The sequence below is a fragment of the Heterodontus francisci genome, chromosome 12, assembly GCF_036365525.1.
Source record: "Heterodontus francisci isolate sHetFra1 chromosome 12, sHetFra1.hap1, whole genome shotgun sequence".
In the NCBI taxonomy this organism is placed as follows: Eukaryota; Metazoa; Chordata; class Chondrichthyes; order Heterodontiformes; family Heterodontidae; genus Heterodontus; species Heterodontus francisci.
This window is the reverse complement of record NC_090382.1, coordinates 34,132,364-34,254,259: the sequence shown is the minus strand read 5'-3', so window position 1 is coordinate 34,254,259 and position 121,896 is coordinate 34,132,364. Positions and strand designations below refer to the sequence as shown.

Sequence of the window (121,896 nt, the reverse complement as noted above, 5' to 3'; positions counted from 1 at the left end):
TGCAAACTATGATTGCAGGCATAGTCACCATCCTCTGCTGTTCACTCAAATATGTGTCACTGAAATAAAAGATCTTTAGAAGTAAACCCAGGAAGCAATAATTAATACAGAGACTTTAGAATATTTTCAAACACTAGAAATCTGAAATAAAAGTGGAAAATTCTGGAAACACACACATATCAGCATCTGTAAAGAGGAATGACACAGGTTCTAAGATCCTGGAAAGTTTACACATCCAAAATATGAACCTGCCTTCTTTTACATTCTCTGACCAGCTTTGTTTTTAAACCAGATCACTTATTCATTTCACAATGGTTGAATAAGCATAATGATGCAAAATTATATCTATTGTAGCCATTACTGTAACAGAATACCAAAATTAAAACACTACAGCCTCAAAAGAAGTGTGCTGAAATTAGCACACCAGCAAATTTTTTTATGACATTCCTTGGTCTCCTATTTTAATAGAAATGTTAACTCATTTGAAATAAATGGTGTTGCATTTGTGTTTGAAATAAAGGACAGATCAATATTACAGGAACAAGTTAAGTGTTGATGGGACTTGGCAGGAGGGGGTTGGGAGCAGTGCAGGCTAAGGCTGTGATCCACAAAATATTTTACACTCTAGCTAAATTACCCTCCTATCCTCAGGCAATAGGAAGGTCAGAGAGCAGAAACTGTTCAGAACCAGATCTTACTGGAATAAATAGAATAGCATTCAAAAGGTTAACTGTTAAGATTAACAGACTGTATTTCATAGAATAGAAAACATTCAAATAGCTTCTATCGTTAGTAATTCATAGTTATTTTGCACAAAAGTATGAATTATTTAGTAATTTGAGTTAATATAGCAAAATGGGAATTTATTGATAAATTATTTTAAGTTGAGGATTTGAATTATGCCTCAATATTTGATGCTACTGTACAGAGCGAACCCCACTGATGAGTTCACTAGATCTATGCAAGATTGAGTGCAAGGTAAATCACTGACTTCAATGATCATGCCCTAAACTTTTAAGTGATTTCCCTGAAATGTGGGGTATAGTCACACTTCCCTTGTCCAGTACCTTGTATTGGACGTTTTCGTAGGTGGATTCCTGTCTGGTTTTCAGGCTCATCATATCTGTGAAATTTACTGCATCAAGAAATTGAAACATGGGTTTTATGTCAATGTTTCTCTTGTCTCAGCAGATGTTACAATAAGTTACAAATGTGCATTGATGTAACTTTCTCATGGCAGTTGTTTCAAAACAATGGTTTTATAGAATCATAAAATAGTACAGAACAGAAGGAGGCCACCAATTCCATCCCTCTCCCTGGCAACTGAGACTGAACCAGACTGTTTAATCTTGGTGTCATGTGATCTCGAGATGAGCTTCTGATCACATACTCACACCATCACTAAAACCACCTATTTCCACCTCCGTTACATTGCCTACCTTTGCCCTTGCATTGGCTATCTGTTGCTGAAACCCTCATCCATGTCTTTATTATCTCTAGACATGACCATTCTAATGCACTCCTGGCCGCCCTCCCACGCTCTACACTCTAAACTTGAGGCTATTCAAAACTCTGCTGCCCATGTCCTAACTCACATCAGAGACCATTCAACCATCACTTCTGTGCTTGCTTACCTACACTGGCTCCTGTTTAAGTAACACCTCAATTTTGAAATTCCTATTCTTGTTTTCAAGTCACTCCATGGCCCTGCCCCTCCCTAACTTTGTAATCTCTTCCAGTCCCACAGCCCTCCGAGATATCTGAGCTCCTCTAATTCTGGTATCTTGAGCATCTCTGATTTTAATTGCTCTATCATTGGCTATGCCTTCAACTGCCTGGTTCCTATGTTCTGGAATTCCCTCCTTAAACCTCTCTGCCTCTCCAACTCACTTTCTTCCTTAAAACCTACCTGTTTGGCCAAACTTTTTTGGTGGAGTAGCACCTATCAGTCAAACCGGCTTTGATTTGCTCTTCACTACTTAATATCTCCTTATGTGGCTCAAGGTCATATATTTGTTTTATAATACCCCTCTGAAACACCTTGGGACATTTTGTTACATTAAAAGGAACTATATAAATACAAGCTGTTGACGATGAGTCTCTGCCAGCTCTATCGAAGAGTTCATGAGTTCCACTCCCCAGCTATTTCTCCAAATTTTTCTCCTTCAAGTATTTATCCAATTTACTTTTAAAAAGTAATATTGAATCTATTTCCACCACCCCATCAAGCAGAACATTCCAAATCCTCACTACACATGGCATAAAAATGTCTTCCTTATGTCGTCTCTGGTTGTTTTGCCAATCACTTTAAACCTGTCATCTCGTTATCGACCTTTTAGTGGTTTATCTTTATTTACTTCTCAACCCTTCATGGTTTTAAATGCTGTAAGGAGAACAAGATGGTGCAACACCTGTGTTAAACAGTGGCAAGATTTCAACTACACATGCACGACACTGAAGTAAATCTTACCAGCTTCAGTGCGGGAGGAAGAAGTGGTTTTCTTGTAGACGAGAATAACAGCAGCAATAATTAAAAGTAAGCCTCCCACAATAGCAACCATCCACAGCGGAGCCATCAGCCCTGGGGTTCCACCGGACTTCACTGCTAATACAAATAAAGGAGGCAATAGATTCCTATCGAAACAGGGCAGAGTTATAATGGGAATGAAATAATTGCCTGATTTAGAAATAAGTAGCAAAAATTTTAAGTGGAGTAGCACCTGGCTTTGATTTTGATTTTCACTACTTAATCTCAATCAATGTGTGAATGAAACTAACAGTCATGTTCATACTTGATCAGCAGTTACTGTGTTGCTTAATCTCCACAGTTTTCAAAGTGTCTGCCCTTAAACCACAGACCTCAGCAGAAATTAAGATCGTTTCATGGGATATTTCCGTGGGGCTTATGCTACTGATTAACTATTTGATACTCCTGCCCTTTAACACACACCGTGCCCACACAAATACAGCCACATCCCTCCACACACACCCCACCCCCCATCTGAAACCTCCCCACTCACACACAGGTACCTTACCCAGATCCTTACTGACAGCTCTCCATATCGGCTGTCCCAGGGACGCATGTTTCACCTCACACCAGTAAGTGCGATTACTGTCCCACTCTGCTCTCGGCACAGTGAGCTGGCTGACAGTCTGGTAGCTGCTATTACTGCCCAAAGCTATCTCAAACTGCGTCACTCCCATATCCAGTGGACCGTTCTCATCTCTCCAAGTCACGGAAATATCAGCAGGATAAAAGTCACACCAAACAAGTCATTGCAACAGTTTGCCCTGCAGAGGCAGCATCAAGTGAAGGGGGAGGGGGGGGGGGGGAGGGAGGGGGAGGAGGGGGGGGGGGGAGGAGGGGGGGGGGGAGGAGGGGAGGGGGAGGAGGGGGGGGGGGAGGAGGGGAGGGGGAGGGGGAGGAGGGGGGGGGGAGGGGGAGGGGGAGGAGGGGGGGGGGAGGGGGAGGAGGGGGGGGGGAGGGGGAGGGGGAGGAGGGGGGGGGAGGGGGAGGGGGAGGAGGGGGGAGGGGGGGGGAGGAGGGGGGGGAGGAGGGGGGGGGAGGGGGAGGGGGGAGGGGGAGGGGGGGGGGGGAGGGGGAGGAGGGGGGGGGAGGGGGAGGGGGAGGAGGGGGGGGGAGGAGGGGGGGGGAGGAGGGGGGAGGAGGGGGGGGGAGGAGGGGGGAGGAGGGGGGGGGAGGAGGGGGGAGGAGGGGGGGGGAGGAGGGGAGGAGGGGGGGGGAGGAGGGGAGGGGAGGAGGGGAGGGGAGGGGAGGAGGGGAGGGGAGGGGAGATCAGATGGATCACAGGCTCCCGAATGTAACCATCTACAGCATAGACAGGAACATATTAGATAGATTAAACAAATATTTACAGCTTTATCACATGCATTGGATCAAATGTATATAAGACATGGCAAGTAAAGGCAGAGAACAGTGAATATCTAGGTAAAACAGCATCACTAATTCTGTAATAAAGCAGAATGATCAATTACACATTCAGACCTCTAGAAACAGAATATGGTAAACGATTAACATTAGGGTTCCTGATTAGTACAACCTGATTACTCTAACAGCAGGTAAAACACTTAATGGTTCAGAAACAGATGCAGTACAAGGTAACACAAGCTAATATCACAGTTTATGTTCTGTCTGATAAGTAGACTTTGCAGTTATTTAACTCATTGTAAATAATAAGCTAAGAAGACCGGGTAGAATGGAGGGAGGTAATGGCCTTTGAGCTCAAAACAGCTCATTACAGAGAATCTGTAAAACATTCCTCCTGATTGTATCCTGCCTCCCAGAAGATAATTGAGTAAAAGCTCTTAAGACATTGATATATTAAAATCTACCTTACTTGAAGTCAGTCTATTCATGAATGACATTGCTATGAAACTGACAATCCATTATCCAGTGTTTGGTACAGACTAACTACCTCTTATCAGCACTTGATTGACCAATCTCTAGCACAACAAATAATCCTCCCAAAACATCCTAACTTTGTTAACAATTACATCTGGAAATCTATTTCATAGGAACATTAGTCCAGTTTGCAAAACAATAGAAGATATCAACCTTTTATAACTGCCCTGAATAAATGACCAAGTCCACTATTTCACAGCAAGTGAATAACTAAATGAAAGGCCTACATTTCTTTACTTTGTTGTTAAAGATGACTCCTCAAAAAATAGTCCATTAGCAACTTGTATCCATAGTGCTCCACTGTTTATTTACCTTTACTTCTTCACTAATGTTAGCAAAGAGAGGAATATGAGCCAAGGGACAAGAAGGTTTGTAACTGGACAGAGAGGTAAGAGGATTGCTCATTAGATTTTCCTCCTATCTTGTCCAGAATTTCAAAGAGGTGTTCTCAGTCTCCTCAGATATGATATTCCATCCTTGAGTAGACTTGGGCCTTTTAGCGAATGAAGACATTTTGAGGGGAATATTAAAGTTTGGCAGCAAAGAGGAACTGAAATCTGGAAGAAGCTTTATTAAAGTAAAACTTTGGGTGTTTCTTTGGGACATTTAATGTTTATTAGGATGTGTGCGGCATGGACTTGATAGGCTGAATGGCCTCCTTCTGTGCCGTTATGATTCTATGACTTCTGATTCTATATGGAGTAAATAGTTAAAGACAAGCAGACTGCAGTGTTCTCACCATTTCTTTTCCTCAAACTGTGCCTCACAGACGATGACAGTGAAACATGTTGAATCTCACAAGTGTGCATCGAGCCAGATTCCCACTCCTACAGCAACTGCTAACTCACTTCTGGAAGTGTAGCTCCCATTTGTATTTAGAACCAGTAGAAGGGTTTGTGAACTAGAAGCTGGCTGACTGTTATTAACCAGCCACCTAAAGGAAATGCTTTCAGGATAAAATCCAACAGCCAGACACACAATTGTTGCTGTCTTCTTCACATCAACCTCTTCAAAGTTTGGTGGCAAAACGTAGATGGATGGTGGAATCAGGTCTAAATGAATAGAGACGGTTATTGGTCAGAATAGCATTGTATAGATGATAATGGTAAAGAAAGAACTTGCATTTAGATATCACATCTTCAGGACATCCCAAACTGTGAAGTGTAGTTACTGTTACTTTGTTGGCAAATGTGGCACCTAATTTGCATACATTGCAGTCCCACAAACAACGAGAAAAATGTCTAGTGAAATCTTAAAATAAATCTTATTTGTTTTAATGATTATTCATATATGAAAACAATATTTTCTAGACAGCTTCTATGTCATTATAACGTAATAGCAGTTCCAGGGAGAGGAAGGCCCTGGGTCCATCTCGCCCACCACTTCACAGTGTTCCTATGGTGCATTTCAAATAAAACTGAATCCCATGTGTTGATGAGAACCTGTCCAGTTCCTTCTTGAAACCCATGAAGGTTTCTTGTTCCTCTATGTATGCCAGTAATCTATTCTACATGCTACCATTCATTAAGTAAGAGATGTTTTTTTTTTTATTCGTTTGTGGGATTTGGGTGTGGCTGGCTAGGCCAGCATTTATTGCCCATTCCTAATTGCCCTAGAGAAGGTGGTGGTGAGCTGCCTTCTTAAACCGCTGCAGTCTTTGGGGTATAGGTACACCCACAATTCTGTTAGGGAGTTCCACGATTTTGACCTAGTGACAGCAAAGGAATGGTGATATAGTTCCAAGTCAGGATGTTGTGAGGCTTGGAGGGGAACTTGCAGATGGTGGTGTTCCCATGCATCTGCTGCCCTTGTCCTTCTAGGTGGTAGAGGTCGCGGGTTTGGAAGGTGCTGCCAAAGGAGCCCTGGTGCATTGCTGCAGTGCATCTTGTATAAGATACACACTGCTGCCACTGTGCATTGTTGGAGGGAGTGAATGTTGAAGGTAGTAGATGGGGTGCCAATCAAGCGGTCTGCTTTATCCTGGATGGTGTCGAGCTTCTTGAGAGTTGTTGGAGCTGCACCCATCCAGGCAAGTGGAGAGTATTCCATCACACTCCTGACCTGTGCCTTGTAGATGGGGGACAGACACTGGGGAGTCAGGAGGTGAGTTACTCGCCATAGAATTCTCAGCCTCTGACCTGCTGTTGTAGCCACAGTATTTATGTGCCTAGTCCAGTTCAGTTTCTGGTCAATGGTTAACCCCCCCAGGATGTTGATAATGGGGGATTCAGCAATGATAATGCCATTGAACATCAAGGGGAGATGGTTAGATTCTCTCTCGTTGGAGATGGTTTTTTTAGAGGGGGTTTGAGGAAAATATTTTCACCCAGAGGGTGGTTAGAATCTGGAACACACTGCCTGAAGAAGTGGTAGAGGCAGGAACCCTCACAACATTTAAGAAGTATTGAGATGAGCACTTGAAACACCATAACATACAAGGCTATGGGCCAAGTGCTGGAAAATGGGATTCGAATACATAGGTGCTTGATGGCTGGCACGGGCACAATGGGCTGAAGGGCCTGTTTCTGTGTTGTATAACTCTATGATTCTATGGCCATTGCCTGGCACTTGCGTGGCGCAAATGTTACCTGCCACTTATCAACCCAAGCCTGGATGTTGCCCAGGTCTTAGTGCATATGGACATGGGCTGCTTCAGTATCTGAGGAGTCACAAATGGTGCTGAACATTGTGCAACCATCAGTGAACATTCCCACTTCTGACTTTATGATGGAGGGAAGGTCATTGATGAAACAGCTGAAGATGGTTGGGCCTAGGACACTACCCTGAGGAACTCCTGCAGTTGTGTCCTGGGACTGAGATGATTGACCTCCAACAACCACAACCATCTTCCTTTGTGCTAGGTATGACTCCAACCAGCAGAGAGTTTCCCCCCTGATTCCAGTTTTGCTAGGGCTCCTTGATGCCATACTCTGTAAAATGCTGCCTTGATGTCAATGGCAGTCTCTCTTACCTCACCTCTGGCAGTCTCTCACCTCACCTCTGGAGTTTAGCTCTTTTGTCCATGTTTGGACCAAGGCTATAATGAGGTCTGGAACAGAGTGGTGCTGGAGGAACCCAAACTGAGCGTCAGTGAGCAGGTTATTGTTGAACAAGTGCTGCTTGATAGCACTGTCGATAACCCCTTCCATCACTCAAGTTCCTCCAGCATGTCCTTTTTTTTTGTGTCCTTAATTTGTAAATATGACCTTGTGCATGACTGAAAATCTTACTTGAATCCAATTATTTCAAATCTTTAATAATTTTACACATTGTTATAAATTTATTCTGTGAATAATATAAGTAGAATCAAAATATGCTTATGGCGCAATTGGATTATGTGAGTTGTGATTTTTTGAGCTGCCACTGTTAGGGAAAATCTCTTTGTATTTTCCACTTTTTAAAATGGTCCACACAAAGAACCAAAACTGTCTTTATGGGAAAAAAATGTTCAGATGTCAGAAACGGTTAAACAACACTTGGAAATAGCAGTACTGCATAGTTTGGGGTGGAGGTTACCAAGTTTGAAACAGAGACCTACTAGAGATCTTTAAAATTATGAAGGTTTGATAGAGCAGATGCAGAGAGTATGTTTCCACTTATGTGAAAGAGCAAAATTAGAGGCCATAAATATGAGATAGTCACTAATAAATCCAAAAGGGAGTTCAGATGAGACTTCTTCACCCACACAGTGGTGAGATTGTGGAACTCTCTACCACAAGGAGTAGCTGAGGTGCATAGTACAGACACATGTAAGGAGAAGCTAGATAAGGGCGAAGAGAATAGAGGGTTATACTGATAGTTGAGGAGGCTGGAGTGGAGCATTAACAGCAGCATGGACTGTTACGACCAGGTGAGAAAGAGGTCTAGGGGTCCCTTTCAACCTTCACCTGGTCTTACTGTAACAGGGTTTTATTTTAAACACATCGTGTTTTAGCTCCCCCTTGGCAAATCCTTAGAGTCATAGAGAGATACAGCACTGAAACAGGCCCTTCAGCCCACTGAGTCTGTGCCGACCATCAGCCACCCATTTATACTAATCCAACATTAATCCCATATTTCATTAATCCCATATTTCCTACCACATCCCCAACTTCCCTCAATTCTCCGACCACCTACCTACACTACGGGCAATTTACAATGGCCAATTTACCTATCAACCTGCAAGTCTTTGGCTGTGGGAGGAAACCGGAGCACCCGGCGGAAACCCACGTGGTCACAGGGAGAACTTGCAAACTCCACACAGGAGTTCACCACTTTCCAATTATAAGGCAAAGAAACCAGCACAAACAGGCTTTCTCAGGTTTAAAGAAGAAAAGATGAAATTTATTAAACTTAAACTCGAATTCGGTTAATGCCTACAGATACACGATGCGCCCACGCTAGCATGCATACACGATACACGCATGCAGATAAGGACAGAAAGAGCAGAAGAAAAATAAAGTGGAAAAGTTTGAGGCAAACTCTGAAGAGGGTTTTATGTTGCTGTGCTTCGAGCTTGCTGTAGAGTCCTTGATTGTAGGTAGATATTGCTTTTTGTTGGGGCCCAGTATTCTTCTTAAACCTTGTTCACTGTCTCTCTTGTTCTCTCTTTTGGGGTTCACGTGTCTTCAGTGGGTTTTGAAGTTCCATGAGAAAGAGATGGGAGCAGGCAGACAGGAGAGGCAGTCTGCTTCAGTCCAGGAGCATTCTGCTTTCTGCAGGTTCTCAGTTAAAACTCTGCAACAACCAGTTAGTCATGTGACTAACTGGTCTGACCATGTCTGTTTGTGGATTGAATTGGAGCAGGGAATAGCTCCTTTGTCTACAAGCACTGTCTGTTAATAGGTAAATGTTCTTTTTCAGCCAAGGTCTGGCAATTCTTGTAACAGGCCTCTTCTTCCCAGCAACAATTTGAAATTTAATGTCCATGTGGCAAAGTTAATGTGCCTCATTCTTGGCAGGTGGGGGACCTGCATGACAACTGGTTGAGTCAAATGGCCTGTTTCTTTGCTGTATTGACATGCAATTTCTGATCACAGTGTATTGGTCGAAAGATCGGGGTAGAGTTTCTGCTTGTTTACTACCAGGTAACATTAGCACAATATCGGCAGAATTGATTGAACCATTGAAAAAGATTGGACGAGTTAAACACAAGTGAGTTATATCCAAAAGCACTTCCGTTCATGTTTTCCACTGGTTCAAGATTCAATTCGCTCGAATCAGGCCTCGCCCAGAAACCAGGATACAACCCCAGGTTGAAATTGTGAAATTCTACCGAGTGCACTGATTTAAGAAGGCTCTTCAAATTTTCTTAAGTACATAGGCACTCTTAGGCCAGTCTTCAAGTTTTTTTCATATCAAAAGAAGTTTACTCAGAAACTCGAGTTTACACCAATGAAACTATTAAATATTTCAGTATAGTTCTTTTAAGCCATTTTCAGTTATTTTAAATCAGCTTACTGTTACAACCGACCGCTCCAGTCAAAGCCCCCAATCAAAATATACGATTCTGATTATGGTGGGAGAAACGCACTGTTAATTCAATCTTGTTGCTCCACAGATCACCTAACATATAATTTAAAACTTTCCAAATTAAAGAAAGACCCAGCCAAATTTTACCATTTATTAACTCCTGAATGAGGCTAACCAAACCAGGTGTCTTTAAATCAACATATTAACTCTTTAATTAGAAGAACTAAATTCTTAAACACTATGAAGATATAAACAACATTTAAAATAGAAAAAATTAGAGTCCTTGCAAGTTTACAATCCAATGTTGCTTGAAGTCCTCACAGTCGTCCGATGTGGGGAAAAATGGTTCTTGCACAGTAGAACATTCCGTCGTCTAACTTCAGCACTAGGTGATGCTTTCCTTCTCCAGCGAATTTCAATAATTAACAACTTGCAAACACTTTCAATAGAATCAATCTGACTTTAGAGTTCTTTGAGGGATAAAAGTTTGTCACAGTCTAACTTCCCTTCCTTCAGTTTAAATTACCAGAGATCTCTGTTTTGGATTGAGTTTTTGTTAGAATTTTGAGAGATAATAATTAAACAGACTAAATTTCTCTTCCTTCAGTTTAAATGGTTGGGAGCTCTTTTTCAGCTGCTAACACCACAGCTGTCTGTGTCCTCTGTGTCTATTCTGTTAGAACAAACTGTCTTCAACTAAAAGGCCAGTTCAAAATTGAATTGGAACAAATGTATCACTTGATACTCACTCCCAGTGGCTGTATCTATGGTAATGAGAAAGCACCCTTTGAATCGCAGTCTCCAAATGATTGTTTCTAAGGCAATGAAAATGCATCTTCCTATTACTCCTGAGGCTTGCAGGTTCTTAAAGCAATACTGATCCTTTGCAAGCCTTAAAGGCAAACTGCATATTCCTGGGAAAAAAAACTAAAGGACCATGACATTACTCAGATGAAATAAAAGCAGAAAGTGCTGGAAATACTCAGCAAGTCTGGCAGCATCTGTGGAGAGAGAAACAGAGTTAACGTTTCAGGCCTGTGACCTTTCATCAGATGGCCACAGACCTGAAACTTTAACTCTGTTTCTGTCTCTGCCATACCTGCTGAGTATTTCCAGCACTTTGTTTTTATTTCAGATTTCCAGCATCTGCAGTATTTTGATTTTACTCATAGATGAAGGCTGGTTGGGTAAAATCTTACTAAATATGTTTAATTTTGTTGATAAACCCACTTTCAGCTGTATTAATAAAACTACACTAGGTTGGGACTCTTAAATTCATCAGGGTATACTTTTTAATGGAAAGAAAATAAAAATAAATAATTGTTATATTACTATGCCTGGTTGCACTGGTTCATGGAATATTTTAGGTTTGTGATTGTGCAAATTAATTTTAATGGAAACTTGAAACGTAGCCTATCTAGTACAATTCCAAGCACATATTGAGCACAGTTTCCTGATTGCACCCAAAGCAGAAACTCGACTCCAACATCATCTACAAGGTCAAGTGCCTGATTCTCTGGATATTAACATACCAACATGAAGAAAGCTCTTTACATCATCATATTATATGATAGGTAATGTATTTGAGGTGCAAATTTCTGATACTTTGATTTGCCCCTACGTTGCTCCATTTGTAAAGCATCACACAAGGTTGATACGGGGTTGGAATTTGACTATTTGGGGCTCATTCTGAGCTACTTCCATAGTGGGAGAGTTCTTCAAGCACAGTAAAAGAGTATGCTAGTATTATTTTGAAATCATTACTACTAAAAGTACTAAACCCAGTTGTTATTTATAATTATATATATATATATATGGTTACAGCACAGAATGTTTCAACCCTTCCGCCAATGGGAACAGTTTCTCTCTACACTGTCTAGACCTCTTATGATTTTGAATACTTCAATCAAATCTCCTCTCAACCTCTTCTTCTCTAAGGAGAACAACCAGAGTTTCTCCAATCTATCCACCTTCATCCCTGGAACCATTCTCGTAAATCTTCTGTACTCTCTCTAAACCCTTCACATCCTTCCAAAGGTTTGGTGTCCAGAATTGGACACAGTACTCCAGCTGAAGCCGACAGTCTTTAATAAAGGTTGAACATAACTTCCTTGCTTTTGTACTCTATCCATTATTTATAAAGTCCAGGATCCCATATGTCTTTTTAATTGTTTTCTCAACCTGCCCTGCTACCTTCAATGATTTGTGCCCCAGGTCTCTGTTCCTACATCCCCTTTGCAATTGTGACCTTTATTTTATATTGCCTCTCCTCATTCTTCCTACTAAAATGTATTACTTTGCACTTCTCTGCATTAAATTTCACCTGCCACGTGTCCACCCATTCCACCAACCTATCTATGTCCTATTGAAGTCTATCACTATCCTCCTCACAGTTCATATATTTCCAAATTTTGTGTCATCTGCAAATGATGAAATTGTGCTCTGTACACCCAAGTCATTAATATATATCAGGTAAAACAGTGGTGTTGGTATTGACCCCTGAGGAACGTGACTGTGCACCTTCTCCAGTCCGAAGAACAACCGTTCACCGCTACACTCTTTCTAGTCCCTTACCCAATTTCGTATCAATGCTGCCACTGTCTGTTTTATTCAATGGGCTTCAACTTTGTTGGCAAGCCTATTATGTGGCACTTTATCAAATGGCCTTTGAAAGTCCTTATATAATAAACAAATCTTGAGCATTACCTTCATCAACCCCCTCTGTTACCTCACCAAAAAGCTCAAACAAGTTAGTTAAACATGTCTTTAACAAATCCTTGCTGGCTTTCCTTAATTAATCTGCATTTGTCCAAGTGATTGTTAATTTTGTCCTGGATTATTGTTTCTAAAAGCTTTCCGCCACGGAGATTAAACTGACTGGCCTATAGTTCCTGGGTTAATCTTGACAACCTTTGAACAAAGGTATAACATTTACAATTCTCCAGTCTTCTGGCACCACCCCGGTATCAAAGAAGGATTGGAAGATTATGGTCAGTGACTCCGCAATTTCCACCCTTACTTTCCTCAGCATCCTCAGATGCTTGGTGATTTATCAATTTTAAGTACAGTCGGCCAATCTAATACTTCTAGCCCACCCAGTATCTCAATCACCTCCTCTTTCACTATGACATTGGCAGCATCTTCTTTGGTAAAGACAGTTGCAAAATACTCATTTAGAACCTCAGCCATGCCCTCTGCCTCCAAGTGTAGATCTCCTTTTTGGTCCATTATTGGCCCCACCCCTCCTTTTATTACCTTTTTACTTTTTATATGCCTGTAAAAGACTTTTGGATTCCCTGTTATGTTAGCTGCCAGTTTCTTCTCATACTCCCTCTTTGCCCCTCATTTTCTTTTTCACTTCCCCTCTGTATTTTCAAGCTGTTCCAGCACAGATACAACACTGGCATCTACACAGCAATGTGGACAATTGCCCAGGTATATCCTGTCCACAAAAAGGCAGGACAAACCTAATTTGTCCAATTACCTCCCGATCAGTCTACTCTCGATCATCAGCAAAGTGATGGAAGGTGTTGTCAACAGTGCTATCAAGCGGCGCTTACTCAGCAATAACCTGCTCACCGTGTTCAGTTTGGGTTTTGCCAGGGCCACCTTCTCTAGATCTCATTAAAGCCTTGGTGCAAACATGAACAAAAGAGCTGAATTCAAGAGTTCAGGTGAGAGTGACTGCCCCTGACATCAAGGCAGCATTTGAACAGCTTCAAGAAGTCCTAGCAAAATTGAAGTCAATGGGAATCAGAGTGAAAACTCTTCACTGGTTGGAGTCATACCTAACACAAAGGAAGATGGTTGTGGTTATTGGAGGTGTTACAACCAGGTGAGAAAGGTGTCCAGGGGTCCCTCTCAGCCTTCATCTGGTCTTACTGTAACAGGGTTTTATTTTTAAACACACCATGTTTTTAGCTCCCCCTTGGTGAATCCTTGTTCACCACTTTCCAATTATAAGGCAAAGAAACCAGCACAAACATGCTTTCTTAGGTTTAAAGAAGAACAGTTGAAATTTATTAAACTTAAATGCTAATCTGGTTAACGCCTATGGATACACGACTCGTCCACGCTAGCTTGCATTCACAATACACACATGCAAATAGAGACAGAAAAGAGTAGAAGAAAAATAAAGTGGAAAAGTTTGAGGCAATATTTGAAGAGTTTGTTATGGTTCGTCAAGCTTACTGTAGAGTCCTTGATTGTAGGTAATTCTTGATTTTTGTTGGGGCCCAGTATTCTTCTTAAACTTTGTTCGCTGTAGGAGACTTTTCTCTCTTGGGGTTCATGTGTCTTCAGTGGATTCAGAGGCTTGTGAGAAAGAGATGGGAGCAGACAGGAGAAATCTTCTCAGTCCAGGAGCAAACAGTCATTCTGCTCAAACGCTCTGTGGCCTAGTTCAAAAAAAGCCCTGCAACAGCCAGTTAGTCATATGACCAGCTGGTCCAACCAGTCCTGGCCCCTGTGGATTGCATCACCCCAGCAGTTCCTGGAATGTGCTTCCCCACTCCCTCACTGTCCAGTGATTAACATCCATTGTGGGTTGAATGTGTCAGGGAATGGTCCTTTGTCTAAACAAGCACCGTCTGTCAATAAGCAAATGTTTTTTACAGTCACAGCTGATCTGTTCAACAATTCACTTACTCGCTCCAGCAACAGTTAAAAATCAATGTTCATGTGACAAAACCAATGTGTCTCATTCTTGGCAGGTGAGCGCCTGCATGACACCTCCACACCCAGCAGAATGAAATGCGATTTGAGAAAAGTGCATTTCATTAAAAAAAGTCCAGAGAAAATATAAGATACAGAAAAAAAAATGCATTTCTCTCATTCATTCACAAATCCTAAAACTTATTAAAATTGCCCCTTTCTTGGCATCCCAATACACGTAGTTCTTTGGGGAAGTTTTTCTTCAGTTTGCCCATTTCCATGGCAGCCTAGAGTCTTTGAGATGGTTGGGTTTAATTAGCCCGGAGTTGGAAATTTTTTTTCCAGGGGAGTCAGTAGTGGGAAGGTCTAAACTCTCTTTCAGTGCTTTGCTGCGTCATGCAAAGGCTTTTGACTTCAGGGGATGGTTGGTTTGCTATTTTTCTGACTGTGAGGGAGGATTCTTTGCTAATCTCCCCTTTGTCCTCTGGGGCACTCCTGCCTGCAGGTATTTGTGCAAACTCTATTGCACTTCCCTGTGGCACTTCGACTAGGTAAGGCATCACCCTCATGGTTTCTCTGCCCGCTAGAGATTTTTCTTTGTCTTTGCAGGTTCCTGCAAATACTGTTAGCAACTCTGGTGGGTGCTTCTCATGTCTGCATTTACATAGGAGGATGTGGGGTCCAACATTTCACATTTTTCAGGTTTGGCTGACTGGACAGTAGGGGTTTTTATCTGGGATTCCTCTCGGTCACTTTTTCCCCTTTTCTGACTAACCTTTTGCCAGCCTTGTGCCCACCTGTCCCCTTTTGTTCTCGGTGGGGGTCTCTTACAGTTCACTAGCCCTCTGCTGGAGGGTCCTCCTAACACCGGTACAGGACATAAGGGTGCAAGTTTCACTGTAGGTTGGGGTTTCCCCTCAACCTGGCACATGTGGCAACTCCTGCAGTACTCCATCACATCTTTGTGGAGTTTTGGCCAGTCAAACTGCTGTCTCATGCGGGCTTTGGTCTTTCGTATACTGGCATGTACAGCCACCGTCGTTTCGTGGGCCCTTCTTAATATTTCTCTCCGGTACCTATGCGTCACCACTAACCGGTGAACTACTGTTGTTATGACCCGGTGAGCAATGTGTCTAGGGGGTCTTTTGCTGACTTCACCTGGTTTATGACCCGGTGAGCAATGTGTCTAGGGGGTCTTTTGCTGACTTCACCTGGTCTTATTGTAACAGGGTTTAATTTTAAACGCACTGTGTTTTGAGCTCCCCTTTTTGTGAATCCATGTTCACAGTTTCCAATTATCAGGCAAATAACTGAGTACAAACAGGCTTTCTTTGGTTTAAAGTAGAAATATGAAATTTATTGAACCTTAAACTTTACTCTAATATGGTTCATGCCTGTGGATATATGATGTGCTCACGCGAGCATGCACACACGATATAAACATGCAAAGTAGGGACAGAAAGGAGTAGAAGAAAAGATAAGTAGAACAGTTTGAGATAATATCTTGGTTACTGTTTCTCGAGCTCACTGTAATCCTTGACTGAAGGTATATTCTTGCGTTTCTTTGGGCCCAGTAATCTCCTTAAAACTTTTTTCACGTGGCAAACCTTTCTCTCTTTGCATTTCACATGTCTTCAATGATTTCAGTTCCCTGAGAGATAGGCAGGCAAGCAGGAGGTGTTCTTAGTTCCAGGAGTGCACACGGCGTTCTGCCTCAAAACCCTTTGTCTGGGAGTCCAAATTCAAAAAGCTCCCAGGGTACTCAGTTGGTTAGTCATGTGACTAGTTCCTTATATGGAACAGTCTCTTCCAATCCCTTTTAGGCACACTACAACCTGCCGGACTGAACATTGAGTTCAATCATTTCAGAGCATAACAGGCCCCCCATTTTACTTTTATTTTTAGTTACTTTTTCTTTTTTACATTTTTTTTGTATGTTTATTTTATTTCATCTTAGTTTGTTCAGTTTGCTTACCCACTGTTTTTTTTTCATGTTTGTACTTGCTGCTGTTCAATCTTCAGTCCGTTAACACCCTATCTGTACTAATGCTTTGTCTTTCAACACACCTTTAACATATTGTTTGCCTTTGCTTCATGACCTTCTGATCAGCTAATCTGTGGCCTTGTCCAATCTACACCTCCTCCTTTGTTATCTCTTGCCCCAACCCTGCTTTACTTGCTTATAACCTTTGACATTTCTAATATTTGCCAGTTCTGAAGAAGGGTCACTGACCTGAAACATTAACTCTGTTTCTCTCTCTACAGATGCTGCCAGACCTGCTGAGTATTTCCAGCATTTCTTGTTTTTACTTCACATCCCTTGTTGGAGGCTCAAATTTCTCTGCCCCAGCCAGCTAGCCATGTGACTAAAACTAGTCTGACCACTTTTGTGTATTGGAGAGCAACTGCAGAGTCTCCATTGTTTCAACATTGTCTGTTACCATGGAAATCTCTTTCCAATCAGAGATCGCAGCTTTTAAAGTTTTAATGTTCATGTGGCGAAATAACGTGTGCCTCAGTCTTGGCAGATGGGGGGTTTGCCTGACACCTCCACACCCAGGGGAATGAAATGCGATTTGAAGAAAATGGCACATTTTATTACAGAGGTTGAGAGAAATGTAAGATACAGAAAGAAAACCATGCATTTCTCTCATTCATTCACCACTCTTGAAGCTCATAAAAAACGGTCTGTTCTGGGGGGCAGGGGCTGCTTTAATTCCACCTTTTTTTCTCCAGGAGAGTTGGGTGGGGGGGGGTGGGTGGGTGGCGGGTCTAACCTGAGCTGCCTGATTCATGCAAAGACTTTTGGCTTCAGGGGATGGGTGGTTCCCTTTTCCTCTGACTGTGGGGGAGGAGTCTCTGTTACTCTTTCCTTTGTTCTCTGGGACACTCCTACCTGCAGGTATTTGTGCAGACTTGGCTGCATTTTCCGGTGACCCTTAGACTGCTTGAGGCATCATCCTCACGGTTTCTCTGCCCCCTAGAGGTCTCTCTTTGTCTCTGCCAGTTCTTGTAAATGCTGTTAGCAACTCTGGTGGGGTGCTTCCAGAGTCTGCATTTACAAAGGAGGATGTGGGATTTAACTTTTCACATTCTTCTGGGTTGGTTGACCAGGCGATAGGGGTTTACATTGGGGATTCTTCCCGGACTTCCTTTAACCTGCCCTCTGAGTCACTTTTTCCCCGTTTCTTTCGAAACATTTGCCAACCTTATGCTTGCCTGTCCCCTTTTGTTCTTGGCGGGGGTCCCTTACAGTTCACCAGCCGTCTGCTGGAGGGTCCTCCTAACACCAGTACAGGACTTAGGGGTGCAAGTTCCACGAAGCACACGTGGCAACTCCTACAGTACTCCACCACATCTTTGTGGAGCTCTGGCCAGTCAAACTGCTGCCTTACGCGGGTTTTGGTCTTTGGTATACCAGAATGTAAAGATACTGTAGTCTTGTGGGCCCTTCTTAATGTTTCTCCCCAGTACCTCTGTGGCACCGCTAACTGGTGAATTATGTCCACTCCTTGCCCTCAGGTCTGTGAGGAGAACTCCATTTCCTCATCAATACCTCATTCTTTAAAAAGTAGGAATCAGGGACTCCCTCTGCTTCACTTTCAGACTGGGCAGCCTGTGCTAACTCTTGCAATACTGGGTCAGCTTGTTGAGCCTCACCAAGGGAAAGTCCATTTAATTGATTCCCTGGGTCTCATATCTTTCCAAAGAAAGTCTCGGCCAGGCAGACCTCATGGCCATTTGCCTGTAGTGCCAATGCAGTCTCCTCTGGGGGAGCTGGTTTGATCACGGTCTGATTCATTACACATTCAGGGACTTTGCAGGAGACCGTCTCCTGAGACCGTCTCCTGCCACCGCCCTGTCTCGCTGACCTCCTGCGGTCTTTCTTTCACTACTGGGTGGCTACCACCTTCACCCCCGCCAGATCATTACCTAGGAGCAGGTCAATCCCATCCACAGGCAAACTAGGGACAATCCCTACGGTCACCGATCCTGAAACTAGGTCGCACTCCAGTTGCACCCGGTGTACAGGTACAAGCTTACACTCCCCTCCAATACCATTCACCATCATTTTGGTGTTCACTGCACTCTCTGGGGGAAAGGTCAGGCCTTATCCCAGTAAAAGGGATCTGGTGGCCCCTGTGTCCCTGAGAATCCCTATGGGCTTGCTTTCCCCACTCAAGGGATATGAGGTTACTTTCCCTTCTGATACAAAATCCTGACAACCTTCAAGAATCCTATTAACTTTTCCTGCATTAGCTGTAGTAAGCTTCCTGGGTTGCACCCTTACTACCAGCTTGTTCTGTGCTTTCCATCAGGGTCCCGTCTTCGCTGAGCTGGTGTGCCCTGATTAACCTTTAATTTCCAGCAGTCAGCTTTTAAATGCCCTGCCTTGTTACAATGGAAGCACACAGGTCTCCGGGTCTCACTCTTACATACGGACATACCAATTAGGAGCAGGAGTAGCCCACTTGACCCCTCGAGCCTGCTCCGCCATTCAATAAGTTCATGGCTGAACTGATAACTCCACATTTCCACCTACCCCCGATAACCTTCCACCCCCTTGCTTATCAAGAAACTATCTACCTCTGCCTTACAAATATTCAAAGACTCTGATTCCACTGCCTTTTGATGAAGAGAATGCCAAAGACTCAGGGCCCTCAGAGAAAAAATTTCTCCTCATCTCTGTCTTAAATGGGCAACCCCTTATTTTTAAACAGTGACCCCTAGTTCTAGGTTCTCCCACAAGGGGAAACATCTGTTCCACATCCACCCTGTCAAGACCCATCAGGATCTTATATGTTTAAATCAAGTCGCTTCTTACTCTACTAAATTCCAACGGATACAAGCCTAGCCTGTCCAATCTTTCCTCGTAACAGCCCACCCATTTCAAGTATTAGTCTAGTAAACCTTCTCTACTGCCTTCAATGCATTTACATCCTTCCTTAATTGAGAAGACCAATCCTGTACACAGTACTCCAGATGTGGTCACACCAATGTCTTGTATAGCTGAAGCATAACCTCCCTACTTTTGTATTCAATTCCCCTCACGATAAACGATAACATTCTATTAGCTTTCCTAATTATGTGCAGTACCTGCATGCTAACCTTTTGCAATTCATGCACTAGGACACCCAGATCCCTCTGCATCTCAGAGCTCCCCAGTTAGATAATATGCATCTTTTTTATTCTTCCTGCCAAAGTGGACAATTTCACACTTTGCTACATTGTACTCCATTTGCCAGGTCTTTGCCCACTCACTTAACCTATCTATATCCATTTGTAGCCTCTTAATGTCCTCGTCACAAGTTACTTTCCTACCTATCTTTGTGTCATCAGCAAATTTAGCAACCATACCTTCGATCCCTTCATCTAAGTCATTTATATAAATTGTAAAAAGTTGAGGTCCCAGCACAGATCCCTGTGGCACACCACTCATTACATCTTGCCAACCAGAAAATGACCCATTTATGCCTACTCTCTGTTTCCTGCTAGCTAGCCAATCTTCTATTCATGCCAATATGTTACCCCTACTCCATGAGCTTTTATTTTCTGCAATAACCTTTGATGTGGCACCTTATCTAATGCCTTCTGGAAATCTATGTACAATACAACCACAAGTTCCCCTTTATCCACAGCACATGTAACTCCCTCAAAGAACTCCAATAAATTGGTTAAACATGATTTTCCTTTCACAAAACCATATTGACTCTGCCTGATTACCTTGAGCTTTTCTAAATGCCCTGCTATAACATCTCTAACAATAGCTCCTAACATTCTAGCATTGCTCTCAGCACCTTCCTTTTTGGCTGGAGAAGGGCCCCCTGTGTCTCCTGCTTTTCTTTCTCTTCCAGGACTGCCTGGGCTTCTATCACCTTCCCACTCGTTGTCTTTTTTGAATTTGTGGGGTGATCAGGAAAGGTTCTTCCCTGGGAAACCGACTTATGAATTAAAGAAAATTCATCGGCCAGAACGCCAATTTGCCCAGCTCCCTGAACCCGCTGCTCTCGACATGAGTTTTGATTGAGAATGGGAGAGAGTTTTTAAATTCCTCTAACAGGATTACTTCTCTGAGAGTCTCATAGCTGAGCTGTATTTTTAAAGCCCTCATCACTGGTTAAAAGCCAGCTGCTTGCTTCTTTCAAACTCCAGCTAGGTTCGATTGGCTTGTTTTTTGAGGGTTCTAATCTTCTGGTGGTAGGCTTCGGGTACTAATTCATATGCCCCGAGGATAGCATTTTTAGTCAGTTCATAGTTTGATGAACTGTCATCTGGCAGCAAGGAATAGACCTCATGGACTTTTCCAGTTAGTTTGCTTTGCAGTATAAGAGGCCAGGTCTCAGCTGGCCATTTGAATTAGCTAAAATTCAGTTACAGATGAAGCAGCTTGAGCTTGAACAGGAAAAAGAGCTGAAAAAAACTTGAGCTTGAACAGGAAAGAAAATTGACAATGAAAAAACTAGAACTTGAAAGAGAGGAAGGGCAAAATGAAAGGAATTTTAATTTAAAAAACTGGAACTAAGACAACAGGGCGGCCTTGACTTCAAGGAAAATTCTGGTGAAGAATGATCTGACTCTAGCCCAGGACCCAGCGGAGGGCTGTTTAAATTTGTACAAGCCCTCCCTAGGCTTGAGGACAGGGGATGTAGAAGCAATTTCATTTCTTTTGAAAAGATAGCCAAACAGATGAAGGGGCCGAAGGAAAGCCGGACACTGCTTATGCAAAGCAGGTTGATGGGCAGAGTTCATGAAGTTTATGCCATGCTTTTGAGGAGGCTTCTGCAGATTATGAGATGGCAAAAAAGGCTATTCTCGCTGCATATGAGTTAGTCCCTGAAGCTTACCGACAGAAATTTCAGAACCTCCGGAGATTGTCTGGACGGACTTATATAGAATTAAGAGGGTAAAGCAAATTAATTTTGATCGTTGGATACAGGCAGTAAAGGTAGAGGCCACATATGAGAATCTTAGGGAACTAATTCTCCTGGAAGAATTTAAAAATTCACTCCCTCCGTTAGTAAGAACCCATGTAGAGAACCAGAAAGTTTCAACAGCCAGACAGGCAGCGGAAATCACTGATGATTATGAGCTTGTTCATAAGCCCAAACCCTTTTCCCATCACTCCCACAAACCCGAGAAGGATAGAAGGTGTGAGGGTGAAAGGAAGGCAAAAAGCAAGAAGGGGCAGCTGAGAATGCCCCAGGATTTCCTCTTTAGGCCAAAAAGGAAGATGTTGAGGGTGGAAGTGAAGTCCACAAGCCAAAGTGTTACCATTGTCACAAGGTGGGATAACTTCATGCAGAATGCTGGAAGTTGTGGGGCAAACCCATGGGACTTACTGGGGTACACAAACCCAATGCAGAGAAAGGGATCCTGACTGAGAGTACAGCAAATCAGGCTGTAGCTCTGACTGCAGCTGTAAGGCTAAATACAAAAACCAGTCTGAGTGCAGGGATTATGAATAAGGTACCTGAGAGTTGTAGGGAATTCTTGTCAAAAGGAAAAGTAACTCCTAATCCCTCAAATGAGGCAGGTAAACCAAAAGTTATACTTAGGGATACAGGAGCCACCCAAACTCTTTTGCTGTGGAAAGGCATAACATTTCCACCAGAGAGTGCACTGAATGCCAAGGATTTAGTGAATGGTATTGGTGGGGAGTACCTTTGTGCCGGGTGCACCTAGAGTGTGACCTAATGTCTGGAACGGTAACAGTAGGATTTGTCCATTGTTTGCCAATAAGAGTTGACCTACTCCTGGGGAATGATTTGGCCAGAGCGGAGGTAGTCGCTTCTCTAGTGGTCACGGAAAAACCAAGTGAAGTTAAAAAGACAGAACAGTCGCAGGAAAAGTTTCCAGGAATTTTTTCTTCATGTGTAGTAACCCGAGCAATGGCTAAACAAGTTCCATTGTCAGAGGTACAATTGGCACCACAGACAGATAACTGAATATCAGAAACTTTGTTTGGGGATTTGGATAATCCAAAGGAAATGTTTAATAAGTCTTCTCTAATCAAGGTTCAGCAAGCCAATCCAGAGTTAAATAAAGTGGCACAATTAGATCTAACAGAAGCTGAAGGAAAGGGAGTTCCGGAAGGCTACTATATAAAAAATGGGATTCTGATGAGGAAGTGGAGACCTCCTCACAGACCTGCAGATGAAGAATGGACAGTTGTTCACCAGATAGGGACACTGCCAAAGTATCACCGGGAACTATTACGGATAGTGCATGAAATTCTTCTTGTGGGACATGTGGGGATCTGGAAGACCTATTCACATTTAAGTTGACATTTTTACTGGCCAAGTCCAAGGACATGGTGCAGTTTTGTAAAACGTGACATACGTGCCAGATTGTAGGAAACCACAACATGCCATTAAACCGGCACCTCTAATTCCCATACTAGTTTTTGGGAAACAATTTAGTACAGTGTTGGGAGACTGAGTGGATCTTTGCTGAAAACAAAAGGGGGACACCAATATATACTCACTATTATGGATGTGGCTACTCGATTCCCAGAAGCCATTCCCTTGAGATCAATTTCTGCTAAGGTTGTGGTAGAGAAGTTAACCCAGTTCTTTACTCGATATGGATTATCAATTGAAATTCAGTCAGATCAAGGTTCCAATTTTATGTCTAAAATGTTTCAGGAAGTTATGGGTAATCTGGGTATAACACAGTTAAAGTCTTCAGCATACCACCACTGACGCAAGGAGCTTTAGACCCTCATCAGACCCTCAAAATGATGATCAGGGCAAACTGTCATGAATATCCCCATGATTGGGATAAAGGGCTAGAATTTCTTTTGTTTGCCACAAGGGATTTGCCTAATGAGTCGACCAGTTTTAGTTCTTTTGAATTACTTTATGGACATGAGATAAAAGGTCCTCTAAAACTAATTAAAGAAATGTTTTTAGAACAGAGGGACAAATCTTCTGTGCTTGATTATGTATCCACGTTTCTGGAATGGCTCACAAGAGCTTGCAAAGTGGCTCAGCAACACCTGAAAGCTTCCCAAACAACGATGAAGAAATGGGCCGACAAGCATGCCAAGACCCAAACATTTCAACCAGGGAATGAGGTGTTAGTATTACTGCCTTTACAGGGTGAACTGCTGAAAGCACGGTTCAGAGGTCTATATAAAGTGGTCAAGAGAATTGGTACGTAAATTATTTGATGACACTCCAGATTGCCGGAAAAAGAATCAGCTGTGTCATATCTATATGTTGAAACAATATTATCGCTGGGAGGAGGATAAGCAAGCACAGGTATTTCAGGTAGTAAGGATAGGAAAGGATGAATGGGATAGAGAGGATGAGGCAGAAGGAGGCCTAGACCATTCTCAAATTGAACCTCCTACTATCCGGTTAGTTAATACTGAATTGTTAGGGAGATTGGACGCTATGCTTTCATATTTAGATGCAGAACAACGAGGAGACCTAACAAGGCTTTTCAAAGCATTTAAAAGAGTCTGTAGGGATAAGCCAGAATGTACAACTTGAGCCACACATGATGTGGTTGTAGGGGAATCTTTTCCTATAAAACAATATCCTTACCACTTAAGTCCAGAGAAACAGGCCCAGGCAAAAGCAGAAATCCAATACATGCTGGAAAACCACCTAATTGAATCTAGGCAAAGCAGCTGGAGTTCCCCAGTAGTATTAATGCCTAAACCTGATGGTTCAACTAGACTCTGTATAGACTATAGAAAAGTTAATGCAGTAACAAAGGCAGACTCCTACCCAATTCCTCGTTTGGAAGACTGTATTAACAGTGTGGGCAGTGCCACGTTTCTTACAAAAATAGATTTGTTAAAGGGATACTGGCAACACTTCAACACCCTGAGCAAAAGAAATATCGGCCTTTGTCATACCAAACGGTCTTTTCCAATGCCGAGTGATACAATTTGGACGAAAAAAATGCCTCAGTAACCTTTCAGAGACAAATGAATCAAGTGGTAGCCAGTGTTCCGAACTATGTAGTTTATCTTGATGATGTGCTGTTATACAGTAAATATTGTGTGAATCACTTGAAACAACTAGAAGCTCTGTTTAGAAAATTGCAATCGACTGATTTAATAATAAACCTAGCCAAAAGTGAATTTGCGAAAGTGAGAGTGACCTACCTAGGGCAAATAGTAGGGCAAGGACAAATGTTGCCAAGAACAGCAAAAGTGCAGGCATTGGTGGAGTTCCCTAACCCTAGGACTAAGTGAGAAATCATGAGGTTTTTGGGGATGTGTGGTTTCTACTGAAAGTTTATACCAAATTTTAGTACTATATCTGTATCACTGACAGATTTGCTACAGAAAAAGAAAAACAGTGTGGGCAGAGGAGTGCTAGCATCTTTTGCGAGGCTGAAAGCCATTTGATTAATGAACCAGTGTTGCTGCTCCAAATTTCACTAAGCCCTTCAAGGTAGCAATTGATGCTAGGGACCTGGGGGTAGGTGCAGTCCTGTTACACAATGATGAATCCATCATAGAAAGGCCAGTGGGATACTTTTCCAAAAAGCTATATTGACACCAAAAAAAGATATTCAACAGTGGAAAAAAAAACCCTAGGTTTATTATTGGCTCTTAAGCGTTTTGAAGTCTATGTCTGACACTGTTATAGAACCAAAGAAAAATTACAGCACAGAAGGAGGCCATTCAGCCCATCATGTCTGCACCGGCCCAATCTAATACACTTTCCAGCACCTGGTCCATAGCCTTGCCAGCTACAGCACTTCAGGTGCATGTCCAGGTATCTTTTAAAAGAATTGAGGATTTCTGCTTCCACCACCATTCCTGGCAGTGAATTCCAGACACCCACCACCCTCTGGATGAATAAGTTTTTCCACATATTCCCCCTAATCCTTCTACCAATCACCTTAAATCTGTGCCCTCTGGTAATTGACCTCTCCGCTAGGGGAAACCAGTCCTTCCTGTCTATTCTATCTAGATCCCTCATAATTTTTTACACCTCTATTAAGTCACCCCTCAGCCTCCTCTGTTCTAAGGAAAACAACCCTAGCCTATCCAATCTTTCCTCATCGCTGCAACTTTCGAGCCGTGGCAACATTCTTGTAAATCTCCTCTGTACTCTCTCCAGAGCAATTATGTCCTTTCTGTAATGTGGTGATCAGAACTGTACACAATGCTCCAACTGTGGCCTAACCTGTGTTATCTGATTATACTGATCATAACCCCCTAGCCTTTGTGGAGAAATTTAAAAACCAAAATGCCAGACTATTCCGATGGAGTTTACTATTGCAACCTTATCACTTAAAGGTTATCCACATTGCAGGCAGAAATAATGTAATTTCAGATGCTTTATCTGGAATCTAACTTTGCTTTGAGTTATCTGAGTGCAAAGATGGTACAAAGCAGAACTGTATTAGCTACTGGTAAAGAATGAATGAGTAAGAGTGTGAAAAGGTGTTTTTAATTTTTTAATCTATTTTTTGACACTTTGCAATGAAACACATTTAAAAATGGGGGTTTATTTCTCCAAGGATGGAGGTGTTATGAGTGTTTCTATTTTTTTGTCAAATTTTGAAGATTTGTGGTTTAAAACTGAAAAGGAGTCCATGGATTTTTTTTTTTACAAGGGTCACTGAGAGGTCTGGACTGTAAACAGTTACTGGAAGGCACCCGTCTTCAAATAATTTCCCAGCAGGGGTTGTTTTTGACTTGGGGAAAGATGTTTGCAGAGAGGGGACAGGTCAAGATTTATAGGGGTCAGGAGGCTTGACTCCTGACATTGTTTATAGTTTCACTTTGGACAGTGAGTTGGAATATGGACAATGGTTTGAAAAGACAGTTGAGGAAAATTTCCCAAGATAGCAACACCCAGCCCAGTCTGTTCCAGCCCTTTGGAAAAGCCTGCCAGTTTTCCATCTCTTGAGAAGCTGAGAAGCAAGTATAAGAAACTGCCTGAAACCCCTGTTATTGCATTTTCCCTGGAAAGCCTGCCCAAACTGATCTTCAACATCGCCTGTCAAGACCTTTAATAGGAAGACCCCAGTGACAGCCATTTATACATATTTGGGACACCAAACCAAAAAGGACTTCTGACATCTTTTCATATATTCTCTTATTTTCTTCAAGAATTTGCAAGTATTTTGGCCAATGCATTTTTTGGGGGGAGCAGGTTGTGGGGGGGGGGGGGGGGGGGGGGTGTTTAATGTACTAGAGCTCTAAAGAGTAAATCTCTTTATTTTTTTCGGTTAGTGTGTGTGTGTGTAAGGTAAAAAGGGAACTTTTATATTTTGATCTGTGTGTTAATGCTTTGCTTCATTACTGGTTAAGACTTGTTTTATAATAAACTGATAATTTTGTTGTTTATTAAAGAAACCTGGTTGTTGTGTTTTATTCTGGGTTAAAAATAGAGTTTATGATTAACCGTAACAGTAAATGGGAAAAAATTTAAAAATATGTTATGACTTGTGGAGAAGGGGAACTCGAATAAACAGTGCACTCCTCTCAGCTCGGTCTTAACAGAGGTCACACAGGAATAAGACCAGGTTTGATATTTTCAGAAATACTGATTTCAAAACAATGCTAGCATACTCTTTAATATGCTTGAAGAACTCAAAATGGCTCCAAGCAGTCAAATTCCAACCCTGTATCATCCTTGAGATTTCAAAGAGACTTGACAAAGCTGATCCAAGCCAACTGTTCACTGGGGTGAAGGTTCAGATGCCAGTAGACATAAGTTAAAATTCATGACATTGGGAGTAAAAAAAGTCAGGCAAACCTGTTGATCCTTAAGGTTAATGGACGATAAATTCAGTCGGTAAGTAGGAAAGGTCATTACATTGAACAAAATACGTTGATTTACTAGAAAATTTGAATGCATTTCCAGAACAGAAAGGAATGTATTTTATAGGTGCGGTTAACTTTTCAAAATGCTTGTCAGGCTATGGATCTTTTCCTGTTCTGAAAAAAAAGTTGGCCTTTTGCCAAACTGCTAAAGTACTATCTCAGTAAGTCACTGAACAATTAATTGATAAACATGCGACAACTCTGAACCAATAGTGCATATGTTAACAAATTAAAAGCATCAGTAGTGCTGGGTTCACAGTCTGGTAAAGCAGTTAGACTTAATTAAAAGGTAGTTATGAATAATGAATATGTACTCACTTTGTTTATTGATTTCTCTTCTGATGGGAGAAGATAGGGCTTCATGTGAAACAACACAGGCATAATGAAGTCCACTGACCCACTGAAGAGTCGATACAGCCAGCTCACTGATAATGGCATAACTGTTATCAGTTTCCATCAGCATCCCTGAGTTTGAAATCCCTGAAAATACCTGAGCATCGCCAATGTACCAAGACACAGAAATATTCTCTGGATAGAAACCAATCACCACACAAACAAGTTTACTGTCAGTCCGCTGGGACATTTTCTCAGGCGATGGAGAAAGGAGATCAACTGAAGGTGGTTTAGATGAGATGGCTGAGTTTAGAAGGCAAAGGAAAGTTAGCCAAATTTTCTTCTATTGTGACACTAAAAACATGCAGGCTTTTTACAGTTTCTTAATGTATAGCTTCACTATATTTTTCCACTAGATTTTCTAACCCCCACTTTCGCACCTCCTTAAAATTAAGTCTAATTTTGTGCTTGTTCCGCTGATACGAGTTTTTAAAAAACTTTTGTTTGTATACTTCAGATGGTGCTTTTAATGATATTGCCTGACTGGATATTAATGTCCATATTAGCCAATGAATCATAGTACAGAAAGAGAACACTAAATCCATGGTAATAAAAACAAGAAATGCTGGAACCACTCAGCAGGTCTGGCAGCATCTGTGGAAAGAAAAGCAGAGTTAACGTTTCGGGTCAGTGACCCTTCTTCGGAACTAGCAAATATTAGAAATATCCATGGTGCCTGTATCTGCTCTCTGGCAGAGCTTTACACTTTCTGCACCTGGTTCATGCTTGATTCTGTCCCATATAAACCACGTCCAAGTGACGGGTTGAATGGCAACACTCCAAACCACCACAATATCAGAAAACACCCTGGACCAACAGGGTATCCAATAAACAGTATCAGACTCTGTAGAATTGATTGCTTGTAAACAGTGAATTGTTTCATTAACCTCCTAAGAACATCTGAACCTCAACACTAACCAATTAATAATCCGTGACTGGGTTAAAAGGCTGTTAACTGTTGGATGTTGTTGGAGTTCAATTTAATCCATTTGGTGAGGAGTGACTGTAAGGTGCTGATGGTAAAGAGGGAATAAATCTGCCTCTGGTGATCTGCATATCATTCCTCCTCACAATTAGATTTTCTCTTGGCTATTTGGAGGAAATTGTGGTCCAACTGCATGGAGCGTTCTGCGGCAAAGTGATCAGGCCCATCCTTCGCAACACCGGGGACAGATAGAACCTCAGCACATAGTGACATTTGGAGTTTGTGTACTGGAGGTCTACACACAGCTTGATGCAGCCGCACACGAAGGTAGTCATCAGGATGAGGGCCACGTTGAGTACATTTTCCCCGCCCTTATCCAGAGGTTTGAACATCGTGTCCCTCTGGACCCGGTCCATTTTAGATCCCCAGATGAAGCGGAAAATGGCTCGGGTGACTGCCACAGCGCAGGAGTGGGGTATGGGCCAGACCTGCACCATGTACAGCAACAACGTGAGCGCCTCGCACCTGATGACCAGTTTCTTACCCACAATGGAGAGAGATCGCTGCCCCCACATGCTCAACTTTTGTTGTACGTTGGCTACTCGCTCCTCCCAGGTTTTGGTGCACGCCCCGGCCCTTCCGAACCATATCCCCAGCACCTGCAGGTAATCTGACCTGACGGTGAAGGGGACAAAGGATCGGTCAGCCCAGTTCCCAAAGAACATGGCCTCGCTCTTGCCGTGGTTAACTTTGGCTCCCGAGGCCAGTTCGAACTGGTCGCAGATGCTCATCAGTCTGCGCACAGACAGCGGATCCGAACAGAAGATGGCGACGTCATCCATGTACAGGGAAGTTTTAACCTGAGTGCCTCCACTGCCTGGGATTGTCACCCCTCTTATGCTCACATCCTTCCTAATAGACTCAGCAAAGGGTTCAATACAGCAAACAAACAAGACCAAGGAGAGAGGACAGCCCTGTCTGACTCCAGATTTGAACGGGAAACTTTCCGATTCCCACCCATTGATTGAGACTGCGCTACTGATGTTTACGTAGAGCAGTTTGATCCAATTGCAGATTCCCTCCCCGAACCCCATTTTGGAGAGCACGTCCATCATGAAGGTGTGCGATATCCTGTCAAAAGTCTTCTCCTGGTCCAGGCTGATGAGGCAGGTGTCCACCCTCCTGTCCCGTACATAGGCGATCGTATCCCTGAGTAGCGTGAGACTATCAGAGATCTTCCTGCCGGGTACAGTACAGGTCTGATCGGGGTGAATCACCAACTCCAGAGCAGACTTGACTCAACTGGCTATGACTTTGGACAGAATCTTGTAGTCAACATTAAGCAATGAGATGGGCCGCCAATTTCTGATTTCTGCCCTCTCCCCCTTCCGCTTGAAAATGAGGGTGATGATGCCTTTCCTCATGGATTCTGACATGCTGCCAGCCAGCAGCATACTCTCGTATACTTCCAGCAGGTCCAGGCCAACCCAGCCCCATAGGGCCGAGTACAACTCGACCGGTAAGCCGTCGCTCCCGGGAGTTTTACTTGTCTCGAAGGACTCGACGGCCTTTGTCAGCTCGTCCAGAGTTAGCGGCTTGGAGCAGTTTCTGTGGGAAAACACCTTTGACCACCAATCCATCAGGCAGTGGTCTGCACAGAATGTCCTCAAGGCCCTACGGGAAAAGGAGATGGTGGATCCTGTCGGATGGTTCCCCGAGCAGACAGCCAAAGTCATTTGGCGGAATGCCTCATCACCAGAACTTTCAAACAAGCACCAAGCTGTAGCTTGGCTGGTGGTGAGAAGAGCCCTCCCCGTCAGATCCTTCCTGCATGCCCGAAGTCTCACCCCCTCCGCGCAATGCCCCCGCGGTGGCTGTGGTGGGGAAGAGACGGTTGCCCACCTCCTCCTGGAATGTGTCTTTGCAAAGCAAAGAGATGCAGTGGTTTTTGTCGAGGTTCATCCCAAGCAGCTCTGTAACACAGGAATCTGTGCTCTACGGGCTGTTCCCAGGGACGCACACCGAGACAAACATCAACTGCTGCTGGAGGACTATCAATTCGGTGAAAGACGCCCTTTGGTCTGCCCGAAACTTGCTGGTCTTCCAGCGCAAAGAGTTGTCCACCACCGAATGTGGTTGTTGAAGGGCAATCATCTGAGCTCCAGGACATCACTGCAGGAGTTCCTCAGGATAGTGTCCTAGGCCCAATCATCTTCAGCTGCTTCATCAATGACCTTTCTTCAATCATAAGGTCAGAAGTGGGAATGTTCGCTGATGATTGCACAATGTTCAGCACCATTCATGACTCCTCAAATACTGAAGCAGTTCGTGTAGAAATGCAGCAAGACCTGGACAATATTCAGGCTTGGGCTGATAAGTGGCAAGTAACATTTGTGCCACACAAGTGCCAGGCAATGACCATCTCCAACAAGAGGGAATCTAACCATCTCCCCTTGACATTCAACGGTATTAACCATCGCTGAATCCCCCACTATCAACATCCTAGAGGCTACCATTGACCAGAAACTGAACTGGAGTAGCCATATAAATACCGTGGCTACAAGAGCAGGTCAGAGGCTAGGAATCCTGCGGTGAGTAACTCACCTCCTGACTCTCCAAAGCCTGTCCACCATCTACAAGGTACAAGTCAGGAGTGTGATGGAATATTCTCCACTTGCCTGGATGGGTGCGAATCCAACAACACTCAAGAAGCTCGACACCATCCAGAACAAAGCAGCCCGCTTGATTGGCACACCATGTACAAACATTTACTCCCTCCATCACCGACCCACAGTGGCAGCAGTGTGTACCATCTACAAGATGCACTGCAGCAACGCACCAAGACTCCTTAGACAGCACCTTCCAAACCCGCAACCTCGACCACCTTGAAGGACAAGAGCAGCAGATGCATGGGAGTATCACCACCTGCAAGTTCCTGTCCAAGTCCCACACCATCCTGACTTGGAACTTTATCGTCATTCCTTCACGGTGGCTGGGTCAAAATCCTGGAACTCCCTTCCTAACAGCACTGTGGGTGTACCTACCTCGCATGGACTGCAACGGTTCAAGAAGGCAGCTCACCACCACCTTCTCAATAGCAATTAGGGATGGGCAATAAATGCTAGCATAACCAGTGATGCCCACATCCCATGAATGAATTTAAAAAAGGTGTGGAAAGAGATGCAGTGGTTTTTGTCGAGGTTCATCCCAAACAGCTCTGTAACACAGGTCTACGGGCTGTTCCCAAGGACACACACCGAGATAAACATCAACTGCTGCTGGAGGACCATCAATTAGGTGTAAGACGCTCTTTGGCCTGCTCGAAACTTGCTGGTCTTCCAATGCAAAGAGTTGTCCACGACCGAGTGTTGCAGACTGGCACATTCCAAGGTCCAGGACTACGTGCTGAGGGACGCACTAAAGCTTGGGGCAGCTGCTGCAATTGCTCAATGGGGAAAGACCACAGTGTAAGGTCCCCCCACAAAGCTGAACTGAGGGGCTGGATCCATGGGAAATCCCTCGAACTGTATCGGGAAAATCTTTATTTGCTGTAAAATGTTAAAATGTATATGGCATGACAAATGTGAAATGGAAGGGTTGTGAGGCAACTCATGATTGTAATGAAGCAAACGGACCTCCTTTGCACTTTGAATTGTATTTTTTGACTTGGTGCTGTTTGAAACTGGTAATGTAATTTTTACAGATTTTTATGAATAAAGTATATTTTGGAAATAAAAAAAAATTTGGAGGAAATCGCGAACACAACTTCGCCACAAATAGCGCACAAGGCATGTGTTAAATATTTGAGATCAGTCATTATTTCCTACTAACGAATCCCCACTCACTTGGTTTGACTTTCAGGATAACTCCACAGCCGCACCGGTCCGTCGCTTGTTCAACAGCATCCCTACTTTGACAGTAATATCTGGTGGAATCTTCCTTTTTTAAGTTGTTGATTTTTAAAGTGAATTTGCTGTCATTAGTTCCGGAAAAACGGGGTTCGATCCCTGACCTCCGATTAAAACTTCTTGTTCCCGGGCTGAAGGATATAAGCCATTTGATTGTTGGGGTTCCAGACGGTACATAACTCCAAGTAATTAGGTGATCATCATCTTTTCTGCTGGTTAGACACTGCAGTCTCACCGATTCTCCCTCTGGACGATTCACTGTTGACTGAGGAATTCTCAGATTAGTGTTAGATAACGCTGGATCTGAAAAGGAAAGGAGACGGAAACATTCAGGTGAGCACAGATAGGGAACAAATGGAAATAGAATAGAATACAGGGAGATCTGCTCCTTACCCGTTTGGAGGACAATCAGAAGAAAGGCGCTTAACATCCCTTGCATTATCAGTAACATAAAAGCAAAATACTGCAGATTCTGGAAATCTGAAATAAAAACAGAAAGTGCTGGAAAAGTGCTGAAGTGCAGGTCTGGCAGCATCTGTGGAGAGAGAAACAGAGTTAACATTTCAGGTCAGTGACCCGTCATCAAAACTGCATTTTCAGCTCAGTTTCTGGTTCAGTGTTGTTTTTTGATGGTCTGACACCGCCGCACTGAGAGGTTGAAGTGAAGTTTTGTTTCTCAGAGGAGGATGGGTCATGTATTTCCTTCTTGACGTGTCAGCATTTTGAGTAAAGAGGGAACAGTTCCTGTTCTGCAGTCCTGCCCTAAAAAAGTCTACTCACATCAAGCACAACTGTTAACCTGTAGCACTCTCACCTCTGAGTCAGAAGGTTATGGCTTCAAGCCCCTTTCCATGAAAATGTTTACACTGACATTTCAGTGAAGGAGTGGCAGGAAAGCTGACTGCCCTCTGGTTAATTTAGAGAAAGCTCTGACACATTCATGACCTTTTTTCAGACAAGCACCAGGGTGGTATAGTGGTGGTGCGAAGTTGAGAGAATGTGACTTTTGTTTGGATGCCTGTGGAAGTTAATCCTGTACTTACAGATATTATTGAAAGAAAGCATGTAGATCAGGACTAGGAGAGGGTCACGTATGGAACCTTAATATGGACAAGGAGGGATGATATGCACAGTTACAAAGGATGTAGTTGGTAATTTTGGCAAGGACTGTCTTGGTATTGCGGACAGAAATTAGTTTAGTTTAGATACAGCACTGAAACAGGCCCTTCGGCCCACCGAGTCTGTGCCGACCATCAACCACCCATTTATACTAATCCTACACTAATTCCATATTCCTACCACATCCCCACTAGTCCCTATATTTCCCTACCACCTACCTATACTAGGGGCAATTTTATAATGGCCAATTTACCTATCAACCTGCAAGTCTTTGGCATGTGGGAGGAAACCGGAGCACCCGGAGGAAACCCACACAGACACAGGGAGAACTTGCAAACTCCACACAGGCAGTACCCAGAATTGAACCCGGGTCACTGGAGCTGTGAGGCTGCGGTGCTAACCACTGTGCCACTGAAGTGATACAAATAAGGAGTGATTGGAAAGGTGAATACAGCATTTGGTGGCGATACTACAGTCAAGGATCTTGGAGAGGGGAAGGAGATCAGAAGTAGAGCATTAATTAGAAAGGGATCTGTAGTGGGCTTCGTGAAGAAGGTGGGGGAGAGAGGGAATGAGATCATTTTGAAGGGTGAGGGAACTGAGTAAAAACAAAGAGCTATTGACAATGTAAGTGGGCAATGTGCCTAGAACAGGTAGTTGTATGATCAGGAGTTAACATGTAAATATTATTCAGTAGGCAATTTTACACAATATGAAAAATATAGTACTACTCATGAATTTTATCCTCCAGCTCTCTGTTCCCTATTGCCTGCCATGCCTGGCAACTATAAATAGGGTGGAGGTCTCCCTTCCATCCATAAACTCTTTTACCTATGTTTCATCACTCCCTTTATCACAGACTAAAAGACATCATCATTAAAACAACATTTCCTTTGTCCCCTATGCCTGCGACCATGCCAAATTTGTCTGGGAATAGCTGGATTCTATTATTTAAAAAGCTTGTGTAGCTGGGTTGTGATCTAAACATGTACTGGCAAGAATTCTTAAAATAAAGCTTATATTGACTTTCCAATTGTGCTGTAGTTTCCAGTCATGACTGACCTCTGTAAATTTGAGGTCATCCAAAACTCTACTGTCCATGTCCTAACTCACGCTAAATCCCTTTCACCCATCATTCCTGTGCTCGCTGACATACATTGGTTCCCAGCCAAGCAATGTCTTGATTTTAAAATTATCATCCTTGTTTTCAAGTCCCAGCATGTCCTCTCCCCTCCCTACCTCTGTATAACCCAGTAGTTACTGAATTTATTTATGACAGATACCTAGTATGTGAATTCATAAGTTCCCTAAAGCATTGGACTAATATGGAAATATAACACAGAAAAATGTAAAACTCTTGCAAAACATTTCCACAATCTGACTCATTTATTCTATTCCAGTTCAGAAGGAGGGTCACTGACCTTTAGATTACAAAAGCAGGGAGGTCATGTTGGAGTTGTACAGAACTTTGGTAAGCCACAGCTGGAGTACTGTGTGCAATTCTGGTCGCTACATTATAGGAAGGATGTGATTGCACTGGAGGGGGTGCAGAGGCGATTCACCAGGATGTTGCCTGGGATGGAACATTTAAGCTATGAAGAGATGTTGGATAGGCTTGGGTTGTTTTCACTGGAGCAGAGAAGACTGAGGGGTGACCTGATCGAGGTGTACAAGATTATGAGGGGCATGGACAGGGTGGATAGGGAGCAGCTGTTCCCCTTAGTTGAAGGGTCAGTTACGAGGGGTCACAAGTTTAAGGTGAGGGGTGGGAGGTTTAAGGGGAATTTGAGGAAGAACTTTTTTACCCAGAGGATGGTGACGGTCTGGAATGCCCTGCCTGGGAGGGTGGTAGAGGCGGGTTGCCTCACATCCTTTAAAAAGTACCTGGATGAGCACTTGGCACGTCATAACATTCAAGGCTATGGGCCAAGTGCTGGCAAATGGGATTAGGTAGACAGGTCAGGTGTCTTTAATGCATCGGTGCAGACTCGATGGGCCGAAGGGCCTCTTCTGCACTGTATTATTCTGTGATTCTGTGATTCTGTGACCTGAAACGTTAACTCTGCTTCTCTCTCCACAGATGCTGCCAGACCTGATGAGTTTTTCCAGCACTTTCTGTTTTTATTTCAGATTTCTAGCATCCGCAGTATTTTGCTTTAATTTATTCTATTGGTAGTTTAGTACTGTGAGGAACAATTAATAATACTATTTTACTTTCAGATTGTGAGAAGTTTTGCTCAATTGGTATTACTTTACTGAATTTAAAAAAAAGAATTCCAGTCAGTTTCCATTAATTATAGAAGTGAATGTTTATTGCTGTATTTGTGATTTTCTTTCTGAATGACCTCAAGAAGAATTGATGAAAGTAATTGAACAGCATCTGGTGTTCTTTTTCATTTACATAGATAATTATTGGTATATTTTGTTCTGAAATATGAGCAGACATTAAAAATGTTTATGCCAATCATGACTGCTGGTGCTGAACTTTGTGCCTTCTCTGTGCAGTTTCAAAGGATTGTGTTCAGGCTGAAGTTGGCATTTTGTTACAGATGGTATTGTGTTGTTAGCAGACTCAGACACAGAGCTAATACGCTTTACCCGCCACCTTGAACAATGGGTTAACTAAATGCAGTATTATGGCCCATGAGGAGATCTCAAAGCTAATAAGTGGAAGTAACAATGGTTATCTTTCCCAATTGTTGATTCATGTCAGGATCTAGGGGTCATTTTGGCTGCCAATCTGGACACAGTCCTTCAGGACAATGTTAAGAAGGGGAAAAGAACACTTTGGGCTTTCTTCAATGAAGGTCCTAATGCAGGTTAAGTTTGTGGTAAATAAGCAACACTTTTCCTTCATGCAACTGAAGGACATGTGCAACATCCAAAGCCACTTATTTTTACATAATTAAATGGTAGGGAAACAATTGGAAAAAATTCTGAGGGACAGACTAATTTCCAGTTGGAAAGACAGGGATTAATCAGGGATAATCAGCATGGCTTTGTCAGGGGGAGATCGTGTCTAACAAACTTGATTGAATTTTTCGAGGCTGTGACTAGATGTGTAGATGAGGGTAAAGCAGTTGATACAGTCTACATGGACTTCAGTAAGGCTTTGATAAGGTCCCACATGGGAGATTAGTTAAGAAAGTAAGAGCCCATGGGATCCAGGTCAATTTGGCAAATTGGAACCAAAACTAGTTTAGTGGCAGGAGGCAGAAGGTGATGGTGGAGGGTTGTTTTTGCGAGTGGAAGCCTGTGACCAGTGGTGTACCATAGGGATCGGTGCTGGAACTCTTGCTGTTTGTAGTCTACATTAATGATTTAGATGTGAATATAGGAGGTATAATCTAGAAGTTCGCAGATGACACAAAAATTGGTGGTGTCGAAAATAGTGAGGAGGAAATCTTTAAATTACAGGATGATATAGATGGGCTGGTAAGATGGGTGGAGCAGTGGCAAATGGAATTTAATCCTGAGAAATGTGAGGTGATGCATTTTGGGAGGACTAACAAGGCAAGGGAATATACAATGGATGGTAGGACCCTAGGAAGTACAGAGGGTCAGCGGGACCTTGGTGTACTTTCCATAGATCACTGAAGGCAGCAGCACAGGCAGATAAGGTGGTTAGGAAGGCATATGGGATATTTGCCTTTATTAGCTGAGGCATAGAATATAAGAGCAGGGAAGTTATGATGGAGCTGTATAAAACACTAGTTAGACCACAGCTGGAGTACTGTGTACAGTTCTAGGCACCACACTATAGGAAGGACGTGATTGCACTGGAGAGGGTGCAGAGGAGATTCACTACAAATTTGCCTGGGCTGGAGCATTTCAGCTATGAAGAGAGACTGGATAGGCTAGGGTTGTTTTCCTTAGAGCAGAGAAGGCTGACGGGGGACATGATTGAGGTATACAAAATTATGAGGGGTATTGATAGGTTAGATAGGAATAAAATGTTTCCCTTAGTGGAGATGTCAATAACCAGGGGCATCGATTTAAGGTAAGAGACAGAAGGTTTAGAGGGGATTTGAGGAAAAAAAATTCACTCAGAGGGTGGTTGGAATCTGGAACACACTATCTGAAGGGGTGGTAAAGGCAGGAACCCTCACAACATTTAAGAAGTATTTAGATGAGCACTTGAAACGCCATAGCATACAAGGCTATGGGCCAAGTGCTGGAAAATGGGATTAGAATAGTTAGGAGCTTGAAGGCCGGCACAGACACGTTGGGCCGAAGTGCCTGTTTCTGTGCTGTATAACTCTATGATTCTACGACTCTAATCAACTAAGCTGCATGCATATCTGTACCTCTGACCCGGTTTTTGTTTCATCAGAAGTAATACAACAGTGCTCTTACCATGTATTACCACTTGATGGTACACCAATTGATCAAATGTAATTTGCAGCAACTACTTTTATTTAATATTTTAAATATCTGTAATCCTTCGAGAACAAGTGATTTTGGCTTCAAAAGCGGAATAACAAAGGAGACTCAAATGGTGGTGAATGCACCAAAGAAAAAGACAGTCAGAACTTTCTGAGAGGAATTGCGTATCCCAGAGCTCTTTGGAAAACATATCTAGTGTATTCATGTCTCCTAAAGAAATCTCTAAATTTGCCACTGTAAAGAATGTACTTTTGTGTATTGTAGTTTGTCTTTGTAAAGAAGAGAGCTCTGAGGCCTCTTGATCTATAAGGCAGCTGTTCAAATCCAGATGTACCTAGTGTCAGTGAACCGGACTACACCAATCTTCTACTGCAGTATCCAATTTGATGGTTTCATATCTCTCTTGGGAATTCGTTTCTGAAGAAGTTCCCAAACTCAGTCGTAGCCGCTTTATGTGAGCATGGAGCTGTGTCCCCTTATCCTACTCTTGCAATTTAGTTGAAGTAATTTTCCAGATTTACCATCTACTGTTTTTACTTCAATAAGATCACATCTCGGGTGCCTCCTTTCGATGCGGAGAAGTCCACATTTCTAACACGAGGGAGCAAAAGTACTTTGCCTGGTATGGATTGGAGTTTTGTAGCCCAGGACTGCAAAACAGCAACTCCTTCTTCACCGCCCTGTTCCTTCTTTACTCAAAATGCTGATAAGCCAAAAAGAAAATACATGACGCACCCTCTTCTGATGATCAAAACTTCACTGGGACTTCTCAGTCCGGCAGTGTTAGACCATCAAAAAACGCTGAAGTGGGAAATCGAGCTGAAAATGCAGGGGATGTTCTGCACCTTTCTTCTGACTGCCCTCCAAATGGGTAAGGAGCCGATCTCCCTGTATTTGTTTATCTTCATGCTGTCCCTATTGGAGTTCACCTGAATATTTTCTGTCTCCCTTTCATTTCAGATCCAGTTCGATCTCATACACATAGCTCCGGCTACTGTGCTCGGTCAGGAGGGAGGGTCAGTGACCCTTGAGTGAATAAGTAATAAGAACAAACTCATTAGGAAGTGGGGCTATGAACCACCGGGCTCCTCAAAAATAAAATGGCTTGAGTCCTGGAGCCCGGGGTCTACAAAGTTTAGTCGCATGCTAGGGGTCGAACCCCATTTTTCCTGATCCAATGAGAGCGAATTTACTTTAAAAATCGACAACTTGACACAAGAGGATTCAGCCAGATATTACTGTCAGAGTGGGGATGAAGGCGATGATTGGTGCGAGTGTGGAACTACACTGAAGGTGAAACCAGGTAAGTGATGGGAAATATTTAACCAGGTGGGAGGATTTTCTCCAGCTATGAAACGAAAAAAAGTGCATTGATTTCCTACAAATTACCAAGAGGGAATCTAATTGCTGAGGAGGAATGACATACAGGTCACCAGAGGCGGATCTATTCCATCTTCAGCATCGACACCTTACAAACTAATCACTCCCCGACAAGTGAATTACATTTAACTCCAACAATATTCAACAGTTAAAGACCTTTTAACACATCCACAGAACATTAATTAGTTTAGTGGGCTCAGGTTTAGATTATCTCAGGAGGTTAATGAAAAAATTCAATGTTCTACAAGCATTTCGATTACAGGCAATCGATTCTGCAAAGTCTAATATTGGTTTCTGTATTAATCTAGGGTATTTCTCTCTTACTGTGGTAGTTGGGGTTATTTTGGTGTTTTCTCATGACGTTTTGGATACGCTTTATATGGAACAGTATCAGTGGGATGAACCTGGTACAGTCGGAGCAGGGCAGAGCCAGTGCGATAAAGCTGATACAGATGGAGAGGTCAGAGCTAATGGGGTGAAGCTGGTATAGATGCAGCAGGGCAAATTTAATCAGATGAAGCTGGTACAAATGGAGCAGGGCAGAGCCACTGGGATGAAGCTGGTACAAATGGAGCAGGGCAGAGCCACTGGGATGAAGCTGGTACAAATGGAGCAGGGCAGAGCCACTGGGATGAAGCTGGTACAAATGGAGCAGGGCAGAGCCACTGGGATGAAGCTGGTACAAATGGAGCAGGGCAGAGCCACTGGGATGAAGCTGGTACAAATGGAGCAGGGCAGAGCCACTGGGATGAAGCTGGTACAAATGGATCAGTCTTTGAGAACTTCAAGGATGCCCATTCAGAGCAACTTACTGTACTATGTCATTTAATTGGACATCTGTCAATCATAGTGTGTTTTGGCTTTCCCAAATAAATTATAAAATGTTCTCTTACTTTACGTGGGTGCATTATGTATATAAGTTGAACAGGTTTATTAAGCCTGTCTTAAAATTCACAAAGATAAGAACTAATGAAGGAGATTGTTCAGCCAATCAACGTCAACCATAGAAACATACTATCCCCTCAGCGCAGCATTCAACTGTCTGCCAGATGAAGTCAGACCATTTTGCTCCACAGTCAAAACTCAAAAGATCAATTGAGACATTAAATTTTACATGAAGTACTGATGTTCTGACATTGCTTTTATTAACCAGTTTATACCTCTGACCCCTTGGTCTATTCTACTGGTTAAACTTGAAATAGTGCTGAGGATGAAGATTTTATATTCTAGTAGTACATTATATATCTCTATAAGGACCCGTCTTGTTCACCTCCTTTGAAAACTGAAGAACCCAAGATTTTCTAATGTTTCCTCATCAGTCAGTCTTCTGATACTAGGCACTAGCCTAGTAACATAAATAAAAGTACAAATATGTGAAAAACACAAACAAAAATATTTTTAAGAGCCTGGGTATAGAACTACCATATTGCATATGATTTAAAGGTGAACTAATATTGGTTGAGGAAAACATTTAATCAAAGCTGTAACAGTCCAAGCCATTTTAATGTGACAAAAGATAATTACAATTAATTGCCTTTTCCCCTTCTAATTTCAGCCATTTCACCAAGACCACCTTCAGTAGATCTCCATTATGCACCTCCTGAGAAAATCTCCCAGCAGAATGGCAGCACGCTTCTTTGTATGTCAAGAGGTTACTACCCAAAAGTTATATCTGTGACTTGGTATGTGGGAGGCAAACAGGTATCTTCAGGGATTACAGATTCAGGGCAACTGGTGGATTCAAATGACTGTTACACCATGATCAGTAAGTTAACGATTTCAACATCTCAATGGTTCAGTGGCTGTCATTACACTTGCATTGTTTCACATGAAGCCTCGCCTTCTCCAATCATCAGAAAGATCAATAAAGATGGTACGTCCATTAAACAGGCTTATTCCAGATCCTTTATAGAATCTTTATTGATTACAGGCTTCTAATTCAGTCTCACCGCTTTACTAGAACAGGCACTTTTCGCCTATGTGTCTTTATCAGCACTACTGATGCTGGGTTGTGATTGCAGAGGCTAGAATGTTTATTATTACAGTATATAAAACTTCCAAAGTACGGCATGGTTCTCACTTAGATAATACAGTTACAGTCAGGTATAAGACTCGAGTTTTTAGGAATAAGAAAGGATGCTTAATAAACTTGTCTGCACTGAGTGCTGCTTGAGTGCACAAAGTGTGAAGTTGGGAGTTTGGATATTAAGAGTTAATCTTTCTCTAAAGTCTAGTTTTTGTTTACATTTAGCAATTAACTAAACATTACTGTTTAAGTTAAGAGGCAAATTAAGTTTCTTCCAGTTATAAACCGGGATGTACAAGCTCTCTGAGAACAGCTGTAGCTAGTTAATTAGGTAGCTATCTTAAACAGGTTACTGAGCTCTAGCAGTGCTGACTCATCATTGTTTGTCAGAGAGTATAAATACAGGGATCTCTGAGTGCTGCCTGAGTGCACAGAGTGTGAAGTCAGGAGTTTGGTGAATGAGGGAGTTCAGTGAAGAGGAGAGCTATAAATTAATTAAGAAAAATTAATTTATTTAACACAATAAAGATAGTAGCACAGGTGATGTGTTGCAGCTGCAGCATCTGGAAGCTTCTGGATGCCACTGCAATCCATGGCAACCACATCTGTAGTGTCTGCGGATTGAGGAGCTTCAGCTCAGAGTTAATGAGCTAGAGGCCGAGCTATAGACATTGCGATGCATCAGGGAAGGGGAGAGTTACATGGACACTTCGTTCCAGAAGGCAGCCACACCCCTGAGGATAGGATCATCTGTTTTGGTCAGTGGTCAGGGACAGGGCAGGGTGACTGCATGCCAGGCAGGTAAGGGGATTGAGAAGGTGGGGGTGGAGGACCCTTAGCCCTTGGAATTGAGCAACAAGTTTGAAGTGGATGATGAGCCATGATCATATTGAATGGCAGGGCAGGCTCGATGGGCTGAATGGCCTACTACTGCTCCTATGCTCCTAAATTCAAGGTTCATGCAGCTGGTATTGACAAGACCCAGGTCTGTAGTATGGATGAGCAGACTGACCGTGGCACCATGGTACAAGAAGCCGTTCAAGTGGGGGGGGGGAGTTAAAATGAATGTAATAGTAGCAGGGATGGTATGATGAGGGAATAGACACTGTTCTCTGCAGCCATAAGTGAGAATCCAGAAGGCTGTGTTGCTTGCCTGGTGCCAGGGTTCAAAACATCTGCTCAGGGCTAAAGAGGAACTTGCAGTGGGAGGGGGAAGATTCAGTTGACGTGGTCCATGCAGGTACCAACAACATAGATAGGACTAGGAAAGAAGTTTTGCATAGGGAGTATGAGGAACTAGGCACTTAATTAAAAAGCAGAACTTCAATTAATTAATTAAAAATTAAATTAATTAAAAAGAACTTCAACTTCAAGAGCCACATGCAAATTAGCACAGGGTAAATAAGATTACAGAGATGAATGTATGACTCAAAGACTGGTTTGGGAGAAGTGGGTTCTGGTTTGTGGGGCACTGGCACCAGAACTGGGGAAAGTGATGGTGGTGCCATTGGGAAGGACTTCATCTCAAGTGTGCTGGGACCAGTGTTCTAGCGAGTTGTATAACTAGGAAGTAGAGAGGGCTTTAAAGTAAATAGAGCGGGAAAGGATCATGTTAGGGAAAATTGAGTAAATTAAAGGGAAATGACAAGGCAATGGATCAAGGTAGCAATAAAGGTAACGATAATCAGAGTATGGCAGGAAGGGACAGTGATTACAAACTTAAGCATATAGGGTCAGAGTTTACAAAAACAGTAAAGAAAAACTGTATTAAGGCTCTGTATCTGAATGCCCGCAGCATTTGCAATAAAACAGATGAATTGTCAGCTCAAATAGAAATTCATATGTATGACTTGATATCCATTACAGAGACATGGCTACAAGGAAATCAAAGCTGGGACCTGAATATCCAAGGATATGTGACATTCAGGAAGAGCAGGAATCTGGGAAAAGGTGGTGGGATAGCTCTGTTAATTGAAGAGAGCATTAGTACTGTAGTGAGAGATGACCTTAGTTCTAAAGATCAAGATGTGGAATCAGTTTGGGTGGAACTAAGAAACAGCAAAGGGCAGAAAATATTGGCGGGTGTTATTTATAGGCCATCAAACAGCATTGATAATGTAAATCACAGTATAAATCAGGAAATTAGAGGTGCGTGTAACAACAGTAAAAACAGTAATCATGGGGGATTTCAATCTACATGGAGACTGGGTAAACTTTATCAGTATTAAAGTTGTGTAGGGTGAATTCTTGGAATGTATGCGAGATGGTTTTCTGGAGCAGTACCTTAAGGAAACAAGTAGGGAATGGGTTATTTTAGATCTAGTGTTGTGCAACAAAAAAGGGCTAATTAACAATCTTGTTGTAAAGGACCCTTGAAGAAAGATTGACCATAATATGATAGAATTTTACATTAAGTTTGAAAGTGATCTAGTTCAATCAGAAACTGGGGTCTTAAATCTAAGCAAAGGAAACTATGAAGATATGAAGAGCAAATTGGCTATGGTGGATTGGGAAACTACATTAAAAGGTACAATGATAGGCAGGCAATAGTTAACATTTAAAGAACTAATACATAGTTTACATCAATAATACATTCCTTTAATGCACAAAAACCCAGCAAGGAAATGTTCCAACCGTGGGTAACGAAAGAAATCAAGGATTATTAGAGCAAACAAAGAGGCGTATAAAGTTGCCAAAAAAAAATGGTAAGCCTGAGGATTGGAAGCTTTTAGAATTCTGCAAAGGAAGACCAAGAAAAAGATTAAGAAAGGGAAAATAGAATATGAGAGTAAACTAGTGAGAAACATAAAAACGGACTGTAAAAGCTTCTATAGGTATGTAAAAAAGAAAAAATTAACAAAGACAAATGTGGGTCCATTACAAGCGGAGTCAGGAGAATTTATAATCGGGAATAAGAAAATGGCAGAGAAACTAAACAAATACTTTGTGTCTGTCTTCATGGAGGAGAATACTAAAATCTTCCCAGAAATAATGGAGAATCAAGGGACTAGTGTAAAGGAAGAACTGCAAGATATTAATATTAGTAAAAAAAATAGTATTAGAGACATTACTGGAACTTAAAGTAAATAAATCCCCTGGACCTGATGATCTACATCCCAGAGTATTGAAAGAGGTGGCTGTAGAGATAGTAGATGCATTGGTGATCATCTTTCAAAATTCTATAGACTCTGGAATAGTTCCCGCAGATTTGAAGGTGGCAAATGTAACCTGACTATTTAAGAATGGAGGGAGAGAGAAAACAGGGAAATACAGACCTGTTAGTCTAACGTCAGTCATAGGGATAATGCTAGAATCTCTCATAAACGATGTGATAACAGGACACTTAGAAAATAATGGCCGGATTGGGCAGAGTCAACATAGATTTATGAAAGGGAAATCATGTTTAACAAGCCTGTTGGAGTTTTTTGAGGATGTAAGTAGCAGAATAGATAAGGAGGAACCAGCATATCTGACATATTTAGACTTTCAGAATGCTTTTGATAAGGTCCCAAGAGGTTGGTAAGAAAAGTAGAGCACATGGGATTGGGGGAATATGCTGGCATGGATTGAGAACTGGTTAGCGGACAGAAAACAGAGAGTAAGAATAAATGGGTCATTTTTGGATTGGTAGGCTGTGACTAGTGAGGTACCTCAAGGATCAGTGCTTGGGTCCTAGCTATTCACAATCTATATAAGTGATTTGGATGTGGGGAATAAAAGTAATATTTCCAAGTTTGCAGATGACACAAAACTAGGTGGCAGCGTGAATTGTGAGGAGGATGTAAAGTCGCTTCAAGAGGATTTGGAGAGGCTAAGTGAGTGGGCAGAAATCTGGCAGATGGAATACAACGTGGAGAAATGTGAGGTTATCCACTTTGGTAGGAATAGGATAAATGCTGAAAAGTTTGTGTTGCGACCAAGTGAGAAAGAGGTCTCAGGCTCCCCTTTCGCCCCTTTTCTGGTTTCACCACAAAAGGGTTTATTCTTTTCTAAAACAGTGATTGAACTTACAACCTCAGTAAGTGCTTGCTCCTGTTCCTCTAATATAATTGCAAATGAACCAATCAGACAGGTTTTCTTGAGTTTAAACAAGAAAAATGTAAGTTTATTATCCTTATCACTCTAAATTGGTTAAAATTACTAAAATACACTACGCACCCACACTCACATTCACACAAGAGCCACACACACACACACACACACACACACACACACACACACACACACACAAAATGATTACAGAGGGAAATAGAGTTGGGTGGTTGGAGTAGAGTCTGTAATAAATGGAACTTAAATAGAGTTCAGTAATTTCAGAGTCTTTAGTTGAAATTGTAGTCCTGAAATCCTCACCGGGCCATGTGCATGGTTGCAGACTTGCTTGTATTCTGGTTGTTGGTTGTAGGAGTCTGTGGTCTTGGCTTTATCATCTGCAGCTTGAGGCTTCTCTGGATCTCTACTGGAGAAAGGGAGAAGGAGAGAGAGAGAGCTGCTCTCTTGCTCACTTCCAGTTACAGTCTGTTCTCTGAGTCACAACTCACAATCTCCCAGAGTTGCACAAGTGGTCACATGACATGACCACCTCTTTGTGTTTTAATGAAGCTCTTCTGGAATTTTCTCTGAAATTCAAGGCTCTCCCCTTAGGCTCTCCAGACATACTTGGTGGGGGGTTGGTTCTTTCAAAGTCAGCGAGTGTCGCTGGCTCTTGACAACCACATTGACAAGGTTATAGCAAGTAATTGAATCAGAGAGCACCCCATTGTTCTGGCTAGGCTGAGTCAATCATGTTTGTCTCCAGTCTAATCCTTTGGTATTTCAAATGCAGGTGTTCGTGGCCATCCTGGCTGTTAGCTGTTCTTTTTGAAAAGTTATTTGTCACAATTTCCAGCAAAAGTCTCAGGCAAAGTTCTGATCGATGAAATTAATATTTTCCCATTTGGCATGTGGGGTTTTCATAACACTGGGAAGTATTGAACTTCAAAGGTACTTAGGTGTCCTTGTTCATGAGTCACTGAAAGCTAACATGCAGGTACAGCAAGCAATTAAGAAGGCAAATGGTTTGTTGGCCTTTATTGCAAAAGGATTTGAGCATGAGAGTAAAGATATCTTACTGCAAATATATAGAACCTTGGTGAGACTGCACCAGGAGTATTGTGTGAAGTTTTGGTCTCTTTACCTAAGGAAGGATATGCTTGCCATAGAGGGAGAGCAATGAAGGTTCACCAAACTAATTCCTGGGATGGAAGGATTGTCCTATGAGGAAAGATTAAATAGACTGGGCTTTTATTCTCTGGAGTTTAGAAGAATGAGAAGTGATCTCATTCAAACATACAGAACTCTTACAGAGCTTGACAGGGTTGATGCAGCAAGGATGTTTCCCCTGGCTGAGGAGTCTAGAACCAGGGGACACAGTTTCAGAATAAGAGGCAGGCCATTTAGGACTGAGATGAGGAGGAATTTCTTCTTTCAGAGGGTGGTGAATCTTTGGAATTCTCTACCCCAAAAGGCTGTGGAGGCTCAGTCATTGAGTATGTTCAAGACTGAGATCGATAAATTGCTACATATTAAAAACATCAAGGGATACAGGGATAGTGCAGGAAAATGGTGTTGAAGTAGAAGATCAACCATGATCTCATTAAATGATAGATCGGGCCCGAAGGGCCGAATAGCCTACTCCTGCCCCTATTTCTTGTGTTCTTATGTTTCCTTTTTAGTAGCTAAATTTCAACAAGCTCACCAATTGACTCAAACCCTTCTCCATCCAAAATGCACTCTGAATTTCCTCTTGACTTTTGTTTGCTTTAATGATCTTCTCCGATAGATTACAATGTTTCCCAGTTCTGTTATGCTTTTGGGTGAAAAGGTTCTACATGACTTCCCTTCTTACTCCTAATTTATAATTTTTGTCCCCTAATAATTTGTCAATGCTCTTCATAATCTCTGAAATTTCAAGATTCCTCTTCAACAAAGGAAACAAGCCAAACCTTGCTTCAGATCCTAAATTCAACCTTAGCAGTGGATATTTTTAAGTCAATAATTGGCGCCTCCATCTATGAATACTTAATATTGTTATGACCAGGTGAGAAAGGGGTCTAGGGTTCCCTCTCAGCCTTCACCTGGTCTTACCATAACAGGGTTTAATTTTCAACACATCATGTTTTTAACTCCACCTTGGTGAATCCTTGTTCACCGCTTTCGAATTATAAGGCAAAGAAACCAGCACAAACAGGTTTTCTTAGGTTTAAAGAAGAAAGGTTGAAATTGAAAGGTTGAAATTTCTTAAACTTAAACTCTAATTTGGTTAACGCCTATGGATACACCATGCGCCTACGTCAGCATGCATATGTGATACACACATGCAGATAGAGACAGAACAGAGCAGAAGAAATAAATTGGAAAAGTTTGAGGCAATCTCTGAAGAGGGCTTTTATTACGGATCATCGAGCTCACTGTAGAGTCCTTGATTGTAGGTAGATCTTGCTTTTCGTTGGGGCCCAGTATTCTTCTTAAACCTTGTTCACTGTAGGACTCTTTTCTCTCTTGGGGTTCATGTGTCTTCAGTGGATTTGGATTTCAGTGAGAAAGAGATGGGAGCAGACAGGAGAGGCTGTGGCGACCCAGCCAGGAGAAGTCTTTTCAGTCCAGGAGCAAACAGACACTCTCTCAGTTCAAACTCTTTGTGCAATTCTTAAAAAATCAGGTTGCCAAGCAGGTTAGTCCTGTGACTAGCTGGTCTGACCACGTCTTGGCTCTGTGGATTGTATCATCTTAGCAGGGCCTGGAATATACTTCCCTGCCTTCAATGTCTGGTGCTCAAAGTCCATTGTGGGTTAAATGGATAAGGGGAGTAATCTCTCTTGTCTTCCAGCCAAGTGTCTGGCAGCTCTTGTAACAGGCCTTCTCTTCCCTGCAACAATTAGAAATTTAATGTCCATGTGGCAAAATTAATTTGCCTCATTCGTGGCAAGTGGGGACCCAGCATAACACCTCCACACCCAGTGGAATGAAATGCGATTTGAGAAAAGAGCATTTCACTAAAAAGGGTCGAAAGAGAATATATAAGATACAGGGGGAAACACAGGTCTCTCTCTCTCATTCATTCACATTTATTCATAAATCCTAAAAACTTATTACAGCCTGTCTTTTCTTAGTGCCAGTGCTGCTTTAATTGCCCCTGTTTTGGTATCCCAATAAGCATGTGGTTCTTTGGGGAAGTTTTTCTTCAGTTTTCCCATTTCCATGGCTGCCTAGGGTCTCTGACATGGTTTGGTTTAATTAGCCCTGAGTTGGAATTTTTTTTTCAGGAGAGTCAGTAGTGGGCGGGTCTATCCTGAACTCTCTTTCAGTGCCTTGCTGAGTCATGCAAAGGCCTTTGACCTCAGGGGATGCATGGCTCTCTTTCCTTCTGACTGTGGGGGAGGATTTCTTGCCAATATCCCCTTTGTCCTCTGGGACATTCCTGCCCACAGGTATTTGTGCAGACTCTACTGCACTCCCCTGTGGCACCTTGACAAGGTGAGGCATCAACCTCATGGTTTCTGTGCCACTTAGAGGTCTTTCTTTGTCTCTGCAGGTTCCTGTAAATGCTGTTAGCAAGTCTGGTGGGTTGCTTCTAGTATCTGCATTTACATAGGAGGTGTGGGATCTACCTTTTCAAATTTTTCTGGTTTGGCTGTCTGGACAGCAAGGGTTTTCATTCAGAATTCCTCCCGGACTTCCTTTAACCTGCCCTCTTGGTCACTTTTTCCCATTCCCTTTCTGACCTTTTGCCAGCCTTGTGCCTGCCTGTCCCCTTTTGTTCTCGGCAGGAGTTCCTTACAGTTCACCAGCCCTCTGCTGGAGGGTCCTCCTAACACCGGTACAGGACTTAGGGGTGCAGGTTTCACTGTAAGTTGGTGTTTCCCCTCAACCTGGCACATGTGGCAACTCCTGCAGTCCTCCACCATATCTTTGTGGAGTTTTGCCCAGTCAAAACACTGTCTTATGCGGGCTTTGGTCTTTTGTATACTGGCATGTACAGCCACTGTAGTCTGATGGGCCCTTCTTAATATTTCTCTCCAGTACCTCTGCTGCACCACTAACTGGTGAACTACTGTCCACTCCTTGCTCTCAGATCTGCGAGGAGAACTCCATTTCCTCATCAGTACCTCATTCTTTAAATAGTAGCAATCAGGAACTCCCTCTGCTTCACTATCAGACTGGATAACCTGTGCTAACTCTTGCAATACTGGGTCGGCTCGCTGAGCCTCAGCTAGGGAAAATTTATTTAATTCACTCCCTGGGTCTTCTAATTTCCCAACAAAAGTCTTGGACAGACAGACCTGGTCATTTGCCTGCAGTGCTAATTCAGTCTCCTCTGGGGGAGCTGGTTTGATCATGGCCTGATCCGCTACATATTCAGGGAAAGTACATGCATACACTGCCCTCCAATACCATTCACCACCATTCTGATGTTCACTACACTCTCTGGGGGAAATGTCAGGTCTTTTCCCAGTAAAAGGGATCTAGTGACCCCTATTTCCTGAGGATTACTATGGGCTTGCTTGCCCCACTTGAGGGGTATGGGGTTACTTTCCCTTCAAACACAAAACCCTGATAACTTTCAGGAATCCTATTAATTTTTGCTGCACTTGCAGTAGTAAGCTTGCTGGGTTGCACTCTTACTGAAGTTAAAGCCACAGCTTGTTCTGCTGTTCTTTCCATCAGGTTTGCTTCTTCACTGAGCTGGTGTGCCCTGATTATCCCTACCGGTTTTCACTTTAGCTTCCAGCAGTCAGCTATTAAATGCCCTGCTGTATTACAATGGAAGCACACAACTCTCTGGGTCTCATTCCTGCTTCTAGCACCTTCCTTTTTGGCTGGAGGAGGGCCCCCCGTGTCTCCTGCTTTCCTTTCTCAGGACTGCTTGGGCACTATCACCTTCCCACCTTTTGTCCTTTTCAGATTTGTGGGGGTGACTAGGAAAGTTTCTCCCCTGGGAGACTGACTTATAAATGACAGCAAACACATTGGCCAGAACGGGGTCTCTGAACCCACTGCTCTTCTACATGGGTCTTTATGGAATGTTGGAGAGAGTATTGAAATTCCTCTAACAGAATTACTTCTCTGAGATTCTCATAGCTGAGCTGTACTTTAAGAGCCCTCAGCTACTGGTCAAAAGCCAGCTGCTTACTTTTTTAAAACTCCAGATAAGTTTGATTAGCTTGCTTCTAAACTGTTGGTGATAGGCTTCAGGTACTAATTCATCTACCCTGAGGATAGCGTTTTTTGTCAATTCATAATTTGATGAACTCTCATCTGACAACAGGGAATAAACCTCATGGGCTTTTCTGCTTAGCTTGCTTTGTAATAAAAGAGGCCATTTTAGCTGCCTTGCCAGTTTCTCAAAGGACACAAAAAAAATTTCTACATCCTCCTCAATGAATTTTGGAAATAGTTGAGTTAGTTTTAACAATTCTGTACCCAGCCCTGAATTATGCTCCTCCATATTGGCCATGCTTTCACTAGGGTTACTCTGTCGCCCGCTAGTTAACTCAAGCCGCTTCAGCTCTCTCTCTTCACTTTCTTTCTGGAAGGTTCTTTCTTTCTGTCTCTCTCTTTCCTCAAATTCATGTTTCCTCTGTTTCAATTGTATTTTTGTTAGCAATACCCTGTCTGAGTCTATTTCTGCTTCTTCAGATTCAAGGGAAAAATATTTGGCCACTAGCCTTAGGAGTTCAGACTTCTTAGCTTTTCCACATAGAGTGATCCTACACTGCTCAGTCATTTTCCTCAACTTCTCCATAGACAGTGCTTTTAACTTATCCCAAGTTACTAGCTTCAGTTGCAGACATGTTAGTACTCAAGCACATACAACCACAAGAAAAGCTTTTCGTTGTGCAGCTTTTCCAGGAGCACAGGCATTGCGAGCGAGGAGTGAACAGCTGGGAAGTCAATTTCATCGGGAGTTTCGGTGGAGCAGGGACTGCTGGGTAAGTAGAAACCTCTCTATTTGGGCTGTTTCTGAACCCGAGACACTACTCTTGTGGTGTCTCCCACCCGCCCTCCTCCTCTTACCAAAAAAAGGACTCGGTTGTGTGTAGGTAAGGTAAGGCTTTTTCTATTTCTCTTCTTGTTTTATCGTGTGATTGGTTAAAAACTTGGGAATTTAGAATAGTGGGAATGGAGGTTAAGGCAGTTGAATGTTCCTCCTGCAGAATGTGGGAGGTAAGGGTCGCCAAGGGTGTCCCTGCTGACTGCATCTGCGGGAAGTGCACCCAGCTCCAGCTCCTCGAGGACCGCGTTAGGGAACTGGAGCTGGAGCTGGAGGAACTTCGGATCATTCGGGAGGCAGAGGGGATTATTGAGAGGAGTCATCGGAAGGCAGTCACACCTCAGGTAAAAGAAGAAGGTAGATGGGTTACCGTCAGGGGAAGGAGAGGGAACCAGCAGGCAGTGCAGGGATCCCCTGTGGCCGTTTCCCTCAACAACAGGTATACCGTTTTGGATACTGTTGGGGGAGACGACTTACCAGGGGTAGGCAATGGGATACAGGTCTCTGGCGCAGAGTCTGTCCCTGTTGCTCAGAAGGGAAGGGGTAAGAGGAGCAGAGCATTAGTCATTGGGGACTCCATAGTTAGGGGAACAGATAGGAGGTTTTGTGGGAACGAGAGAGACTCACGGTTGGTGTGTTGCCTCCCAGGTGCCAGGGTACGTGATGTCTCGGATCGTATTTTTGGGATCCTCAAGGGGGAGGGGGAGCAGCCCCAAGTCGTGGTACACATAGGCACCAATGACATAGGTAGGAAGACAGATGGGGATTTAAGGCAGAAATTCAGGGAGCTAGGGTGGAAGCTTAGAGCGAGAACAAACAGAGTTGTTATCTCTGGGTTGTTGCCCGTGCCATGTGCTAGCGAAGTGAGGAATAGGGAGAGAGAGGAGTTGAACACGTGGCTGCAGGGATGGTGTAGGAGGGAGGGTTTTGGTTTCCTGGATAATTGGGGCTCTTTCTGGGGTAGGTGGGACCTCTACAAACAGGATGGTCTTCACCTGAACCAGAGGGGTACCAATATCCTGGGGGGGAGATTTGCTAGTGCTCTTCGGGGGGGTTTAAACTAATTCAGCAGGGGGATGGGAACCTAAATTGTAGTTCCAGTGTGCAGGATGTTGAGAGTAGTGAGGTCAGGGATAAGGTTATAAGGACACAAGAGGGCACTGGCAAGCAAGAGCTTGGTTTAAAATGTGTCTACTTCAACGCCAGGAGCATCCGGAATAAGGTGGGTGAGCTTGCAGCATGGGTTGGTACCTGGGACCTCGATGTTGTGGCCATTTCAGAGACATGGGTAGAGCAGGGACAGGAATGGATGTTGCGGGTTCCGGGATTTAGATGTTTCACTAAGAACAGAGAAGAGGGTAAAAGAGGGGGGGGTGTGGCATTGTTAATCAAGGAAAGTATTACAGCGGCAGAAAGGACGTTTGAGGACTCGTCTACTGAGGTAGTCTGGGCCGAGGTTAGGAACAGGAGAGGAGAGGTCACCCTGTTGGGAGTTTTCTATAGACCTCCGAATAGTTCCAGAGATGTAGAGGAAAGGATAGCAAAGATGATTCTTGACAGGAGCGAGAGTAACAGGGTAGTGGTTATGGGGGACTTTAACTTTCCAAATATTGACTGGAAATACTATAGTTCGAGTACTTTAGATGGGTCTGTTTTTGTCCAGTGTGTGCAGGAGGGTTTTCTGACACAGTATGTAGACAGGCCAACCAGGGGCGATGCCACATTGGATTTGGTACTGGGTAATGAACCCGGCCAGGTGTTAGATTTAGAAGTTGGTGAGCACTTTGGTGATAGTGATCACAATTCGGTTAGGTTTACCTTAGCGATGGGCAGGGACAGGCATATACAGCAGGGCAAGAATTATAGCTGGGGGAAAGGAAATTATGATGCGATTAGGCAAGATTTAGGATGCGTAGGATGGGGAAGGAAACTGCAGGGGATGGGCACAATCGAAATGTGGAGCTTATTCAAGGAGCAGCTACTGCGTGTCCTTGATAAGTATGTACCTGTCAGGCAGGGAGGAAGTTGTCGAGCGAGGGAGCCGTGGTTTACTAAAGAAGTTGAAGAGCTTGTCAAGAGGAAGAAGAAGGCTTATGTTAGGATGAGACGTGAAGGCTCAGTTAGGGCACTTGAGAGTTACAAGCTAGCCAGGAAGGATCTAAAGGGAGAGATAAGAAGAGCAAGGAGAGGACACGAGAAGTCATTGGCGGATAGGATCAAAGAAAACCCTAAGGCTTTCTATAGGTATATCAGGAATAAAAGAATGACTAGAGATAGGTTAGGGCCAATCAAGGATAGTAGTGGGAAGTTGTGTGTGGAATCGGAGGAGATAGGGGAAGTGTTAAATAAATATTTTTCGTCAGTATTTACAGTGGAGAAAGAAAATGTTGTCGAGGAGAATACTGAGATACAGACTACTAGGCTAGATGGGATTGAGGTTCACAAGGAGGAGGTGTTAGCAATTTTGGAAAGTGTGAAAATAGATAAGTCCCCTGGGCCAGATGGGATTTATCCTAGGATTCTCTGGGAAGCCAGGGAGGAGATTGCAGAGCCTTTGTCCTTGATTTTTATGTCGTCATTGTCGACAGGAATAGTGCCGGAAGACTGGAGGATAGCAAATGTTGTCCCCTTGTTCAAGAAGGGGAGTAGAGACAGCCCTGGTAATTATAGACCTGTGAGCCTTACTTCGGTTGTGGGTAAAATGTTGGAAAAGGTTATAAGAGATAGGATTTATAATCATCTTGAAAAGAATAAGTTCATTTGCGATAGTCAGCACGGTTTTGTGAAGGGTAGGTCGTGCCTCACAAACCTGATTGAGTTTTTTGACAAGGTGACCAAACAGGTGGATGAGGGTAAAGCCGTGGATGTGGTCTATATGGATTTCAGTAAGGCGTTTGATAAAGTTCCCCACGGTAGGCTATTGCAGAAAATACAGAAGTATGGGGTTGAAGGTGAATTAGTGCTTTGGATCAGAAATTGGCTAGCTGAAAGAAGACAGAGGGTGGTGGTTGATGGTAAATGTTCATCCTGGAGTATAGTTTCTAGTGGTTTAGATTTAGTTTAGAGATACAGCACTGAAACAGGCCCTTTGGCCCACCGAGTCTGTGCCGACCATCAACCACCCATTTATACTAATCCTACACGAATCCCATATTCCAATAACATCCCCACCGGTCCCTATATATTTCCCTACCACCTACCTATACTAGGGGCAATTTATAATGGCCAATTAACCTATCAACCTGCAAGTCTTTGGCATGTGGGAGGAAACCGGAGCACCCGGACGAAACCCACGTAGACACAGGGAGAACTTGCAAACTCCGCACAGGCAGTACCTAGAATCGAACCCGGGTCCCTGGAGCTGTGAGGCTGCAGTGCTAACCACTGTGCCACCGTGCCGCAAGGATCTGTTTTGGGGCCACTGCTGTTTGTCATTTTTATAAATGACCTGGATGAGGGTGTAGAAGGGTGGGTTAGTAAATTTGCGGATGACACGAAGGTCGGTGGAGTTGTGGATAGTGCCGAAGGATGTTGTAGGTTACAGAGGGACATAGATAGGCTGCAGAGCTGGGCTGAGAGATGGCAAATGGAGTTTAATGCGGAAAAGTGTGAGGTGATTCACTTCGGAAGGAGTAACAGGATTGCAGAATACTGGGCTAATGGGAAAATTCTTGGTAGTGTAGATGAGCGGAGAGATCTTGGTGTCCAGGTACATAAATCCCTGAAAGTTGCCACCCAGGTTAATAGAGCTGTTAAGAAGGCATATGGTGTGTTAGCTTTTATTAGTAGGGGGATCGAGTTTAGGAGCCACGAGGTCATGCTGCAGCTGTACAGAACTCTGGTGCGGCCGCACCTGGAGTATTGCGTGCAGTTCTGGTCACGCATTATAGGAAGGATGTGGAAGCTTTGGAAAAGGTGCAGAGGAGATTTACTAGGATGTTGCCTGGTATGGAGGGAAGGTCTTACGAGGAAAGGCTGAGGGACTTGAGGTTGTTTTCGTTGGAGAGAAGGAGGAGGAGAGGTGACTTAATAGAGACATATAAGATAATCAGAGGGCTGGACAGGGTGGATAGTGAGAGCCTTTTTCCTCGGATGGTGATGGCAAACACGAGGGGACATAGCTTTAAGTTGAGGGGTGATAGATATAGGACAGATGTCAGAGGTAGTTTCTTTACACAGAGAGTAGTAGGGGCGTGGAACGCCCTGCCTGCAACAGTAGTAGACTCGCCAACTTTAAGGGCATTTAAGTGGTCATTGGATAGACATATGGATGAAAATGGAATAGTGTAGGTCAGATGGTTTCACAGGTCGGCGCAACATCGAGGGCTGAAGGGCCTGTACTGCGCTGTAATGTTCTATGTTCTATGTTCTAAAACCTGTATTGGAATCTTGCTCTTCTTTGATTGGGAACAATTTGGCTTCCCACTTCCAATTTCTCTCGTTTGTGGGTAAAATCCTGGATGAGCCCCCAAATTTCTGTTGTGATCAGGTGAGATAGGTGTCAAGAGTTCCCACTCAGCCTTCACCTGGTCTTACCATCACAGGGTTTAATTTTAAACACACCGTGTTTTTAGGTCCCCCTTGGTGAATCCTTGTTCACCGCTTTCCAATTATAAGGCAGAGAAACCAGCACAAACAGAACAAACAGCACAGAATGAGCCATTGACATTTTAATGCCTTCACCAAGGCTGGTTCAGACATGAAGGTTGACTCAGGGTTCTTGTCGTTTCCATGTGTATTGGCAATATAGGATAAGGTCACCTGACCTCTCAACTCCATCTTGTTTTTCAGGAAAAGTGTCCATTTGGGGTTCGTTTTATAAGTTCATTATATAATTCATAACTTCTCTGTGCATGAGCTTGACACCTCCCTTCAAAAAGGGAAAAAAATTGAATCCCTTGGTATTTCATTCTTTTTTGTTTTTCAGACAGCAAGAAAAGTAAACCCACAATAGTAGACATTCACAAGCATTCATTCACATACATTCCTCAGTCTCTGTCACTAGACTTTCCACAGCTGCTGGTGGTATTGTCTATTCAAACTCTGGACAGTGCGTCTGCAATGACATTATTTTTTCCAGCAATGTGCATGTTATTTAAATTAAAAGACTGGAGGAGTAAACCCCATCTGAACAGCCCAGTAATGTTAACTTTGAATTTCTCTAAGAAGGTTATTAGGTTGTGGTCAGTGTATATTAAAATTTTCCTGTTTCTGTTATTAACATAGATCTCAAAATGCTGAAGGGCTAGCAGAAGTCCCAATGCCTCCTTTTTCTATTGCGGAATATTTACACTGATGTTTATTTAATTTTTTTTGAAAAATAGCCAATTGGTCTCGCAATACCGGAGTCATCTTCCTGCAGTAAGACAGCTCTTGCTCCTACATCGCTCACATCAACAGCCAACTTAAAGGACCTGTTAAAATTTGGTGCTGCTAATATGGGTTCATTTGTTAGGATAGCCTTCAATTTCTCGAAAGCCATCTGACACGGTTCTGACCATACTATCTTGATGTTTTTCTGAAGTAGGTTGGTCAATGGGGCAGCAAGGCTTCTGAAATTGGGGACAAATTTTCTATAAAAACCACACATTCCCAGGAGGGCTTGTACATTTGCTGCCCTTGGCAACACTCGACCTTTACCAACAACACGTCCCAAATAGGTCACTTTGGCTTTAGGAAACTTGCTTTCAGCTAAGTTGGCCACTAGGTTAGCATTTTTGAGATCCTTGAATAATGCTCTTAAGCGATTTCCCAGATGTTGCTCGAGACCAGCAGGTCATCAAGGTAGACGGCACAATTGTTTAACCAGTCACCACCTGATTCAACAACCTTGGAAAGGTTGCTGGGTATGGATTTTGTTTAATAGGTGGGGTCTCCCCTACATCCACATCATGAATGGTCAAAGAGGTATGACCTGGTTTGTCCCTACACACTCCCCCTAACTCTCTTAATAATGTTACTAATCTTTTCCTCTGCTCGTCACTTAAATAATTAAGTACTGTCTCTAGTGTCCCTAAGATTTCTGTGTTGGCTAATTTCACAGTAGGGGTTGAATCTGACAATTTTCTGGGTTCCCTTCTCCCCCTAGTTCCTCTTCACTATTGTCTCCATCCTCCTCTGTTCTCACTACCTGGCATGCATTCACTGCTTTGTCCTGTTCCCGATTATGATATCTCTTTAACATATTTATGTGGCACAGTCATTGTTTCTTTCTCCAGTCTGGGGAGTTAATCAAGTAATTTACCTCACAGATCATTTTCCCCACACAGTACGGGCCACTAAATCTCGCCTCCAGGGGTTCGCTGTGCAATGGAAACAGCACCAGGACCTGATTTTCTGGTTTAAATGTCCAAGCCTGAGCATATCTGTCTGCCTGCCTTTTCATGCTCTGCTGAGAGACTTTAAGTTGTTCCCTAGCTGCAAAGCATGCTTTAAAAAGTTGCTCACGAAAGGCTGATACATAATTTAACAACAAAATTTCCTCTGATCTAGAATTTTTTCTTTGGTCAGCTTAAGGGGGCTTCTCACCTCATGCCCGTAGACCAATTGAAATGGAATGAAGCCCATTGATTCATTGGGTGAATCTCGAGTAGCGAACAGCAGAAAAGTTAATCCTTTATCCCTATTGTGAGGATGTTCACAGCAGTGGGCTCTGATCATGGTTTTCAGGCTTGGTGAAAACGCCCCAGAGCCCCTTGTGACTGTGGGTGATATTCCAAGAATTTTAGCTGTTCGATGCCGAGGCTATGCTTAACCTCTTGGAATACCCGGGACATAAAATTAGATCCTTGATTTGATTGGATCTCTTTGGGCAGTCTGTAGCGGGTGAAAACCTGGGTCAGTCCCTCGACCACGGCTTTTGCTGTGATTTTCCTGAGGGATATAGTTTCTGGGAATTAAGTGGCCATATCCATGATTGTTAAGAGTTACTGAAAACCTGTCCCAGTTCTAGGTAAGGGTCCCACAAAATTTACCAGAACTCTGCTAAAGGGCTTGTCAAAAGCAGGTATAGGTATTAGTACAGCGGGCTTGATTGCAGACTGTGGTTTCCCAAAAACCTGACAAGTATGACAGGTCTTACAAAATTCACCCACATCTTTGTGGAGGTGAGACCAATAAAAGTGCCTGCTTATCCAGGCCTGGGGCTTTTGGATACCCATGTACACAGCCATTTGGATTTTGTGGGCAATCCTCAAGATTTCCCTATGATGGTTGGGAGAAACTACAATTTGGTGGACCACTGTCCATTCCTCCTCTGTAGGTCGCTGCAGAGGTCTCCATTTCCTCATCACTACCCCATTTTTAAAGGAATAGCATTCAGGAACTGCTTCTGCCTCTGCCTCAGGACAGGCGATCTGGGCTATTCTTTTTAAATCGGGGTCTGCCTGTTGAGCCTCAATCAAGGAGGATCTGCTGACTACCTCCTTCGCTTCTTTGAAATCTCTGAAAAACGTTTCTGCCAGCCAGACCTCTGATTCATCTGTCTGCATTACTGGCTCAACTCTCTCCAGCGGAGCTCGCTTAGCTATGGACCTGGTCACTACACAATCAGTGAATATTCCAGGGACTTCTTCCTGTAACTGTTCCATCTCCCTCGCCTTGTTTGGTTTATCTAAGACTACTGGGGAGGCTATCACTCTACCCCCAGCCAAATCATCACCCAACAACAAATCTATTCCAGCCACAGGCAGACTAGGGACAATCCCTACTGGAACTGGTCCAGCACTAGGTTTGCACTGTAAGTGGACCCGATATTAGGGTACGGGCATGTACCCACCTTCAATGCCCTTTACCTGAACCTTCGCATTCATCGAGCTCTCTGGTTGGAAGGTCATGCCTTTAGCCAGCATTAAGGATTGAGTGGCCCCTGTATCCCTAAGCAGGACAATTGGCTTGCTTGCCTCATTAGAGGGATTCAGGGACACCTTTCCCTTTAAGACAAAATCCTGGTAACCCTCGGGGATTTTGTCAGTTTCTACTGCACCCGTGGCAGTATTCTTAGGGAGGCCACTCACTGTGGTTAGGGCCATGGTCTGGTCTATCTTTCCACCTGTTAGGTCATGCTTTCTTGGACTGGCCTTGTGAATCCCAACAAAACCCACTGGCTTCCCCTTCCATTTCCAGCAGTCGATTCTCACGTGCCCTGCTTACTACAGAGGGAATACACAGGTCTTCTACCCTCTGCGCCTTCTTTCCTGACTTGTGGAGGGCCCCCTGCATTCTCATTTCTATTCTCCCTTTCACTACCACCCTATCAGCTATTACTATCCCATTTGCTGCCATTCCCAGACCTCTGGGAATTATTAGGAAAGGGTTTTCCCTGCTGAAAGGGTTTGTGTGTGAATTCATAATCGTCTGTCATTGTAGCAGTGTCCCTCACCTTTGTGACCCATGGTTCCTCAATATGCGTCTTTATATTAATTGGAATACTGTTTTTAAATTCTTGTGATGTGATTACTCTCGTAAGTTCTCATGCAAGGGTTCTAACTTCAGAAATTTCATCCAGCGATTGAAAGCCATATGTTTAGCTTGCTCAAATTCAATGAAGGCTTGAGCAGGCCTTTTACGAGCATTTCTCAAGTTTTGGCAGTAAACCTCAGGAACTAACTCATAGGCATTTAATATAGCAGCTTTGGTTTGCTCATAATCTCATAATCTGATCACATAGGGTAAGATTTATAGGCTCTTCCCATTAATTTTTCTTGTAATTTGATTCAACCTCATCCTCATTAAATTTTGGCACTAATTGTAAATGTTTCATAAAATCAAAGCTTTGCTCTGAATTGGGGTCAGTATTTGAATTGCTGGCCGTGCCTTCACTTTTTCCTATCTAATTCAAGCTGCCTTGCCTCTCTCTCCCTTTCCATTTTTCTTTCTTCTTTCTCTTCTTCCCTTTTCATCTCTCTTTCTTCTTTTTCCTTTTGAAACCCTAATTCCATTCCCTGCATTTCCATTTGAATTCTAGCCGAAGCTGCTTTATCAGCCTCAGGGTCCACGCCTGTTTCTTCTGAATCTAGGTCAAGATTAAAATGATTAGCTAGAGTTTTAAGGTTCTCAGGCGTTCTTGCTTTAAAGTTACTCCCACCTAGTTAGCTACAACTTTTAGGTCCTCAAAGTTTAATGAATTTAATGCACCCCAAGATAACGCTCTCTGTTCTACAAATACTTTGGCGTCGAATGTGGCCATGTCTTAAGATTTTTAGGACAGTAAAAATAATATGAGAAAACCTGATGATTTATTCTTTTATAATTTACAATCAATTTGCTTCCAAATTACTCGTTTAATCAAATGTTTCAAATCCCGGCTCACAAGCCCCAATCTGTTACGGATAGGTGGGAAATGATTAGGATGGTTTTCCTGTGAAGGAATTCGGCCATAATAAGGGGTTATAAGTTTTAAAAAGTTATTTTTCTATGAATTAGGGTATAAAAATTAAAATCAGGTTTCATCTTCCTAAAATGTTAAAAGAAGTTCATAGGCATGTCTCTGGACATGTCTCTGTGGTGAAGGGCTTGCCTCATCTGACAGCATAGAGGCAGCTTCTGATAAAAGGAATTCACTCCTAAAAAGTCACAAACCTCATCACACAGTAACACCTTGATAACACAGTTTACAATCGATCACATAAGCTAAAACAGTGTAATAATTGATAAGATAGTCTTATGCAGACAGCCCTAAACCACCGTCAAATGAAATTTGACAAAACTAACCAAGCCCAGGAAACTGAATTATAATCTTGAAACACAGTTAGGTGACGAAGGAAATTGACCACCAACAGAGGCCACCTTGCTGTTGGCCTCGCCTTTCTTAGAAATCAAAGAAGGTGGACCTTAGCCAAAAATTAACAGTTATCCAGCCTTATCTGGGAAATAGAAGGGGATGAACCTACTTGCAAACGAAGTAACATCCATTTATGTAAAAACTTAGTTATGCAGCTTAGAAACAGTATAAATATTGGAAGCATACAGTGGATCTTCAGATTAGTTGGACTCACTCCAGTGTTTCTCATGGTAAAGGTATGAGCTACTGTGGTGTGGTAATGATAGTTCTCCCCTTAATTGGGATAGAGGTATCTCACTAAACTCTGTAGCTTTCTACATAGGGATTTAAGGTAAATGCTGCCTCAAATATTGATGGATATCTCAAATATTTTACTGTAGCAATATTTAGACTTAAAACTTAGATTCTGTACTAGAAATAAGATTATACTTTCTTTTTTTCCGAGAACTATTAACATTGCGATTGACTTCCCATCATATGTGAATTGCATGTTCAGTTCTTTAGTAAACTTTTATATCATTTAGAATATTATTGTCTCATATAGTGTTCTGTATCGCAAACTCGAGAACCCATCTCTGTACATTCTTCAGTGGGGAGGTACATTATTGGGGAGAGATACCCAGACCCTTATAATATCTGGATTGTTATAATCTGGCTAAAACTTGTTAAAAAGGCTATCTGGAGAATGGTAATATTCTCAGCTAGTTCCTTTCCTTTGGGGAGAGTTAGATCAGTTCTTCAGACACATCAGTGTCTTTAGAACAAAGAACAAAGAAAATTACAGCACAGGAACAGGCCCTTCGGCCCTCCAAGCCTGCGCCGATCCAGATCCTCTATCTAAACCTGTCGCCTATTTTCTAAGGGTCTGTATCTCTTTGCTTCCTGCCCATTCATGTATCTGTCCAGATACATCTTAAAAGACGCTATCGTGCCCGCGTCTACCACCTCCGCTGGCAACGCATTCCAGGCACCCACCACCCTCTGCGTAAAGAACTTTCCACACATATCCCCCCTAAACTTTTCCCCTCTCACTTTGAACTCGTGACCCCTAGTAATTGAATCCCCCACTCTGGGAAAAAGCTTCTTGCTATCCACCCTGTCTATACCTCTCATGATTTTGTACACCTCAATCAGGTCCCCCCTCAACCTTCGTCTTTCTAATGAAAATAACCCTAATCTACTCAACCTCTCTTCATAGCTAGTGCCCTCCATACCAGGCAACATCCTGGTGAACCTCCTCTGCACCCTCTCCAAAGCATCCACATCCTTTTGGTAATGTGGCGACCAGAACTGCACGCAGTATTCCAAATGTGGCCGAACCAAAGTCTTATACAACTGTAACATGACCTGCCAGCTCTTGTACTCAATACCCCGTCCGATGAAGGAAAGCATGCCGTATGCCTTCTTGACCACTCTATTGACCTGCGTTGCCACCTTCAGGGAACAATGGACCTGAACACCCAAATCTCTCTGTACATCAATTTTCCCCAGGACTTTTCCATTTATTGTATAGTTCACTCTTGAATTGGATCTTCCAAAATGCATCACCTCGCATTTGCCCTGATTGAACTCCATCTGCCATTTCTCTGCCCAACTCTCCAATCTATCTATATTCTGCTGTATTCTCTGACAGTCCCCTTCACTATCTGCTACTCCACCAATCTTAGTGTCGTCTGCAAACTTGCTAATCAGACCACCTATACTTTCCTCCAAATCATTTATGTATATCACAAACAACAGTGGTCCCAGCACGGATCCCTGTGGAACACCACTGGTCACACGTCTCCATTTTGAGAAACTCCCTTCCACTGCTACTCTCTGTCTCCTGTTGCCCAGCCAGTTCTTTATCCATCTAGCTAGTACACCCTGGACCCCATGCGCTTTCACTTTCTCCATCAAGCTACCATGGGGAACCTTATCAAACGCCTTACTGAAGTCCATGTATACGACATCTACAGCCCTTCCCTCATCAATCAACTTTGTCACTTCCTCAAAGAATTCTATTAAGTTGGTAAGACATGACCTTCCCTGCACAAAACCATGTTGCCTATCACTGATAAGTCCATTTTCTTCCAAATGGGAATAGATCCTATCCCTCAGTATCTTCTACTGCAGCTTCCCTACCACTGACGTCAGGCTCACCGGTCTATAATTACCTGGATTATCCCTGCTACCCTTCTTAAACAAGGGGACAACATTAGCAATTCTCCAGTCCTCCGGGACCTCACCTGTGTTTAAGGATGCTGCAAAGATATCTGTTAAGGCCCCAGCTATTTCCTCTCTCGCTTCCCTCAGTAACCTGGGATAGATCCCATCCGGACCTGGGGACTTGTCCACCTTAATGCCTTTTAGAATACCCAACACTTCCTCCCTCCTTATGCCGACTTGACATAGAGTAATAAAACATCTATCCCTAACCTCAACATCCGTCATGTCCCTCTCCTCGGTGAATACCGATGCAAAGAACTCGTTTAGAATCTCACCCATTTTCTCTGACTCCACGCATAATTTTCCCCCTTTGTCCTTGAGTGGGCCAATCCTTTCTCTAGTTACCCTCTTGCTCCTTATATTTGAATAAAAGGCTTTGGGATTTTCCTTAACCCTGTTTGCTAAAGATATTTCATGAACCCTTTTAGCCCACTTAATTCCTCGTTTCAGATTGGTCCTACATTCCCGATATTCTTCCAAAGTTTCGTCTTTCTTCAGCCGCATAGACCTTATGTATGCTTCCTTTTTCCTCTTAGCTAGTTTCACAATTTCACCTGTCATCCATGGTTCCCTAATCTTGCTATTTCTATCCCTCATTTTCACAGGAACATGTCTCTCCTGCACGCTAATCAACCTCTCTTTAAAAGCCTCCCACATATCAAATGTGGATTTATCTTCAAACAGCTGCTCCCAATCTACATTCCCCAGCTCCTGCCGAATTTTGGTATAGTTGGCCTTCCCCCAATTTAGCACTCTTCCTTTAGGGCCACTCTCGTCTTTGTCCATGAGTATTCTAAAACTTACGGAATTGTGATCACTATTCCCAAAGTAGTCCCCTACTGAAACTTCAACCACCTGGCCGGGCTCATTCCCCAACACCAGGTCCAGTATGGCCCCTTCCCGAGTTGGACTATTTACATACTGCTCTAGAAAACCCTCCTGGATGCTCCTTACAAATTCTGCTCCATCTAGACCTCTAACACTAAGTGAAACGCAGTCAATGTTGGGAAAATTAAAATCTCCTATCACCACCACCCTGTTGCTCCTACATCTTTCCATAATCTGTTTACATATTTGTACCTCTATCTCACGCTCGCTGTTGGGAGGCCTGTAATACAGCCCCAACATTGTTACCGCACCCTTCCTATTTCTGAGTTCTGCCCATATTGCCTCACAGCTCGAGTACTAATCCAAGCCCTAAGTTCATCTGCTTACCTACTACACTTCTTGCATTAAAACAAATGCACCTCAGACCACCAGTCCCTTTGCGTTCATCATCTGCTCCCTGCCTACTCTTCCCCTTAGTCACGCTGACTTCATTATCTAGTTCATTACAGGCTTTAGTTACTACCTCCTTACTGTCCACTGACCTCCTCATTTGGTTCCCATCCCCCTGCCACATTAGTTTAAACCCTCCCCAACAGCGTTAGCAAAAGCATCCCCAAGGACATTGGTTCCAGTCTGGCCCAGGTGTAGACTGTCCAATTTGTAATAGTCCCACCTCCCCCAGAACCGGTACCAATGTCCCAAAAATCTGAACCCCTCCCTCCTGCACCATCTCTCAAGCCATGCATTCATCCTGACTATTTTTTCATTTCTACTCTGACTATCACGTGGCACTGGTAGCAATCCTGAGATTACTACCTCTGAGGTCCTACTTTTTAACTTGGCTCCTAACTCCCTAAATTCTGCTTGTAGGACCTCATCCCGTTTTTTACCTATATCATTGGTGCCTATGTGCACAACGACAACTGGCTGTTCACCCTCCCCCTTCAGCCGATCTGAGACATCCCTGACCCGTGCACCTGGGAGGCAACATACCATTCGGGAGTCTCGTTTTCGACCAAAGAACCGCCTATCTACTCCCCTTACAATCGAATCCCCTATGACTATAGCCCTTCCACTCTTTTTCCCACCCTTCCGAACAGCAGAGCCAGCCACGGTACCATGAACCTGGCTACTGCTGCCTTCCCCTGGTGAGCCATCTCCCCCAACAGTATCCAAAACGGTATACCTGTTTTGGAGGGAGATGACGGCAGGAGACACCTGCACTGCCTTCCTGCTCTTTCTCTGCCTTTTGGTCACCCATTTCCTTTCTCCCTCAGCAATCCTAATCTGCGGTGAGACCAATTCGCTAAACGTGCTATCCACGACCTCCTCAGCATCGCGGATGCTCCAAAGTGAGTCCATCCGCAGCTCCAGAGCCGTCATGCGGTCTAACAAGAGCTGCAGCTGGACACACTTCCAGCACGTGAAGGAGTCAGGGACATCAGCCGTGTCCCTGAGCTCCCACATTGAGCAAGAGGAGCATAACACGGGTCTGAGATCTCCTGCCATTTTTAATCTTAAGCTTAACTTAGTCTTAACTTAGATAAATGAAAAAGGAACGAAAAGTTTTTACCAATCACACGGAAAAAAAAAAGAAATAGAAAAAGCCTTACCTTATCTACACACCACCGAGTCCTTTTTTTTTGGTTAGAGGAGGAGGGCGGGTGGGAGACACTACAGGTGTAGTGTCTTGGGTTCAGCCGCTGCCCAAATATATAAGACTTACTTACCCAGCTGCCACCTCGCTCTCCCTGTCGCCGCTGCAAAAAGAAACTGCCGAAACAAAAAGGTAAGTTTATATGAATTGAAATTCACTTACCCAGCTGCCACCTCGCTCTCCCTATCGCTGCTGCAAAAAGAAACTGCCGAAACAAAAAGGTAAGTTTATATGAGTTGAAACTCACTTACCCAGCTGCCACCTCGCTCTCCCTGTTCTTCTTCTGCTGGAGCAGATGGAATCTCTCCCTTTGGCTCTCTGCCTTTGTCTGCACAGCATATTAAGTTCCTTATCAGACCCCTGGTGTCCTTACCATTGTCCTGATAAATGGTGTCTGATAGTGGGTCCATTGTTAGACAATGGGGTCTGGGTGCCACCAATCTTCATTCCATTTTGATAAAGTGTAGTCTTTTCACACCCATTCATTTGAGTCCCTGGGGCAGCCGATATGCAGAGCTGTCAGTAAGGATCTGGGTCAGCTCTACATTAGTATGTGTGTAAATGGAGTGCTTCTATGTATGGGTGTGTGTAGGGGGGCTGTGGGGGTGCTTGGTTGGATTGGATGTGTGTGTATGTTTGGGGATGGTTTATGTGTGTTGGGCTGTGGGTGTTTTGGCCTAGATTGGCTGTGTGTTTGTGGGACAGGGAGTTGGAGACATCATGTCTGCCATGCCATTATCAACCCAATTTGTTGAAACGCGGTAGACATTAACACAGAATGGGCCATTTACATTTTAATGCCTTCTCCAAGGCTGGTCCAGACATGAAGATTGACTCAGGGTTCTAGTAGTTTCCATGTGTATTGGCAGTACAGCATAAGATCGCTTGACCTCGCGACTCCATCTTGTTTTTCAGGATAAGTGTCCGTTTGGGGTTTGTTTTATAATTTCATAATTTCTCCATGCATATATGTGACAGTGGTGTTAGCTTGTACTGTGCTATCTTGTGCTGTAACAGTTTATGAATTACTGAATGTTTTACTTGCTGTTAGAGTAATCAGGAGCCCTAATGCAATCATTTTCCATAATCTAGAGGTCTGAATATCTAATTGATCATTCTGCTTTATTACAGAATTATTGATGCTGTTTTACCTGGATACTCACTGCTCTCTGCCTTCACTTAACATGGTTTAAATACATTTGACCTAATGCATGTGATAAAGCTGTAAATATTTATTTAATCTCTTATCTAATGATATGTTCCTGTCTATGCTGTAGATGGTTACATTCGGGAGCCTGTGATCTATCTGATCTCTCCCCCACTTGACGCTGCCTCGGCAGGGCAAACTGTTGCAATGAATTGTTTGGTGTCAGACTTTTATCCTGCTGATATTTCTGTGACTTGGAGAGATGAGAATGGTCCAGTGGATATGGGAGTGATGCCATTTGCAGTGGCTTTGGGCAGTAATAGCAGCTACCGGACTGTCAGCCAGCTCACTGTGCTGAGGGCAGAGTGGGACAGTAATCGCATGTACTGGTGTGAGGTGAAACACGTGTCCCTGGGACAGCCGATATACAGAGCAGTCAGTAAGGATCTGGGTAAGTTTGACATTAGTATGTGTGTAAATGGAGTGCTTATATGTATGGGTGTGTGTGTAGGAGGGATGTAGGGGCGTATGGGTGGGGTGAACATGTTTGGGTGTGGGTGTGCATGGTGTGTGGGTATGGTGTATGCTTGGGGAGGGTTTATGTGTGTTGGGATGTGGTGTTTTGGCCTGGGTTGGCTGTGTGTTTGTGGGAAAGGGAATTGTGGATGTATGTGTGGGCTGTGGGTGATGTCAGGTGGGATGCAAGTTTGTGTGTATGTGTGTCTGTGTGTGTATGTGTGTCTGTGTGTGTATGTCTGTGTGTGTATGTGTGTTTGTGTGTGTGTATGTGTGTCTGTGTGTGTGTATGTCTGTGTGTGCACATACGTGCGCAAGGGGTGTGTGTTTGTTGGGTGTATGTTTATGAGGTTACATGCAGTCAATCAGTAACCCCTTGGAAATATCCCAGGGTGGTTTCAGAGAAGGCATTTTCACAGCTGTGAAGAGTTAAATCTAAAAACAAACTGGAACAGCCGAGATTCATGGCTCATTTCAGGTTGAATTGCATTCACTTACACAGAGAACCATTCTCACACGAATGTAATTAACACAGACAGAGTGCCAATGGATAGATATTGAATAAGAGCTGTGCAAACTTTAGGAAATCTGCAGTAAGTGCTTCCTTATTCTGGGCAATGTTGAGTTCTAGTATTTATGCCTCCAGGTGGGTTAGATGACATATGCTGTACACCACCCAAAGAAAAACCTACTTCTAAATAAGGAATACATATTGCACTATGTTATTTTATGCTCTGGTACCTCTGCCCTGTTTCAAAGAGATCTGATATCTTCATTACTTGTATTTAAAGCAGTGAAGTCTGGTGGAACCCTGAGGATGATAATTTCATTGTGGATTGTTGCTGTATTGGGAGGCCTGCTTTTAATTATTGTTGTTCTTATTGCCATCTACAAGAAAACCACTTGTTCCTCCCACACCAAGACCGGTAAGTTTGGCTTCACTGCCTTCCTGGTCCGTTATATATTATATTTAAATAATACCCATTGGCAGGGATTTTTGTCTTTACCCCCCAGTGGTAAAGCTTACCTGGGCTGAGCCAAGAGAGAAATATCGGGAGGGGAGGATGACACTTCCGAAACAGAGCCTGCCTGATTTTGTTTCCATGTAAATCAATGGATGGAAAATGGGACTGGTTCTGTACAATTCTCATTGCCTAATTGTATTTGCTGTGGCTCATGTGCTGTTTAAAGAAGATAATCCAGCCAACTGTTTTGATAATTAATTCTATAGACAAAGTTACAAGTTATTGGAACAACTTCCACAGAATGAGACAGAACAAATTATGATTACAGAATCTGTGTTTTTGTTCTTTGATGCAGCTAATTTCAGGGAGGCTCCGAACCTGGACATCAGACCGGAATCCACCTATGCAAACACCAATTGCATGGCACATGGACAAGAGTAGCACTTTTGGTTCACAGCTATCACCTTGAGAAGTCTAGATATTAGTTTACATCCATTATCAATTCCGTCACTGTTGGCACCAACAGCAGTGGAACTGTGTCAGCCATCACTTAGCTGGTAGCACTCTCATCCCTGAGTCAGAAGATTGTGGGTTCAAGTCCCACTCTAGGACCTGAGCACAAAAATCTAGGCCAACAGTCCAGTGAAGTACTGAGAGAACACTGCATTGTCTGCAGTGTCGTCTTTCAGATGAGACGTTAAACCAAGGTCCCATCTACCCTCCCAGGTCGACATAAAAGATCCCGTGGCATTATTTCAAAGAAGAGCAGGGTGTCCTGGCCAATATTTACTCCTCAATCAACATCACAAAAAAATCAGATTATTTGGTCATTATCAAATTGCTGCTTGTGGGAGCTTGCTGTGCACAAATTGGCTGCTGCATTTCCCACATTACAACTACAATAGGTAAATTGGCCATTATAAATTGCCCCTAGTATAGGGAGGTGGTAGGGGAATATAGGGACAGGTGAGGATGTGGTAGGAATATGGGATTAGTGTAGGATTAGTATAAATGGGTGGTTAATGGTCGGCACAGAGTCGGTGGGCTGAAGGGCCTGTTTCAGTGCTGTATCTCTAAATCAAAAAAATCAAATACACTTCAAAAGTAATTCATTTGCTGTAAAGCTCTTTGGGACACCCTGTAGTTGTGAAAGGTGTTGTATAAATGCACGTCTTTCTTTTATTCCTCCGCTCTTAGAGAGACCACTGAATCCTTATTGAGGAGCTTTGATAGAGTAGAAAGGGAGAAACTGTTTTCACTAGCAGGAGGGTGAGGAACTAGAGGTCCCAGATTTAAGATAATTGGCAAAATATGCAAGGTAGGGGTATAAGGATAATTCTTTTAATGCAGTAAATTGTTACAATCTGGAATGCAGTGTCTGCAAGGGTGGTGACGTTACATTAAAAAATAACTTGGTAAAGAGAATTGGATACATAATTGAAAATGAGAAATTGGAAGGGTGATAAGGAAACAGCAGGGTAGTAGGGCTAATTGGATAGCCCTTACAAAGAGCTAGCAGAGACAAGATGGGCTGAATGGTCTCCTGTGCTGTATGATTGTATGATCCTAACTGTAGATAAAGGTGAGAATGGTCTCGCTGTTACACTCCCATTTTGATTGTAAATAAAATCAGTTGTTGGTTCAGAATCTGATGAACAGTCGGTTGAAAGTGCATGTTCACTCTGCTTTTGGAAAAGGGAAACATCAAGGGGTGGCATGTGATACCTTCCAGTAGTCAGTGTACAGCATAAGATTCTCGGTTACAATTCCTGGGTCTGTCTATTGTTTACTTAGATATTGGCAAGGGGAAGTACACTCCAGATCGTAGGGAATATGAGGACTACTTGCAGGAATTTTCTGAGGAAACTCAGTAAAGTTAGCGTAGAAACCTAAAAACATGATAGCCCCCATATGCTTCTGTTGCTGACAACAGTTTCTTCCTCTTGTCTTTTAAAGTAGTTTTACTAATAAAATATCCAGTAAATGTAATTGATATTGACACATTTTTCAACCATTTTGGTGCAATATTAATCAGAAAATGCTGGAAAATCACAGTAGGCCAGTCAGCATTTGTAAAAGAGAAGTCAGGTTCATGTTTCGGGTGTATCAGCTTCCTGGAAACTGAGAACCTATCTTCTTTTTCTCATTACAGTGGCTGACCTGCCATGTATTTCCAGCATTTTCTGTTTTTATTTCAGAGTTCCAGCAATTATTGCTTTTGTTTTAATCTCTGCAACAATTATTGTTTCCTGGGTTTACTTCTAAAGATCTTTCTTGTATTTCAGTGAAACTCATTTGAGGGAATAACAAAGGATGGACTGACTTAATCATATTTTGCAAATACACTGTGTTTACCTGTTAAAGTTCAGCGGGAACTATAGAAATGTTTGCTGATTTCTTATCACCTGTTGTTATTGGTCATTTACTCACATTATGATGGAAATATTCCAAGGCATTGATGGGTTAACACCCTATTTTTAGATAAGTTTGGAATTTAACGTAGAACTACAGGGAATATACAGCACAGAAACAGATTATTCAGCCCAACTAGTCTGTGCTCCACACAAATCTCCTCCCAATTTATCTACCTAATTTCAGCTTTTCAGGATATCCTTTTGTTCCTTTTTCTCTCATGTACTCATCTAGTTTCCTTTTGAAAGCACCTAAACTATTTGCCTCATTCAGGGCTCGTGATTTCTTTACATTTTTTAATATGTTAAGGAGAATTGCTCGTGTCCTCCCACCATCCAGTGCTCTCATCAGCCAGCTTATTGTAAATATGAACCACAGACTGCTTGCCTCCGAAACTCTTGATACTGAAGTGCCAGTTTATTTCCGTTTTTAATTGTCTGCTTTTTTAATAATATTTGTACAATAAAGCGGTGCTTGGTGAACTGCTAAAAACGAAAGCAATTTGAAAGTCTAGAGAATTCACTGTGGGCTGCAGGAGAGAGCCTGACCTGGGAACTGATTGATGAAATATGGGAGGAATAGCCTCTCAGTGTTGAAAACAATCCAACAGACTGCAGCGTTTGTTGAGGAGGAGCAATGAATATTGCCCCATTACCTTCTCATGCCTATTCCATTCACAAGCTCCGTGTGTGTTTGTAGGGAGTAATGAATATTGTAGAAGCTTTTAAATATAATTTTACTGTGTACTGAAACAGTAATTAATAGTACAGAAGGCCAAGGGCAGTAATCAGGGCATTGCCAGCATTATCTGTTTTCGTTTTGCAGTAGCATTGTTTTTTGGAGACAGGGTTTTCCCATTGCTAGTGATTATGATTTTAGATTTAGATTTAGAGATACAGCACTGAAACAGGCCCTTCGGCCTACTGAGTCTGTGACGACCATTAACCACCCATTTATACTAATCCTACACTAATCCCATATTCCTACCACATCCTCACCTGTCCCTATATTCCCCTACCACCGACCTATACTAGGGGCAATTTATAATGGCCAGTTTACCTAACAACCTGCAAGTCTTTTGGCTGTGGGAGGAAACCGGAGCACCCGGAGGAAACCCACGCAGACACAGGGAGAACTTGCAAACTCCACACAGGCAGTACCCAGAATTGAACCCGGGTCGCTGGAGCTGTGAGGCTGCGGTGCGAACCACTGTGCCACTGTACTTTAACACTCTGGATTTGTACATTGCATTTGTATAAATAAAATGGAATTGCTCAAAGATGGTGACTTTTCAATACATTGTTGACAAACACAAATCAATGAACGACTGCACTTGATTGTTTGTAACTCAGATTGGAATCATATCATAAAATTAGATCACAGCAGTTCTCAGAACACCTTGGTCTAACTACAAAGACAAAAATTGTACCTAAGATGGCCTGAGTTACAGTCACAGAACCCTAAAACACAGAAAGAGACCATTTGGCCCATTAAATCTTACTGGTGTTTTGCTCTATATAAACAACCTAGTCTAATCCCACTCTCCTGCTTGCACTCCTTTAATATTCCCCTCTTTCAAGCTGCTGTCCGCCTCCCTGTTTATTACAATTTATGCACTTAGTTTCAACAAACGTTTGTATCAGCGAATTCCATGTTCTAACCACCCTTCATGTGTAGAACTTTTTCTAATATCCTCTTTATTTCTTTTTGTGATTGTCTTTAATTTGTGTCCCCCATTAACGTCTTATTGACCAATGGAAGCAATCTATCACAATTTACTATCTGATAGCCCTTTATCTTTTTCTCTCTGTCTGCTGTCTCTTTCTCTCCAGAGACTTGAACACATGATCTAGGTTGACACTCCACTGCAGTATTGATGGAGTATTGCACTGTTGGAGGTGCTATCTTTCGGATGAGATGTTAAACCAAGGCCCCGCCTGCTCTCTCAGATGGATATAAAATATCCCATGACACTATTTGAAGGGGAGTTCAATGCATTATCTTCACCAATATTTATCCCTCCGGCAACATCTGTGAAGCGGATAATCTGGTCATTATCTCACTGCTGTTTGTGAGACCCTGCTGTGCATTCGGTGAGTGGGGTAGTGGGGGGTGGGAGTGGGGGGTAGGTTGCGGGGAGGTGGGTGTGGGCGCTAGCATCGTGGTAATATTACTGAACTAGTAATCCAGAGACCTAGGCTAATACTCCAGAGGCAAGAGTTCAAATCCCATCACAACAGCTGGGATAAAAGGTTAGTCTCTTTAATAATGATCATGAAACTACCAGATTGTCATAAGAACCCATCTGGTTCAATGATGTTCTTCAGAGAAGGAAATCTTCCATCTTTACTCAGTCTGGACCACATGTCACTCCAGATCCACAGCAATGTGGTTGACTCTTAACTCCCCTCTGAAATGGCCTAGCAAGTCACTCAGTTGTATCAAACCGCTACAGAAAAGTCGAATAAGAATAAAACTGGATGGACCATCCGGCATCAAGCTAGGCATTAGAAATGACAAAAGCACATCCAGCTCAGCAACCCTGCAAAGTCCTTTTCACTAATATCTGGGGACATGTGCTGAAATTGGGAGAGCTATCCCACAGACTATTCAAGCAACCACCTGATATAGTCATTCTCACCCAATCTTATTTGACCTTATGGTAGCACTAGTACTGACTGAGCTGGCCGAGTCCTGAAGGACATAACTGGGCCTATGGCAGGTGGTGCGAGAACCAACACCAGGGAAAAACCTACTTGACCTAGTTCTCACCAATCTACCAGTCACAGATACATCTATCTTCACACTGAGGACAACCTCCATTATGTTTTGCGGCATTTCCATCATGTTAAATGGGATAGATACAGAACAGATCTAGCAGCTCAAAACTGGGCATCCATGAGGTGCTGTAGGCCATCAGCAGCAGAATTGCATTCAAACACAATCTGTACTCTCATGGTCTGGCATGTCCCCCACTCTACCATTAACATCAAGCCAGGGGATGAACCCTTGTTTAATAGGAGAACATGCCAGGAGCAGCAGCAAGCATAACTAAAACTGAGGTACCAACCTGGTGAAGCTACAACATAGGACTACATGCATGTTAAACATTGGAGGCAGTAGACTATAGACAGAGCTAAACAATTCCACAACCAAAGGATCTGCAGTTCTTCAACATCCAGTTGTGAATGGTGGTGGACAATTAAACATCTAACCAGAGGACAAGGCTCCATAAACATCCTCATCCTCAATGATAGGGGAGCCCAGCACATCAGTGTAAAAGACAAGGCTGAAGCATTTGCATCCATCTTCAACCAGAAGTGCTGAGTGGATGATCCATCTCAGCCACCTCCTGCGGTCCCCAGCATCACTGATGTCAAACTTCAGACAATTCGATTCACTACACGTGATATTAAGAAACATCTGAAAGCACCAGATATAGCAAAGGCTATGGACCCTGACAACATCCTGGCTGTAGTATGAAGTCTTGTGCTCCAGAACTAGCTGTGCCCTTAGCCAAGCTGTTCCAGTAAAGCTACAACACTGGCATCTACCTGGCAATGTGGAAAATTGCCGAGGTATGTCCTGTCCACAAAAAGCAGGACAATTCCAATCTGGCAAATTACTGCCCCATCCTGTCTACTCTCAATCTGGAACAAAATGATGAAAGATGTTGTTGACAGTGCTGTCAAGTGGCACTTACTCAACGATAACCAGCTCACCAGTGCTTAGTTTGGGTTCCACCAGGGCCACTCAGCTCCAGACCTCATTACAATCTTGTCCAAACATGGACAAAAGAGCTGAATTTCAGAGGTGAGGTGAGAGTGACTGCCCTTGACATCAAGGCAGCATTTGACTGAGTGTAGCATCAAGGAGCCCTATCAAAAATGAAGTCAATGGGAATCAGGGGAATACTCTCCACTAATATAAGAACAAAAAGTGCTGGAAATACTCAGCAGGTCTGGCAGCATCCGTGGAAAGAGAAGCAGAGTTAACGTTTCAGGTCAGTGACCTTTCATCAGAACTGAATACTCTCCACTGGTTGGAGTCATACCTAGCACAAAGGAAGATGGCTGTGATTGTTGGAGGCCAATCATGGTTGGCCCAGGACATTGATGCAGGAGTTCCTTAAGGCAGTCTCCTAGGCCCAACCATCTCAAGCTGCTTCATCAATGACCTTCCCTCCATCATAAGGTCAGAAATGGGGACATTTGCTGATGTTTGCACAGTGTACAGTCCCATTCACAACTCCTCAGATACCGAAGCAGTCTGTGCCTGCATGCACCAAGACCTGGACAACATTCAGACTTGGGCTGATAAATGGCAAGTAACAGGCATGCCACACAAGTGTCAGGAAATGAACATCTCCAACAAGAGAGAATCTAACCATCTCCCCTTGATGTGCAACAGCATTACCACCTCTGAACCCCCACTATCAATAACCTGGGTATTACCATTAATCAAAATACTATGGCTACAAGAGCAGGTCAGAGTCTGGGATATCTGCAGTGACTAACGCACCTCTGGACTCCCCAAAGCTTGTCCAGCATCAATAAGAGACAAGTCAGGAGTGTGATGGAATACTCTCCACTTGTCTGGAAGGGTGCAGCTCCAACAACACTCAAGAAGCTCGTCATCTTCCAAGAGAAGGCAGCCCACTTGATTGGCACCCCATCCACCACCTTAATCATTCTCTCCCTCCACCACCGGTGCACAGCAGCAGTGTGTACCATCTACAAGATGCACTGCAGCAACTCACCAAGACTCCTTCGACAGAACCTTCAAAACCCGCGACCTCTACCACTTAGAAGGGCAAGGGTAGCAGATGCATGGGAACACAACCACCTGCAAGTTCCCCTCTAAGTCACACATCCTGACTTGGAACTATAACACCATTTCTTCACCGTCGCTGGGCCAAAATCCTGGAACTCCCTTCCTAACAGCACTGTGGGTATACCTACCCCACATGGACTGCAGCGGTTCAAGAAGGCAGCTCACCACCAACTTCTAAAGGGCAATTAGGAATGGGCAATAAATGCTGGCCTGGCCAGCGATGCTCACATCCCACGGACAAATTAAAGGAAAAAAAATCATACTGACGGCCATGTTTCCTACTTCATAACAGTTACGATACTTTGAAGGACTTCTTCAAAAGTACTTAATTGGCTGTAAAGCACTTCAGGATGTGAAAGGGGCTATATAAAAAATACGATTCCTTCTTTTATCTTGAAAAGTCTCCTTAAAATACATGGGCAGAATTTTAACTGCATAGGGGGCAGGTCCGGCTGCAGGCATGGGCCGAAAAATGCTGCCATGTTGGAAACCGATCCCGATAGTGATTTAAATATTCAAACAAGTAATTAATTGCGGCTGCAACCCAGGATTCTGCCTTTAACAGCCAGCATAAAGGTTTCCCGAACTGTGTGGAACTCTTCGTGGTGAACCAGGTGAGAACACAGCAGATAGCCATTGTTCAATGAAATTGGAAAGCCTTTAAAGATTGAAACCACACAGCTGATTCACTGCCTATGTGAAAGGCTTGTGCTCACAGGATGTGTTTCGAGAGCCTGACTTCACTACATCACAGGTGATTTCCAACTTTTCGAAGTCATTGCACCTCCTTTGGACTTTACTCTCCTTGATCTGAACTTCCCTGTAGCCAGCCTTCACTGCAGCATGGGAGCAGTTTATGCAGTTATAGCCACATGTTGCTTACAAGACAGAAGGGATGGCCATAGAGCTCCAGCTCAAAGGAGGCGATAGCCCTCAGCACAGGGTATACAGGCAGAGGATCAGCTTCCTCGACATAACAGAGCAACAGCACCTCGGGAGGGTCAGGCTTTCATGGCAACTCATTTCTGACATCTGAGCCTCCTGTAACAAGACCTTCTTCCCAGTGGACCAGGTGCATACGTATTGTCATTGGCATTAAGGTCACTACAGCCCTGAATTTCTTCACCTCCGGCCCCTTCCAGGGGTCTGCTGGTGATATCTTCAGAATTTCACATCTGCTCCTCACAAATGCATCTCCCAGGTGACCAATGCCATATTTGCCAAGGCCTTCACTTATTCCCACTTTGACACTGATGAGGCCAATCAGACACAGAGGGCTTTCGGATTTGCGACAGTGAATCATAGACTGCACATATGTGGCAATCAAGGCGCCCTCAGATCAACCAATGATATTCATCAATTGGAATGGATTCTTCCATCAATGTTCAGCTAGTTTAGTTTAGTTTAGTTTAGAGATACAGCACTGAAACAGGCCCTTTGGCCCACCGAGTCTGTGCCGACCATCAACCACCCATTTATACTAATCCTACACTAATTCCATATTCCTACCACATTCCCACCTGTCCCTATATTTCCCTACCACCTACCTATACTAGTGGCAATTTATAATGGCCAATTTACCTATCAACCTGCAAGTCTTTGGCATGTGGGAGGAAACCGGAGCATCCGGAGGAAACCCACGCAGACACAGGGAGAACTTGCAAACTCCACACAGGCAGTACCCAGAATTGAACCCGGGTCGCTGGAGCTGTGAGGCTGCGGTGCTAACCACTGCGCCACTGTGCCACCCATTGGCTGTGAAACATATCCTGGAAGCTGCCATGATGTTTTCATTCTGCGCCAGTCACATCTCCCATAGGTTTTGCATCTCCAAGTAGAAATGGGTGGCTCCTTGGAGACTACAGCTACCCTCTAAGGACCTGGTTGATGATTCCTGTGAGGAGCCCTGCCAATGACGTCGAGGAAAAGTAGAACAAGAGCCACAGCGACAATCATCCAGTAAGCTTGGGCAGATCTGAGGGAACCCTTCAGTATGTACCAGCATGGGTCTCCAGAATGGTAGTGGTCTACTGTGTCTTGCTCAACATTGTACTGTAGCGAAGACTAGAGCGGCAGGAGGAAAAGGTGCATGTCACTCGGCATCCGAGGAGGAGCAGAAGGAGGAGGAAGAAGAGGAGGAGGAGCATGAGGATGTGGCCTGTGTGCCTGCAGCCACTCACTTGGCTGTCAGAGAAGCCTGCAACAGCCTCATACAGGCACAGTTTAGATAACCTGAGTGTGTGAAGCCACATGGTTCAGCAATCATAAACCCTCTGGCATTTCCCCTCCTCGCCCCCAAACACAAATCATCCACATAGTGCAAAGTCCAACCATTAAATTCACACCTTTTCCTCATCTTCCAACCTGGTTATCCCATTGTCCACTTGAATTTCGGGATACAACAAAGTAGATGGCAGGAGAATGAAGAGTTCAAATTAAGTACAAAAGCAAAATACTGTGGATGCTGGAAATTTGAAATAAAAATAGAAATTGCTGAAACTACTCAGCAGGTCAGGGAGCATTTGTGGAGAGGGAAACAGAGTTAATGTTTCAGGTTGATGACCTTTCATCAGAACTGGGAAAAGTTAGTAATGTAATAGATTTTAAGCAAGTGAAAGGAAGGAGGGTGGAAACAGAAGATAAGGGAAAGTCTGTGACAGGGTGGAAGATAGGAGTGATTACATGACAAAAGAATTGGTGGCCCAGCACCAAAAGGAGTGGTAATCATAGAATCATAGAAATGGTCAGAGTAGAAGGAGGCCATTCGACCTGTCATGTCTGTGCTGGCTCTCTGCAGGACCAACTTAGCTAGTTCCACTTACCTGGATTCTATGGGCGAACTCAGAAAATGGTGGCCCGCCTGCGCGGGCTGCATGCCAAAGAGCCGACGCAATCTTAAGCACAGCAGCTCATTTAAATAGCCGGGGAGGCCCACCCCCCAATCCTGTGGAGCTGCCTGTGAGCAGGCGCTGAAGCCATTTTTAAGGGGCAGTCACCCCTGCTGGATATTTAAATTACCTTTAATATCTGACCTTTCCCCTCCCCAAAGTGCACAAAGTTTTAAGTACAACCCTTCCCACCATCCCTTACACCCATGACATCTATTTCACCCTATTTCCACCCCCCCACCACCCACCACCACACTGATAAACTTATTTCCTCCCCCCTCCCACCTGTGTTGTGCCTCGTTTCCCTGGACAGGAATCTGAAGGCACGGGAGTGCCGACCATTGCCCCGAAGATCACAGCAGGCCCTCAAGATTGTGGATGAGTATATTTAAATTCATTAATTTTATTGATTTAAATATTCAAATTGTGGTGCCGTCACCCAGCGGTGGGAGTCCACCATGGAGCCTTGCCGCCACCGGGAGGATCAGGCCAGGCCCTGCAGGCGTCCAGGTCCGTGGCGGGACTCATCCGGAGCCATCATCAGGCCCCTCCCCCCCACCCCCATGGATCACGATGTCGGGGACTGCTTAAAATCCAGCCCCACATGTGAGAGAGACTTGAAGCTAGATGCAGCATGGCTTTGGTGGAGTCACACATACTATATATAGTTCTAATATAATAAATACCAACGTTCTAACTCCCCCAGACTGAAGTATCTCTATCAGCTAGACTAATTAAGGCGGCAGTCTACCAAACAAACATACAACACTGTCTACAGGACAATCCAACTCAGCCAATTGCTGTCTTATCAGCCTATTCCCAACTATCACTATAGTGATGGAAGGAGTAGTCAACAATTTATCAAGTGGCACTTACTGACCAATAACATCACGCAGGTTTGTGATCTACCAGGATCACTCAACTCCAGACTTCATTACAGTCTTGGTCCAATGCAAACAAGAGCTGAATTTCAGCAGTGAGGTGAGAGCAACTGCCCTTAACATCAAGACAGTATTCGACCAAATATGACACCAAGGAGTCCTGCTAAAACTAAAGGAGATCCCCCACATTAATGAAAAGAGTGTTTGTCCAAAGTGTGCACATGTTTGGCAGTTTTGTATGTTTGGTTTACCAATGAATGTTTGACCATTTAAAACCTGTACGGTTAGGGGAGGGGGAGAGCGGTGTGGTGGCATGGGGGCTAGTGATAACCGAGAGCAACATGAAGATCATTAAAGAAATACTGTGGATAGGTGAAACAGATGGACCAAAGGTGTTCTCCTGCTTAAAAATATTACAAAGAATTAACAGAAGTGTTGAAAGGTCAATTTTTAATTGAGCCTCAGCCTATGAGAAATGTCCATGTTCTTTTAAGCTTAGGAAGAAAATAACATTTACAAACACAGCAAATACAAGTCATTGCACACAGGAAGTCAAAAGCAAGTATGAGTTATGAGGCAGGAGGGGTAGGGGAAACTCAGAGCAAGAAACACAGATGTAATTCAGGTCCCCTTTAAGGCAAAAAGTCTATTATTGATTGTACATAATAGCTGGATTTTAAACTATTTTAATTACTTATACTGAAACAGCAAAAGAAAGAACAATTTTAGGATGTAGAATAGTAAGAAGTATACTTGTCCAAAAGATAATATGATATTGGGTGCTGGCATATCACAGTTTCTAATCATATCAGATATATGCCTAAGTTGTGTTATATTGGTTTAGTTTAGTTTAGAGATACAGCACTGAAACAGGCCCTTCGGCCCAATGAGTCTGTGCCGACCATCAACCACCCAATTATACTAATCCTACACTAGTTCCATATTCTTACCACATCCCCACCTGTCCCTATATTTCCCTACCACCTACCTATACTAGGGGCAATTGCTAATGGCCAATTTACCTATCAACCTGCAAGTCTTTGGCATGTGGGAGGAAACCGAAGCACCCAGAGGAAACCCACGCAGACACAGGGAGAACTTGCAAACTCCACACAGGCAGTACTCAGAATTGAACCCGGGTCGCTGGAGCTGTGAGGCTGCGGTGCTAACCACTGCGCCACTGTGCCGCCCCTTGTTAGATTTCCTGCATTAGTAATAAAAGGAGAAACTGGTTGTAATTAAGGATGTATAAAAATGGAACTATATTGCAGAAGTAGAGTGAGGAGAGTCTATGCAAAAGATAATGGAAGAACATGAAGACATGTGCCCCACTCTTTACAAAAACAACTTGCTTTAATTTAGCACCTTAAATTAAAACACATTAAGAACAAAACAGGCACAAATTGTGGCTTTTATTTCAATCGACAACGATAAATGTAAACTTATGGGTACAATTGTTTTTAAAAGGACAACCTTTTTTTACATCTGTGGATAAAGTCTGTGCAGCCTCTTTGTTTAGCTTCATCACTTTAAGTTACTTTTCTCCCAGATTAGCAATGCTGATTTTTTAAATGATCCAGAAAGATGACACTGGATTGCCCAGAGAAACAAATTTGCATGTACCCATTTGTTTTAAGGAGGCACAATTAATAAAAGCAACATAGAAACATAGAAGATTTACAGAACGGAAAGAGGCCATTTGGCCCACTGTGTCAGTGCCAGCTGAAAAAGAGCTAAATAGCCTAATCCCACTTTCCAGTTCTTGGTCCATTATCCTCTAGGATGCAGAACATCAAGTGCATGGAGGCTGCACAAGGGAATACTGAGTATATGAAGTATATGAGGGTATTTGGGGTCCAAGGTGTGTGTACAAGATCTACGAGGGTATGGGAATGTATAGAGCACATATGAGGTGTATAGAAGTGTACAAGGGTGTACGAAGAGTATCGAAGGATGTGGGGGTATATTGGATATATATAGGTTGTACGGGGATATTCTGAGTGTATAGCGAGTTTATGATATGTATACAGCCAAGCTTTACTCATCCGCTGGACATGTTAGGAGATAAAGGATGTAGTGCCAATGATTTTCTATCGATTCATTTGTAAATATGTCCCTTTACTGTATAGAAAAGAAAGATTTGCATCACCACGATCATATTTTTTTATATAGACTTCTTGACTAAACTTTACCAATGTCCCCTACAAGATGTTCAATTTTCTTGCATTCTGCTTATCACTATGCTTAGTTGATGAGGAAGACTTTTGAACTTTTGCTCCAATTCAAAGTCAATAAACAGGATGAACAAGCATGACAACAACACAGGAAGGGATGAAGATAATCTATGCAGATTCTGGAAACATGAACCTGGAGGGAAGTGAGCTAGATGGAAGAATTAGATTTTCATTGTTTTTTTTAATTTTTAACCTTATTTTATCTTTCAGTGTCATCCAGTTTTTATTTCAATTTGATATGGTTAAATACTTTATACTGAAATAATGAGACAAGAATCTTACAGATAAAAAAGTTTAATCTTCCTAACATCATACAAATAAATTAACATCACAAATAGATAAAAGTAGGCAATCTGTCCATCACAATTAACCTGGGTACCAAGCATAATCAAATATCTATAACCTTATATAATTGAACATTTATTAAATTATTCTGCTGTACAGTGCAAAAAGAAATATCCAACTACAGTTGTGTAAGTTTCTTGTATGAAATATGCTTGACATTCACAAGTGTATTCAAAGGAAACAGACACAACTACTGCGGTGTGATATTCATTCTTGGGATGTGAGTTGAAGCAAGGTTTCAATAATTTTTAATTCTTCCTGCAGCCTGATTCACTCCGCTGATTGAGACATAGGCTACAGCATTGTTAGTGAGGACATTAAACAGTTCTTAGAAAAGGGTGAAAGAATTGGATTAGGTAATATGCTGAGATAAACATTGTTTTTCTCCATTGGTTGCCAGGCTCTGACCTGGAATCAATTTGGAAGGTCTTAACCCAGTTCCTGGTGTGGAGCTCAGGGTCTACAGCACAAAACTGTTCATAATTTGGCATTAAATTAGAATTTTCAATTTATGAGCCTGGCTGATGTGTAAAATCTAAAAATCACACTGTACAATGGGGTAATCTTAGGAATGTGTTAACGTACATGCTTGGGAAAGTGTGGTGGGAGCTGTACTCTGCATCTAACTTGGGCTACCTCTGACCTTGGGAGTACTCAATGTTGACACTGGGTCTAAAAAAAATTTTCTCCCCAGAAAAAAAGTGTTTAATGCCTTTATCATATGCATTCCATGGCAATGAGTGGGATTCGTGATAGTAATTTTGTATGAGCAACACATCATTAAAAATGTACACTGAATAGCACAATATTACATTTGTGAATCCTACTGGAACTGAGAAATGTTGCTAGCAAATTAAACCACTAATGTAGCAGTGTATTAATTATCATATCATTGGATATCAATTATCAATCACAGAACAAGATAAATGTTTTTCCGCTTTGATTGTGAGGTTTACTAACTATTCTAGACTAACCTCAGCAACTTTACTCTTGTTGCAAAGCTGAGCTGAAAACTGCACTTTTAGTCCATCAGCTGGGTGAACGATTGGCACCATCAGCATCTTGGGGAATGTTTTGGTGGCCAGTTCCCAATGACTGAGGCTGGCCAACTCAATAGCAAGGACTTTGAGGATAAGTTTGGCAAGCTCTTTGCCAAGACAACGTCTAACACCTCCACCAAATGGCAGGTACTGAAAGCGTGCATTCTTGTCCTTCATTTGATCTTTGGCAAATCTGTCTGGATCAAATATTTCGGGATGCTGAAATATAGGAGCAGTGTCATGTGTGTCTCGGATGCTGTACATCACACTCCATCCTTTGGGGATCTGAAAACCCTGTCAGAAACAAAGTATTGCCATAATTATATATTTAACCACTTCTCTCTCTCTCTCGTACAAATACATCATCAATGTCTACTTCATTCATGGTATTCTTTTTGTAATAAAGCCACTGATGTATTTTAAAATTGACATTGCGTGATTCCCCATTAAATTATAGCTCTGAAACTGGAGATGACTGGTGTCACTAAACCCTATCAGTGAACATGGGTTGACTGAATAAAAAGGTCCAATTTCTCCAGGTGCTGTGTCATGGTATAGCAGGGGCAAACTGGGAGAGGCCTTAGATATATTTATACATAAATAGGGCAGTACTGTGGTGTATCTTAGTGAAGGAGAACTGAATACAAGGTCCAGTTCCCTGCTGGTTATACAAAATAATGGTCCTTTTTCATAGTGACACATGCACACTAGACACACACATCAAATACAAATTGATGAATACATGCTGGGCAAAAATAAAACTTCCTTTCTAGGAACATAGAGACATAGAAAAAGAAGTAGGATATTCAGCCCCTCGAGTCAGCTTTGCCATTCACATAGATCAGGGTTGATCTGTAGCTCTACTCCATTGACCTGCCTTGGCTCCAAATTCCTTGATAACCCATTCCTAACAAAATCTATCTCAGTCGTGGAAGCACCGATTGTTCCAGCATCCATAGCCTTTTGGTAGAGAAACTTCCAGATTCCTACCAGCCTTTGTGTGAAAAAGATTTCCCTCCTAACTGGCGTAACTTTAATTTTAAAATTATGTTCCCTCATTCATGATTCCCCCATCAGAGGAAATAGTTTCTCTGTATCTACCTTTTAGTTATCAAAACCTTTTAACATTTCAAACTTGTTGATCAGATCACCACTCAAATTTTTATACTCAAGGTGAATAAAAACTAGGGTTCTGCAACCTGTCCTCATAATTTAACCCTCTAAGCCCCAGTATGATTCTGTTCTCTTCCTGTTCACCAGCAAATTAAGAATTTGAATTAGCTACAACTCCCAGTTAACAATGTGAACAGAATGCTAAACTCAGGGATGGTGAATTCTGCTAAATGCATTCAGCTTATTTTAGTGAACACAGTAATACTCTCTGTATGAAGTGGACATACTTTAAGAGATTGTGATACCTTGATGAAACATAATGAAAAAAGATCTTGGAGGCACCAAGTGTCATTAATGGGATGGTAGCATTTTGATTATTGGCACAACGCTCCACAAACAATTAATGACTTTGGTCAGGCAACTGGAGGAAGTTGGCGAGTGAAGAAAGAGCAAGAAACTCAAAGGATGAGTCAACCTGGTCATGCTCTCTTGTACTGCCGAGAACATGGGTGGAGAGTAATGACATCACTTTCATGCCCTGTATGTCAAGGAATGAGGGAGATGGCACAGAATCAACATTCCAAATTTTCTAAATACTCACGAAATCAAGTTATACTTGAATTCCAGTTTCAATCATCTGTGAATCAACAACAATAACTTGGACCTTTAACACAGTAACGTGTTCCCATGGGAGAGTTATCAGACAAAAATCAGTATAATTCCCAAAAAAGATGTTATTCAGTAGGAATAGGAAATATAGTTAAATTTAAATGAACCAACTTACGCCCAACTCAAAGGTCTGGAGTGCCACCCGATATCCTCCAGATACAGGGGGCAGCAGCCTCAGCACCTCCTTTACTACACCGTCCAGGTACTGCAGATGGGTGACGTCACTAAGATGCAGCAAGTCCTCCCTTGTGTTACTTTCAGGCCAGAAACCATTGGTCTGGAGATGCATCCTCAGCTTGGCAAGGACGGCTGGATTCTTCATCAGCTGCAGGATAAGGGAAGTGGAAGCGCTGGCAGTGGTGGCATAGGCGGCGAACATCAGCTCTACCATGGCTTCCTGCAATGAAATATCTGACTTTTCAGCACCAGGAGGGCAGCTGACCCCTTTGAAATTGTAATGCATCGATAGGCACACTTCTGTTCTTAATAGTGGAACCTGCCATTTATTTTAGCAGGAATGCGTCAAAGGTTTCATTTATAAATGTTCACATAATCCAATGGTTTTATGCCAGTAGAGGTCACTAGACAGCAGCAGTTAAGGCAGTTGTCTCAGTGAGAGTTGCATCAATTCCACTCACTTTACTGGGAGCAAACCAGGGCAGAGGACCAGATAGAACACTGCTCATTTTCAAGGATAAATGAAACAGAGTCAAATGTGAACTGTTGTTGGTACGAGTTTCACTTTTTAATAATCACACATAGCTTCAAGGGATGGTGGGGGAGGAATTCATCTAAGGACAGAAAAGAAGATACAGCTTTACCCTCTGTGTAACCCCTGTGTTAGGCTTGACCTGTATCTTCTGGCAATGTGTGCAAAATGTCTATTTCCTAACCTGGTAAAGTTGCCCTCACAGAATCCAGAATCGTTACAGTGCAGAAGGAAGCCATTCGGCCCATTTGTCCACACCAGCTCTCTGAAAGAACAATTCACTCAGTTTCATTCCCCTGCCTTCTCCCTGTAACCCTGCACATTCTTCCTTTTCATATAACTGTCTAATTCCTTTTTGAATGCTTCAATTGAACCTGCCTCCACCACGTTCTCAGGCAGCACATTCCAGACCTCAACCACTCGCTGCGTGAAAAAGTTTTTCCTCGCATCACTTCTGCTTCTCTTAACAAATACCTTAAATCTGTGCCCTCTCGTTCTCGATCCTTTCACGAGTGGGAACAGTTTCTCTCTATCTACTTTGCCTAGACCCCTCATGATTTTGAATACCTCTACCAAATCACCTCTCAGCCTTCTCTTTTCCAAGGAAACAGTCCTAACTTCTTCAATCTATCTTCATAACTGAAATTCCTCATCCGTGGAACCATTCTTGTGAATCTTTTCTGCACTGTCTCCACAAGTACATCTTTCCTAAAGTGCGGCGCCCAGAAATGGATGCAATACTCAGCTGAGGCCGAACTAGTGTCTTATACAAGTTCAACATGGCTTCCTTGCTCTTGTACTCTATGCCCCTATTAATAAAGCCCAGGATACTGGATTGTCATGCTAGACCCCCACCTGCCAAGAATGAGGCATATTAATTTCGCCATATGGACATTAAATTTCAAACTGTTGCTGAAGTGTAGAAAGGGCTTGTTAAAAAATCACCAGGCCCTTGGCTGGAAAAACATTTTTGCATACCAACAGCCACTGCTTTGAAGGACAAAAGGGCTATTCCCTGCTCCAATTTAACCCACAATAGACTTTGAGCACCAGGTATTTTGCCTAAGAAGAGACATTCCAGGGTCAGCTAAGACCAGAGAATCCACAAACAGACATGGTCAGACCAGCTTGTCACATGACTATCCTGATTGGCAACCTGGGTTTTGCTGAATTTTACAAACAGTTTGAACTCAGAGTGTCTGTTTGCTCCTGAACTGAAAGGACCTCCTCTCCTGGCTGGGTCGCCATAGCCTCTCCTGTCTGGCTCTTCATCTCTTTCTCATGGGACTCCAAATCCACTGAAGACGCATGAACCGCAAGAGAGAAAAGCCTCCTTCAGCGAACATGGTTTAAGAAGAATACTGGGCCATAACGAAAAGCAAGATCTACCTACAATCAAGGACTTTACAGTGAGCTCCAAGATCCATAACAAAAACCCTCTTCAGATATTGCCTCAAACTTTTCCACTTTATTTCTTCTGCTCTGTTCTGTCTCTATCTGCATGTGTGCATCGCCTTTGCATGCTAGCATGGTCGTGCTGTGTATCCATGGGCATTAACGAAATTAGCATTTAAGTTGAAGTTTAATAAATTTCAACCTTTCTTCTTTAAACCTAAGAAAACCGGTTTGTGCTGGTTTCTTTGCCTTATAATTGGAAAGCGATGAACAGGGATTCACCAAGCGGGAACTAAAAATATAGTGTGTTTAAAATTAAAACCCTGTTACGGTAAGACCAGGTGAAGACTGAGAGGGAAGCTTAGACCCCTTTCTCACCTGGTCGTAACAATATGCTTTATTAACCTCCTTCTCAGCCTGTTCTGCCACCTTCAATTATGCACATATACATCTAGTTCCCTTTGCTCCTGCACCCCTTTAGAATTGTACCCTTAATTCTATATTGTCCTTCCATGTTCTTCCTGCAAAAATGAATCACTTCACATTTCTCTGCATTGAACTTCAATTGCCACCTGTCTACCCATTCCACCAACTTGTCTATGTACTTTTGGACACTATCCTCCTCACAGTTCACAATGCTTCCATGTTTTGTATCATCTGCTCTTGATGAGATCAAAATCTCCTCCACTTCCCCTAAAAAAGAATCTGACTATGAACTTTGGCTTTCAAGTTCATTAATTCTTACCTTCAGTTCCTGTATGCTCATCTCCGTTCCATGTTCTTTGCTGCTGTTTATCAGGATGCTGAGGGCAGTTGAGTACTCTTTGTAGGAACTAGACTGAAGCATATCCTCTATGACCTTTTCAAAGTATTGATGCAGCCTGTCCCGAGCTCGTATGCCCTGGAGTAAAAGAGCGATTCATGAATTTTCACATTTTTACTGCTTATTTATTCTGCTTCCATATTCTCCAGCTGGGTATCCTGGTATAATTTTGGTCATAGACCAGCACAGCCAACACTGAAAGTGCCAAGTACTGTCAAACAGACGCTATACTTTCCAGAATTAAAAAAAAAATTCATTCATGGGATGTGGGCATCGCTAGCAAGGCCAGAATTTTTGCCCATCTCTAACTGCCCTTGAGAAGGTGGTGGTGAGCTGCCTTCTTGAACCACTGCAGTCCATTTGGTGCGGGTACACCCACAGTGCTGTTAGGCAGGGAGTTCCAGGATTTTGACCCAGCAACAGTGACGGAACGGTGATATAGTTCCAAGTCAGGATGGTGTGTGACTTGGAGGGGAACTTGCAGGTGGTGGTGTTCCCATGCATCTGCTGCCCTTGTCCTTCTAGGTGGTAGAGGTCATGGGTTTGGAAGGTGCTGTCGAAGAAAATAAGAAGGCCCTTGTCATTTTTCTTCTTTCTGTCAGTGAGGGCTCAATGTTGATGTTTCAGTCTAAGCTTCACTGTCTGTAATGTTATTGTTTGACCATTAGTGATAAAGGGAACTTTGAAGAATAGGTACAATTTTTCAGCAGCAATAAGAAGAAACAAATGAAAGACTTGCATTTACATTGCCCTGTTCACATCCTCAGGACGTCCCAAAGTGCTTGACAGCCAATGAAGTACTTTTGAAGACGAGTTACTGATGTAATATAGGAAATGCAGTGGCCAATTTGTACACAGCAAGCTCCCAGAAACAACAATGAGAGCTATCTTGGTATGTTGGATGAAGGATAAATATTGGTCAGGACACAAGGGATAACTCCTCTGCTCTTCTTCCAATTGTGTCATCGGATCTTTTGTGTCCACCTCAGAGGATAGGCAGGGTTTTGGTTTAACATTTCATCTAAAAATAGGCACAACACTTGCTCAGTACTTCATTGAAGTACCAGCCTAGACTTTGTGCTCAAGTCCCTAGAGGGGGGTTCGAAACCACAATCGACTAACTCAAAGGCAAGAGTGCAACCACTGAAACACAGCTGACGCACAACTAATACTAACATTAAGCTCACTGGCAATGCAAACCCATTCTGCAGCAGTGTGAAAAAAACAGGATTTTCATAATTGCTTTTGGTTCTGTGCGGCACCAGAGAATTCGCCTGACAAAGTGAAGATGTGTCAGATATACCTTGAGGTGCATCAGCATGGCTTTATTGGTAGAATTTGTTTTTGGTGGCTGAGGAATAAATCTTGGCCAGGGCACTGGGCAAACACCCTGTTTTTTGTCAAATGGTGCCATGAAATCTTTTACATCAACTCTGGGAGAGCAGAGAGCGCCTCAGTTACATGTCTCAAATGAAACAGTGCAGCACACTCTCACATACTACACTGAAATGTCAGCCTAGATTAGAAAGTAGTTTGGAACAGTTCTGAAGTAGATTATTCGGGAATAGATGCAGGCTGAAGGTTTGCTGCAGTTTTGTTCTCTGGCCTTATCTACATATTTGTGGTGAGCACTTGTTGTTTTTCTGCAGACAGTTAGTTCAATTGGAAATCCAATTTTAGGCCAACTGCCTCACTGGCAGCAGACCTCAGGTAAGTCCTGGAAGTGGGGAATCAAGAGGATTATGCTTACCTTTTTGGTGGTGGCTGCTGGCGAGGCCACATCCACACTTGACAACTGCTCTGCACGGGGCAACCTAATTTGGCAGAGGAACCCTAAAACCTTTGCTACGCCCCTCATTATTAAACAAGGTCAGGGCTGGCACTTTTGGGACAGAGGATCCCAAAAATCCAATTTTGTGCCCAAACAGGGATAGGCACCAACATCTGCGGACATTAAACAAAATTATTGATTCTGCCACGGACATGGGGGCAATTAAGCTGTATATAAAGTTTATAGCCAATCTAATACCATCAAAACACAGTCCAATTTAAAACATATTTCTCCCTATAGATAAAATAGCTAAGCATAAAAACATCAATGGAGAGCAGCACAACTGTATTAGCTAGCTAGCAAGCAAAATAGTATGCAATGCCAATGCAAATTCTTTTGTTAACATTAGAGCTAGCTACATCATAGCACGGGGTGGTAGATGGACCTTTTTGTATGACCTCTGTGGATTCACACTGTGTCAGGAGTACAAATTCATCTAATAAACCATGAAACTCAAGGAGAGGATTGTTATTGTGGTTATGAGGCAAGGCGGTAGGAAAATCAGCAACAGAAAGACAGACCATTTCTCACACTGCTGTTGTCACAAGACAATCAAACCATGAAGGTTAAGGTTTGTGCAACTTCTCCACCTGTTTGCAATATGTGTCCGAAGACAGGGCATCCAATAAAAGGGCAGTGATCTCCAAAGCAGGAGAATTTTATAGGATGGAGCAGATAGTACTTCAGGAGAGTCAAATAAAAGAGAAAAACATAGTGGGACAGGAAGGGACAGAGAGATTAATGGTAGATAGCCAAGACTAGTTTATTCATCTTGACATTCTGTTGAACTAGGTCCTGGATTCTAAAATACAGAAACAACAGCATCTCTCATGGACAAAATGTCATTTATTCACCAAAGCTAGTGAAAAAATTAGATACACACAATTACAAATAAAGAGCGCCCTTCAGTTCCTCCAATAAAGCGATTTTCTTAAATTCACTTATGTCTATAATCTCAGTCTTTCAGTATTGGTTCCGATTCAGCTCTGACAAGGTAATTATTAACAAAAAGCTTTTCTGCAAAAGGTTGAGCAGTTGTTACTGCATGTATTATTCAGTTGCAGAATTTTTAGTCACTACCTGTAAGATTGCACTCCAGATTAACCAATTTATGTCCAAGCCAAATCTCTTACCTGTTAGCAAAGGTACACTTTTAATGTAATGTAATTATACGATATAGACAACTTGTAAATGACATTGGTCACTCAGGTTATCTGCCCTCAAACTGGATAGATTAGATTAGATTAGAGATACAGCACTGAAACAGGCCCTTCGGCCCACCGAGTCTGTGCCGAACATCAACCACCCATTTATACTAATCCTACACTAATCCCATATTCCCAACAAACATCCCCACCTGTCCCTATATTTCCCTACCACCTACCTATACTGGTGACAATTTATAATGGCCAATTTACCTATCAACCTGCAAGTCTTTTTTTGGCTTGTGGGAGGAAACCGGAGCACCCGGAGAAAACCCACGCAGACACAGGGAGAACTTGCAAACTCCACACAGGCAGTACCCGGAATCGAACCCGGGTCCCTGGAGCTGTGAGGCTGCGGTGCTAACCACATAGTAAATGATGCACATGCACATGCACATGATAGTAAATGATGCACATGCAGTTACTCTTCTTTGACATTATGTTTAGTTTAGTTTAGAGATACAGCACTGAAACAGGCCCTTCGGCCCACCGAGTCTGTGCCGACCATCAACCACCCATTTATACTAATCCTACACTAATTCCATATTCCTACCACATCCCCACCTGTCCCTATATTTCCCTACCACCTACCTATACTAGGGGCAATTTATAATGGCAAATTAACCTATCAACCTGCAAGTCTTTGGCATGTGGGAGGAAACCGGAGCACCCGGAGGAAACCCACGCAGACACAGGGAGAACTTGCAAACTCCACACAGGCAGTACCTAGAATTGAACCTGGGTCACTGGAGCTGTGAGGCTACGGTGCTAACCACTGCGCCACTGTGCCGCCCACTTGTCCTTTAATACAATTCACAGCAAAACAAAATCAGTCAATGACTGTTTCTAACATGTCCACTGAAACATAATACACTTCTGCTATGTCTTTCCTGATAGTTTTTAAAACTGCAAATACAGCATGGATTTTGTTGCAGAATAGTAGACAGTTCATCATAGGTTAAGGTTTATTAAAGCTATCTGTTACATTGTATTTACTACCTATTATATAGGGGTCAGCAGCATCCTATTTTTGCCAATATTGCTCAGCCCCATTACACCTCACTGTTGCATTCATGAGGAACATATAGTGCTGACTTCTGGAGCTTCCTTGGATTTTCTTGTCTGTTTTCCCCTCAATACAAGTTCTGGGACAATGTGATTCCAAATGGATGCAGCGGACATTTATATAGAAGTAAAAGTCCAGCAACTTTAAACATGTCACTGAACTTGTGTCCCAAGTGAAAGTAATGCGTGCCAGAGTGTAGCAAGAGAGACATTCCCTAAGTGACTTTTGCCATTTTAAAATGAGTTTACATAACTCAAGCCTTTAGACTTGTGTTTTAAAATTACCTAGCTGCTAGGTTATTTAAAAACTTTAGATTAAAGGCTTGGAGTAGGGGTGTCCAACCTTTTCACTTGGAGGGCCACATTCCAATTTTTGTCTTACATGGGGACCGGTGAGATAATTTCTTTCTCTCTGCACCCCACCTCTCCTCCTGCTCTCGCTTCTCTCTCTCTGCCCTCTCTCTCTCTGTCCTCTCTCCCTCTGCCCCTCTCTCTCTGCCCTTGCCGTCCCTCTCTCACTCTCTCTGATCATTGCTGAGATTGAAAAAAGCGGTTTCTGAACTTCAAACAGATTTGGCGTTTTCCAGCAGGTTCCGAATTTTTTAAAAGCCCGCCAGGAAACCTCGAATCTGTCCAAAGTCCAGAAACTGCTGATCCCACTTTTAGCACCTGTCAGCTGTGAATATGGAAAGTAGTGTTAATGAACATTAGATAATGATCTGAGCTTAGAAATTCCAATTCAACTGTGAAACTGACACTTGCGATTTTCTTTTTTAAAAAGCGAGTCTGGTCAGAAAGAAGAAGCCAATGGGAAATTTCTCATCCCTGAAATTACCAGTCACAGCTGTCAAAAACTTTTACGACGACCACTGGTGTCTGTGTATGGATATGTTGCTGACCCCTGTACCCCTATTAGGCCCATAATACAGGTGCAACGAGGCCCAATTTCACTAGAGTGAGGAACCCACAATCTTCTGACTTTGAGGCAAAGTCTGATTCTGTTAGTCCTTTTTGGAATTTTCCATTCATCTGCCTGTAATATATGCCAGTATAAAGTTCCAAAAAATTTAAATTGGTTGAATGCAGAGTAAGTAGTGGACTGCTATATTTTGCAGTACTCAGGTTCTGCTGTGACCTGCTGGCAGGAGGCAGTTACTGAAGCAACATGAAAATGTTCCAGTCCTGGAGGCTCACTTTTCTATGTACTCTTCACATATGTATGGTTCTCCATGGTCTGACAGCCCTCCAGTAGCTGATCAACTCTCTCTTTCCACTTGTGAGCCTGGATCTTGGGCACTGGCAGACCATTGACAGGAAGGGTATTCAGAACAGTATCCAATTCCGTCAATATACATACACTTTCACAGGACTAACTGAACAGCAGTTGGGAATGGGAACCCTGGCTATTGTTTTTCTTCTTAACCTTTGATAGTGAAGCCATTGCCCCAACTCACTATGGGAATGTTTGAAATCAGTTCAGTCAGCTTCTGCCAGGAATCTGTCTCCCTGCTGCCATAGGATATGGTACATTCCCAGGCTGAGTCCTTTGGGAAGTTTACAAGTACAATTCAATATTTTAAAAAGTTCATAGGATGTGGGTGTCGCTGGCAAGGCCAGCATTTATTGCTCATCCCAAGTTGCCCTTGACAACTGAGTGGCTTGCTGACAGTTAAGCGTCAACCACATTGCTGTGGGTCTGGAGTCACATGTAGGTCAGACCAGGTAAGGATGGCAGATTTCCTTCCCTAAAGGACATTAGTGAACCCAATGCATTTTTACAATTGATGATCATTTCATAGTAGCACTATTCAATTCCAGACTATATTTTTATTAATTAATTGAATTTAAATTCCACCATCTCTTGTGGTGGGATTTGAACCTGTGGCCACAGAGCATTAGCCTGGGCCTCTGGATGACTAGTCCAATGACATTACCACTATGCCACCATCTCCCCTACATATGGATAGCATCATGTTGCCTCCTGCACATCTTGACATGAGTATTTAACCCAAATTGTGCCAGGATGGGCTATCTCATGCCTACACCCTTGGGTTACAGCTGCCTATTTAAATCACCCATCTTGCAGTGATACAAAAGTAAATTGATGCTAGAAAATCACATCAGTTTGTCATGTCGACTCTGCCCATCTTCAGAGTTGTAGGGGGGAAAAATTGAATTAGGCCTGCTATTGGATGCGGGGATCACGATGCCTGATTACCCTGTGAGGCAGACAGTGCTCAACAAATGACGTAGCCCAGCGTGAAATACACTGCTGACTGGCTGCATGCTAAGCAGGGGCTCCAGGTGCATGCATAGCTGACATGGTACACAGCTAGCCTGGACCTCTTAATGGCAGTCTGCCCCTGTTAAAGGGGAGCTGTAAGCTTTTAACAGAAGCTGCTGCAACTGTCTCTGGAAGACTTAGCTGGAAGGATAATGGAGCAACAGGTCAGAGAGCAGCTCCCAGGATTTTGAATGCATGCTGGAGGTAATAGTGATGGAGGTGGAAAGGAGGAGAGATGCCATGTTTCTGCAGGGAGCCAGGAGACCCTCAAGGTACACCCTGAGAAGGGAATGGGATCAGGTTGACAGGGAGGTCAATTCCCAGAGTCTGGCCCCAAAGATCTGACTGCAGTACCGCAAGAAGACCAATGACCTTACAAGGTCAGTGAATACATCATTAAAATGACATCTCCTACCCATTGCACCGTTAACCTCTCACACTGCTCAATGCACCACACGCCAATCACCCACTCATCAGCAATCTCTAGCAATCAGGACTGATGCTGAACTTTCAGACACTCCACCTCACCCTCACTCATGTACCAATGCTGCCAGCCATACACCCACCTCTCACTGCTTCCATATACCTCTAGTTATTCAGCTTTGGCAGGCACATCATCCCAACATCCATCTATCTTTCAGGATAAGGTGGCCCCTAATTGCAGGGAGAAGCATAGAACCAGCAGGGCACAGGCAATGCTGCACTACCTGAGCCCTCTGGAGGAGTTAGTGCTCTGCATCATGGGCATGGCTGCGACTGAGGCCATTTCATCCGATGTGCCGAGAACATTCGGGATGCTGATATGTTCCTGCCTTTTTCCCTTTCTCAAAACCCACCTCACCCTTACCCTGCTATCTGACATGAAGTTTAATGCAGATGGTGTGATCAGGGACCTCTTGCTTTCCACTCCACCCACCCTTCTCTCACCCCAACACTCCCAATCTGCTTTTCTGCTTTCAGATACCCAAGAACTACTGCCTGGTCTGCCATTGCACCCTCATGAGGATGGGCGAGAGCTGCAACCGAAGCACTGTCACTTGACTTGGCAATTGCAGCTGCTAGCTCAGATACTGGCACTGCATGGACTTTAGCGGGTAATATAGAGACAGGATCAGTGTGCTGAATCTTATTGTCCCCCTGGCATTATGATTTGTGGCAGGGGAGGCCTGAAGATGGGTCTGGAAGAGGCCCGCCACGGACTTTGATGCCAAGAGAGGCCGGACCGATCCTCCCGGTGGTGGCGAGGCTCCGTGGCGGCCCCCCTGCCACTGGGCGACGGGACCTGAATTTAAATATTCAAATTAATAAAATGAATACATTTAAATGGACTTACCTGCAATCTGCTGGGCCCGCCGTGATCTTCGGCGCAGCGGCCAGCATTCCCACGTCTTCAATTCCCCACCCAGGGAAAGGCGGCGTGACATTGGTGGGGAGGGGGGAGGAGTTAATACTTTCCGTAGGGGAGGGGAGAGATGGGATCAAATAAACATAATGGGTGTAGGGGATGGTGGGAAGGGGTGAACATGAAACTTTGTGCAGTCTTGAGGGGGGGAAGTCAAATTTAAAAGGTAATTGTTTTGTGGGGAAAGCGCAAATTATTAACGTAAATGTTATTGGGGGTGGGAAAGGGGTGTTAGAAATTTATTACATATCTTTTGGGGCATACTTATATAAAAGTTTAAATGAGCTGGCATGGCTGGGTGCCCTTTAAAAATGGCGCCAGTGCCTGTGCACAGGCAGCTGCGCCAATGCCGGGGGCGGACAGCCTGCCCCCTCCGCGTGATTGGTGGGTGGGCCACCCTTGGTATTTAAATGAGCCGCTGCGAGGGAGATCGTGGTGGCTCTTTGCCTTACGGGCTGCCATTTTTTGAGCTTGCCTCAAAATCGGCAGTGGGATCTTAAAATCCAGCCCAGTATGGGAACCGGAGTCTGAGTACTCATTTGCAGAGAGTCTGACCAGAGTGAAGGCATCTCGGATGCATCCACCCTGTCTCCTCTTCCTCCTTGTTTGCTTCCTCCTCCTCCTGCGGTGGTCTCCGAAGGCCTTGTGCCAAGGACTGCACCCTCATAATAGGAAGGCTGTGGAATGTGACCACAGATCACATCAAACTTTGACACATACTCTGGTGAGTACTGGAGGGTGTCCCCCCACACACCCCCCACCCCTGCCGAGTGCTCCAGGCAGTAGAGTTGTTGCGTCCAGACACTGATGGTTTGCCCACAACATTCCTGATTGGTGCATAGTTCTCATTATAGGTGTGCTGTTCATTCCTGGTTGGCTAGCGGAGGAGAGTCATTACCCAGGTGTATAGTAGGTATCCCTTGTCACCCAGCAGCCGGCCTCTGGTTCTTCATGGTGGCTCAAAGAAGGCAGGTACTGGTGACTGCCACATGATGAACGTGTTGTGACTGCTGCTAGGACAGCAGGCATTCACTGAGAGGATCGTCTGGTCACACACCAACTGGACATTAATGGAGCGGTACCTCTTGCAGTTACAAACATCCCCCTGTTCGCATGAAGAGCCAGCAGAGCAATGTGTGTGCAGTCGATTGCACCCTGCACCATTAGGAATGCCGCTAGCCTGGCACATCCATGCACTCTCACCTCCTGCTTTCCTCTGATCAGAGACAAGACAATTGTAGTATAAGGGTGTCAAAGGGTTAATCTTGAGACACTGTAAAGATTACCGCCCACCATGACAATGTAAGAGATCATGTGGGAAACACTCGAGGACAGTTACAGCACGGCTTTTGAAGGAGACACACAGGCTAGTGTGCAGTGTATATAGGTGTTATGAAATAAATATGAATGTTTAAATTCTACAGCCTAAGAACCTCTCTGGTAGACTCAATACAGTGGCAAGCATACAGAACCCAAACATATAACATGGTGATCAGCCGTGGGAGCATACACCCCAAAGAAAAAGTTTGAAGTAACTAGCATCCTCCAACCAGAAGAGAGAATTTAAAATAACTAGCTGAAAAATAGACTACAGACCTTAGAAGGCTGAGAGAAGCTCCATAGAGCGAAAGTGTGGCTGCCTGCAAATCAATTGATCGGGTGAGTCATTGTGCTGATGGTCGAGGAATCCCGAGAAAAAAAATCCTTTGAAGAGTTTTAAATTAATTTCCTAAAGGCAACAGTGAAAAAAAAACGGGGAAAACTGAATGTCTCACTCGGACTGAATATGAGGGCAAAGAGCAGGAAACTCCCTACGAGCATACGAACTGCAAAAAAATGTGAGAAACCTCCGAACACAGCAGGGAGACTCCATTATTGTAGCCAAGCATGAAGAAGAAAAATAAATAACCTGCACATTAAGTCAGCCAAACTTGAAATAAAAAATAAGCTGCAGCTCAAAAAAAGGGGAAAACCCTTGAACTGTCTATCAAATAGCTATGTCAATTCCATTAGGCAACTGTGCAAACAAATATAGTGAGAGTGCTTAAGCAAAGGGAAAACACCTAGAATAACTTAAAAAAAGCAAGGGACACTTGAAAGCACCTGCTATACTCCATTAAAGGAAGCTAGCCTGAAAAAGAGTTCCTTAAAGGGGAACACTAAAAAAAGTCAGTGAAATTAAAAAAACATGGATAATGAATTGGGAATACTGCAGAGTTTTAAAGAGGGGGACCCAATCAGACTCAAAACTGGGTACTATGGAGGAAACATTTCTCAGATATAGAATTGCATTGAAATTGGACAGCAGGTTGGAAGCAGAGCAAGTGAATACATTATTATATTTAATTGGTGCTATGTTTGATGATATAATAGCAAGACAAGGTATCAAGGAAACATTAGCCAAATTTGACAGGGTTAAAAGCTTGTGATTCCTACTTCAGTCTGCACAGACCAATCCTGCGGGGTGAAGAAAGACCTTGGATCAGGACAGCTCCTGCAACTGTTCAGATCCTTCACCAGAGGGATGAAAAAGAGGCATCAGGAAAAAAGATGCCCTAGGGGGTGGGGGAGCGGGGGGGTTGGGTTGGGGGGTGGTGCGGTGGGGGGAGGTGACAGGGAAGCGAAAGACACATTTAAACCCTAACAGGAATGTTGCGCCAAAAGTTCCCATCGGTGTCAACAATGTCCTGCCAATAGAGCAGAATGCTTTTATTGCAGAAAAATAGGGCATTTCAGCAAGATGTGCCAAAATAAAATCTCAATTACCTCAAGCTCTAAATGAAAAGTAGGAGTCGTTAAGAATACAGAGGTAAATGAAGTTAAACAACCTCCTGTAGCAGACCAATTGAAATATTTTCTGGGCAGGATCAATGATCCGAATCAAGCATTTTAGTCAGCAGACATATATGTCAACGGACATATCACTAATTTCAAACTCGATACCGGAGCAATTGTAACAACAGCCCTTAGTTGTTTTAATGAGGTCTTTCTGGAATCTTCTCTGAGATTCACTGAGCTACACCTCAAGCTTTCCAGTAGCACTTGGAGCGGGGGTGGGGAGTTGGCTCTTTTAAAGTCAATGGGTGTAGAAGGTTCCTGACGACCGTGCTGATAAGGCCATTCCAGGTAATTTAATAACCAAGAGCACCCTATTGATCGAACTAGGTTGACTCAGACTTGTCATCTTCAGTCTGATCTTTTGGTGTTTCAAATGTAAATTGCAGTGGCCATCTTGGCTGCCAATCTACTTTTTTTTAAAAAGCTACTTGGAAGAAGTTCCAGTAAAAATCTAATGCAATGTTCCAACCGATGAAATTAATATTTCCCATTTGGCAGATAGGGTTTTCATGATACAGTCTTATCAGACAAAGAGCCCTGACTTTCCACACAATTTCTACAACCAATGGAAACTCAGTTACTTGGCCCAGGAAGGGTTGTACTTGAAGTGAAGGGGAAGTTACAGGCAACACTTCAGTATAAGGGAAAGCAGATATTGTCCTAAGAAATCAGGAATTCTCCCTCTGAAGCAGAAGAGCTTGTTTGACCGTCACCTTAGAGAGAAAGTTAAAAAAGTTAAACAAGAGGAATCCAGGAGCCAGGACAGAAGGAGAGCCTCCCACCCCAATCTGAGCACTGCAGGGAGTCTGGACTCTGTCAGAGAGCCCATCCAATGGAGAGAGAACCCACAAAACACAGTGCAGCTCGCCATGCTGCTCAAAGACTACCAGCGCGAGAAAGAGAAACACAGCAAGTGCTACACAAACAGAATTTGGGAAGAAGCAAAGACAACAAATTTGTCAGGTACACAGACAAGATCAAAAAGAAGCTCTCATTTCAACCCAGTTCCCAACTAGACCATGAGAACAGTTGGCGATTGCATTATTGTTCTTTGAGGGGAGATCCTATCTAATCATAGCTGATTACTTCACAAGATGTATCGAAGTTAAATGGATGTACACAACAACAACTGAAGTAGTCATCAGAGTTTTGCAAGATGTTTTCACAACACATGGTATACCTGACCGGATAGTATCCGATAACGGACCACAATTTGCAAAGGATTATTTCATGCATTTTGCGGAACAATGTGGATTTGTTCATTTAGCAAGTTCTCCTAAGTATCCACAATCAAATTGAGAAGCTGAGCAAGCAGTCAGAACCATTAAAGCTATGTGGAAGAAAAATCAAGTTTTCCAATTAGCACTACTGACCTACTACACTACGCAATTATTATGCGGATTAGAGCCATCAGAACTCTTAATGGGAAGAAAACTTCGAATGCAACTACCCAAGAAATTACCTCCAGGATTACAAAGCAAGAATTACCAGAAAGTACAAGACAAAGAAAAGTCATATCGAAACAAACAGACCCATAATTATAACAGAAGATACTGTACAAGAAACCTACCAATGTCATCAGAAGGGCAAAAGATATGGATATGAGACCCAAATAGAGAAGGGGGTAATTTTCCAGAAAGATGAGAATCAACAGCGATCTTATAAACTACGAACTCAAGAGGTTCTATACAGAGAAATAGAAGGAATCATTTCTTTGCAGCAAATATGTCAATCAGTCATTCATTTAGACGACTTAGATGATAAACTGAATATTCAAAAAGCACCAAATATTACAAACCTCAATGAAGGCCATCCAAGTAAAGACACAAGAGTTCAGAAAAAGACTACCAATCTTCCACATCTGACGACAACAAGATCAGGGAGAGTTGTGAAGCCTCCTTGATAGGTTGAATCTATGAAGGCAAAGACTTGGGGGAAATGGGGTAGTATGTAAATAAAAAAGTGAATGTATGTAAATATACATTGGGATAAAGACTTGGGGTTAGACGTAGTATAAGGGTATGAAAGGGTAAGTCTTGAGAGACTGTGAAGATGACTGCTCACCATGATGAGCTAAGAGATCATGTGGGAGAGACTCGAGGACAGAGACACATCGGCGAAGGTGCAGTGTATATAGGTGTTATGAAATAAATATTAATGTTTAAATTCTACAGTCTAAGGCCCTCTCTGGTAGACTCAATACAGCGGCAAGCATACAGAACCCAAATATTTGGCAACAATGAAGTCCCTCTTCTTCTGTACAGGGCCTCTGTCACCTCCCCAATGTAGCAATGAGCAACGAACTGCAAGATGTTACTAACATCATCTACTCCCTCCTGGAAGAATCCCGCTGGCGTAGATCTCGACGGCCACTCTAATTGTCATCCTTGCCCTGCTGTGCGGATACAGGTAGGGTTGTAGGAGATGGCACAATTCAGTGACCACCTACTTGGTGAAATATAGGAATCTCAGTCACTGCTCCTGGCTGAGGTGGAGGTAGGAGAAATGCTTCCTACCCTTGGGAAGCCTTCTTTTGAGATCCCTCTTCCTCCACTCCCAGTGCACAGCTTCCCCTCTCTGCTGCCTCTGCTCCATCTCCAAGTCATGCTACAGTCCAAGAAGGACTGCAACTATAGCCTCCATTACTGAAGCAAGCTTTTTCCTGACAGGCCTTTCAACTCCACTGGCTTCCTTGTCAAAATCCAATGCCACTCCCTTGTAAATCCAAAAAGTTAGCAAAACTCCAATAACACAGAACACAGTACTTCCACGAACTCTGCACCAGCAAAATTAAGACAAAAGCACCTCGCCTGAAAGTTCGATGGTCAAACCCTTAAACAGCACGAATGTGGAGGTGGGGCGGGGGGGGGTGTCTTATTTTTTTTATTTAGAGATACAGCACTGAAACAGGCCCTTCGGCCCACCGAGTCTATGCCGACCATCAACCACCCATTTATACTAATCCTACACTAATCCCATATTCCTACCACATCCCCACCTGTCCCTATATTCCCCTACCACCTACCTATACTAGGGGCAATTTATAATGGCAAATTTACCTAGCAACAAAGAACAAAGACAAAGAACAAAGAAAATTACAGCACAGGAACAGGCCCTTCGGCCCTCCAAGCCTACGCCGATCCAAATCCTCTATCTAAACCTGTCACCTATTATCTAAGGGTCTGTATCTCTTTACTTCCTGCCCATTCATGTATCTGTCTAGATACATCTTAAAAGACGCTATCGTGCCCGCGTCTACCACCTCCGCTGGCAATGCGTTCCATGCACCCACCACCCTCTCCGTAAAGAACTTTCCACGCATATCCCCCCTAAACATTTCCCCTCTCACTTTGAACTCATGTCCCCTTGTAATTGAAACCCCCACTCTGGGAAAAAGCTTCTTGCTATCCACCCTGTCTATACCTCTCATGATTTTGTACACCTCAATCAGGTCCCCCCTCAACCTCCGTCTTTCTAATGAAAATAATCCTAATCTACTCAACCTCTCTTCATAGCTAGCGCCCTTCATACCAGGCAACATCCTGGTAAACCTCCTCTGCACCCTCTCCAAAGCATCCACATCCTTTTGGTAATGTGGCGACCAGAACTGCACGCAGTATTCCAAATGTGGCCGAACCAAAGTCCTATACAACTGTAACATGACCTGCCAACTTTTGTACTCAATACCCCGTCCGATGAAGGAAAGCATGCCGTATGCCTTCTTGACCACTCTATTGACCTGCGTTGCCACCTTCAGGGAACAATGGACCTGAACACCCAAATCTCTCTGCACATCAATTTTCCCCAGGACTTTTCCATTTACTGTATAGTTCATTCTTGAATTGGATCTTCCAAAATGCATCACCTCGCATTTGCCCTGATTGAACTCCATCTGCCATTTCTCTGCCCAACTCTCCAGTCTATCTATATTCTGCTGTATTCTCTGACAGTCCCCTTCACTATCTGCTACTCCACCAATCTTAGTGTCGTCTGCAAACTTGCTAATCAGACCACCTATACTTTCCTCCAAATCATTTATGTATATCACAAACAACAGTGGACCCAGCACGGATCCCTGTGGAACACCACTGGTCACACGTCTCCATTTTGAGAAACTCCCTTCCACTGCTACTCTCTGTCTCCTGTTGCCCAGCCAGTTCTTTATCCATCTAGCTAGTACACCTTGGACCCCATGCGCCTTCACTTTCTCCATCAAGCTACCATGGGGAACCTTATCAAACGCCTTACTGAAGTCCATGTATACGACATCTACAGCCCTTCCCTCATCAATCAACTTTGTCACTTCCTCAAAGAATTCTATTAAGTTGGTAAGACATGACCTTCCCTGCCCAAAACCATGTTGCCTATCACTGATAAGCCCATTTTCTTCCAGATGGGAATAGATCCTATCCCTCAGTATCTTCTCCAGCAGCTTCCCTACCACTGACGTCAGGCTCACCGGTCTATAATTACCTGGATTATCCCTGCTACCCTTCTTAAACAAGGGGTCAACATTAGCAATTCTCCAGTCCTCTGGGACCTCACCTGTGTTTAAGGATGTTGCAAAGATATCTGTTAAGGCCCCAACTATTTCCTCTCTCGCTTCCCTCAGTAACCTGGGATAGATCCCATCCGGACCTGGGGACTTGTCCACCTTAATGCCTTTTAGAATACCCAACACTTCCTCCCTCCTTATGCCGACTTGACCTAGAGTAATCAAACATCTGTCCCTAACCTCAACATCCGTCATGTCCCTCTCCTCGGTGAATACCGATGCAAAGTACTCGTTTAGAATCTCACCCATTTTCTCTGACTCCACGCATAACTCCCTGCAAGTCTTTGGTGGTGGGAGGAAACCGGAGTACCCACGGCGAAAACCCATGCAGACACAGGGAGAACTTGCAAACTCCACACAGGCAGTACCCAGAATTGAACCCGGGTCGCTGGAGCTGTGAGGCTGCGGTGCTAACCACTGCGCCACTGTGCCGCCCTCTCACGGGATTGAATAAGAGAGGGCGTTAACAGGAACTGCATAATCCAAGATGGTAATCATGCGCCAAGTCAGCTTTAGAGATTTTTTGACGTTACAATTCACTCAATCTGCATGCTTCTGGTGCACACATGGAATGCCTATGTTAATGTCCTATCAGTCAGGGGGCACTGCGTGGCTCATGTCGGAAGTGGTCAGAAATGACTCGGGCGACATTTTTGAGTTTCGGATTTCCTTAGGGGCGCTACATAGTCCAATTATTTGCCGTAGCCTCATGTGACTGCAAAAGTGACCCCTAAAGCAGTAGTTCTTAAACGTTTTCATTTGCGGACCACTTAGGTGGGGCAAAAGGCCCCATGGACCACCTACCAGTCCTACCCCACCCGCTTTTACTTTCCACCACAAAAAAGCTCATCTGAATTAATGGAACTTATGGAAACTATAAATATTTTTCTGCTTTTCGTTAATATATATAATAAATTAATGTGCATTATATTTTTATGAAGTGTAAGTAAATTATTAATTCATGCCAGAAACATAAGTATAGATATTTTAATATTGTAAACATTAATACTACAAGAGAACAGGTTTATTTGAAACATCCTATAATCTTCTGAGAAACTAATACTTATCTTACATCTATATTAATCAAACAAAATCAACAGTAACATAAATTATGCTTACAAGACTATTGTTGTTGCTCGCACTTATGACAACTCATGCCGCACACAGGGGAGCCGGTCTGGTTGTTTAACATCACATGAGGTGATGGGACTGAGGGTTCTTTCTTGTTCTCTTGTACATGGCCTTGGCCTTGGCCGTAGAGTTGTGCATCACTGACTTGCATTTTGGACTAGCCCGGGACCACCTGGAGGATCCTTGTGGACCACCAGTGGTCTGTGGACCACACTATGAGAACCACTGCTCAAGAGTCAGTTTTTGCGATATGTGTCCCACCTCCAAAATGAACAGTGGGACCTGGAGACAGTAGAAAACAAGGAATGAGGTACTTGAAACATTGTTTTTAAAGAAAAATGCTGTACAATAGATAGAGCGCGGTACATTATGTTAGTGGTGGAGCGATGAAAATTGGGGCTGTGCAAAATGCCAGAATTGGAGGAGTGCAGCTATCCTGGAGGGTTGCAGGACTGAAGTGGGGGGGAGACTGTTACAGAGATTGGGTATTATATATTTAATTTTATAATACAGGGTTGATATTGCAGTGATAAAGTAAGTGCTTGCGCACTTACATAATGCATTACTGCCACATTAAAATTTTCCAGTCCGTCCAGAGGTTGGAATTCCCTATTTTGCCTCGGAAAACTGGGATTTCGCAGTGAGCGTCCAATGAGGGGACAGACTCACACTCCTTTGCTTTGTCACTACATGGAGTATAAATCCAGTCTAGTCTCAAACCTGGTTTACAAAGTTTGGTGGGACATCTGGACATTTTAAGTAAACCTATCTGACTGTCCATTAAATGTTTACAGAGTGTGAATTCTCTTCACATTTTGGGAGATAGCTCCATACATGCATCTATCCAAACATGCTCTCTCCTAAACAGTTTAAGATCCAGACAGGTAGGAACTAAGCAGTGTTCCGCTTGGCTGGTACCCAAATTGCACCTACCAATCTGAGACAGGCTAAATGCCCTTTCTCATCAGTATGTATTTTGTGATCTTCCTATAATATCTTAATAACATATGTTGTACATACTGAATTCAACCACAGGGAGGAGGATTTCTTTTGCATTAAAATGGGGGTGGAACAGCAGCAAGTGCAAGGACAGCACAACAACTTTTATTTATATAGCGCCTTTAATGTAGTAAAACATTCCAAGGCACTTCTGAAGAGCGTTATCAAACAACATTTGACCCTGAGTCACATAAGGAGATATAAGGACAGGTGACCAAAAGCTTGGCCAAAGAGGTAGATTTCAAGGAGTGTCTTAAAGAAAGAGAGAGAAATAGAGAGGCAGAGAACTTTAGCAGAGAATTTCAGAGTTTGGAGGCTAGGTATTTGAAGGTATGGCTGCCAAAGGTGGAGCAGTGGCAATCAAGATGTGCAAGAGATGCTGTGTGTTATGGTTCCACCAGACTGCACATTGAAGGGGTAGAACGCATATAGTGACTTCCAGTTCTCAGTCACATCATCAGGAGAGGTGCCAAGTAGGTCTAGCATTTCCCTACAAGGAGAAAGGAAGGGAAGGCTCACTGGATAATTGGAGAACAACATGCTCCTGAAGCTGTGCTCAAATGCCTTGTATTATCTTGGCACAGAACTATTTTACAGTTGACATTACAGTAAGAACCTTCTGAAGTTGCATCACTATCGAAGAGGCCCTTCAGCAACATTGCCCGAATCACAGGAGAATGTGGTGGATGGCAAGAATTAAGCATACCTTTCTGTAGCCACTGCCTGGGACATCCAGGGGCAGCGAGAAAATGTTTTTGGTAAGTTGCTCAAAGATGGTGAACAGGTCGGTGAGCTCCTTGTCGCTTGGCGAGGATCCCAGCAGTACTGCCACCGCTATGCGGAACATGAGCTTCTTGCTCTCTGGGTATACGGTGACAGGGCATTCCCTGGCACACCAGTCCCTCACTGTCTCTGCCACCACCTGCTTGATTCGTGGCAGGTAACTCTCTAAAGCAGAATGGCTGAAAATTCTTGCGTAGACCTGTCAACAAATCAAAATGATGTTGAAGGGATACGGTTTGGATTAAGGAACACTCAGCAGACTGGAGTCTAGCATTTACTATAAAATCTGAAACATACGTTGCCCCTTATTCTACAGTTGCCAGTACCATATAAACACTATAAAGTTGCACCAGTGTATAAAGTTCAAGGAGATGGGAAGGTGTGCCTTATAGATCAGATTGTGAAACAATAAATATCACAGAAGTAGATATTTTTCACATTAGTAATTATTTATCCATTGTCTGAATTTTTTCCTCCATGTGAATAAATATTTCTATGAACATCAGCTGTTTGATAGGAAAAGAAAAATGAGTGTACAATTTTCATGGTGAAAACACCATTCTCAAACACTGCAAAATATACTTTAAAATGGATCCATATACATTAACCCTATTGATAAACAGGAGTCTTTCACCTTGGACAAGGTGATTCTCTAATATGTGCTGGTGCAACCCCCATTTTTATTCAGACATGGCAGTAAAGCTATTTACCAGCATACACAATGCACCATATTTTAATTCTTCATGAGGTGATCATTGTAGGACAATATATAGCCTTGCTGTTATAGAGAGGATGAGGACAGGCAAATTCTTTCAGTGCTAGCTGCAAGATTCTATTTCTGCTTTCATACACTCATTTAAAAAAAAAATGCATATTCATCTCTCAGAGATCAGCTTGACAGGAAAGCTTAAAAAGCATCAATGGAAAGAGAAACAGAGTCAACATATCAGGTCGATCACCTTTTGTTCACTCTCTTTCTTCACAGACGCTCCAGGCTTGGTGAGTATTTCCAGCCTTTTCTGTTTTTATTTCAGATTTCCAGCATCCGCAGTATTTTGCTTTTGCGTGAAAGGCAGTTAATTTTTGAAAACGAAACTACTTAAAAACAACACAATGAAAATAAATGTGACAGAAAATGGGAAAATCAAAATGGACAGGCAGAAAATTAAAGAGAAAAATTCAGGTGAGGAGAAAAATGTATTCTAAATATTTTATATCAGTTACTTTTCTCATTTACAGGCATCTTGGATCATTATTTTCCTCTCTTGATTCTGTTTTGATTCTCAGCTGCAACATTAGATTACTGGAAAAATCATGAAGCCCAGAGTGGTAAAAGTATGATTATGATATAAGATGTTGAGAATCACAAAACATTTTCCCCTCCTCCTTTTCTTCAGTCTTGCTGGGGTTTGGTTTGAGAACTGATAGCAATCACTGGACAGCAGTTCAGTTAAGTTTCTGGTCAATGGAGACCCTAAAGATGACGATGTGACATATTTCAATGATAGTAATGTTGTTGAATGTCAAGGGAAAGTGGTTAAATTCTCTCTTGTTGAAGATGGCCATTGCCTGGCACTTGTGTGGCCAGGGAATTGAGTGTCTGCAGCCTATTCAACAGCAATGGCATCACAATGGAGCCTGATTCTATTCTCACCTGACCTTCATATGTGTACACCTTTTAGTGGCTGATTCGTGCTGATGCTAATTGTAACATTCCCTCTGCTGCCCCAACACAGACCACAGAAATAGCCAGGCATTTTCATGGTCTCATTACTCAGAATCACGCTATGTGCTGCATTTACATATGGAGTGACTGGGATGTCTCTACAAAATATTATGAATTTAATGGTGCTAATAAAAGTTCAGAAATGTTTTTCCTCAGATGTTGTTAACCTAAGTGGTTATGTGGTGAATTTCACTATAATTGAATGCGCAATGGGGAGGCTGATGAAATATTATATTATATAGAATTTATATCGAAGTTTTGCTAACAGCATTTAACAAAACACTTTTTCGTCTTTTTTGGCATATAAATACCCATGAATGAGTAACTCTTCCCTTAGGAACAGTTTGAAGTCATTACTTTCTAGCCTCAAGCAAGAGAATTCCCAGTTGCTACAGATGATGCCCCTACCCCGAGTTAATGGCAGTCCTGGTTAGGCAGTGTTGGAACTGACAGTACATTGAATAACATACCTTTGTGATGAACCTCGTTTAGCTTGGAAGAGATGCAAACACTCACATAGAGACAGTCAAAGGTCAAACTACAAATCATTTGGCTCAAGGATATGAAGTAAATGTTTCAATTAATTTAGCATTTAAACTTTATTGTCCACAACATCAAATCTTTGTTTGTGTATTTCACCTGACAATTAATATCCTTTTGGAGGTAGAGGTTTGAAGTTTTCTAGTCGAATCAGTACCTTTCTTCTGTGACGGTGGATGTCCCCAGTGGAGTTTGCCAGGCTGGTGGAACCCAGGATGGCTTGGGCACTCTGTGGCCAGTTGGCACCAACTAAATTGTGCTCTTCGAGCAGCAGCCGACGCAGGTGTTCCGCACCAGTGACACGCACCACTGGTCGCCCAAGCAAATGCGTCTTGAACACGTTTCCATGTTGCTTCCTTCTAGAGGCATGGAAATTGGAGCCCTGTAAAAAGTAAGGGCAAAACTTACATACTGTATAATAAGAAGCGTCAGCAATGAAGATGACATTTTACTTCTTTCAAACTAGCAGCTTTCAACTTTCTTTAGATAGCAAGCATATGACCCAAACCTGTATTTTTCCATTTGTTCATGCGATGTTGCTGGCAAGGCCAGCATTTATTGACCAGCCATAATTTCCCTTGAGAAGGTGGTGGTGAGCCAACTTCTTGAATCACTGCAGAAAATGTGGTGTAGGTACACCAAGTTTTTAAGGAGGGAGTTCCAGGAGTTTGACCCAGCGACAGTGAAGGAGTGGAGATATATTTCCAAATTGGAGTTGTGTGTGACTTTGAGGGGAATTTGCTGCTGAGAGCATAGAATTTGCCCCATGGATAATAGAGACTGTCAGATTTTCACTCAGGTGCTTCATCTTTTCTGGATGAGGACATTTGGGCGTTGATTCTTTGACACTTTCATATTTCGTTATGTGTGGTTGGAGGGTCACATTATGCACAGCTGTACAAACAGTTTGGATGCCTGTAGAGGATATGTTCTATGTGTCTGCATCACCCCTCTTACTGACTCCTTGGTTTGGATTTTATGCCCCCGCCCCTACCTCCGAGGCTGGATCGGAGGCCGGGGGGCCTATAGAATCACAACAGGTGATGGGGCGGAGGGCCCATCACCTCCCCGCCGCCAAGAGATTTTGCCAGGGGCGGAATAGACCGATGAAGGCCAATTGAGGCTCTTAACTGGGCAATTAATATCCTATTACGGGCTTCTCCCTACCGCCGCTGCAATTAGCTGTGTGGTGGGCAGCCCCGTCACACATGGAAAGCACGGCGCAGAAAACTGTGCAGGCTGCTGAGGGCCACCCCCTGCCCTTGCTGCTGACCCCCCTCCCGTGCGACCTCCACCCCATGAGACCCTTCCTGCTCTGACCTATCTGAGGTATGGTTCCAGCGATGCTCATGGGCCTCTGGCAGGTGCACTTGCGATAGCAGCCACCCACTCTGCAGTGGCGCTGCAGCTGCCTGCCTCTGATTGGCTCTGCAAGGGCGAGATGTCCAGCTCCGGTGTCCTTGATCCCATGGAAGGCCCGCCGCTGCCCAGTTAAGTGCCTGATTGGCACTAAATTTAGCGGGCCTTCCATAGAGGAGGCGACGAGGGGATCTTGGAGTCAGTTTCTCCGGATGTCGAGACCCCTGCCACCAGGATTAAATTCCCCCCATGTGTGGTTTTTTTCCCCCACCCGCTCTCCCACTATTCACCAGGCCTGGTGATCCTTCATGCTCAGCACAACGATGACAAAATCTGACCTAGTTTGTTTGAAACATGTTTGCTTGGGCAATACAGTCCTAAAAAATTGAAACCTAGATATGTCTGTCAGTAATATTGATGTATGAATATTTAACATGCTCACCAACATTTGTTATTTTAACAGGGACATTAATCCATTTATTTTAATTTAGTTGTTGTGTCCTTTATAACAATGGATAGAGGAATGTCACATGAACACATTGTAAACTATTTTAAGAAATGCAAATTTTTTTCATAAAAAATTCAGTGAAGCTAAAATGTTGCGAAATAGACCACAGACAAACTTTGAAGATGTTTTGTTCCGCCTCTCCTTATGACTTTTGTTTGTCTTTTTTGTTCTGGGGTTGACATTTGCTATAGTTTATTAACCCATTCGCCACCCTTTGTGAAGTTAGCTAAGGCTGGATTTTAAATGCTTGCCGCTGATCTTGGCTGCGAGCTTCAAAAATGGCGGCCTGCACTCGTCACGGAGCCGCAGTGGTATTCAGCCCAGTGGCTCATTTAAATTGCCGGGGCGGACTGCCCCCCACCGATGACGTGAAGGGGGCGGGCGGTTCATCCCCAGCAACAACGCCAGGCGCGACTGTGCAGGCTCTGGCACATTTTTAAAGGGCTTTGAGCCTTATATTATAATTTACATTTTTAAAGAAACAATGTTTATTAAAAATGAAATAAATTTATTCTGACCCTCTCCCCCACACCCCACCCAATAACCATGAAAATAATAACCTGCCCTCTGCACACACCACAAATCACTTACTCACCTTGTACTCCCGACTTTTCCCCCCTCAAAGCTGATCAATTTTATAAACTTTGCCCCTTCCCATCACCTCCAGACCAATGAAATTACTCTGACCCCGCTCCCCCGCACTGAGAAATTTACCTGCTCCTCCCTCCTTACCAGTTTTCCGCCTCAGATCCCCGGTCGGGGATCCGAAGGCACAGGAGTGCCAGCCACCAGCACTAATATTGGTGTGGCACGGACAGCGGGTGCGTGATGCTCTTTAATGCAAGGATTTAAATTTGTTTGCATATGTAGATTTGTCTCCTGTTGCTGAGCGGCGGGGGTGGGTGGTGCCACGAGACCTTGCTGCCGATGGCAATATCGGGCCGGGCTTTCCTGGAGCCGAGGCCTGTGGCAGGCCTCTGCCAGAAGCATTTTCCGACCCCTCCCACCCCCACCCCACCACAACCCCCGACGTCGGGAGTGGGGAGAGGGGGCTGTAAAATCCAGTCCAGTATATCTGTGTGCTAGATCTTGTTTTCCCCCTCTTTTAATTTTGATCAGTGAAGCGTTAGCTAGTCTTTTCTGAATGACAACTGACCTAATGCATATTTCTCGTACTTTGATTTTATTTCTGTGCACTCCTTGATACTTCCAGCTTGGCAGCAATATCTTAATAAATGCAGCTCGTCAGTAGTCCTTTTCAGTCATGTCTAATCCTGACAAGCACATCACTATGCAAGCTCTTTAACTTCTGTGTATGAGTTAATGAAATACACATAACTGTGCAGCACCAGATGTTTGAGGATTGTTGCCTTCCACCCCATGTGAACTTCATTTGTACAGGAGTTGACATGAGTGAGCTGTGCAGTACTGGATTGCAGTAAACTGTATGTCAGCTGTGACTCACTAATATTCTCATTTCTGAATCAGAAGGTTGTGGGTTTGAGTCCCACTCCAGAGACTTCAGCATAAAATCTAGGTTGATGCTGCAGTGCTGGACTGAGGGAGTGCTGCACTCAGAGATGCTGTCTTTCAGAGGGTGAAGTTAAACGAAAACCCGATTTGCCCTTTTGGCAGGCATTAAAAAAATCCATGACACTATTTCAAAGAAGAGCAGGGGGAGTTCTCCCTGGTGTCCTGGTCAATATTTATCCCTCAACCTACATCACTAAAACAGATTATCTGCTCATTATCTCAATGATGCTTGCTGTGACCTTGCTGTGCGCAAATCTGACTGTGCGCAAACCAGCAGGTTTTTTTTTATTCATTCAAGGGATGTGTGCGACGCTGGCCAGGTCAGCATTTATTGCCCATCCCTAATTGCCCTTGAGAAGGTGGTGGTGGTGAGCTGCCTTCTTGAACCGCTGCAGTCCATTTGGGGTAGGTACACCCACAGTGCTGTTAGGAAGGGAGTTCCAGGATTTTGACCCAGCTGTTGTGCTTCCTACATTTATAACACTTCAAAAATACTTCATTGGCTGCAAAGTGCTTTGGGATGTCCTGAGATTGTGAAAGGCACTATATAAATGCAAGTCTTTCTTTTTCTGCCTGTATGATACCTGACACTGAGATATGTAAAAGCTGTTAATTAGTGAATTGTTCACCTTTAGGGCTTTCCTCACAGCACAAGTCACCCAGGCCATACCACTAAGAGTAAAACTGGTACAAATTGGGACAGGGACAGAACTAAAAAAAGACATAAAATAAAAGAACTAAACACTTACCCTAACGAACAAACAGTTTAATTTTTCTACCTTATCCTTCAATGTTACTTAGTATGATGAGCAATCAGACATACCTGTAGGAGCCAGTGGAACGTTTCACCAAAAAATGGAAGTCCCATGGATCCAGGAGGGAGAGGGAGATCCCAGTTCTTGTCTCGCTTTAGATTCCATTGAAGCTGCCAGAGATAGAGGCAAGCAGTCACGAGAAGGATGATCGGCGCTAGGAGAGCAAAAAGGCTGATCAGTAATGGTAACAGTACCATCAAGGCCATCCTCAAACCTTTCAACAAAAATATCTGTGAGCGTAGCAGAACTTTATTCTATCGAGCTAACCAAACTGGACAAAATACATCTATTTGTAGATTTAAGAGTCTTGCGATGCAGCATCACAGGACCAACTGTGAAGGTCTGAATTGGAACTAACAAATAATCTGAATATATAGAGGCATCAAAGTATACTCAGAGGTTTGGTATTTTGCTTGAGTGTGGCCAAGCATCACTTCTTCTTCCACCTCCCCCCATCACCCCTCCCCCCCACCCCCTCCTCCCCCCCCCCCCCCCCCACCTCCCTCAGTCACGTTCTCTAACTCCTCACCCATTCTGGGAACAGGAGAGGGGAAATGGAGACTGTCCTGATGATGTGATCATCTTGTGGAGATTTGAGTCATTGAGAATTCTGAAGGTAGATCATTTTCCCTATGTTCAGCTGGAGATGGCACTCCACTCTTCCAAAAGAGTTTGAAAAAAGACTCCTATTTGGGAGCTACAACATACTCCTGACACTTTGGACAGATTCCTTCAAACATGAAGCTGTAAAATAAAAATAAATGTTTGTTGCATAGAAAGAGTCAATAAAAGAATAGTCGGGTGTACGAGGATAAAAGGGAATAATCGAAAATAAATGTAAACAACTGACATACAACAGAATCTGCAGTCAGAGCTGCCAACACATTCTTTACTCATATTCACTTTTATTCAGTGACTAGAAATGATTTAGAAATGCTTTAATAAAACTTTACATCTTCAAAAGATTACATTATAAACATCAGGACAAGGCTAAGTTTTACTCATTTTCTACAGCTGGAGAATATGTCTCAGAGCAACACTCTGCTCAAAGTACCACTTACCGTGTGTTTTTACTTTATTTTTCCTTAGATTGCAACAGCATTTAACAAGAAATAGTTTAGTAGTTACAGGAATTCACAACTCCACTGTATACTGTATAGCTTGTCTGTGACTCAGCATCCGGTCCTATATGTAGGATGTGTCTCTTATAAAAAAGATTTGCATTTACGTAACACCTTATCATGTCTCTCAGAAACTTCTCAACACACTTCACACAAATACTACTTATCTGCCCAATTTTAGGAAGGGATAACCATCATTTGGTACCACACTGAGTAAAGCATGAAGCATTTGGGACAGGTGATTTTCTGGATTCGGCAACATTAGAATTCGAACTCCTAACTTCTTCTGCCCGGTGCTGTAGTGCTAAAGGTTTTGGGATGTTCCTTTAAGGATTAGGAGTCTAGCCCTTTGGTGGAAGGAAGCCAGTAAAAATGTGTTTGATCTGTGCTGAAGTGGTTTTTAAGCCAAAAGCATATGTGTTGGAAGAATTAGGCAGTTAACATAAGTTAAGTATGTCCAAAATGTTAACTAATACAGATTAACAAACATTAAATTGGTAAGTTTAATGACTCTGATTTCTAAAGCAAAATGTTTGCTGGAAGACCACATATCTAGACATTAACACTTGTGATGTCCTTGGGACTTGAATGAGGTTTGGCCAAGTTTGGTATAAGGTATGAGACAAAGACTGCAGCAGCTGAACATGAAGGCTTCTCCTTTCATTCTTCAGTCTTTGTTTCACTTTCTCTTTGCTAGCATGTGTGTTCTACAGCAGCCTCAGGAGTACACAATGACCAATGCAATTGCAATTTCAAAGCACTAAAACAATACATCCCTCCTCTTGCAAATTGTGGTCCATTATTAGATACTAGCTGATTAGGTATACCATGTGTTGTGAAAACTTCTTGGAAACTGCTTGACTGTTTCAGTTGTTGTTGTGTACCTCTGCTTAAGTTCGATCCATCTTGAGAAGTAATCAACTATAATTAGATAGGATCTTCCCTCAAAGAAGAATCAATCCATCGCCAACCGTTCCCATGGTCTAGTTGGGAATCTGACAATTTTGTTAGACTTGCTTCTTCCCAAGTTCTCTGTCCATGTAGCACTCCTGTATGAACTTGCTGCATTTCTCTTTCTCGCTCTGGTAGTCTTTGAGTGGCATGGCGGCTGTGCTGTGTTGTGTGGGTTCTCTCCACATTGGTGAATCTGGACTCTCTGCAGTGCTCAGGTCAGGTTGGGAGGCTCATAGGCCTGCAAGTTTATTTCTTTCAAGTGACCATCCAACTTCCTTTTGAAATCAGGAACATGTCACCATGAAGGCAATGGTGGAGCATTAGCCACTTGTTTCGAATAGCTGCTTTCCCTTATATTGAAGTGTCATTTGTACTTCCCCTTTACTTCAAGTACAGCACCTCCTGGACCATATAACTGAGTTTCTGTTGGTTGCAGAATGTGTGTGGATAGCCAAGGCTCTTTGTCTGACAGGGCCATCACACTTGCTCTGGTGTCAAGTTTGAAATGAGTGATATGTCGATTGACCTAAATGTCTGCCGACCAAATGCTTGTTTCTGATCATTGATCTCACCCAGAAAATACTTTGATTAGTCTGCTGCAGGAGGTTGCATAACTTCATTGACCTCTCTATTCTTAACTACTTTTCCTTTAGAGGTTGAGATAGTCGAGATTTTATTTCAACACATCTTACTGAAATGCCCTATTTTTTGCAATAAAAGCATTCTGCTCTATTGTCAGGACATTGGTCACGCCTGATGGAAATTTTTGCACCACAGCGCTGGCAGGCTTTACAGGTATCTTTCGATCTACCCCCACACCCTCCCCCACTCCAGTGTACCTTTTTTCCCGGTGCCTCTTGTTCAGCCCTCTGGTGAAGGAACTGAACAGTTACAGGAGGTTTCCTGAAGCAAGGTCTTTTCTCACCTCGCAGCACTGGTCTGTTATTGCTGCGTAGATTGAAATAAGAATTGTAAGCATTTAAGAATTTCTTGAATTTGGCTAATGTTTCGTCAATACATTGTCTTGCTATTATATCATCAGTTATAGCATCAATTAAGCATAATAATGTATTATCTTGTACTGTTTCGGACTTGTTGTCCAATTTCAATGCAATTCTGCATCTGAGGAACCTTTTCCTCCATAATACCCAGTTTTGAGTTTGATTGGATCGTTGTGATGTTTGAAACTCCCTGGCACTCCCATAATTTGATTCATTAAAAAAAATTCTTATTTACTTTTTAGAGTGTTCCCCTTTAAGAAATTCCTTTTTGTCAGGCTAACTTGCTTTTATGGAGTGTAGCAGGTGCTTGAGAGTGTTCCCTGTTTGTTTATTTATATGTTCTCCAGGGGTTTTCGCTTTGCTTAAACAGTTCACTGAAATGTTTACACATCTGCCTATTGGAATTGACAGAACTGTTTGATGGATAGTTCAAAGGTTTTCCCCTTTGCTTTTTGAGAGCAAGAGACTATTACCTTCAAGCTTGACTTTTTAAATGATTCGTTTTCTTCAGCTTTGCTGCATTAATGGAGACTCTGCTGTGTTCAGGGTTTTTTTTCCTCTTCACTATCAGACTTTTTTTCAGTTTGTGTGCTTTTCCAAGGTTTTCCCCTTGGTTTTTGCTTTCTCGCTTACACGGAGCCTTTAGAAAATTAATTTTTTAAGCTCTTCAAAGGCTTTGTTTTACCAGGATTTCTAGATCATTGGCACAATGACTCACCCGATCACTTGCTTCTCGGCTACACTTCCATCCTATGGAACTTTTCTCCACCTTCTATGGCATGTAGTTTGTTTTTTCTCTTCAGCTTCTTGTTTTAAAGTTTCTTCTCTTCTGGCTGAAGGATGATTGTTGTTTCAAATTCTCTCTTCTGGGTATAGACTTCGATCCCAGCGCTGTTCACCATATTATATATTTGGTTCTTTATGCTGCCACTGTGTAGAGTCTAGCCAGAGAAGTTCTTACACTGTATTGTTTAAACATTAACCTTTATTGTATAGTAATTATACACTAGCCTCTGTGTCTCCTTCAAAAACCATGCTGTAACTGTTCTTGTATCTCTCTCATGTGATCTTTACATTATATGGTGGGCAGTAATCTTTATATTCATTCAAGATTAACCCTTTGATACCCTTATACTACAGAGTCTGACATGAGCAGATTCTAAGTGGGGGTCCCTCTCTCTCTCTCTCTCCATTCCAACTTGAAAGCTTTCAAATCCTGCTTGTTGACTGACCACCTTTTGCATACTCTGGCTACATTCAGAAACCCCATTGGAGGAAATCATCTGCCTCGCTATTTCCAAGAGACTCACTGAATCAGTCATCTACCTCTTCAGACTAAAAGTCTTAGGACCACTGAATTCAGCTAGAAGCCAGTTGAATCACTAAACTCCACAGACTGTGAAATTGAAATTCCATCTCTGTCTGTTTGCTGACATGAAATGGTATTTTTGCACCGTTGATGTGCAACTGGTGGTATATTAGGGTCGACACGCATCTTGCATGTCATACTTTTCAGTTTTCTGATACCAGTGGAGTGATCAGCATACAGTTTGAGAATGTTTTTGTTATGCAAAGAAATTGCATATGTGACAGCAATCATGTGCAGATCTGTTGCTGTGTGGAAACTGATACGTGTGTCACATTCTCCAGATATGAAGCAGAATACAGCTTTTGTTCTAGTGCCTTTGAATGAGACTGCCATTTCAAAAATGCAGAGGATTTTCAGCGGTTTGTCACAGTTGTAAGGGAATATTTTCGTATTCCCTGGTTTGCAGAGAATGGGGCAATTCTGAAGTTGGTTGAATGTTTTGTCTCCCATAACATTGACAGACGCTCCTGTGTCTATGAGGGCATCTATGTCTGAGCAGTCAATGATCACAGTCACATGTGGCTGTTTACTGTGTATGAGAGAGAGCTCCAAAATATGTTCAGGGTCATCCGCCTCTATTTTGGCTAAAGTTTTGCCTTTTTGCTGTGGTACATACATGGCATCTTTCTGTTGGTATTGGTCTTAGTAGTTGATTTTGCTGATGAATGACAAACACGAGCAAAGTGGTTGGGTTTTCCACAGGATTTACAGTGTTTACCAGTAGCAGGACACTCTGTCCAGTGTGGGTAAGCACCGCCACAATGGAAACATTTTTTGGATAAGTCGCAGCTCTGTTTGTGGGATGGCTGTTGCTGCTTTGCAGGTGGTTTCCTGGCACGTGAATGATAAATAGTGTTCACAGGAGTTGAACTTGGAGTGTGGTAGTTACTGTTAGCCTCAACTGCAGTAGCTCTGGACTCTGAGAGCGATAGTGATTTTGCTAAATCCCGCAGCTCTGACGGCTTTCTGTCTTTCTCGAGTGCTTTTCAGCCTAGCTGACTGGAAAAACAGCCTTTCAGTATTTGTGTTTTGATTTCCCATGTTCGACATGTTCAACACCACCAAAGTCACATCTGGTTGCTAGTTGCCTCAATCACTCAATCACATGCAATATTGGTCAATTGTCTCATTTTCTTCTTTGTTGAGTGCATTGGAAGACAATGGTTTTGTAGATGGTGCTTTTCTTGGGAGTGAAGTAGGTCGTTAGTGCATTTTTTGCTCAGGCGTAAGTTTCTCAAAGATATCTTCTAATTCTTCACCTCCATTGTGTAGAAGTAAGGCCTATGTCTATGTATCATCTGTGATTACAAAACCTGCCATTGCACCTTCAAAATGTTGCAACCACTTTTGCCAACATGGGGATACAGATGATGACTCTGAATGCACAGCAAAAAGTCATAGATTGGGCATAGATAACGTCATACTGATCAGCAATGCAGTGATAACTGTATTGGGAAATCTGGGATTGCGTTCCTTTTCAGAGGAAACTTCTCTGCAAGGATCTAATTTTTTTGTGTAGGATGGTTATTTTGGAGAGATCAGTGTGTAAGTATACACTTCCCGTGCAACCTTCCCGTGTGTCACTCTAACACAGTCTGCAATTTAAAATGTTGACTGTAAAAGTAGACAAAAGCTTCCAACATGTTCATAGCTGAAAGCAATGTTTCTGTTTTTTTCATCTTTTTTCTTTTATCACATTGCCATTGTGATGTCCTCAGGTCTAGAGTGAAGTTTAGCAGAGTTTGGTATTGGTTAGAGTTAAAGACAGAGAGACAAAGACTGCAGAAGCTGAACATGAAGGCTTCTCCTTTTATTCTTCTGTCTTAGTTTCACTTTCTCTTTGCTAGCATGTGTGTTCTACAGCAGCCTCTAAAGTACACAATGCACAATGCAATTGCAATTTCAAAGCACAACAAGATCTACCTCACAAGTTGTGAGATCTGACAATTTTTTTGAGGTCTTGTTCGCAGTATAGAACATTATTCAATGGGATCATGGTTTGCAGATAGGTAGATTAACACTATGGGGCCAATTATATGATCTATGCTCCAATGGAGCAAGAACTTGTACCTGGAGCCTTACTTCAAGGAATGTATCCCCTGTTATACTCTCAGCTTGTTTGTTGTCTTCAAAGAATTGATTGCAGTATAAAAGAATTCCCATGGCAAAAATAAGCTCTGGTTGCTTCTGTCTGTAATTCTGACTGTTGCACTGAACTCCATGATTATTATTGGGAACCCATTACATCCACAAGCAATATTACCTCAGGAAGAACTTTAAAAGACATTTCCATCCATAAATTCCATCAGTTACCAAGCTGCGTAAGAAACACATTCTAAAAAAATGTTTTTAAATTCTTGTGGACTAATTATTGTTTAAGTAACACACTTGTAGCATCTTATTGTGCCTCAGGACTTTTGTGCATTATTCAGCTTGCAAAGATATCATACGCTTAGATTTAACCTGTACAAGTTGATTGGGTTAGGTGGTAATCTCTACCTTTGAGAGGAGACAGGAGAATGTGGTGGATATTGTGATTTCTGGTATATTATATATCATAATTAGGCACTACTAGTTCCAAGGTATAGATAAAATAACAGGACCATTCCAATATTGTTTCATGACTAAAGCTATATAGATTACTGTGAACTGCACACAATGTACAGTTCCTGCTTTCTCCTCATATTAATTTGAGTCACACATCTGATACTCACAAAAATCATGATCGTTCATGTACTGCATCGGTCGAGCCAAAATGACTTCTAAAAGAAACGTCCTTTCTCAGGAACATCCACTGAAATGGAAGTAACACTGTAAGTTTCTACTCTTTTGGTTCTGTCCAAGTCAGAAGTCTGTTAGCCATAATATTGTATTTACTTTGCAGGAGTTCATGTTAAGTTTCAATAGATAACTTCATATAACTCCCGTACTGATAGGACATTATTAATTTTTGAAGAATATTAATTTAATACTAATGTTAGAAAAGAGAGAAGATACAAATAATTTTTTGCAGAAATCAAGAATAATGCCAAGGATGGATTGATTGAAAAATACCATCAAGCCCACATATCCCAAAAGGAAGCTGTAATTATTGAGTTCCAAGGCAATAAAGCCTAGCACCCCATGAGTTGTGTGAATTGTACATTGTTTAACTGCAATAAAAGTGACTGAACCATCAATTTGACCAATATCCTTTCGAGAAAACTTTCACAGTTTAATCTTGCTGCTGTAGATATATCTGATGGGAAACCACTTCTGTCAAATACTTTGTTGCCCCTCTGATCTTTTTGAAGTGCCTTTTAGGGGTTGACACATTTTGAAGGCTGATAAACACTTACTGCAGTCCAACGCAAAGGCAGCTGACCATGTAAGTGACTCTGTAAACACATTCAAAAAATTTATAAAAGCAAAATACTGCGGATGCTGGAAATCTGAAACAAAAACAAGAAATGCTGGATTCACTCAGCAGGTCTGGCAGCATCTGTGGAAAGAGAAGCAGAGTTAACGTTTCGGGTCAGTGACCCTTCTTCGGAACTGACAAATATTAGAAAAGTCACAGATTATAAACAAGTGAGGTGGGGGTTGGGCAAGAGATAACAAAGGAGAAGGTGCAGATTGGACCAGGCCACATAGCTGACCAAAAAGTCACGGAGCAAAGGCAAACAATATGTTAATGGTGTGTTGAAAGACAAAGCATCAGTACAGATTAGGTGTGAATATACTGAATATTGAACATCAGCAAGTGCAAACCTGAAGAAAAACAACCTGAAAAAAACAGTGGGTAAGCAAACTGAACAAACTAAGATGAAATGAAATAAATGCAAAAAAAGATTGTAAAAAATGTAAAAAGGAATGCAAAAAAAAAAAGGAAGAAAAAATAACTAAAAATGACTAAAAATGAAAGTAAAGTGGGGGGCTGTCATGCTCTGAAATTATTGAACTCAATGTTCAGTCCGGCAGGCTGTAGTGTGCCTAATCGGTAGATGAGATGCTGTTCCTCGAGCTTGCGTTGATGTTCACTGGAACACTGCAGCAATCCCAGGACAGAGATGTGAGCATGAGAGCAGGGGGGAGTGTTGAAATGGCAAGCAACCGGAAGCTCAGGGTCCTGCTTGCGGACTGAGCGGAGATGTTCCGCAAAGCGGTCACCCAGTCTGCGCTTGGTCTCCCCAATGTAGAGGAGACCACACTGTGAGCAGCGAATACAGTATACTACATTGAAAGAAGTGCAAGTAAATCGCTGCTTCACCTGAAAGGAGTGTTTGGGGCCTGGGATAGTGAGGAGAGAGGAGGTAAATGGGCAGGTATTACACCTCCTGCGATTGCAAGGGAAGGTGCCCTGGGACGGGGACGAGGTGGTGGGGGTAATGGAGGAGTGGACCAGGGTGTCGCGGAGGGAACGATCCCTTCGGAATGCTGACAGGGGAAGGGAGGGGAAGATGCGACTGGTAGTGGCATCACGCTGGAGGTGGCGAAAATGGCGGAGGATGATCCTTTGGATATGGAGGCTGGTGGGATGAAAAGTGAGGACAAGGGGAACCCTGTCACGGTTCTGGGAGGGAGGGGAAGGGGTGAGGGTAGAGGTGCGGGGAATGGGTCGGACACAGTTGAGGGCCCTGTCAACCACAGTGAGGGGAAATCCTCGGTTGAGGAAAAAGGAGGTCATATCAGAAGCACCGTCATGGAAGGTAGCATCATCAGAGCAGATGCGTCGGAGACGGAGAAACTGGGAGAATGGAATGGAGTCCTTACAGGAGGTAGGGTGTGAAGAAGTGTAGTCGAGGTAGCTGTGGGAGTCAGTGGGCTTATAATGGATATTGGTAGACAACCTATCCCCAGAGATGGAGACAGAGAAGTCGAGGAAGGGAAGGGAAGTGTCAGAGATGGACCATGTAAAGGTGAGAGAAGGGTGGAAATTGGAAGCAAAGTTGATAAAG

General features: G+C 43.1%; 1 protein-coding gene, 1 long non-coding RNA gene and 1 gene segment (V, D, J or C); 1 reads left to right on the top strand and 2 right to left on the bottom strand.

Annotated features, from left to right (window-relative positions):
• Positions 1-353: 353 nt before the first annotated feature.
• On the bottom strand, positions 354-3,173 carry LOC137375811 (uncharacterized). 2 transcript variants are annotated; one of them, XR_010976062.1, is made up of 3 exons: positions 3,036-3,173; positions 2,471-2,605; positions 354-1,135 (listed from the first exon to the last, which is right to left on the bottom strand). It is a non-coding gene; the product is annotated as an uncharacterized lncRNA (long non-coding RNA). The 2 variants fall into 2 exon arrangements; XR_010976063.1 differs by having other exon boundaries at positions 2,471-2,602.
• A 29,588-nt stretch (positions 3,174-32,761) lies between these two features.
• LOC137375564 (immunoglobulin heavy constant gamma 2-like) lies at positions 32,762-69,523 on the top strand. The segment is given in 7 exon segments: positions 32,762-32,888; positions 38,607-38,931; positions 39,021-39,363; positions 40,996-41,313; positions 67,248-67,568; positions 68,425-68,559; positions 68,954-69,523. Coding segments are annotated over 4 exon segments (774 nt in total).
• A 13,277-nt stretch (positions 69,524-82,800) lies between these two features.
• Positions 82,801-113,601, bottom strand: LOC137375808 (cytochrome P450 26B1-like). Of its 3 annotated transcripts, XM_068043291.1 has the most exons (8): positions 113,576-113,601; positions 113,044-113,258; positions 112,523-112,668; positions 108,457-108,681; positions 105,957-106,232; positions 87,863-88,018; positions 85,129-85,410; positions 82,801-83,525 (listed from the first exon to the last, which is right to left on the bottom strand). In XM_068043291.1, exons 2-8 carry the CDS (start codon positions 113,045-113,047, stop codon positions 83,151-83,153), a joined length of 1,464 nt encoding a protein of 487 aa, XP_067899392.1. In that variant the 5' UTR covers positions 113,048-113,258; positions 113,576-113,601; the 3' UTR covers positions 82,801-83,150. The 3 variants fall into 3 exon arrangements, with proteins under 3 accessions (XP_067899392.1, XP_067899391.1, XP_067899393.1); XM_068043290.1 differs by lacking the exons at positions 113,044-113,258; positions 113,576-113,601 and having other exon boundaries at positions 112,523-112,843; XM_068043292.1 differs by lacking the exons at positions 85,129-85,410; positions 113,044-113,258; positions 113,576-113,601 and having other exon boundaries at positions 112,523-112,843.
• Positions 113,602-121,896: the final 8,295 nt, after the last annotated feature.

What these genes read in the sequence shown, in the direction of transcription:
- LOC137375808 (XM_068043290.1), bottom strand. Translation starts at nt 112,720, where the DNA reads ATGGCCTTGATGGTACTGTTACCATTACTGATCAGCCTTTTTGCTCTC. An exon ending in TCCACCGTCACAGAAGAAAG is followed by an intron (nt 106,233 to 108,456) that starts GTACTGATTCGA and finishes ATTTGTTGACAG; the next exon opens with GTCTACGCAAGAATTTTCAG. An exon ending in TGAGCATACAGGAACTGAAG is followed by an intron (nt 85,411 to 87,862) that starts GTAAGAATTAAT and finishes ATTTCATTGCAG; the next exon opens with GAAGCCATGGTAGAGCTGAT.